The sequence below is a fragment of the Oryzias latipes genome, chromosome 7 (genome assembly GCF_002234675.1).
Source record: "Oryzias latipes chromosome 7, ASM223467v1".
Taxonomy (NCBI): domain Eukaryota; kingdom Metazoa; phylum Chordata; class Actinopteri; order Beloniformes; family Adrianichthyidae; genus Oryzias; species Oryzias latipes.
In genome coordinates, this window is record NC_019865.2 from 9,986,181 (window position 1) to 10,130,359 (window position 144,179).

The 144,179-nt window shown below is 39.2% G+C and overlaps 5 protein-coding genes across 9 annotated transcripts; 1 reads left to right on the forward strand and 4 right to left on the reverse strand.

Moving 5' to 3' along the window:
• Positions 1-358: 358 nt before the first annotated feature.
• ctnnbip1 (catenin beta interacting protein 1) lies at positions 359-19,399 on the reverse strand. 2 transcript variants are annotated; one of them, XM_004070387.4, is made up of 4 exons: positions 19,256-19,399; positions 12,077-12,191; positions 11,012-11,102; positions 359-2,896 (listed from the first exon to the last, which is right to left on the reverse strand). In XM_004070387.4, the coding sequence occupies exons 2-4, from the start codon at positions 12,170-12,172 to the stop codon at positions 2,838-2,840; spliced, it is 246 nt and encodes an 81-aa protein (XP_004070435.1). In that variant the 5' UTR covers positions 12,173-12,191; positions 19,256-19,399; the 3' UTR covers positions 359-2,837. The 2 variants fall into 2 exon arrangements, with proteins under 2 accessions (XP_004070435.1, XP_020560231.1); XM_020704572.2 differs by lacking the exon at positions 19,256-19,399 and adding an exon at positions 19,190-19,210.
• Positions 19,400-20,175: 776 nt separating this feature from the next.
• pik3cd (phosphatidylinositol-4,5-bisphosphate 3-kinase catalytic subunit delta) lies at positions 20,176-40,885 on the reverse strand. 2 transcript variants are annotated; one of them, XM_020704573.2, is made up of 23 exons: positions 40,644-40,885; positions 39,908-40,076; positions 39,284-39,512; positions 38,136-38,365; positions 37,655-37,831; positions 36,229-36,384; positions 35,708-35,797; positions 34,571-34,792; positions 29,520-29,616; positions 28,902-29,032; positions 28,766-28,816; positions 28,505-28,672; positions 26,862-26,983; positions 26,621-26,764; positions 26,443-26,542; positions 26,204-26,370; positions 25,620-25,729; positions 25,385-25,463; positions 25,150-25,317; positions 23,212-23,335; positions 22,824-22,969; positions 22,622-22,754; positions 20,176-22,542 (listed from the first exon to the last, which is right to left on the reverse strand). In XM_020704573.2, the coding sequence occupies exons 2-23, from the start codon at positions 40,043-40,045 to the stop codon at positions 22,405-22,407; spliced, it is 3,120 nt and encodes a 1,039-aa protein (XP_020560232.1). In that variant the 5' UTR covers positions 40,046-40,076; positions 40,644-40,885; the 3' UTR covers positions 20,176-22,404. The 2 variants fall into 2 exon arrangements, with proteins under 2 accessions (XP_020560232.1, XP_004070711.1); XM_004070663.4 differs by having other exon boundaries at positions 39,908-40,079; positions 40,644-40,884.
• A 5,899-nt stretch (positions 40,886-46,784) lies between these two features.
• tmem201 (transmembrane protein 201) lies at positions 46,785-61,580 on the reverse strand. Its single transcript, XM_023956533.1, has 11 exons — positions 61,363-61,580; positions 58,864-58,984; positions 58,578-58,772; positions 58,307-58,486; positions 57,460-57,821; positions 55,462-55,662; positions 51,436-51,656; positions 50,072-50,134; positions 49,697-49,981; positions 48,725-48,850; positions 46,785-48,023 (listed from the first exon to the last, which is right to left on the reverse strand). Exons 1-11 carry the CDS (start codon positions 61,485-61,487, stop codon positions 47,926-47,928), a joined length of 1,977 nt encoding a protein of 658 aa, XP_023812301.1. The 5' UTR covers positions 61,488-61,580; the 3' UTR covers positions 46,785-47,925.
• Positions 61,581-61,959: 379 nt separating this feature from the next.
• LOC101162366 (forkhead box protein L2-like) lies at positions 61,960-63,692 on the reverse strand. Its single transcript, XM_004070665.4, has one exon. The coding sequence runs from the start codon at positions 63,235-63,237 to the stop codon at positions 62,446-62,448; it is 792 nt and encodes a 263-aa protein (XP_004070713.1). The 5' UTR covers positions 63,238-63,692; the 3' UTR covers positions 61,960-62,445.
• Positions 63,693-107,042: 43,350 nt separating this feature from the next.
• Positions 107,043-108,758, forward strand: hes4 (hes family bHLH transcription factor 4). 3 transcript variants are annotated; one of them, XM_011476732.2, is made up of 4 exons: positions 107,043-107,367; positions 107,456-107,551; positions 107,643-107,730; positions 107,815-108,758. In XM_011476732.2, the coding sequence occupies exons 1-4, from the start codon at positions 107,260-107,262 to the stop codon at positions 108,396-108,398; spliced, it is 876 nt and encodes a 291-aa protein (XP_011475034.1). In that variant the 5' UTR covers positions 107,043-107,259; the 3' UTR covers positions 108,399-108,758.
• Positions 108,759-144,179: the final 35,421 nt, after the last annotated feature.

The window sequence follows — 144,179 nt, forward strand, 5'->3', positions numbered from 1 at the left end:
CACAATTTTACTAAAAGTAACACATAAAATGATGAGACGTGTGGCGAATGTGTGACAAATGACCAACGCAAGAATCACTTATGAATTATCAAAAGACTGAAATTTCATATGTGGAAAACACCCAAAATATAAAAAGTGGCTGTGAAGTGGCCTTAAGGCAGAAAAGAATGACTAAACTTCTAATGTTTTGATGCCTGGCCGGTGTATTGTTCAAAACACCTTTAAAATCGATATCAGGTTTTAGACGGATAGATAAAACATGTATCACTTCCTGATTTTACTATATATTTTTCTATTATGAAGATTCTAGCCAGACAATTAGGTATTTTTCTCCTCAAAAAAGTAAAAAAGAAGAAAGTTTGAGTTTTTCTAAGGTCTTTAATGGTTTAGTTGGTATAGGGTTTGGAAGCATTAAGTCAAAAAATGGCCAGCAGCCATATGAAACAAAACCCACCAGTACATTTAGGATGAAAGGAAAATAAAATAAAAAGCCATGAAAAAAAAAAAAAGTAAAATAAAAATCAATATAAAACACAATAAAAGAACATCAGGTCATCACAGTGAAAAGACAATCTTAGCCTCATTTTAACATCAGGATGAAAATCAACACTTTTTTTCTTTCAAAGATGATGACACAAACATTCATGTATAATTTAATCAAAGGCTGCAGAGCAACATCCATAGGCAAAAATGTACAATAAGACACCTTTAAGCAAAAACAAAAATGATGCATAGACAAAAAAATTTGTTTTAAAACAGTGTAAACATAAAACAGTGACAGATATGTTGGCTGTTTTACATTGTGATGATTGTTAGGAACATTCAAATAGATTTTATTGCCAACAAGATGCAATAAATAGCATTTTTTTCTTCTTCTACAGAAACATTTGATCATTAGGCGGGAGCATCAAACAAATCTCCTGATAAAACCTACAGTCAGTGTGGGGAGGGTTTCACTGACCCACACTTAAAAATGAAGATAAGAAACCACAAGGAAGACGCCATCGCACTTCTGTCACAACTTAAACAGAGTTAACATTAAGCATGTCTCTAAGACTAAATCAAAATGTCTTGTTTACAAATGCCCGTTGAAGATCCAGTTGTTTTTTTTTGTCACAGAATAATTTTGTAAACCCCTTGAGGAATAAAAACATTTTACAAAATAATTTTCCAACTTCTAACTAAAGACAGGATCTCTGTGATATCATTGAAAATGTCTCTTCTGAAAGTTTCCTGCTGATAATAGTGCAAGAGGTACAGTGTACAACGTTTGGTTTGATTTCTTTGATTAGTTCAGAAGGTCAAAACTTGTTTGCGCTTAGTAAAAAACAAAAAAACAAAAAAAACAAAGAGGGCATAAAATTGTAGTTATTTCACTTTTTGCTGTCTGAGGAACAGGAAGTCCGTTCAGTGAACAATAAATTACACCTACAGCTCATCTGAACCTTTTAAGTTTAAAAAAAAATAAAAATAAAATAAAAATAAAATCACAATATTTTTCAAATATTTGTACAGTTACCTCAACACACACGTGTTATGATATATGGTAGTGTCTCAAATATCTTGAGTATTCCCTCATATCAAAAGCAGTTTCCCGCTTACTAGCCTTCAAAATAAAAGCAGCAAAAGGAAGAGTGGGGCCTCACATATAAACACGCTGCACACACATTTTCAGGAAAAAGCCTTCAGGCAGCCCCTTATTTTTAGCCCCTTATTTTTAAGCCTCCCTGGATTGAACATCCAGGCAGACTTGTTCCCCTGTTACCTAAAAGGGAGGGATTGATATCAGGCCTGAATTATTACAGAGCACTAAAATGACCTAAACTTACTTCCTTTTTCTTTTTTAATGAAAGAGAAAAATAACACTGATTCCTGTAACCATGAAGCTGGGAACTGATGAGAAAGAGCAGCTTCCTTTGTGTCTGTGTGGATTTTATCACTTCAACTAATGCTGAACCACATGAACAGTCTACAGTCTAAAATGGAAGGAATTGAAACACAAGTATCTATTGATTGTTAATTGGCAACATATCAGCAGTTACTGCAGCCATGATTATTATCACTAAATGATAAGGTATTAATACTTTAAACATTGGCCTCCATTAAGAGTTGGACACAGAAAATACCTATATGGTAGAGTGGGAACAAAAAACTATATTTACACATTTTTTTTAAATAGGGAAACTTAACTTTTGTACATGGTCAGCATGCACTTTTAAATTAATCATGCAGGAGTGGGTCAATTCTATTTTGCAGAAGCTGATCTATGCATGTGTCATGCTGCTTATAGTGAGGCCCCTGCCGGATGAAACACAAGGTTTCCCCACTAAAATGAAAAATAAAAACAACACCCAGTTAGGGTCAAAGAGAAAACAATGATACAGACCTTCCGACACAATCGTCACACTCATTACCAGACTGGAACTAGAATTTGTTGCATCATCCAACTGCCTACTTGGTTCCTCCAGCAGCCAGGATAACATGCAGCACAGCTCAACTTTAGTCAAAAACAAAAAAACCAGCCCCTGCCCAAACAGAAAGAGATATTTAGGACTATCCACAAAACATCCAAGAGTTTTCCTGGACTGTTGGCGAGCTTTCAGCCCGCTGTGACCCACGTGGGTGCTCCTCAGGTGTGCTGACGCGTGCGAGGATGGGACGGGGTGGAGGAGAGCCAAGCAGCCACCTGGCTGTCCTCTCCTCCGGCCCTCTCCAATGCTGATCTGCTCCTGAGCTCCTCCATGACAGGTTATGTGGATAGGAGTGTGTTTACAGATTATGTGGAGGGTGGGGTGTGTGTGTGTGTGTGTGCGTGCGTGCGTGGTGGGGGGCCAGGGTCACTGTCTCCGATCTTCTGTCTCTGATCGTGAGAAAGCCATCACCACATCCTCGGCACCTGGAAACCAACCGAGAAGAAACAAAATGCAACCTTATTGCTTCAATATTTGAGAAAATGCTCTGGGTGGATTTTGAGTACAATTATATGAAAAACAGAGAAAAGGCCACAGAAATTCACCTGTAGAAGAGGTTATTTATGACAAGATGGATCCATTTCTGACCGTCAGCAAATAATTTTGATTTCTGCTGAGTTCAATTATTTACTAATTACTACTTACTTACAAAACTATAAAATACAGACAAAACAACCAATAATTCATATTGTACATATTTTTGGAATATTATATTTGAAGATCATTCCATACCTGATACCTTTTATTTTAACAGATTTCTCTTTAACTTTAGTTCTTAATTATGGATTCTAAAAAACTGCAGGTTGTCTTGTTCTTTTTATATTATTTTTACTGCAACCTTCATGGTCCTAAAACTCTAACAAAACAATGATAAGAAAGTAAATAAAGCTTAGTTTGAAATAAAATACATTTTCTATATCTTTAAAGTCTGTTAGACACTGGAGTCGTTTTGTAAAAAAAAGAAAAACAGAATTCCAGCGTATAAGAATGTTTTTGTGCAACCCCTATGAGCTTTTTGTGTACATGTCTTGTAAATCCAGTTAACAACAGCACCACAAAAAACAGCTGCACTGATTTCATTGTGATTTTTCTGTGCACACGTAAATACATTTGCTTCTTTATCTGCAGAAGAAAATCAAAGGCTGGAATCGTAGGATAAACACACCAAGTGGCCTGTCGTCATTTTCTGCTCCTCCCTGATAACAAGATCTGAGGCTTCTGTGCCATTCAGTCAGTCAGCTGACAGACGTCTACCTCAGAACGTAAAGCAGACACAGAAGAAGACGGAGTGAAAGCAGAATCCCATTTTCAAACCGGAGCACCAGTGAATTAATTCCAGCTCTGTTGATTACCGACTCCTGCACGACGCCAGCTGGGTCTTTGACTGTTCTGTTTGAAAGGAATCCTTCAAGAAGGATTTATGCCAGCAAAGCTACATCTTTAAACCTGTTCTGACAGCAAAAAGGGAACAAATCTTATGTTATATTCCAGTGCAAACAAAATGTCAATATCAATGCTGGTATGACTGATATTCTGATAGTCCCTTCAGTGCAGCTGTGTTATCTGGTACATCTTTCAGCATGACACCCTTGTGTTTCATCACTGATGCTCTTCACACCTCACTTATCCTCCTCTCTTCCAGCACTTTGGCTCATTATTTAACCGAGTCTCAGAACGGGGACTCATAATAAGGATGAAATCAGTCACAACTTGCTCTCAGGACTGCACTTATGCAAAATACTCTTTTGTTCATAACGCCTCCAGTCACTTCAGTGCCACCATGACTGTGTGGATATTAAAATCCTATGCAAAAAATGAAAAAAGAAATACCCCAAAAGTTATTTTGTCTGAAATTCATTTGATTTAAATCAAGTTAATCTTTCATTTTCCTGCAGTTGGTTGCTCTGGAACTGCTCACCTGAGAGCAGGACTTTCACTCTAACTATTTTTTTTGTCATTTCTGGCTCAGGGGGCCAATTTGTTACATTCAGTCTCTGGTAATTGTAGTCGCGGGTTTATTTTCACGCCCCCCCCCACACAAATCAGATACGGTTTGGGTTCTCACAACCTCAAAAATGAATCCATTCTTTCCAGAAAACAGGGTTTGGGTGCAGCAGTTTCTGTTTACATCAACCTTTGTTGATGCGTAAGAACAACCTCAGGTGTGATTAACGTGAGCTTTAGCACCTTTGTTCCCCCCTCCTGGTGTTGGACTTTCACCACTGCAACCTTAGAGGCGCTGGTGAGAAAGCAGGGCAGAAATATGCATTTGTACTCCTTTTAAATGAGAAAAAAAAAATGGAATATTTCCAAACATTACAGGACAACTGCCTTCTAAACTGGAGGTTTAGACTGGAGTTTATGCAGGAATTCATCAGTAATTTACATCTGACCTGCAGAGTAAGCCCTCCCATCATCCCTTCGTTTATATGCACCCCTGATAGCTTACAGCCCTTCAACACCTCCAACCTAACAAAAATGGTGAGTAATATCAAAAAAAGACATATTTGTCTGGAAGTGGATGCATTGGAATAGAGCAGATCAGGGAGCTTGTGGCCCGCCGACAATCTTTATCATCTGCTCCTGATTCCACATGATTTGAATGAAAACATACACACATATTTATCTTCATTTTTGTTTATATATGTCCTACATCGAGAGAAAAATGCTAGAAGAACACGTTAAAAACACAACTGTGAACAACATAAAAGACCACCCTCGCAGACAAAAGCTGCCAAAAATCAGGTCAAATAAAAAAACTAAGAGAAACTTTAAATCTTATATATTTTTAAAAAGGAAACGTATATCACAATGGACTCAAGACAACTCAAGAAAATAAAGTGAGAAGATGGGGAAATCGCCTTACACCTCACTGGAGAAGCAATCAACTTTGTTGATCACATTTGTAGTACCGTAACTTTTTTTAAGGAGTCTGTCCACCTTAAAGGATCAGATTAAAGGAGGAATGCACAGAAACTTGAGCCAAACACCCAGCAGGTTTTCCTCACAACACCGCCTCAGGCTTCGCTATATCTGACTGCTTGGCCTAACTACAACACTCGCAAACAACAGACACGCCAGAGCCGAAAACGCTGTTGCCTAGTGACGGGAGGAAAAAAAAACAAGAAAAAAATCAGTCTGCATCAGTGCTGCAACTGCATGTTAGCTGTTAGCAAGCATCTGTTTTGCAATGATCACTGGCTGTCTCATCTGCCTGATAGAGGAGAACACAATGTCTCAGAGAGGTGGAAAAAGGTGTCATTTCAACAAAATCTACATCAGTGCAAACCCTAATTCACTGATATTGTAGGAATTACACAACAGGTAATACTAAAATCAAAGAAGAAACACATAGTTTTGAAATAAACGTCAAACTTTAGGCTGCCAAACTAAGCCCCGTGTAGAAAGAAAGCCTTATTGCACTTGTAAGAGAATATAAATAAATAGACAATTTGCCAAAAATCAACAAAGGAAGACAAAAATCTCTGAGGAGAAAAGAACAAAGCTAAAAACAGTCTGGGAGAAAGAGACACCAGTGTTTCCAGCATTAATAAGCAAAGATGGATGTGTGGGATGAAAGCAGCACTTAAAGCATGCAGGGTCAAAATATGTGGCGGGTCAACTGAGGGATGAAGGATGCTGAGAACAGCAGGGGAGGGTCGAGGCCCAACACACAGCGGGGGGGTTGTGCAGAGCGAGGAACGTCAAGACAGATTCATATGACATCACAGCGTGCCAGCAACGTTATGGTCAAGTTTTTCTCTCAATGATTCAACTTGAATTTGTAAATGTAACGACCCGATCCATGCATCCAGTACATTTAGAATGTTTTAGTTCCTTATAGTTATCCTGGCCTCATTTCAAAGTGTTGTTTTGATGAAGTAAAACTACATACATGCATGTTATGTACCTCATTAAGATAAAAGCAACTTCTCAGTGACTAAATGTAACTATAGGTTCTTGCAAAAATGCAATATTTCCCTCATTTAGGCTAATTAAACATATGTTAGTTAAAATTTGAAGACAAAAAAAGTAATGATAAAAAGCCATTATTAGATTATTTTAAAGTAGGAAAAAAAGTAATCATGTAATTTTAAATTGATTGCTGAATTGTATTCTTCACCTTGGTGCAAAAGTCAACAGCAAATAAAACCCCTTTTAAAAAATATTATTTTATTATTCAGAGATGGAGTCTAAATTTTACATTTTGACAGGAAAAAATGTACATTTGTGCTTCTATGATCCTATTAACAGGAATGAAAACAGCCCCTGTAGTTTTATAACAACTGAAACCTGATTTAAGTTTGTTTGAGATTGAAAGAGAAGAAAAACAAAAACAGGTTTCTAATCTGGTAGAAATGGTTCAACTGATGCTTCTATTCTGACTGCAGAGATGAACAGCAAAACATGAGAAGCTAACAGTGATGATGATGCTTTCCCCTTGCTAAAAGAGGGTCACGGCTCTATTGTTAAACAAACAAAGAAACCACTGCTTGCTGCGGTCTTGTCTGTGTGGTAACAACTAAAACACCAGAGGCTAGAAGAAGCACAGACGTAATGAGACTCTGGAATATCACACCCTTGCATGTAATAAGAACGACCTCAATGGAAGCAGCTCTATTTTTTACCACAAGGACGTTCTGACCCTTTTTCTGGTCTTTGTTGAGAACTTCCAAAATCCTCAAACAGTGTTTTCAACAACTCTAATCTGTTTAACTGTTGGGTTAAATGATGAACGCTACACAGAGACATATATGAAATTTTGTTTTTTTTAAAAAGGTCCCAATGGAGATGAAGATCTACAAATGTGACCTCAATTAATGAAAGCTTTTTGGTGTTGTATCAACTTGGTTTAAACAGCGACTGTTCAACAAAAGGCACAGAATAAGACTTTTTCAATCATCTTTTGTCCATCAAAATTCAGCGACATTAAGGCTTTTACAGAAGAAAAAGAAGGATAACGGAAATCTAAGCCTCCGCTTTTCTGGTCATTAGTTCCGCACCAGTCCAATTAAAACAGCAAAACAAAATTCTATATTTGCATTTATGGTAATCAGCCAATTAGGAATATTTGAAATGCAAATGCAGTGACCCAAAGAATTATGATAAACATGATGAACCCTGTAGGATTATATAGATAAACAAGGAGGTTTTATTCTGATTACACTGCTGCTCTGAACTGAAACTGAAGTTATGCGTTTTCTATCTGGATCTGTTCTTACAGGTGAATTTCTGTGGTGAGGAACAGTTCAGTGTCACAGTCTGAAGAGAAACATCTGGGTTCTACAATGATTAGGGCATGAACTGTTCATCATTTTAATTCATGGCCCACTCTGAAGGAAATTGTATTTTTTGTGTTTTTAACATGTTCTTGTAACATTTTCTGACGATGGAGGACAAGAAAATGAAACTCAAAATTGCGTTTCTGAGGATTTTTTATTAAAATTGTGATGCAGCAGGAGCACACACAAAAAAGCCGTTTGAAAAAGATTGTATTTGAGACGGTGAAAGTACGCTGGGTGGGCCACAAGCTCCCTGCTCCGCTTTATTATGATGCATCCCTTGTAGACGACTAGATCCATGGACGCCTTCATTTTCCTCACCAGAGTCGGCCACTGGCTCAAACCTGCACGGCTGGACAGCTCCAGAACTCTTTGCCATTTTTGTTGCGCTGGTAATGTTAGGTTCGGGGTGTGAGGGGTTTTAATCTAGCGGGAGAGCTTGTTTAGCATCAGTGAGGGGAATAGGGGATGGGGTTGCTCCACACCAACAGTACCATCCACAACTCGAAGAAGGCAAATTTCTAATGTACTACTGCTGAAACTGTGTCGTACAAAATGACACAAGTTTTTTTTAATTTTGCCTAAAAATGGCAAAATCATATTTAAAAGACCACTTATAACACTTTTTGAACAGATTGAAAGAGGATCAGAGTGGGTCTTTAAAAATCAACAGAAATTCTTCACAAGAGTCTGAAACTTTAAAATAGTGAACAAATCAGTTTTACCTCTGATAAAAAGGTGTTTAAAGTTTTCACTGAAGTTATGTAACATTTTAAAATGAAGAAGCTTTTAAATTTAAACAGGAAAACCAGAAGAACTGCTGATGAAGAGGCTCAGGCTGGTGTGACATGCGAAGGAGGGCGTGGTTTGGGATCTGATGACAGGTGGAGGTGTTGCACATTGACACGCATTATGGGACAACCTGCTGGCTCATAAAGTGCTGCTCCATAACATGTCTGAACAACAATCATTTTTTATAAACAATATATCATAACACAAAAAATCTTTAAGGCAAAGATATTTAAAGCACTTAACCCTAAACTGTTCTTTTTGCTCCTGGAACCTTAATAGCAAACTTCTCTGCAAATGGCAATATTGTTACTTATCCTCAAGAGTCCCGCGTCTTTAGAGACATACAAAGAACTGCCCTTCATGCAACCTTGAATATTAAAACCAAAGGGTTAGCTCCCTGTCCTGAGATGCACACTGAACATTTTTGGGGCACCTTTTACCAGTTCTATTCTTCAATAATTGACCAGGTCTGTCCGTGCTGAAGGTGAAGACATTTAAAAAAACAACAGATACAATTTTAATTATTACTAATGTCCCATTGGATGCTTCAGTTTTATGTACAAGACGATAGGTCATAAAGGGAAAATCTCTGTTTTATGACAAATTGCAGATCTACACCGGCTTCCTTTCATGCTGAACAGTTTATAAATCCTCCTCCATCACACAGACAAGGATAAAAACAAAACCAGCTCCTGCTGATTGTTTCCTTGCAGAGGTGACGCATACAAGGACACCCAACCCTTCATTGTAGGAAAGGTGCCACTGGCATTCTTCCCTAAATTTAATCTCCCCTGAGGGGGGAATGTCATGCAGGCGGAGACACAGCAGGTGTGTCAAAGCAGGACTTCATAAACCCAACTGGTTTTTGGATTTGTGGTACAACTCTAGTTACCTGTAATTTACTGCAGTTATCTCAAGAAAGCTGCAGTGCTTTGACGCTGGAAGTATTGTCTTGAACGCAGCGCCATCTTGTGGTTTCAATAGAATTTAACAAGGCTGTAGATACGGCTCAACGGCGCCTTCTAGTGTTTGTGAATAGGAAGGTCATTTTAAATGAGTCTCAAAAAAATAAAAACAACTACAATATAGTTTGATATTTTTAGGCAGCACATTCAATGATTGACACTTGCATATTAATATATAACAATTATATGTTTCAAAGCGTATTTTTTTTCTATTTTAAAGACTATGGTCTGTAGATAATAGATATGCACCCTTCTCTGTGTAAAATCAAACAGCATGTTACACTATTAAACCGAATCATGGGGAAAGTGAATCGTTGCATCCCTACTGTAGACCATTATGACGGCATCAAAAACGTGTTGTGCTAAATTTAAGGTTTTATTATTTATAGTTTTATTTGTTTACACCAGGTTAGCTAGCATGAGACAACTGTAAGGGGTTTCTTCATTGTTACTTGCTTAAAATGGGCATTCATTTATAAAAAGGCTTTTTTCTTTTTCTTTAGTTTTTGTTTTGTGATACACAAATCATATACCACACCAAAACAAATCTGTGACTCAAAAATCGAGGTTTGAACAGAGTCATGGGAGCGTGAATCGTTTTACTTTCTATGCCTTAAATATGTGGTCTCTTTCCACAAACTACAGCATCAGTGGGTGGTGCCATGGAAGCCACCGGCCTGTAGAACAGCACAAGTGTCAGGGAAGCCCAGCTTGCTGTAATAGCTGTCTTCAGCTCATCTGTATAGTTGGGTCAGAGATCTCTCATCTTCCTCATAACTAGGTCCAGGTCAGGTACGTGTCCTGGCCAATCCATCACAGTAACAACACGGTCCTTAAATCAGGCTTTTGGTATCTTTGGTTGAACAGACTATGACATTTTAACAATATTCTTAATTGGGGGCTCTCATAATGTATGTATAATGCATGTCCTGATAATCAAAATGACTAAATATTTTGGGAAATGATTATCTACAAAAATATGAATTTCATTTTTTTCATCAACTGAACAAACTATTGACAATATTCTAGTGTAAATAGAATATTTACACTAAAGACCGAAGACACTGACATTATAACCTGTAAGCCATAATAATCAATATTAAAATACAAGTTTTACTTTTGGAATCGTCTGATTTTTTAAAACTTCTTTTTTAACAATATTCTAATTTTTGAGACGTATTTAAAGACAAAAATCATCAAAAATGTTGTACACAGACTAAGATCGAGAGGCAGTGGTGACTAAAATGCTGAGTCAGGTGCAGACAGGAACAAATTGGACCTGCTGAATGGAGGCTGAGGGTGTGATGCGTGTTCAGGGATCTTCCCGTGTTTTTGTAAGGACACAGTTTCACCTCTGTGGTATTTGGGGTGACAGATTGTGAGCTCATACTGTTAAAGTTGTGTATTGACTTACACTAATATCACACAGAAAATATTCATCTTTTTCCTGAGCAGATGATTAGAAATCTGTACAGTTGTGGGAGGGTTGCGTCACGCTTACCCTGATCAATGTTGTGCTGGGGTAGCTGGCTCATCTGACTGTGAACCACACCTGAATAACTCCGGAGGAAAGCCTCTTCACTTGGTGTAAGCTGCAAACAAAACAAGGAAACCAAGTACATTTAAAGCTTTCGAAACATAAACAAAGAACATGGACGCAAAGAACAAGCTAACTGAGTACCATGCGTTTACTCCTTAGTCACAATTACCCTTACGGGTGAATACAAGCCATCTGTGGGCGAAAAACGGGCTAGTCTTTCTGGGGCATGCAAGTTGTACACTGGTCTGTACGATTCATGATACTCTAACCACACGCATGACAATCATACGTTTAATTGTAATGACGTCCCTTGAAGTTTTGTACGAACCTCAAGGGAACTGAAAGACACACCTGCGTTCTCTTTAAGATGCGGCCTCTCCTGTCTATGACCCTCCACAGACCCGGATGACCCAAAAACATGCAGCATCCGAATGTGTCAACCCTTGTACTAAGGCCTTAGGTACACACGCCTTTGATCGGTTCCTTTTTGAAGGAGCGTGTCCCAACCCTTACAACTTCCAGTTAGGTTAGGTCTGCACAATAAATTGCAAATCTATAGACATCGGCTTGTGACACGTGTATCGCAATAGACAGGGTAAAATGCAATAAATGGTTACCCGATACGTTTACACACATGCTAAAAACAATCTCATGGCAGCTTGACTTATTTAGCAAATCAAATAGTCTTTTACACATTTGTCCAATCGGATTAACCCTTTCACACTGTTGACCAATCAATTGAAGTCTTTTTTGCTATATGTCTGCCTTCTATGTGGATGTGGGTCATTTGGAATTTAACTTAAGTTATGTTGACTTTTAATTAAACAAAACAGCTGCAATGAAATTAAAATGATGTATTAGTTGTTTTGCCATTTGTTTATATATCGCAAGCCATATCGTCATGGCAATACTGATCACTAATATCGTAAGTCACAGGTTTTCCTCATATGGTGTAGCCCTGGCCCTGATGATGAAGTTTCCTGCTGTAGACACCAGTAAAAGCGACATCAGAGCTCCTGAGCTTACATTTGATCCCATCTTTTTAAGCATGAGCAGGACCCGCACTTTCTGTTGGATGTACATGTCTTCAGGAGACTTCCCCGGCGCCTCCTCGCGGTTCATACCCCCTGCTCCTGTGGCTCTGAAAACAAACACATTTTAGCCACACATGCTAAAAACACACACAGCAAATTCAACCACAAATCTGAATTTGAGTCAATTACAAAACACACATTTATCTACAGAAACAATATTAGAGACTGAATTGCTTAAATGGTCCTGTAATGTGGTAAAGAAACACATATTTGAGCTCCGTGGAATAAACCCCGGCAGGAGACTTGGTTCTGTCACCAGTGGAGGTTTGCAGCATTATAAATATTGCACAGCAATATTTAACACAGATCTATCTCACCTCTAACAACTTTCATCTCAGATTCTCCGTCTAACTAATGACCTGCTTTTTTGCCGTCGGTCTGCAGAAGCAGGGAAGAGGCAAAGCGGGAGAGGAGAAATGCGGAGAAGAAAGCCATGGAAAGACCTGCCACAGCTAATGTGGGTGACAGAAAAGAAATACGTTTTGTTGTGAGAGCGCACACATCAACAACTCACTTGAGTCACGACTTTTGTCATATTAGATCGTTCTCGCAAAGCACCAGCAAGAAATGGCAATGAGCTAAACTGCAGATACACCTCAAATCTGCTACCTGAACATGCAAACAAAAAATTTAAACAATCATCTCCCCCAAATTTAAGATAAAGGTGAAATTAGTATGCACATCAGCTTTGTCCTCTGCTTACAATATTAGATTAGAGGCCTTTGTGGGGCTATGAAAGTTCTGCCAATTTATTTGGCCCTTTTATCCTTCCATAGGAGCTTTGATGCATGTTGGCAGACCGTTTGATGTGGGGTTATATTTAATTAGGGGGGTGACTTGATGTACCCTCTTTCCAGAACCCAGGGGGTGGGGTGGGGGTGGCAAAAATGAGGTCCTGCTGGCCGCGCGCAGGCGTTTGGTTGCCACAGTGACGTGGATTCAGGCAGATCACAGCAGCTCCAGGCCATAATTCTGATCATACTCTACAATTACAGCAACCTTCAGGGGCTTGTTTATTTCACACAACTCATTGCTAACTTTGTCATCTCTTATTCATCACAATGAGCGATGAAGAAACCAGTTTCTCCAGTTTGACCGGAACATCATGCGGGGTTTTAATTGCGGTTCTGCTGAAGACTCGGAGCCAGACAGACATGAAAAGAGTTCAGGCTCGCTGGTGTCAGCTCAGCTGCTCAGCAAACCTTCAGGGGATTGGTGGTGTGTGAATACATTTGGGTGGGGGTAGTGACATGAAGGACGCTAGAGGAGGGTGACGGGAGCGACTCATCCGATCCCGCTTCCAAACTCTGGGTTAAAAACAGACGTTTGAGAGCGGATCCAGGCAGCATGAAGGCTGAACCTGTGAGCATCCGTGCCTCTCCTCACAAGCACACTGGGATTTGTAAAGCCGCTGCACTAAAGCTGTTTCATATCATGTTTGATTGTTCAACCTTGAAAAACATCCATATTAAGCAGAATGTCAAGCTTCTGACCATTTTTAATTAAAACATTTTTATTTTATGGTATCAACTGTTAAAATAGTTGATATCATAAAATAGTGATATTCATAAATCCGTTTTTTGTCACAAATCCTACTTTATTGAGGAAACCTATTTATTTAAAGATGACTTATTTTTGCACCGGAGGAGTTTTAGATCAGGATTTTTTTTTTTACAATAAACTGACTAAAGAAATACCCAGAAATGCTGTTTTGAGCTCAATTTTCTTTATACATGTCCTCCATGATCAGAAAAATCAAAAACACAATTTTCATCTATGTGTGTCTTAGTTTTTAGAAACACCTGCTTGTTTCTTATGCTTTCCTAAAGGAGCAGTGATAGGATTTTATATAAATTGATTGGTGTTGCTCAAGTTTTTTCTTTTTCAAAGATCCGATACATGGCTGATGCAAGCATGAATTGAAAATGAAAAAGGGACATTTTATTGGCCTATTTTAACATTACTAAACAGTTTCATCAACTTAAACAGCCTCGGGTAATTCTTTGAAAAAAACAAAAATGAAAACCTCCAGATCGACGACGGCTGGCATCTTCTGATGTGTAGAAGAAACCGAGCTGAGGTAAGCTCCCTCCAGACTCCAAACTACAGCTCTCCTCTCTGTGATGTCCGAATTAAAATGTTGTTTCCGAGCCACATGTGGCGAACCGCAGGCAGAGGCGGTTATGATAACCCACGTGTGTGAAGTATACTTCACTGTGGCTGCAGACCAAGATCTAAAGATAGATGATCATTTAAAGGCAATAGCAAGCATGTATGGTCAGAGCAATCATTTATATCTCTTCATGCTTTCAATGTATTTGCAGAAAACACGTCTTTGTAGGTGAACATAGGCCTGGGCATCACTGCCTTCAAGCTCATGATTCAGTTTACACTTCCATTAAAATATATTTGTTTTTCAAGTTTCTGTTATAATTCCAGTTTTCTTTGGTTATAAAAATGATTTGTACATAAACATTATAAGAATATTTTTGCCTGGGAAAAAACCCAGTTTTCAGTTTTATACCCTAAATAAATAAAGCAGCTTTACAAATGATCTCGTACTAGTATACAACTAGACTGTATTAAAAGGTAAACAATGACCAAAGCAGTTTTGTCACAAATCTGGTTTTGAGCGTTCGCAGATGGTTTCTATTTTTCATTCACTTTCATTGAGTTTACATTTCCCTCCATAAGAATCTGTGTTTATGGATGTCAGACTGTGGGGACGTGTTCAGCATTGTGGTCTGTCATTTTCACAAGTCTAAAATAAAAATAAAAAAGCCTGATCCTGTCAGATTCTTTGAGATTGTAGCTCCCAGAGGTAGACCAACTCCCTCGAGGGATGCTTAAGCGGCCTCAGAAGCGTAGAGTTATAAATCCGGACCCAATCAAAAGGTTTACTTCAGTGATTAATCCCCAAACGTCCCCACACCCTTAACTCATTTTCTGGCTTTCCGTATCGGTAAAGTAAGCACCAACTATTTCAGGCGGCCCCTTAAAAAATAACTAAAATATTTTTTTTCCCCCTGAATAAAATTGACTTTAAAAACAGATTTGTGTAAAACTATACATCTAATGTCACTTTCTGCATCCCAGCAATAGAATTCATATTACCGGTCTAGTAAATCATCTTGTAAATAATCAATTAGATTGACCCACTTGGGGAAAAAAAAAACACCAAAAGATGCCAGATCAGGCTTGCAAGCTGGAAAATGCGCTAACTAAAGGTTAAACACTATGGAAAAAACAAAAACCTCCCTCACTTTAACAGGCATTATAGATATAGAACACATGTGTCAAACTCAAGGCCCGGGGGCCAAACGTGACCCGTCATGTCATTTTATGTGGCCCGCGAGAGCATAAAAGTTTTTAATTTCTTAAAATAAAACATAAAAGTTGTTGTGTATGTATTCATATCTAAGGGGAATCAGACTTGAAATATCAGATTGGGCAACTAAACATTATGACTTAAACACTGTCCATATAACCTAACCTGACAGAATCAAATGTAAAAGGATTCATGCTAGAGTAACAAGCAAACGTGTTTTCTATGAAACTGTAATTTTCACTTTAAAAAGTTATAATAAATACATAATGAGTTATTTAACATTAAGGAGTAGTTACATTTACTTTTCATTTAGTTACATGTATAAGTTATATCTGGCCTTTTGAGGACAGCCGCTATGCTGATGTGGCCCTCGGTGAAAATGAGTTTGACACCCTTGATATAGAAAAACCACCAAAGTCCCACTCCTATCATCTTTTGATCCAATGTAAAAGCATTCCCATTGGTCTTCTCGTTTTAATCATGCGTTGTTTTTTAAGCCAAAATCAAAAAAACTTTCATTTTCTATGACTGGTTTCTGCGGAGCTGCAGTAATTCATTAGAAATTCACCTGTAATTTGTGGACGGGACCACTGGTGCAGAGTGAGCCTGCCCTCATTTTCCATTATCCAACATAACATTAGCGGTGCAAAAGAAATTGCAAGTAATATTGGAGCTACACAGTTTGAGGATGAACTAATTAAAGTAGAAGATCTACTGCAAACAATACCCCAATTGATCCTTTCAGACTGTTTTTTTTTACATTGTAATTTACTATCAGGGGAGCTACAAGGGTTCATGGGGGTCCCAAGTAAATGTTCCCAGGAGGCCCCTATAATGAGTGTTGATCACCTTACAATGATCTGCTGTTTGCAGGACTGTCAGTTAAGGATTTCACATGTTATCATATATGTCAAGAGCCTGGCTATGCTCCAGAGTGCAAGAAAGATCTGCTGCCAGGCTTCTATTATGCAATCCCAGAGGCCCAGCCATGTTGAAAGGGTCAAGAAGGGCAAAGGATGTCAGACAGCACCGGGGAAGCAGCTCCTTCGCTCTGACTGGCTCTGCAGTTCACCAACTGCACGGTGTCTGATTTGCAAACAAATCCCTGCCCTCACCAAACCAAATCTGAACACGACTCTAGGAGGTTAACAGCTTCGGCAGAGGGGAACAAAAATAATCTGAATTCATTCACAGGGAGCCTCAACATCTCAAGCAAACGTGTGAGAAACATTAGCGGCTGCAAGCAGAGCAGCCAACGATGACCCAGTAGGGTTCTGTTCAGCAGCTGTGGCCCTGAACGTAACAGAGGTCCTCAAACTCACGTCATGATTAATAACTATAATCAAGAAATGTGGTTAAGACTTTACCAGCTACAGATAGCTTTTATAGTAAATTTTACTAACTAATTCTGACTTTTGGAAAACAACTTTGTTCAAAGACCCAATCCAATCATCTTTTGATCTATTTTAAAAGCGTCCCAGTGTTTTTTTTATATTATGGTTATGCAGTTTTTAGCCAAAATCAAAAAAGCTGTGTTGTTTTCTAGGACTTGTTTCTGCAGAGCGGCAGTAGCTCATTAGAAATTGACCTCTGAATTGTGGGCGGACCGTTGGTGCAGAGCAACCCACTCAGAGCAGGGATCTTGTGGCCTGCCCAGTGAACTTTTTACGTCACAAATAAGCTCTTTTTCAAACTGTATTTTTCATCCGTTACTGATTCTCAACAATTTAAATAAAGCAATACTCAGGAATGCCATTTTGAGCATAATTTTCTTTACTTGTCCTACATCATGAGCAAAAGGCCACATGAACATTTTCCTCTCAGTGGATCTTTAGCAGCAGTTCCTCAGAAAGAGACACAATCGCAATAAATCATCTCCATTCATTTTTGCTCATAAAGCCACTGGCCCTAAAATGGCGTGAGCACGCCAAACAGATATGAGGCGTGGGTTCAATACGCCGAGTGTCTGCACGTCACCATCTCTTCACATGTAGTGTTCACCACAATAGCTGCACTATTTAGGGACAATGGGGATGAAGTGGGTTGTGAAAACAAGGTTGATAAGTGGGTCATGTCTTGTTGTCACCTCGTGACGCATGAATTCAAACAGTTCTGCTGAACTATCACAGCTATAGATGAGCTCAATTATTTCTTCTGTTGTATAAGGATGGAGCAGGCCCTAACAGGACAAACCACATGAATCACACAAATTTACATGCAAGAACCCGAGGCAGCTGCTTTTTTAATTAGGTCTTACTTCTGCATAATGACAAATCCTAAATTTTTATTGGCGATCTGGACTACAATCACAGAGCATCTATGCTCGCTCCTTAAGGTTCTTCAAAGGAGCTGAAACAGAAGCTGGTGCCTTAAGCTGGTCCCTTGGGATGCGGCGGAGCGATTTTCAAGAGAGCTCGCACCAAAGTGTGGCATACATTTCTGATTAGTGGAGGGCTACATAAGATGTGCTGACACAATAGACGCAATGTGAGTCAATCTAGAAGCTGAGGAATGACAAGAACCGGACGCACATTTCAAAATGTTATTCATTCTAAACAGCCAAAGATTTAAAACTACTTGCTGCTTACACGGATTTAGACTACTTTAGTTTTAAAGTGACCGTGAGCTACAGCTGTATGGGTTAACGGCGGAAAGTTGGTGCCAAAAATCAATGTGAGAAGAACCAGCCTCCCTCCTGATGTATTCACACCAGCAGTCGACGACAACCGATCCCTGCTCAAACGCGCTTCAGCACCTGTCCTGCAGAGTGCAAGCAGCCAAGCGGTCTTAATCTCCCAAAAATCCATACAGCTTGGAGAATGTGCCAGCTAAGATGGGCTTCACTTTCTGTGGTACACGATCAAGTTTGACGGTTCCCAAGGGTATCTGGGGAGCCTGCCTGTGGCCAAGCCCTGACACCTGCTGGCTGCAGCACTCATCAGTGTCCTGCTGCCAATAGCACGTCAGCTTTGCCCCTTTAGGATCGTCAGCTGACATGTGGAAAGAGGAGATACTGCAAAAGGCAACATGGCACACATACAATTTATGGAAAATTATCTCTGTAAGGATGACAACAAAAACATGAAATCACAGATACTGCATACGCTAATTTTTGTAGGGTGGAGCATCTTCGCTTGAGCTTTTAAATTTTATATTATATATACACACTCACATCTCTACAATACTATGTTTAGTGCATGACCACGTTTGTTAGGGAAATCAATGAAAATCCAGTGATGCTAACAAGTAATTAACATACCTGGAGTAAACTTAAACTGTTCAAGACAACATATTTTATATATAAAAAGTTAATTTTTGAGCCTATATGTGTATAAAATTGTAAATAATGACGTTCTTCGACCTGGTGTTGGATAGTGCTTTTTTGTGGTCGTGTTCCGGGGCGCAGACTGTGTTCAGTTAGCAACCGAACCGACGAACCTTCACTCACAGACAGCGTCTCGGAACGGCTCCTCCGTGATAAAATGTACAGAAAAGGGAACATTTGCTTGACGAACCGGCTTTGTTTTAGCGCAGACATGCATTAAATTCAGCGTCTACCAAACCCGAGACGCTATAGGGAACACGAGCGATGCTAACAAGTCGAGCTAGCTTGCTAGCATGCCCCAGACAAAAGCCTGAATGAAGTTCCTATGGGTGCAAACACCATCCAGGTGCCGCTGCTGTGCCACAACTCTTAGCGTCACCATTCGGACACACCTCATATTTCTATAGACTCCTGACGACGTGCAACTCGTCAAGCGAACGTAACACATATTCGCTTACCCCTCCTGGTCCAGCTTTACTTTTCTTCTGTGCACTGTTTGAATGGGGTGTTGTTGTGAGGAGTCCTGTTCCGGGGTCACATCCCTCCAGTCAGCCAGCGGAGCTGTAGGCGGACTGCCTTAGCGCACTCCAATATTCAGTACCACTGCCAACCGCTGGGGGCGGTGCAGACCCCACTCAATCACGCCACACGTCTGCGCAGCTGCAGACTCTCAGCAGGAAAAGCAGACATGTTCCAAATGTGAAGTAAAAATAGTGACAGTTATAACGCTTGCAGTATTTTATCATCTTCTGTTTTTTATTATTTCTATTAAAACTTCTATATTCATTAGGTTTTACCACTGTCAAAATGTTCATAAATTTTTTAAACATAGTTCAAATTTGTTGAACATTATTTAGCCTAAATGATTGAAACTGTTACGTTTAAGTGTTTTTTTTGGTCACTAAAATGAATTTTTCTCAAAAGAAAATAAATTAATTAAAAGTGGAGAGCTTCTTACGGTAACTGAACACATTTAGTGTGTCAAAATATGCATAACCATCTCAGTTCAAACCGTTAGTGAGTTAGAGTTTTAATTATAAATGATATAGTGGTAAATGGCATATACTTGTATAGAGCTACTTATATAGTACACACCGGTTCCTAAAATGGCTTTTTTTTATTTATTCATACATTTTTGTGAATAGGCTGAAGCTCAATAATAAGGGAATTCAAACACTAACACCACAAAAATTCCCAAATCTTTACATAAACATACAAAATTAATTATAAAAAAAACAGAGGTGCATTATTTCAAGGTTTAGTTTGGGGTTAAACTGTTAATAAGTGATATAAGAAAATGTAATATTTTGGCTCTGTTTGTTACTGCGCATGCTTAATGGTTTCAATAAACCACCACAGAAGACAAACATCAAACCTCTCAGATCTTCAGCAGGCCTTCTGGTTGAAAACTTTTTATTTGGCACGTTTTGTCCCACTGACACAAGATGCGGATAAACAGGTTCACAGCTGACGACAGAATATTTGTTTTAGCTGCACATATTTAAAATCAAGCTCAAACCCTCACAAGTTTCTGCCATTTGAAAAACCACAGATTGCAATAAATTCAACATTATGTTTTCTGTCAAATGTAGCTTCATCTTTTTTACCCAAAGCAGCTAGAATAATTGGAGCAAGTATTAATGGATAAGTATTGTTTAACTTCAACAGTAAATACTTTAGGTTTTGAAACTTATGACTTGCATAATCTGCAGCTACACTTATTCTTCTGTAGGGAAACGTTGTTTTGCAATTTGTATAAGAGTAAAGCATCTTTACTGTTCCCCAAAATAAATCCATGAATTCGTTCAAGTCCTTCTCAGGTTAGAACAGATAACATAATTTACAGCATTTAAAGTCATAAAAAGCACTTTTAAAAGAAACGATACAGCATACGGGCTCATTTTCACTTTATAAATACATATCTGTGCTGCATGACGTTATGGTAGGAATGAAATCTCTTTCTTGGCACCTGGCACACATGGTCAAAACTGCAAAACCACACAAGCTCACTAATGCCCACTCACATACACAAAAAACTTCTTCTGATAAAAGTACATACATATTTATAATCCAGCAAACGCCAAAAAGGAAGTTAAAAAAAACAGAATTTTAAGTCTATGACAATTTTTTCAGTGCCTGGATTGCCTGTTTCTTTGATTTGTCATCACATAAAGCTCTGAGCTTGCTTGAGGCCATTTCTATTTCAAGTTGTTAACAACTGTTTTAAGATAAAGAAAATGTTTAGACATTTAAAAAAAAAAGTTAGAGAAGGAGAAAGAGCTGAGATAGCTTGCCCTTTAGTTCCCCTGCCTTTCAGAGGCTAATCTAAGTTTAGTTGCTATTTGACATGAGTTTTCAAAATCTATAACAGATAACCCCCCCTTTATTGCATGATAAAGGCCAGATGGGATTTCAGATTAATATTCAAACGTCTGTTTTGCCAAAAAAAACAAAAAACACCTAAAAAAACAACTAACAAATAGCGAGAAACTCATGTTAAAATGTTCATCTCTGTTAGGACATAGGCAACTGCGGTGGGACTCATCTCTAGCGGCAATGAAAGCAAATAGTGATGAGTAATCAGAGGGGAGGACCACGACCTGCTCTTCTTTATCTGTAACACCAAAGAGGTTCTTGTAGATTTCAGAAGGGGGAAAATCGGACCTGGAGCCCCTCTGCATCCAAGGGGAACGTGTAGAGAGGGGGCTCAGCTTCAAGGTATGAGGGCCTGCACATGGATGCAGACCTTCATTTGAGTATTAAGACTTCTTTCTGAGGATCCCCAGAAGGGCAAACATGACAAAGGAGCTGCTAACTGTTTTTCTATTGACAGTTCCTTGAAAGTGTTCTGTCGTACTTCATATATTCTCTTCTAGGGCAAAAGCCCTTCTTAGAAGGAATCCCATTAACAAGCTCAACGGACCATAAATGCTGTACAGTATTTGTATGAACAGATGGACATTTCGTTCTCCTTTACCACAAGTAACAACTTTTGAAACACAAAGATTTTTCAAAATGACCTTCATAAGTGCTTAAAATGAACATAATTAAATAAAATACCACAAAAAACTGTAAAAGGCGGTAGAAAATAAATGCAAGAGACATCAAGAGTTGTAAACCTTACAAATGTCCTGAGGTTACCCGGCCAGTTCATTTTCGTACTCTGTGACTCGGCGGGGTTGCAGGTAATGATGCTGGTTGTTTGCAGCCTTCTCCCTGCTGAGTAATGTCGTTTGCAAGATGAACTTTCTCCTTCGGTGACTTATGGCACTTTGAGCAGTTAGCTTACGAGAAGCAGTTTTAAAATAGATGCTTGAACTGGGTTATCTCGTTACCATGGCGAAGGCATTCCATTAGTAGTTTGGAGAAAGATGACAAATAAGACAGTAGCTTCTTGGAACGATCAACTATATAATCTCCTCGTGTTTTTCTGAAGCCTATACTTTGGGATTTACCATCAGCAGTTCAGACTCTTGTAAACATTTACTAAAGTCTCTCTTTAAATACCGTCTAAAATATAAAATATCTTTGAATGTTTTTTTTTCCCTTTTCAGGCCAATAAATAAAAGTCTGAAATTGTTGGCACATTACACTGATGCAGTAGTCTTTATGCTCTGTTATCTTTGGCTAAGGAGTGCATCATCCAGTTGACCTTCGTCTTCCAGCTCTCTCGCAAAGCTTCGTTAAACTTTACTTTGAAGTTCTTCAGTGCTTCATCCTCGGATTTGCCCAAAGCTAAGGAGTCCTTAGCAAAAAATCAAGAAACACTTGTGAGTAATCAGATCAAAATCAAACTCATCAGTAGCATTTACATTTATAGGTACCTTTAGATACTGAATGTCTTTGAAGCAGGTGAGCTCAGGCAGCCCTGCAGCCTTCATCATGGCGAAGAGGTTGACGAACAGCATCCCATTTCTGCACAAGATCTTGTAGGCCTGCTCACAGTACTCCCTAAATCTGACACAGAAGCACACCTTAACGATACACCACAACAAAAGAAAAAGCCATAAAATATCACTATCTTACCTCTCAAACTTCTCACTGTTGTTCGTCCTTCCTTGTTGGATCACATGCACAAAGTCATATGTCAGGATGAAAGGAACCCGCTCTCGGTTGATCCCAAGTTTACGCTTGAAGTTGCCCAGGAAATGGCCAAAGTCGATGTGAAACAGCTACACAGCGAAAGGTTCAAGTGATAGTTAGAAGTTTTCTGACTCACTAATCTCTGTCAGTCCTGACAAACTGATGAGTCACTGAACAGAGTGACTCAGCACAGCCACTCAGTTTTACAAAACCTTGATTTGGAATTCGGTAAAAATCAACATCAAACTCTAGGATTTTTAATTATCCTGGTGGTTATTTTGCAAACTGATTCTGCAAATAGGTGAACCGTGAGACATTTGGCAAAACTGACCTGTCCAGTTTCTCTGATCATGATGTTGTCATTGTGGCGATCTCCAATTCCCAACACATATGTAGCTACACAGTAGCCAGCACAGGACAATGTAAACTCCTCTATTGCTTGTTCAAGCTTGTCACTAATGATAAAAAACAAGAAAAATAAGTTAGAAATACAAGTAAACAAACTATATTGACATTATTTTTCATACATTTCACAACCCATTTAAAAAATCCTTGCAGCAGATGATCGTCGTCTAAGTATAGTTAGAAATATTCACAGAAGAGATTAGAGATTGACTGTTACATTCTTAGAAATGTACACACATCAAGTTAAGTTTTAACTAATTTTCTGTAATCCATTTTAGTCCCATTGAGAGTTAATATCCTGTTTGTTTTGTGGAGTCAACAGGCCAGAATGGCTACACCTAAGCTAAAAGCCTTACTCCAAATAGATTAAAAAACAAAGAAATTCATCAAAACCTTCACTCTACCTAAAGCAGACAATTCTATAATGCTGAACATCAGATATCATTTAAAAGGGATGTATCAACACATTTGGGGTTTGTTAAGTGGACATATTAAGCAAATCATTTTATCAAAGACTGCTGGTTGGGTGTTAAACAAAAAGACAATGTTAAAATGCCAAAAAAAAAAACCACAGAAAAACTGCCAAAAATATGGAATCCATTTCCTTTTACAACTTTAAAATTTGATTTAATCAAATATCAATTTATTTTTTACCATTCAAAACCAATTTTGTTTGGAAACAAACAGATTTTTCATATAATGAGTGCTATGAACTAAAGCTGTGAATTAATAAGTATTCAGTTATTACATCAAAAACAAACTTTGCCATCAAAAAATTTGAATAACCTTTTCTCTAAAGGACAACCAATTCATGGATTTGGTTAATTAAAACAGCATATTTTCAGTAAAACTCTATTAGAAATGGTTTTATTTTTAAATCCATATCTTATACAATATATATATAGAATATCAGCTCTCTCTTCATTGTTGTAGATTAAACTACAGAGTTTATTTGGGAGTTGAACCAACTGGAATCCCTCCATCATAAGCTGCACCCTGAAATTCAGCCCTGGGTGAATCCAGCACCCGAGGAAAATAAGTCAAAGTTGATGATACAAACAGAAACCAATCATAGTGGAACCGGTTATGTAGATATTTCAGGCAAAATGTGCATTTTGTGGTGCAAGTGCCAAATTTGGCTTGGATGTATGTTAGGATCCCCTCTGTCAAAAAAGCACTTAAGCCACGAGAAAAATCCAAAATAGTATCTGTCAAGATGGTAGCTATACACTCAATTTTTTACAAAAATATTCAAAATCTATTTATAGCAGTCTCAAAATAATGTGTTCTTCATGCACAAAGTGCAGTCTTTAAACTTGAGGGGGTGCCTTCAGAATATTATTATATGAATGCTATATATTTTATATATATTTTAAAATGTTGGAATTTTCTAATGGCAGACATGCTTTTCTGAAAGAGGGGGATCCTAAGTTACATCATGCCAAATTTGAAGCTTGTACTATAAAATGGATTATTATTTTTAAAACCGGCTCCACTTTAAGTCATTCTAGTAGTTTAGGTATCAGCTCACACCAAAGAACCCCATACTGCTTTTATGACAAAAACAACAAAAGGTCCAAACAACTGGTTCCTACAGAGAGAAAGCTTTAGATCATTAAAATACATTATTGCAAAGTATTTTTAAGAGTGCCAGGCATTATTCTTGCAAATTGAATCAATCGGTTTGCAGTAAAGAAACAGTTCTGTGCTGGTTACTTTCTTGTGCTATTTGTGCATACATTCTGTGAAAATAACAAACCCAGAAATTTGTCATAGGAGTTTAGGAGGACCATTACTTTCACCACAATATAGATAAAGGTTGACTTTTTAACAGTAGTAGACAAAACCAAGTCATCCGACTCACCCAGGATTCTTAGATTTAAGCCAATTGAGCAGGGCATCCTTGTTGAAGGCGGCTGTGGCTGCACTGTTACTGCTGTTGAGCTGAATGTTTGCAATGGTGTCAGAGTTTTTCACGACTTCAATGAGTCCCATTTTGTTCCCCGTGGACAAGCAGCCGTATGGGATCATCCTGTGGAGGCAGGGGGATTATTAACACTTTGTGCAGAAGAAAAGCGATATTATGAAGCTTTTCTCACCTGAGATCCAGGCCTTCTTTCTTCCACATATTCTCCATGAGCTGAATCATCTGCAAAGTCAACATGTCTTGCCGAAGATCTACAGGTGTCAAAAGTGACAGATTTAATTTTCTAGACTTCCACCCTCGTATTGTTTTTTTTTTAAGTTTGTGATTGTGTATGTATTTCTGGTCTACATCTATATGGCAATAAAGTAGGGGACATGTCTTGTCATACATTTTTTCTTCTTTCTTACCATCGCCGTTTTTGAAAATGATGCCCACCATGTCTCCTGGGGTTGAGGGGTTCTTGTACATCAGCCAGAGAGGTTTCATCTTTGAGTCCATAAATCTGCACTTGTCTGCACTACAACAGCAACAAAAAAACAAGTCATTTCAATTTTACAACAAGCACAGTGCTCCAAAACTCCAAATACAAGATGTTTCTGACTTTAATTGTGCGTGAAACAAGGAATAACAACAGAGAACAAAAACCAGTTTGATGTGGATGAAGATAATCAAGAGTAAGAGGAAGCAAAACAAAGTACCCCATCTGTTAAGGTCAAAGTTACTTTAATTTGATATGAATGAATCCTAGAGAAGAAACACAACAGTAGATGTTTTTTGTATTTTAAGTTTTTTTAATGAAAACAAATGTTCTAAGAAATGTGCAAACACACTTCTCTATTAGATAGTAATGCATTTTAACACAAACCTAAAGCCCTCACTGTTTTATTTTAGGATAAACTGTGTATAATAAAACACACAGAAATAATTTCATAGTGGGTCCTCAAAGTCAACACATAATCACAGCATGTTCGCATGTATTTGTGGCACTAACCAGATCTCTGTGAGGATGATGCTGGGGTTGAGCGGCGACAGCAAGTCTGACAGGGCCTCCATGTAGGTTTCCTGTCTGATGCACAGCTTCAAGTCCTCTACGGTCATTTTCTGGGAGCCTGACTTGACAAAGTCGCTCAGGGCCCTCATTTTGGCCAGAGCTTCATTCTGAAGCACAAAAGTCAAGATTTAAGATGACGACCATTGGCTTCTGGAGTTCACTCTAGTGAACAAAAATACCTGTTTGTTTAAAATCTTGATGTGGTGGATGTTTCCCCGGCAGTATGCTTCCAAAATAAGGCCAAAGCGCAAACTTACAGATGCCACGTGAATTTCTGACCTGCAGTGAAGGCAAAATCTTTAGTCAAATAGGTGCTGGCTTTTCTCATCTAAATGCATATGTGTGATTGCTTCTTGCCTAAGATGCCAGAAGAGAAAGTGTCCTATTCTCCTATTCGATAAGGCCCTCTCTAGCAGGAAGGTGGTGAGGTCACAGTCCAGGTAGGACTCATACTTCAGGACCTGGACCAGCTGGATGAGGTACTGCAGCAGCTCATCATCACTATGTGGGAGAGACAAATGTTGAGATGTTTTGAGCATGTTTTAACGTTTTGTTTTCCACACCACTAGAAGCTGAAGCTCTGGGAGTGCACGCTCACCTGAGCTTCCTCAGGCAGCGGACAGTGAAGGAGCGGACAGCTGGGTCGGGAAAACTGTAGTCCAAGAGTTCCAGGGCATGAATGGCAGGAAGGTCAGGCCATTTCTTCAGTAAACTCACCATCTTAGGACAATCAAAGAACCACCATCATTATAAGAAAAAACAAAACTATTTCAAAGCTTTATTTTTTTTTGATCACATTGACAACTAGATTAGTATAAACGTGTTTTAATAAAAAGCATTACAGCCAATCAAAAGATAAAAAATCTTTTGCCATGGTCATTTTTTTTAATGATTTCAGAATTAGAATGAAAAATAAACTTTAACCTAAAAATGTTTTTCTATGAATAAAAATGATGGGAAATTCTTGGCTTTAAAATATATTATACAAAGGAAAATGCATTTTAAAATGATTTATAATTTGTAAAGCAGAAGAATAACAGAAATATAAAAAAAATCTTACAAGCCCACTCCAATATAAATGTTGTTTTTAGTGTTTTTAACATGTTCTTGTGGAATTTTTTTTTCCACGATGGAGGACATTTAAGAAGAAACTTGAGTGAATCTGGAGCAGACGAAAAAATGTTGATGGAAAAGCTAGTAGCAGTGACGTAAGGACTACAATTGCAGGCCACAAGCTTCGTCCTCTGCTCCAATCTGATGCATTTTACTTGAAGACAACCAGATCCATGTTCGTCTTTGTTTGCCTCATCTGAGCTGCTGTCTGACTCAAAACTGTACGGCTGAAATTGCTCCTCATTTTCGTTGCACTGGTAATGTTAGGCTGGGGTTGTAAGGGACTGTAGACTAGCGGTAGAGCGTGCCAAGAGTTCTGGCCACAACTCAGAGGCAAATTTTTAAGGATTTCTTGTTGCTCTGAAGAAACTTTGTCAGGTTATTTTTATTTTGGCTAAAAACTACATACCGGTAATCAGAATGAAAAGACCACTGGGGACGCTTTTACAATAGATCAAAAGATGATCAGAGTGGCACTTAAAGACTTAATCATGAGCTCTTTCAGCAACATGCCTATGAATATAAATATGCCTCTTAGAAATAGAAATATAATGTCTTGAAATAGCGGTTTGTTTACATAGCGTTTCAACTAAAATATGATTAAAATCAACAGATAACTGGGGCTGAGGTGATGAGGGACCATGCGGAACATGGGCAGCAACCTTAAAAGGCACATAGTCGTGAGTGTGTTCCTCTTCAAAAAGTGCTCCGTTAGGTTCAGTGTACTTGGGGTCATTGTCTTTTCGTTTCTTTTTCGTTTTTAAGGAAATGCCTTGTTCTGCATTATAGCTTTGTTTGCTTTACTTTTTCTGCACCTTTTAGAGATTTACTTCCCGTTCTAGCATTTACAATTTGTGTCCCATGTGAATTCAGTTACGTTTTGCTTCCCGTTTTATAGTAAATGCTCCCACCTGCTTATTATTCACAGGAACCTCACCGTGCATTAACAGTTTTCTCTCTTTTCAAACTTTCTGTAATTTGTTACTCCTTTTCACTTTTTTCTATAAAATGTCCAACTCAAAAATCAAAACCAACAAAACCCACATAGTGCTTTTTCCTCATTTGCAAATCTGAAAAGTATCTTGGAGATAAGAGACATTAAGTTTAACCTAAATGTTAAATTCCCACCTGAACAACATCCTCCCTTTTGTTCCATTTAGTGACGAGGAGCAGCTTGGACAGATTTTCCGGATAGTGCTCGCGGATTTCTGTGCGGAGCTTCCACAGAAGATCTTTCTCATCCTCGAAAAACTCTGTGTAATGTTTGTTGTCCATGATTTCTTTAAGTTTCAGGTGCTGAAAAGTGATGTGACAGAAATAAATTAAAACGCATGTTTAGCGAGAATGCAAAAACAATGCCCCATGTAAATGCTCAGAATTTGGCTTTACCTCTTCCTTATGGGTACACGCCACGTCTCCATTCTTCTCAAAGTCAATTATCTGAAACCAGATGAGAATATTAGTGTTCCTTAAGCTTTAAAAGCAATTATTGTTTAGCAAAATGTTTTTTTTTGGTAGAAAGTACCTTTTCGAGTGATGGATAATAGAGAGGATGGGGACGAATGTTGGGGAACCGAATGAGAAGACCAGCAGCGCTGTCCACGTTGGGGTTCTTCTCCACTGTCCCCATCGGGTTCAACAGATCGCTTTTGTCATCTGGAACCAGTGTAGAGAGGAACTCATTAGAAAAGTAATCAATTACTTTCTGCTGTAATTTGCATTACTAATAAATTTGTAGAAATATTTTACCCATTATGTGGCCCATAACTAGACCACCCATAATGCAAATGATCAAAGCAGCAAAAACAACATTTTTTTTGGCTTTAAGCTTTTTTAAATCTGGTTAATTGAAATTAGTGAGCTGTATTTCCTAGAAGTAACTTGATCAAAACTGTCAGGGATTAACACATAAAACAGTTTGAGAGCAGAATGTGACACTGACTGTGTTTTTTTTGTCTTGATTAAAAAAGGTGTAATAAAGTTTTAAAAACAATAAAAGTTATTATTATTTTAGTAACTTTTACAAAGGTTTTTCTTTTGCTACACAATCCCTGAAAAAAATTCTAAGAATAACACATAAAAAACACCAACTATAGTGAGTTTAAATACGCATTTCTGGAAAGTAAGATGAAGCTAAACATACCAGGTACAGATGGCCACATAGATAGGAGAAATTCCCCTGTCTTTAACTGGTCCTTGTAGTCAAACACCATGGTATTAACCCACGCTATTGGACAGTCCTGATGAAAACAGGTGGGAAAACTCTGTTTTTTAGACACAGATATGACAGAGACAAAAGCCCTGCAGCCCTGCAGCATCATCACCAACATTTAGTTCTGTAACATTTATTTTGACAACAAAAAATACAAATTTAGTCCAAATGTTTACCAGTTTAGTATTTAAAGATTTTTTTAAGGTTTTATTCTCTGCTAATGTAAACATTTGTCAAATTAAATGACATTTTACAGATTTGTTTTTGAGAGTCACAACTTTACTTTGGAAGTTTAGCTGTAATTATAAAGGACACACACACACACACACACACACACACACATACATAGTGGGCCTTACTTAAGACATCACGGACAAGTTGTCAATAGCGTGGAAAAACATGCTATTGACATGGGCTACTTTTGTTGTGATGGGCTATATTTTATTATTGTCTTAATTTTAGGAGTAAAAAATATCCAACTAATACAAATTGACTTTCTTCTCATTCATTAGTAATCATATCAAAGGGAAATTTTAAGTATTTCGTTAAAATTCTGTGATCCAAGACATGAACAGATATTTCTTTACAGTTTTAGCTTTGGATTTCTAATTTCATTCAGCTTTGGTAGTTTGGTACCAGAATGTACAAAAACGTCATGAATTTAACTGGACACGACTCAGACTTACAACTCTGAACAAAGTCAGGCACTGTTCCAAACATTCATTCAAATGACACCCAAAGCAAAAGCAGGCAAGTTTTCTTATACGTTCTTACTGCAGAGGAGGACATTTTTTGTAGTCAGTCTAAAACTTGTTTTCAATACCGTAGAATTTAAAAAACAGAAATAACACGTTTAAATTAAGAACTAAGAAACAGGAGCTCATAAACCAGAGCAGCAAAAATAGCCGCACTTCCGTCTGTTGCTCCACAGAGTCTACCCGCTGCCGGACTTCTCCAAGCAGCAGAGGAGAGAAGTGGTTCCGAGAGCAGAAGTAACTGAAGCCCTACACGCATACCTGAGTGCCACGTTTGTATCCGGTCCACCCAGAAAGGGGGATTTGTTTTTGACCACTGTCTAGGTCATATGACCGCTATTGTGTTTGTTCTTTAAAGTAACACAATAGTGTAATAATAAGGAAATGCAAAATGACCTGCATGAATAATGTAAAAACATTACATTTTAAATGGGACTCAAACAGGAAATGTGACTTTGGAGTTTTTGTTTCTTTAATACCAACTGTTGAAAAGAAAGAGGACGAAGATAGAAACGCCCACTATGAGAGCAAGAATGTATGAATGTGAATGGTTCAGAATAAATAATGTCTTATACGGCCCCTCATACACACCTGCACTTTGAGACACTTCTGTTTTCTTTGAGGGGAATCTCATCAAAAGTTCTCATAAGAACATGCAAAGCACACTGGATTTGCATTCAACAGGACTTGGAGTTTTTTTTAATGATATTACCATTATGGCTGTTTTTCAGTCTCCTGAGAATACTATCAAATACTCTCATTGCAACTTGTTTTAAGGTTTATATAGCAGATTTGGTCCAAAATAGCAAATACATTTGTTTATAACAGCTATTGTTTTGATAGAAAGTCTTTTTTTTAAATCAGAATTTTGTGACTTAAAAACAAAAGCTTCACAATAAAAAGAAAATTTTGTCACTTATCATATAACCAGGAAACTATAACTTAATTAATAATAATAATAATAATAATTTAATCAAAATAAATAGATGACCCAAAGTGAAATCTCTTTTTCTATGTTTGTTCTGTTCACTTAATAAGAAACTGCAACCAATTGCAAAGCATCCAATGAAAATGGATTTTTCTTTAGTGCTTCAGATGCATTCATTTTAAGAGCCATTTCTGTCTCGTTTATACTGGAAAAACTAACAGGCGCAGTTGTGAATCAATAAATGAACCTGACCAAGCAAAGCAATCTGATGTTCAGCAGGTTCATCTCCTCCAGCACAGAAGAGAAAGTTACAAACCTCCAGAAAATTATCATTAAAAACATGCAAAACAAACGAAAAAGCAAACAAAAAATACACGGAAACAACACTCTCATAAGTCATTTGTACAGTGAGATTTATAGGACATAAATGGTCAATGCGTACAACTATGAAGGGCAAAAACTGTCTGTCCATTTATTCACTTTATTATTTCATTTTATTTTATGATAACGCCAATAAACAAATAGATAAATAAAACATGAACTTAAAGCAGGCCAGAAAATGTATAGATGTCTACATTAATGCATTCTTTTTGAAGCATAGAGATCTGTGTTTCATTTTTCCTCCAAACCACAAAATTCACCACAATAATATAATTCACCACATTTATGCAGGTGACACTCAGATATACATTTCACTTGACCAGCAGACTCACTCCTACAGCAGCCAACATAAATCTGAGTGGAACAGCTTTCTGCAGCTAAACATCTACAAAACTGAATGAATCTTCTTTAGATCAGAGAATCAAAGAAAAAATGGGTAACAATCACCTTCAAGCTCTAACTCTTGCTCACTAGACTCAGTAAAAGGGCTGCAAGGTTCATCCAGAACGCTGCTGCTCGGGTACTGACTAAACCCTGGAAGAACAACCATATCAGACCTATCCTCAGGTCTTCCTTACGCTCAGAGAGACCTTAAGGCAGCTCTGTGTTCGATCAAGTCTCCCCATGGTTTATCTCTGACATGTTTGACCCACATGAACCACTGTGGACTCTGAAAAGCTCAAAAGCTTTGCTGCTGTTAAGAGTCAAGACTAAACATAGTGAAGCAGGGTTTCACTTTCATTCAACCAAAATGTAGAATGGTTTTTCTGATGATGACTGATATGTTTCTACTCTGACAATGTTCAAATCTAAACTAAAAACAGTCTTTTTCGGTCTATAACAACTGAGTCTTTTATTTACATTCTTCTTTTTACTTTTAGTTTTTAATTATTTCTTAGTTTAAAATTAAAATGTATTGAAATTTGATTTATTTGTTTATTTTAAGCAATAAAAACAAAGAAAACAGACAATACAATTATACCTCAAATATTCCTAATTTGACTGGAAAAATGAATAAAATTAAAGTAAATGATCCTATCTTCTTGGCATTATAATTGCTTCTAATCACAAATAGACATATATTTGTACCTCTACATGACACATTGAGTATTATGGTAATCACATAAAGTGTTAAATTCTTATGTGGTTTGAAATTGTCTTCTTTTTTTCCTATAAAGCACTTTAAATATGAATTGCGCAATACAAATAAACCTGCTTAGCCGTGAAATTCCTCACAGGGTTCCAACAAGAAAGAGAAAAGTGCAACTGTTCTGTATGCAAATGAGAATTTTAAGCATAGAATCAGGTTCTTCATCAAATAAACCCGATACCTTTATTTACTTTGTCACCAACTCATTTCAACAGTAGAGTGTTCCACTGAACGTCATAACTGCAGCACTTTTGCGGGAAAAAGAAAACGTATTTAGCACATTCTCAGAAAACTGTCTGACACTTTAGACAAATAATAATAATTAAAAAACTTTAATTCAGCAGGAATGCACAAAATGTATGCATTTTTCTGTTCACCTGTCAAACTCTTGACTAATTGCCACCAAAATAAACTTACTTTGGTCATAAAATGTTGTTCTCACAAAATTATTGACCAAAAGAGAACAAAGGTGGGAATTTCATTAAGTAAATTATTTTTTAAATTAAAGTTTGAAAGAAAAGCAGTTTTTGCATTACAAAATTTACCAGTAATTAATTTTTAAAAGTTTTTTGTGGATTTAATGAATTGATGTTGTATTTTTTAAGAAAATAGGGCAATAATTGTCAACTAATCCATTTTTTTCAAAGCTGGTAAGGCAGATTCACTTTTAGTCACCTTTGACTAAAAGTGAAACAAAGGTGGACATTGCATTAACTAAATTATATTTGTTTAAATAAAAAGAGTCAGAAAAGCAGTTTTTGCCTTAGAAAATTAGCAAGAAATTGATTTTAAAAATTGTTTTGTAGATTTTATGAATTGATGTTTTAACTTGTAGAAGAATTTGGAATAGTTGTCAACTTATCAATTATTTTGGCTTACCAAAGGCAGAAAAAGGCATCTAAACATCAACATGAGAAGGATTACAAAAGCAGGGGCATGTATGTGGTTCCACCAAAATAAAAAAAATAAAAAAGGAATTGCTCACAAATTAGTCTTTAGAAAAATTTGGAAAACATATTTTATCAAATGTAGTGAAATGTCCTGTGATGTCTCTAAATCTGACCCTTGTTAGGAGTCAGAATTCTGAATAGATGAAAAATAAATAAAAAAAAGTTCCCCAAAAAATTCACATTTTATTTGTACTTTTCTATGCCTCTTCCATAGTTCTCTCTTGCAGAGAGAATGACAAAAATATATTTCTAAATAATTTCTGCTTTGTACATTTTATTCACTGTAGTTCAAACCAAGGCACTTGGCTATTCTGAGTGTTCCAAATTCCGGGGTCTAGAGTAAAATCTTTAATTAAAATGTTTTCGTTTTTTAAGCAAATCTGCAATATGTTTGTATTTTTTTCTTTAAAAGTCTAAAAGATTCAGATAGAAGCAGGCCTGTCATGCTTCAGGCCTGTCTTCAACCAGGAAGTATATCCACCAAAACAAAGTTGCATTCAAGGTGTGTGTGTAAAATACTAAGCAACTATGAATTTAGAATTCCTTGAAAATGCCATTCCCTTGGTCTGATGTGCAGATAAAAAGACCAAAGTGGAGGAAACTGTAACCACAACTTTGCCACTGAATACACTTGCACAACCAGACGCAACAGCCAAGCACACCCACACAGCACACATTGACTACGCACGCCACACTCTGCAGAGGAAACAGATCTGTTTGTGCCTGCTCGCACATTCACACCCATCCGCCCGCCTGCTCAGTCACAAATTCTACAGTTCAGCCCCCCTCCACCCTCCTAGAGCATCTTCCTCACTCACCGCTTTTTTATTCTTCTTTTTGGTGCTTTTGGGTTTCTTGGTTTTCTCAATGACAGCGTAGAGCGCGAAGCACAAGCGGCTCATGCGGGGCAGGTCGCACACATTTATGTCAAACTCCAGCCTTTGGTCCCACAGCGGCTCCGAGCACACCGTCACATCCAAGCTCGTCACCACCTTGCAGAGCAGCTCGCTGCCGTGGAACAGGCCGGCCTGCACCACAAGCTGGTGGGGGAAGCGCACACAGACACCGAGTGGTGATTAGATAAAGGCATGACGAGTGGTTTGTGAGCTGAGGAGTTTAGGGTTTGCGTGAGTGCGATTGTTTGTGGAGGACTCGATGCAAGACTCTGTTATAGATGATTCAAAACTTCCTGTGTCACTCAAGTTATGAGTCAGAGGGTCTAGACCATTATAACGTAAACAGGTCAAAATGACTTTCAGAGCCTTATAAAGTCCACAATATCTAACAAACAACTTCAAGAGTTCTTCTGTATCAAACAGCTAATCTAGATCATCTGATTCTACACCTACATTGCTTTTAAACCGCTGCCTGTCAGCTGCAGACAGAACTCTAATTTATGTGGAAGGACAAATTACCCATGAGTCATCCTGCTCTTAAGCAGCTGTCAGAATCTACTTTTACTTAATAATGCATCTAAACACCAACACGAGTGGGATAACAAAAGCAGGTGCGTTTGTGGTTCCACTTAGTTTTCATAAAATATAAGGCATTCTTATAGTCCTATAAAAATGATTACTAGGAAGAAGGAAGTGGAAACATTTTCATGTTCAAAGATAGATCAGGGTGCAATTGTAACATAATGCATGCAAGGGTTTGAAAACAGAACTGCATCTGAGAGCAAGAGAGGGGAAGAGAGCATGAAGTCTGTCTTTTTTCTTAGAATCTAGGTCTCAGAATGAGACGCAAAAAACCAGATAGGCCCTCCCCACTTCCTGTTTTGAAGTTTTAACCAACCGCCTTGATGAATTATGGGAAACGTGTGGTCTGCACCATGTGACCCCTGTCATTTACATGTCAACACTACTGTTCCCTACAACTGAAATTGAGAGACAGGTAAACAAGTGAACGCTGCACTTCATTGAAGCAGAAAAGAAGGGAAAAAACCCCACACCAACCTTCATGCCTTCGTCTGCATTGACGCGGCTGCCCTGCAGCAGCTGAATGTAGAAGGGCTCATTAATGGACCACAAAGAGGAGGTATTTTGCTGTGGAAAAGAGTTAAAGATTAAGTTTTTGTTTTCCTTATGTTGGATATACATGTACAGCTTTCAATAGTATCTAAGTCATAACACTAGTTGCTATAATTTCCTGTACAGCAACAAGTTTAAAGAAGAATGCCTCAATACTGTCAAAAAAAGGAGAACAAATTCTAAAAAACAAAAAATGTCTGTTAAATTAATCTCATCTTTGCTGCTTTTGGTTTTTTTTTCCTGCTAAAATCTGATTAAAGCTCAAATACATTAAGGAACGTCTGTTTTTTCCAATGAGTGCCAAAGCAACACACAGCTTATTCAAAGCCACAGTGAATGAAAGCACAGCTGCAGAGGGATGTAAAGTAACTTCATTGTGCTGAACAGCATTTTCCAAGTGCACTAAAATATAAAAGAGGACAGGAAGAATAGATCCTGAAGGTTACCCTCTTCAGGGGCAGAGGAGGAGGTCTGGACAGGGAGCGACTCTTAAACATCTGGTTGCACATTCTGCTCTGCTCCTCCTGGAACCTGCTGACGGTGGAGTGGTGCACCATGGTGAGCTGGGGGTTCTGACCATTTCTCAAGCACGAGAAGATGTACTGAGCAGAGCAGGAAAGAGACACAGGTGACATCAGAGGTTTTGTTAACTTTTACAACAGATATTTCCTGATGGGACAAATATAAACATTGAGATCACAACATTGTTAGTGTTTTAGCTTCTCTAAGAAAGGAGGCTTTGGTTGAGTCCAAATTCCTTCACTACCTACTATACAGTGCACTATGTGGAGCGTTCGCCATTTTGTAGAGCTGTCCGAATCTACAATTCCAAAATCCAGTGCTCTAGAAATTTCCCAGAAGTCTCTGCAACTTGATGCTCATCAGATTTGTCATGTGAAGAAAAGGTATTTTTATTTATCTTTTAAACAAGTTTTCATAATCAGAACTCAGGGGATTCAGTCTTTGTAAAATGTTCCTACTTATTAGGTTTTTATTTCAAGAAATCAGCAACGGTCAGGAGTTTTGAGACAGATGTGAGTCTGCCCGGTAAGTTTTAAGATCAGCAGTGAACTTCTGCCCTCCAACCCATCCGTTTTCTTAACCCGCTTTCTCCCTTTCAGATTTAAGATTATCGCGGGGTTGCCAGAGCCTAACCTGGCTACTGTTAGGCAAAGGCGGGTGCACCCTGAACAGGTCGCTAGCTCGTTGCAGGGCGACCCCTTCGGTAATCTGAAAATGTTATTTTGGTAAAATTCAGTCAACATGACAAACAGAAAAAGTAAAAATCCAGCTATATCTCTGGTGTTAAAACCTTTTGACATTTACAGAGGCCATCAAAGAGGATCAAACATCAAAATCAGGCTTCCTTTAAAATGCAAATGTTAAGTTTTGTTTTAACTGTAATACAGATATGAAGAGGAAGCCAATGAAGGAGGAAACTGTTTTCACCATAACAGCTCACAAATGTGCTTGTCTAAACACTCCTGCACTTCTGATTGGCTCTCTTAAAGCCCCCCCCCAAATAGGTACCGTAATCAGTCCAAGCTGATTGGCTGACTGTAAAGAAAAAAATTCAAAATGCAAATTACTGCTCAACACCTGTTCAGAGCTTGCAGAACCAGTCACATGACAGGAACTCTGCGAGCTTGTTCCACAATGTTGTTGATGAATAACAGAAGAAAAGCTTAGATGACAAATCAAGTCTTTCAGGAAGAAAAGGTGATCTACAGTGACAACACTGCATCTATGCTAAAGCTAAAATGTTCGTTGGAAATGATGACTTTAACCTAGATTATTTACCTAGAGTACGCTGCAGTGGCTTTCAGAGTACTTCAAATGTCAAACATGTTTTAATTTGTTTTCTCTGCTCACTTTAAACTGGCAGAGTGGGTGTTTCCCATAGATGAAGTCCCATCTCCCGTTGACCTGTAGGATATAGTCCTCAGGCTCCTGCCTCAGCGAGCGAAAGACGGTGGCCTTCTTCTTCAGAGCGCTCTTCATCAGCGCCACGGGAAGGTCATGACAGTCCTGCTGCAACATGAAGCTTTCCTGTAAAAGCCACCAAAAACTGAACTCAAACAGTGTCAGGTGAACATTATAAAAGGCAGAATGCAGGCTTTAGTTGTGACTGTATGTTAAGAACCTGATTGATGTTTGAAAGGTAATTCTCATACAGTAGGAGGGGGATTTCCAAAAGGTCTACATTGTTACATAAAACCACCTTGCACAGTTTGTCTCCACATGGTGGAACCGCAGTTTTTCCAACCAAGCTACCGTGTTGTTTGTGGACTCCACTACAGACACCACGTTAAACCATAACATGAACATGAGTCATCACAACTTCAACACTCACATCAGAAGCCTCAAACTTGACATTGATGAAAATCTTTGAGCTTTTCATCTTCACACTCCCAAACCCAGACGGCGTGCGGCATGGCTCCAGGTCACATGGGAAGCTGTACTCAAGCCATCGTTGCCATGGTAAATATTGCCTCTCCAGAGCTTTTTCTTCACAAAACGTCCTCATCTTTGTTCGAAACTCATTGACCTCGTGGTTCTTCTGGGTCTCAAACTCATGCAGACCTGAGAGGTCATAAAACATGATTTCAGTTTGATCAAAAGAGATTCTAGCAGGAAAATGTTAAGGAAATGTCACGGGAGCGTAGAGATGAATTTATTCACTTAAGCTATGTTTACACCGGGCTTGGAAACACACGTTCAAGCGACCACTTCCAATGAAAAGTCTAAGTTGTTCATGTTTCGGCACATCCCATCAGGGGTCGCCACAGCGAGTCAGCTTTCATTGGTTCACACAGGTGATTTCCAGTTTTTATGTCCGCTGTCATTCCTGACACAGCCCTGTATTTTATCCAGACTGGGGACCGGCACAGGGAGAATCACATTTGGACACCCCTTGTGACTACATAATAAAAAGTCTAGTAAATGCAGAAGAATTCACGTTTTGGTCTCCCCCATTCAAAACTCCTACGTTCACGCATCGCTAGTTCGTTTTCGAGCTCTGTGTACAAAAAGCAAGGCCATGAAACAGCCATGAAAATTTAAACCAGTTGAATTTTGAGCAATCAGGGACTTGGATTTGGTAGTGACGTAACGTTCTCTTCAAAACAAGGAAGTGCACAACCTTTGAAAATTGATCACGAAGGATAAATTAATAAGTGTGGTTTGTGCTGGATTGAATTTTATGACACCAAGTCAGACATATATCGGAATAGAGCCTGGAACAAAATTTGCGGCATTTGGACCACTTCAACTTTTCCAACTGTGAGTACATGCGCTAGGATTGGGTAACGGTCCAATGTGAACACCATATGCTAAAAGAGCGTTTAGGAACCCGCATACAGTGCATTCTTAAATGTGCATCACATGCCCGGTGTGTACGTAGCTTTAGAGTTCTGTTTTTGTGGGTTTCCCCTCTGACCGTGAATCAAATCTAAATGAAATCCTCCATGTAGAATATCAGGAAAGAGATGTGCTGCTAACCTTTGCCAATGAGCTGGGTGATCTGGGTGTTGGTGAGTTTTTCTTGTCTGTTACCCTCCCTTGCCACCAGCCTCAGAACACACATGAAAGGCTTCACATCCCTTATCCGCCGGAACTCCTCCTCTAGCTCCTCCCTCTCGGCCGTCTGGTTAATGCAGGTGAACACATACCCGTCCGGGTCACCCAGTCCACTGAACAGAGCCTCGCTTCTGGCATTTCGCCAAACCATCTGGAAACAAGAGGCGACACAAATACAAAGACTTCAGTTTAGGACGCCATTCATAATTACAGATTTAAATGAAACAAACATTGAATATTCTGTTCCTCTTTAAAGGTTCCCAGAAAAGCATTGCTATATAAAACAGTGTGAATGGCGGCGCTGCTGGCACACCCATCCTGCTCAGCAGAGCTGGAGTAAAGCCATAGATTTATCTTCCAGAAACTACCAAAAAAAAGTGTGGGAATGTTGTTGCTTTGAGGCAAACAGTCAAATCGTTTTCTTTTAAAGTGAATTGAGTAAGCATTGCTTGCAGCAGATGCGTCTTGTGAGCTGCATTGAGCAATCAGTGACGAAAAGCAGAGGCCACTTCTGAAAAATAGACAAATTTCAAAGATTTTTTTTACCTCTTTGATGTGTTTGATAGTGTCATTGCGAGACACAGGGAATTTGAGGAAGATCCCAGTTGGCAGCAGGAAGTCCATGTTGATCTCCTGGTCCCCATCCTCCCACTCCTCCAGCATCCCATATATCCCAGGGTGCATGGTGATGGCCACTCATTTACCGTCAGCTACCCTGCTGATGATAGACGAAGTTCAACCCTGGTTAATACATTTCTTATTACCATACACTTGTAATGCATTCAGCTGGATAGATCACTTTTGAGTACATGCAGAATCTGCTAAGTATATATGAAAAAGTTATTTAAAAAAATGTTATGTGTGCTGTTAGATAACAATTTGTGGTTTGTTTTTGGCTGAAGAATGATTAACCATTAAACCCTTATGTTCTGTCAGAAAAAGAAATGTTCAAGGGTCAAGTAAGGTTAGGACTCCACAAAGAAACGTCTGTGTGCTGAATTAGACACACTGCAGGAAGTACAGACCCTTTGGGCATTTGCCTTCTACTGAAGAAGCCGGCCGGCGCGTTCATGTTTGTGATCCTACAGCTACTTATTTCCTGCAGGGGAACCCTGGCTGCGCGTACATGACGCCAGATACAAGCTGCGGGGAATTGAACTGCCGCTTTTACCTGATGATGGCCTCTCCACATTTGTGTAAAATATGAATTTAAAACAAAAAACAAGAAAAAAAGCAGTTTGTTTTAAAATGACTGGAGGATAAGAACGGGGTATTTGCCAACCTGTTGGCGCACACTCCGCCTGTCAGCTCTGCTCTTCTTTTTTTTTTATCGCAGTGCAGATGGAGGCTGGAACATCACGGCCACGCGGCTCCCCGCTCCCCCGAAATTCCATCCACTAGTCTCGAGCAAGTGATCCGGAATCCACCTGCTCCCGCGTGCCCGCCCGCCTGCCCGCCCGGCCCGGCGCTGACTCTCTGGAGACCGCTCGCGCGTTGCTCTGCTGATGGCTGAGCGGCTCTGAGCGGCTGCGCGTGCGCGCTGCTGCCGCGGTGCTGTCAGAGCCAAGGGACCGTCTGCAAACAGAACAACCCTCTGTCTGTGCCCGGGACTCCCGCCCTCTGCTGTTCCATCACTGTCACTCGTCCACATCTAGATGCAAAAAGGAGGAACAACACTAGTTGTTCTTTAAGTTGCGTTAATGCAAAAATGGATTACATTTTTGAAATAATGTGAAGCTATGCTCAGCAGGCAGGGGGAAAATTAGAATACTCATATTAGAAGCTTGCAGTTCCAAAGTTCATGTTAAAACCCTTTTTAAAACTTTGTCTTTGATCATTTCCCCTGAAAACTCTCATGCTTATGAAGGGGATTCAACAGGGATGTAACCATTAATTGATGAACCGATCAATTGATTTATATTCCTACTATTCTACCAGATTGATCTGTCTGAGGCAAGTTGTTTTTTGAATCAAATTATAAAATCGTTAAAAAATCAATAACAATCGATATTGGAAAATACCATTTAGATTAAGGCATTATTTACCAATGTAAAAACGACCAAGTTCCATCGCAGCGCACAACACAAGTGATGGCAGCAAAAACACAGAATATTCCAAAGACATGTGACCATATAGTGTGGTTTAATGGTCTGATAATACTCATTTTTTCATACTTTGTATTATTTTTGTGTGGAAAAACAGTGAGTTGAACCATGTGAGTGAATTTACCCTTAATTCTTGTTTACTTGTTTGTTTGTTTGTTTGTTTGATTGAACACTTGATTATCTTGCAAGAAATACAACGAATCTGGAAAACTTCACCTGCACTGTTCCATACCCAGGGACAGTATTTATCTCTGAGTGGAGTTTTTGGCTAAAGATGTCCTGGATCGATTTTAGGTCAGTGAATTAGATCGTTCAAAATGAACCAATCTCAACTGAACCACAAATTATGTTTTAAATCAAATTGTTTTTTAAATAAATTGTTACCCTAGGATCAACACGTTTTTCTTGCCAGTGCCTCTTCTCCATAAATCTTTGGTATAAACTTGGGATAAACCATGTTTCCTGTTTAAAGACCCACTCAGATAAAAAATATGTTCTTTTGTATTTTTAACATGTTCTTGTGGCATTTTGCTCATAATGGAAGAAATATATCAAGAAAATTAAGCTTTAAAATTCATTTTTGAGTATTTCGTTATCCAAATTGTTGTGAATCAGGAGCAGACAAGAACATGCAGTTAGACAAAGCTATTAGATGTGACATAGAGGCTACAATCAGCAGGTTATGTGATTGCTGCTCCATTCTGATACATTCCTGTAGAGGACTAGATGTGCCAGTCAATTATAGGTTCAGGGTGTGAGGGACTGTTAGCTAATGTTGTAAACAGAGACCTCTCAGTAACGGGGAGGGGAAAAGGGGGTGAGGTTGCTGTGCACAATTGGTCCCGCCCACAAATCAGAAGGGAATTTCTATCTAGCTCCTCCCACTTTGCAGAAACAATGTCCCAGAAAATGACAGGTTTTTGATTTTGGCTAAAAACTACATAATCATAACTAAAAGACCACTGGAAGCACTTTTAAAATAGATCAAAAGATGATCACGGTGGGTCGGTGCACTTCTTAATCCTTCCCTGATTATTTCACTAAAAAAACATGGCATAAACAAACCAATTTAATTAACTTGTGTTGTACCCCAGGGCTTATGTTTAGGTCCCATACTTTTTAGAGCTTACATCCTGGTAGATTTATCACAAAATGTGGCATAACCCTTCACGGTTACGCAGATGATACTCAGCTTTATGTTTCCAGAAGTCTCCAATGCATCTTTAAATTATAGTTTGGATTTAAAAGGATGGGTGGTGGAGAACATTTGCAGTTCCACCAGGGAGAAAGAAAATGGGTTCAACCACACAACCAAACTTACAATCCAGTCAGCAACCCTGAGGTAAGATTTGATTCAGATCTCAACTTTTGACGCAGATGAACCCTTTCACAAAGAACTGCATTCTTCTCCTTAAGGTTTCCAGAGAGAAAGGATCTCTTTTTGATTATATCTGTTAATACATTCCTTCATCACTTGCAAAAAAAAAAAAAAAAAAAAAAACTACTGCAAAGCTTGTGTTTCTGATCTTTTGAAACACGGGTCACACAAGCAGCAGCTCATAATTCTGCTGCACCACCGTTGATTAACTCCAGACATATGCAGCTCATTACATCAATGTTGAGGTATTTGCACTGACTTCCATTAAATTGCTTAATTGATTTTAATTTTTAAAAAGGGGTTTTCAAAAAAAGGGTCTAACATCATTTAGCAAAGTGCCATGTTAGTATTCTTGGAAACAGCCTCTTTTGGAACTCAAAAATGAAAACATTAATTTTATCATAAACTTTTTGTTATTTTTTGTTTTCATTCATTAACCTAAATATTTGTAACACTTCATTTTTTTTACATTTAAATCAGTAATGCACTGTTAAGACAGGCAGAAGTGACACTTTGGTCAGAGTCTAGATGGAAGTCTTGGTATTTACGGAGTTGGGGCGGCCATGGTGCAGCAGTAGGACGATCAACGCCCGAGCAGATGATTGCAGGTTCAATTTCTGCTTTGCGTCTGGTGGAAGGTTGGTGCCAGTGTTCAGCAGCAGAGCTTTTAGATCTGTGGGTGAATGGGACAGTGACTGTAAAGCGCTTTGGGCCTCTGAGGAAGGTAGAAAAGCGCTTTACACATATATGCCATTTACCATTTGCAGTACACCTGTCACTGGTTCCCCTAGTCTCATTTTGACCCAAAGGTGAGAGACTGGTGACCTACGGAACCAAATTGTCATTCACTGGTCATCCTACACAGTGGCAGCTAGAATACGCACCTTCATTATACCAACCCAAATCTCATCTGAATTCAGATCCAGATCAAGCTTTGCCTGAACGTCATCTCAATTCATGTTGGATTACAAGAGGAGAAGTAAATGGGGCGTTTTTTTTATTGAGGCTGCATGGCAGTGCAGTGGTTATCCCCCTTGTCTCACAGTGAGAAGGCATTGGTTTAAATCCCTTTCTGCATGGAATTTGCATGTTCTGCCTGTGCATACATGGGTTTTCTCTGGGCACTTATTGGTTAATTGGTGCCTCTACATTTTCTCTAAGTGTGCATGTGGGTGTGTGGCCATGCAACAGTTCAGGGTGTACCCCGCCCTCCCCCAACAGTAGCTCGGTTAGCTCCAGCTTGACCCCAAAAGGGATTCAGCGGATTCAGAAGATGAATGGATGGATGGATGGATAGACAAAAAAATAAGATGAATGGATGGACTTCTTTATTCATTCTTGTGTGGAATAGCAACCTATGTAATAACTTTAAAGGTTTTTTGGAGGTGCAAACTAGTTTATTGGAGGTGAAAAAAAAGTTTCATTTTGCTCCAAATTCATGAAATCAACAGACAGGAAAACACGAGGGAAAATTCATTTGGGGAATTTTTAAGATTTCTTCAGAAATATTGTTTAAAAGTTTTTGCACACTGTCACAGCTCATCAACATTTATTTAGGTTTTACTTGCTAATGACAGGTTTTTACATAAGGATGCGGTTGACTGATCAGAGTGTCCCTCTTCTTCCCATCAGCTGACAGATTAGACAAGTGACAGTAAACTACCATGACTTTGATTAGGACTAATTAGGTAAAAAGTTGGAACAAAATTCAATATTTAAAAACTCATCATGCTGTACGTGACGGTAGAAAAAGAGAAAATATGAGGAGAAAAACCAGCACACCATGAGGAAATTAGAATGTGGGTAAACTGTGATGAAATTTAATCAAGCAATTTTATCACTCATGTGAATTTTCTTTTCTTTTGTTCCAATTGCAGCTCTGCAGAGATCCTAAGAGGCTGGCTCTGGGGATGTTTTTCTTTTTTAAAGTTGCTGTAGTTCAGCCCACATAAAAACACATCAGTTTTCTTTGCCAAATGCACCATTAAAACCTCACTGCATCATAAACTGTGGACTTGTTCCTGAGATCAGGGCTGATTGCTGGCTTTCATTTTTGGTGGAGCTCATGCGCCATCATTTTATATTCAGAGTCAGCAATAATTCTTCTTCTTTGGTTTCCCATCACACACAACTCTGATCACAGAAAGGTCAAAGTTGATTTTTGGACAAAGTTTACAAAAAGTTTGAATCAGGATTTTAGGTCCTGTTGATTCATACAACATTTGGAAACAGAAATTTTAACTAAAAAGGCTGCAAGTCTTTCAAAGAAGCATCAAGTAAATTACTCTCAGAAAGATTTATTAGTAATTTAACATGGAAAATATAAAAGAGATGAGAAGTTACTTGAATTGTGTTTTTTTACTATTGCAATCTGTTTGTTTTGCACTGTAACCCTGAATAGCAAGTGCATTTCTCAGTAAGTTCCGTTCCTGTAATTCTGGCAGAAGTTAAACTAAAATAACTCTAACCATGTTTGTAAGATGAAAAACAGGGCTATTACATTCAAGTGCATACTTGACTTTTAGTTAAATCAATAAACAAAAAAAAAAAATACATATATATTTTTTTAATCCCATTTGTATCTCAGCTTTGCAGAAACATCTGGAATTTAAAATTGCATAAAAAGATTTGCAACAATAAAAGCAGAAGCTCCGTGAGAATAAAAAATGTAAAAAGAGGTAGGGTAAGTACTCTGCTTTCTGTTTATGCAACATCAACAACCAAATCAGCAATTCATTTGACTGCAGTGTATGTTTGGATTGCAAGTGTGAAGTGTGCAGGCCTCGGGTGGTCTGCTGCCTCAAAAAAGCCCGTTTCCTGTCGAATGTGACCAAACGTACGATCAACAGCATCAAAGATCTGCCAGATTCTGATCAAGTGTAGGAAAATGCAGCTGGGGCTGAGATTTCACTTCAGAGAGACACGTGAAAACAGGAAGCCACTGTGCAGAAGAGAAACCTTTCAGCCAGTTACACTCTCTGAACGTGAACCCGCTTCCCACCAACGGCCCCCAAAGTGTTACAAACTATTTTCAGCTTGAAGATGTCAGAAAAAGTCAGTAAACAAGTTACAGAGTTGACATTTGAGCATTTCCCTCATTGGAAGTAAAATTCCAGCATCCAAAATATTTAGCAACCTTACATTTGATTCAAAATGGAAAAATATATGATGGTTTCTTGAAAGTTTCAATAAAACAAAACGTTCTTCTCTATCTGATCAGACCTATTAAACTGTGGTGGGCTTTAATCTTTGCTTTGTGAAAGTGTGTTGTCTCGCTCTGCAACCGAAGACGAGCAGTCATTCAAAAACTAAGAGCTTGTTGTTTCAGTTCTATATTTTGCAGGCATGTGGACACAATGAAAACATTCCCTAAAGACATCTAGTCTCCAGCAGGTCATAATCTATTTAGTTGCAGAGCTCTCAGTTAGGTGTAGGTCATGATTTTCACTAGGACTTTTTAAATATTTGCCGCTTTGTTTCAGTGTTTCCTGAACCTTTGAAGGAACTTTTGGGACAGATTATTTCACATCCAACTTTCATAGATCAGCAAATACAGTTGACTCCTCTCTTCCTAACTGCTGCCAAGTTGTTTAGATACAACTCTGTAAAGAGAAGACATGCATTACTCGGTTTTTAAAGGGAGATGGGTCTTGTGTTTGTTTTCTCTTAAACTGGTCATTTCTAAGCTTCCGTTTTAGTTAGATTAAATCTTAAACCAGCAGAGCTAAAGAGCAACAAAAAAAACATTTAAATTTATAAATCATTTGATACATATTTGGTAAATTAACATGTACTGAAAGGATCAGTGACACTAGATTAATTAGAGCAGATACATTTTACTTTGGAAAGCAAAAACTGTTCTACAAAAAACACAAAAGTCCCAATAAAGAGTTTTAATCATATCTGAGCAAAAAATCCCTTATATGAATCACAACGAAGGTTCTCTTTTTCAGAACATTTTATTGAGCCAAGAGAAAATTCACATTTGAGCAAATATGAGATTTTCCTGAGGAAGGAATAACATCAAACAGGCTACAACAAAATACAAAACATCCCGTGGGAGTTCTTTTTTCAAATATATGCACATTTTATACAAGTTCCACCTTATTATTTCCAACTCATTACAATAATAAATGTCAAAAAGTACAAAACTAGCACTGCAGAAAATTAAATTAAAACCCACACCCAGTAATTCCCCAAGGAAAAGCATAAATAAAAGAAAAACACGCGACCATTCGAAAGAATTTTCACTCAAAAATCTGACAAATAAAAATACCTAAAAACCAAAGACAGCAGATATTTTTGTATATTTTTTAGGTTCTGCAAACACAATCAAAGAAATCTTTGTGCTCCTAGGATTAAATATTGTCATTTCATACATTTAAAACCCAACATAACTTCAGAAACACTGTGCAAACATCATCACTCAGACTATGGCGATAAATGAAGTTTTGTAAACAACACAAGCCCACGAGCTTGAAAACTGTGGGTTCTTCCAATACTGCCGTAATACTTTGCATAATTACTTTTTTCAGCTGAGAACACAAAAACCAGTACATACTTATTAAGAAAGCAAACAGTCCTTTCAGTTTTTCAGTAGTGAAGGTTCAAAAATGACATACAACTGGGAATGCTAACCCAAAAAGAACCATGACTGTTTTCTTTTTTTTGGGGGCAAATGAATACGAACAAAGAAACATACTACTTCCATCAGATGTCTGAAGCAGCATCTTCTGAACGCCATAGGGTTATTGCACATTTCACATCATGGGTGTTTAAAACGCCATCATTCAGAGCAGCGAATGAGCTTTACAAATATGCTCGAACTGCATTCATGTGTCTGAAGGAACTAAAAGATAATAAAGATAAGAAACCACACACTTAAGACGGAAACTCACAATCTCAAACATATCTTAACCCCTTCGTCACTGAAAACCTATTAGACGACATTTCTATTTTTATTAAGCACCATTAACAGTGAGCTGGAGGAGGATGCTTTCTGACAGCTTAAGGGGTTGAGGGGAACATCCAACAGTCCAGAGGCTCGGCACCACCAGAGCAGCAGCCCCCCCCCTGATGCTTCACCTCCAGTTGTGATACATATAGAAACCAGCAAACAACAGGTTGGAGGACAAACTTGCAAACAAAACTCCAGGCCAGATGAATCGCTTCAGAAAACCTACAAAAAAAGAAAGATGTGAGAATTACATAAGAAATTACTGACGATTTGTATGTTTCATGATTTGGTGATGTTGAACATGTATTTGCTGTCTTTAGTTTAGCTCGAGCCAAGTTAACCCCAAATGCATTTACTGCTTAGTTTACAGCTAACTGGAACCAGTACTCTAACATGTCACTGATAGGTAATCGCAATTAATTCAAAATCAGATCAATAAATTCTTTTATAATGTACAGCATAGACTGTAATGTTTTTTTCCTTTGGTTCAACTTTATTAGGACCTACAGTAGTTCTTTGCTGTATTGGGCCCCATCTCTCAGTCTTTTTTTTTTACAGCACACTGTTCTGTATCCCGATTGGCTGTAAACTTCATTAATCAACCTCCTCCGTGCTGCGTCTCTTGTACAGAATCCGTTCACCCCCCCGAATCTATAAATCTTTGATCGCAATCAGATCATTGTACTACTAAGGTTTGAACGTTGACAGTTTAAACAAGAGAGAAGATTGAGAAAATGATCATGTCTGTCTGAGAAAAGCGTAGAAAGTCGGTACTGAAGGTTTGTCGATTTCACCTATCACTACTTATTTTTAGAACGATAAACTTGGGACCACTGTAACAGTAAAAAACATGTCCTCTTCGATAAAACTGAAACGGAGTTACACATGACAAAACATGTTGCAGGAGTCATGAGAGCAGATGCCTTTGGCTGGAGGGATGTCCTCAGGACTTAGTGTTGTGGTTCCAACTTGACATGCAGAGGATTCTGAGGAACAGCTTCTTTTCTCCTCTTCAATTACGCTGCCGTCTCTTATGAAGGAACTCAGATCTGAGACAAAAAACCCCAAACAAAACAGAAGCACTTCATCAGAATCCACAGACAAAACCAGCAGAACATTTACAGGTGTGTGTGTGTGTGGGGGGGGGGAGTAGGTTTGTCCTAAAAGCACCCCTGATCCAGGTAATAAGCAGCAGGTAGGGTTTCTAAAAACCAGCAGGATGTTGCCCCTGAAGACTTGGGAGTCTGACACTGACCTGATTTACATTGGTAAAGCGCCATCTAGTGGCTATAGTTACAAACTGTGCAGAGCATGAGGTTCTTATCAGGGTCAGTTTGTGGGAAGTCTGTGGGAGGCCTCCTTTCATAAGAAACTAGTAAAGACTAACCGCACTGGAACAGTAATATATTTCAGAGCTAAAGAAGAGCTTGGTTAGTCACTGAAAAAGTCTAATAAAGACCTTCCTCAAACATTCAAAGGTTTATTTTATACAGTTTAAATATAGTGAAAATCTATCAAAAATATGAATTGACAGCAAACTGTAACTATTATACATTACAAGCCTCTGAGAGGTTGTCCGGATGATCACATAATTGGTTCTGTTTAACACCATGTTGCTGTAATAGAAAATTAAATTGGGATAAAAGAGGCTTGAAAGAGCAAAAGTAATTGGATGATTCTGATCTTTTCCTTGTAGATTTTGAGAGGTCAATAATAAAAAAAACATTAAAATCTGCTAGAGCATTGATTGGAATTTAGGTGAATAAATCAAATGTTTGTGTCCAGTTTTGCTCAAAGTTCTTATAAATAGATGCATCTGTGTTTCCCAAAACAGATTCCAAATCAGCATGAAGTGAGTTTAGCTGTTAATAATAGCCCCCTCTCACTTTTCTTACCATTTTGACAGTGAAGAGGAAAAGCGTCGTGAGAAAAACAGCCGCTGTAGACTGAGGACGCTGGCTCCACGTGCAGAGGAAACGGAGACAGAGGAGGCGTTGGGAGCTGAGGCTCTGAGGAAAAAAGGCGAAGCCTCTGCCCGTTGATGTTGAGACGAGCTGGGCTGATGAGGGGCCGGCGCTGCTGCGCAGAGCCTGAGCTGGATGTAACTGACCCAGCGACGGAGGGAGTTGGAGATGGGCCGGGTGAAGACGGCCGGCTCCCAGATTTGAGTGAAAAATAATCTGAGAAGAAAAAGTCCAACATTTTTAATCATCCAGGTAAAACGGGTAAATATTTAAGACGGAGCATATTATGATGACCATTCTACATACCTGAAGACAATGAGTCTTTATGTAGTGAGGCTGGTCTGCTGCCGCTAAACAGGTATCCAGAATCTGAAAATGAGAGCGGTAAAACATGCAGACAAACAATAAACGTCATTTTTCAGAATTATAAATGGTTTCCAAACTTTTCTTGCTGTGAAGCAGTTATTTTACATCCGTCTTTGGGTCACGGAGCCAGAAAACACACTGCAAAGTAGAGCTGGGCTCTGCAATGAGCGTGAGGTATGAAATGTAAAGTCTAATAAGAGACATCTTTATAGGAACACAGGAAAAAAACAGAAGAGAAGATGAGGAGGAAATTTGGATGAGCAGCATAAAAGAGAAGGCACATCTCATTTTATAGAGTAAATGTGTCATAATGGCATATTTTAAAGCTCATCTGTCAAACTCAATGCCCCCAGGCCAAATGTGGCCCACCATGTCATTTTATGTGGCCCGCAAGAGCATAAAAGGTTTTAATTTCTTAGAATAAAAATAAAAATTGGTGTGTATTCATATCTAAGGGGAATCAGACTTGAAATATGGGATTGGGCAACTATACGTTATGACTTAAATACTGTCAATATAAACTAACCTGTCAGAATCAAATGTAAAAGGATTTATGCTAGAGTAACAAGCAAACATGTTTTCCATGCAACAGTAATTGTCACTTTAAAAAGTTATAGTAACTAAATAATGAGTTATTTAACATTAAGGAGTAGTTACATTTATTTTTCATTACATTTAGTTACATGTATAGGTGATATCTGTCCCTTCAAGGACAGCCACTATGCTGATGTGGCCCTCGGTGAAAATGAGTTTGACACCCCTGGTTTAGAGGATGGATCAAATGTCTAAAAGTGGGGGAGAAAAAGGGTTCAGTTTAAAAAAAAAAAAAAGAGCCCAAATATCATAACATAACTACCGAAAGTTAATCCTAAATTCCAAATATTCACTTTTTTTATAGTAAAGACTAATCATGATTGGTAAAGAAAAAATAAATAAAACAATAAATAACTACCGTAATCACATGTTTAGATATTTTGATAAACGTATAGAGCCGTTTTAAAACAAAATTGTTAACTTTTGAATTTACAAAAGTGATTAAATTGATAAATATTCCACCTTTGCTCAGTTTAAATGACTTGTAAGTAATCATAGTTTTTCATAACCAAAAATGTTTTTTTTTAAATATAAACTTGCCAAAATGATTTTTAATCTTTGACTGAGTGGAATCAAAGTGACAACTTGTGGATTTAAATCAGATCACTCCTGTAGTTTGGTGTCGATACCCAGCTCTAAAGTGCTTTGATGAAATAGGTGCAGCCCCTGTGAAAAGCACATTTTTTAAAACTCACAAACGTCAGGGTTACCTGTCCTGCTGAGGGACGGGATAGTTCCCAGACAAAGGGCTCTGTTGAGGCGCCCAGGCAGAGAGGACGGCGAGGCTTTGCGGCCATGAGAGCCCTGATGGTGGCTGGTGAGCTTGAAGAGGTTAGGAGGGGGGGTTGGGATGAAGGAGTCTGTCGGGTCAGGAGTGTAAAAAACGGGCTGGCTGCAAAACGGCTGAGCTGCAGCGCGGCCTGCAAGGAATCTGCAACACAAGAGCAACGTAATGGTCCACTACCCCAAAGCAAAGTTTCAAAAGAAGCCTTTAGAGGGTCTGACGACAGCAGACTTCATGGTCATTTACCCTTATAGCATAAAAAAGGAACACAAATAATAATGATGTGAGGACTTTATACGTGCAAACAAAGATTCTTTGATTTCTCTTCACAGTTGAGATAAAACAAAGATAAGAAAAAATCTTAATAATGAAATGCAGAAAAACTGTCCAAAAAGTGTCTGAATACATAACATGCAAACCAGAAAAAGATGAACACATGCGTTCTAAAAACAAGCAGACACCATACTTCTTTCACCAACTCTTTATTCAGTTTCCTTTACAGCAAAGTATTTCTACAAAACTCTTTCCACCAAACAACATGAGTAAATCAGCACGTCAAACACAAAGCATGTTGGGTAAAATGATGAGAAATCCCTCTGTAAAGATGAAGCTTTGAAGTTGCAGAAGCATCCAGAAGCAAAAGTATGAGACAAAGCTCGGGCCCACTGGTCTACGCCGATTTAAAAGAACCAATTCAGCTAAACTGAGCAATGCTTTGGGTCTTCCAGTCCATATAAAACAGCACTCATAGGCTTCATATTTGAAAACAAAGCAATGAAACCATCAGCTTTAAATAAACTCCAATATCTAATTCATGATTTGATTTCCTTTGAAATTCATTTTATAGATTTTTCAGCAGAAAACCTTTTTTTGTTTTTAACTTCAGAATTTATCAAGTTAAACTTTTGTTCAGTTTTAATCCTTGCTTATGTAAAATTGTTTTTATATAGAAAGCTGACATCCAAGTCCATAGTTATTCAATTTGTATTAAATCAAAACATGAAATTTTGAATCCAATCAATTCAATGGTTCTCTGAGAGCCATCACTAACCCCCCCCCCCCCCCCCCCCCCCCCCCACCCCCAAACATTATAGAAAAGCTGTTTTTGACCCAACTACGTCTAATAATCACACAGCTTACATCAATACAGAGATTCTTCAGGTCAAACGACAGATAACATGACAAAAAATGAAATATTATCAAGATAATAATATCTATACTGGTGGTTTAAAGCAAGCAAACATGTTTGAATAGCTTGTAAAACACTGGAAACAGGACATTTCAATGCACTAGCAAAGAGTAAAAAAAACAAGTCTCAAGTACTAGAAAAAAAGCTGCATCTTTATCAATCACTTGCAGCTGATTTACACTAGACTATGTGTACATCTTTCTCACACAAAAAAATAGAGTGCAGTGTGTGACACTATTCTTGTGGGGGCAAGAAAAGTCAAATTAAAGCATTAAACTTAGAGAAGATTATTGTTAAAAAAATATATATATTTTGCAAAATTTTTGAAAAACTGACTAATTGTCAGTGTGTCAAGTTTTAGGATTACTACACAGCAATGGTTTAAAGACTGAAATTTATCTACAAGACAGAACGAAACATCACAATCTTTGAACACCAGATTTTAGTCACTTTGACAAAAAGACAAGCTAGGCATTTTGTCCTACTTAGTAATACTGATTTTTTTTTCACATTAACTAACAAATACAAAAAATGTTAATTTCAAAATACTGAAAGCATGCAATGATCATTAGTACATGTAACACAAAAAAACTAAGTTATTAGGAACTGCTGGGACAATTATTGTGTTAGAACTAAAGTGTTCTTTTAGAAACACACAGTAAAGGAGCATCTCCAGGATAAACAGAGGTTGGCCAAATGAGCACCTTATAATGTTAATATTCATTTCAAGCACTGATACCGAAAGGCCACAACAAACCACAATAACTACCCAAAGATTAATGAAGGTTAACGGCAACAGCGGCATTGTACCTTTCATCCAACAGATACATATCAGAAGGATTAGCTTTGAAATACGGTAGTTTTTACCAAAAGGACATATAAACAAACACACTTCAAAAGCTTATGTGTCACATGAGCACTTTTTTAAATGACATAATCAGTAAAAAGCTCAAATATACAACAAACTACAGCTACTTCTGTACTACAGGAACCTCTATCCGACTCTTACAAATTCTAAAGCTAGTCCCCCCTCTTACGAAAGTCTACTCAGAAGTGCTAAAGTTAGCTATGTTTTTACATTTCCTAAATATGAACCTCAAGTGCATCAGCCCACCATGAGTGCACCATAAAAACTGTGTGGAAAGGACAAATATGAACCGTTTCAATTAGTTCCACAACTAACTAATTAGTCTTTTCCTTGTTTCTGTGATCTGTCGGGAACAACTCAACAGAAAATTCATCAAAAAAGATGCAGAGATTTCAGTATTTAATCCAAACAACCAAAAATTGGCAATACTTGCAAAAAGTAATCGTCACATAGTAAATATCACTTATTTTCCAGCTTTTGAAGTAGTAAAAAAAAATAAAGAACAAAGATTGAGCCCACATATAAGGCATCAGATGCTGTCTGAACAGAGATCATGAGTGCAGACCTATATTAACATTAGTTCATTCAGGGACAAATATCCTGCTACCGTGGGCTTGACCACAACAGTGACAGGATCTCCACATACATGGATTGTGTGTTAACGGTCACAGTAGTTGTGACTGAAATCACAACAATCACAATATTTCATTTTACAGCAGTAAAAAGAAATATTCATAATCGTAACAAACGATTCACATAGCTTCATGTCCCTTTTTAATTTTTGCCATGCATATTCAATACATTCATCAAGACAACTCGTCATCTTCCTCCTCTTAAGCTGCACAAATAATCCATCGGTCAGTTATCCCTGCTGTATTTTAGTTAGGATCTCGGGACTTGCTGAGACTCTGGACGGGTTAGGTCATCCTCGGGGTCACAAAAACTATAGACACTTCTACAGCTACTCACGAGGGACAATTTAGAATCCCCAAAGACCCAGTCAAACAAGTTTTCATGCAGTAGAAGACAGCAGAGGTACATGTCCTAGCAGACGTACATTCATTAACAGTTACTGTCACAAACAAATGCATAAAGCAGCTCTCTTCTAGTTCTCAGTGAAAATCTATAGTTAAACAGTGAAGACCCGCATAAGAAGGTATCTAAGGTCTTCTTTGTTACTTAAAATGGAAAGACAACACAAACTAACACATTTTGATTATGGTCTGTTGTGTTTTCACAGGTTAGTGTTTCAAGCAGGTTCAGTAAACATATAACACATAAATGCAACACGTATTAAATAGGTACTACGTAAAAAAGTTATTGAAACAACACAGTGTGATGAAGGTACATGAAGCCAGAATCCTACTAAACTGGCTGATTTTTAACTGTAAAATTGTGTACGCTTGGATTAGTTTGTTACTGAATTAGTTACACATCAACTTAACACAAACTTTGACCCAAAAAATGTATGCTGTTTGATGGAAGTATTGGATAATATGCCTGAATTTCAACCTCTGACTATTATTAACGGTTTGGCATATACTCTTGCCGATTTCATGATGAAAATGGTCTTTGGTCTGTCTTGACCAATAAGTCACCCCCATAAATAAAAAGAGACATGAAAACAAACCAACAAAAACAAATCACTGGATGATTTTTGCAAAGTTAAATTACTTTCATAGGTAGTGTCTTGAAAACAGTTTACTACTCACGTCTTTATCTCACAGTTCTTTCTAACAGTAGTATGACAGCCATCAACGTAAAAAAAAAATTAGAAATATAGTATTTCTCATGATTTATTCATTGGTGATAAACAGAAAGTATCCCAAAGATTTGGGGTAAAATCCTTGTTTTGAAACTCAATGTCAAAATGAAACTACTGCTCAGATTCTGACCTTCGATATCTGCCTCGTCGTGGACCCAGCGGTCTGCGAGTCGCAGCGGCGGCAGCAAAGCTGATAAGGCAGCAGAGTGACGTGGTGACGAGCTTTGCTTTGTCCATCCAGCTCAGGGCATTTGAAAAGTAGCGCTCCAGCAGGTACAGGCACAGGACAGCAAACCACATGACAGAGGCCAGGGCATCAATTCTCCTTAGCCTAAAAATCAAGCAAAATGAATTTAACCCTCTACTGCAGGGGTCGGGAACCTATGGCTCGCGAGCCATATATGGCTCTTTTGATGGTCACATGTGGCTCGCAGACAAATCTTTAATTCAAATTTTTTTTCTTCATTAGACCAGTCCTTCTCGTGCGCGATGCGATGGCAGAGGCGCGCAGTAGTAGCGGTGCTTAGAGAGACAAATCTGCGCCAGCACTAGTATAAGTTTAAAATTGTCTATTAATTCACAGAGTTTGTACCACCCGGAAACCTGTGAATTGCCGTGCCTAAAACTGCGCGCTCCCGTCTCTGAGAAAGAGCGCGCAGTTGCGGGGACGGGATGTGTGAGGGAGAAAGCAGAGGGTGGGGCTGAGGTGTTGTGGGGACCGGCAGCAGGTGAATCGCGCAGGGATTGTAAATAGGTAAAACCCACTGCCTGTCACTCACTGCAGCGTGTGAATGTGTGTTTGGCTCCAGGTCCGCATGTGAGCAGTCTGTCTCACATCTACAAAACATTCATACCAACCTAAGATCACGTTTAAAGTCTCAACGCCTGCATGAAGCAGAAACTCACCACGTAAACCAGACTAGACCATCAGCAAAACTACCACGAGAAATACTCATCATTTATTAGAAACAGCATAACAATGTTATTAAAAAGAATCCACAGACTTATTGTACTTTAAAAATGTTGAAATTACATCAAATGCACACATTCACTTGTATTTTAGTTTTAAACATATTGTCGCGGACTGAGTTGGGTGGCTGTTGGGCCGCTTTAAAAGTTCTGGAGTACATGGAACGCATCGATCATGCAGAGATCTGATTGGCCCTCAGTTCTGTCGCTCAGCCTGTTGTTAGGTAGTTTGGACCAATGGGTTTCAGCTATGGGCCGAATAAGGGAAAGGGGAGGGCTGCAGCGGGAGCAGGGGAATATAAAGTTGGGAGACGCGCTCTCGTCTCGTCTCGGCGGGAGAGATTCAGGAGCTGCTGAATTAATTGTTCGGCGTTTGTTGTGGTCTGCAGTAACCAGAATTAAGAACCTTAAAAGAGGTTAAGTCTCCGTGCCTCAGTGTGGGAAAGGGACACTACATTATTGTATGGCTCTTTCGAAATTACATTTCAAAATATGTGGCGTTTATGGCTCTCTTGGCCAAAAAGGTTCCCGACCCCTGCTCTACTGCATAGCATTGCTGTAAGGCAGGGGGTGTCCACAACTTTTTGGCATGTGAGATACTTTTGAGACGACAATGTCTTAAAGATCTACCTATAAATAAATATGTTTAACATGTTGAGACGATTGTTTATATACTGATAATTCAAAAACTACACAGTAAAAGTACACAAATCTTTGTGAGGAAATCCTTTTATATTAGCAGATGAGGCGTTTTACTACAAAAACAGAAAGCAGCGACTATCGTACTTCATGCTCTGCTGTAAACCATGCAATGGGGAGAGCATGGCATTTCTAAAGCGCTGCTAAGAAATGTATAAATACAAGCATTTGGATACATTTTATAGTTTTGATGTTTATTAGCTGTTTGTTTGTTACTTTATGTTTATTGTATTGTAAAATTTGAATACAATACAATTGATGATCTGATGTTTTTACTATCCTCGTTGCACAGTGTTGCCTAGAAGCAACAAACCAATATTTGGTTTGGGGGGTGATGGATGATCAATTTTACATTTGATATTATATGAGGGACCCCAAATCTACCCAAAAAGTCATGCAACATTATCTTTTTAAATGGATATAAACCTGAAACAACACATTGGAAAAACTGGTGGCTCACCTAGTAGGTCCAGCAAGGAAGACGGCTGTGAGACACGTCAGTAGGCCGACAGAGACTATTGCCAGTTGGTTTTCCGCTCCATATTGACACGCTAGTTTGGCATTTTCAATAGCCTCGCGTGGCAGCAGCTCTAGAACGCTTTGCCACATGGGCATCTCTCCATTGGCACTGCCGTTGGTCGTAGATTCGTTGTGAGGTTTGGGTTTTGGGGGTACAACGCCGCCGCTTAAGGTTGGGGTCTCACTGGACGAGACAGGGTCTGGCAAGTCCCAGAATGTTGTAGCGAGCAGGACTGCACAAATCAGGAAGGCAAAGACCCGTAAGAGTATGACTCCGGTGAACGACGAGAGAAAAGGCGAGTTCTGTGGAAGACATGACATGCTTGTGTTGTAAACACGAATATTCGTAAACAGCCAAACAAGTAACAGCACAAACTTTGAGACAACAAAGAGAACAGAACACACACTGCACCATCAAGTTTAAACCAGATTATCAATGTCAATTCTAAACGATACATTTGTCCATTACTGAAAAACGGACATGAAAGAAGTCTTAACAGTTCCTACAACATACATTTAGATCAATCAGTTATGATCTTTATTATAAAGTCCCACTCCGATCATCTTTTGATCTAATCCAAAAGCGTCCTCAGTGGTCTTTTTATTATGATTTTGCCATTTTCAGCAAAAATCTATAAACCTGAATCGTTTTCTAGTACAGTTTATGCAGAGCCGCAGTAGTTCATTAGAAATTCGCCTTTGAGTTGTAGGCCGAACTGTTGGTGAGTACTTTAACTGGGTGCCGTTTTTTGGGACTTTACTCGTCTTTTTGATCGAGTCACACTAACCTTAATAAAGCCTCCCTCCGATTCACGTGTGCGTCGAAGCTGGTGGTTTAGGAGAGCTGTCCGAAGCTGACGGTTTTGATATTTAATGTAGTACTCCACAGCTGTCTTACATGGCCTGCATAATTTATACGTCTGCTCAAGGTGGTGCTTGAAGACCTCAATTTCCTCATCGTAGTATTTCTAAAACAGAGAGAAAGGCAATCTAATTAAGTATTAAAACAGTATTAGAAAATATTCCGTTTTAATTTCATGAATTGATAAAAATACATACATCATCCCTTGGTGTATATGAGGCCAACTGCTTTATCTTTGCAGACTGGTTATTATTACACTTCCTGCATAGCAGCATCTGACAATTGACCCAATGCAGACTTCTGGGTGTCTCAGATAAAGGTTGAGTTCCAGACACACCATGATTCAGATGTTCCGTGTACTGAGCCGGAATAGGCTTGTTGTAGTCCCCATTCTGACAGAGGAAAAAGAAAAAACATGTCCAAAAAAAAATTCCATGTGGTTCATAACATGCCAAGAAAAGCAAAAACATCATTGAAACTCACCTCCTGAAATCCATTATACTGGTCACAATTGGGACAATCCCAGCAGTTCCTGTTTCCATAAGGCACCACTGTGTTTTGGTTGCAGAACCAGCAGTTTACATTTGCATAGGTGGGCTTCTTCCTGGAGGTAAGATCAAATATGTTTTTTAGGCCAGTTTCAAACAAACTTATGAACAAATGTTTTCCCTCTGTGGCATGATAAGAGAAAGTAAAGTCAAATCTTCAAGTTTCACCAATAGATGAAAAAATTCTTCAATGCTTTTCAACAAACAGTGAAGAATTCTACAAATCACATATACAAGAATTAAGGCTCAATATTTGACTTTGAATTAAAGTTCAAGACAAGCATTGGGACTGTCCCCAAAAGATCACGGCAAAAACTCAACAAGTACAGCAGATGACCCTTTCCTTTGGCTTTTCTACATGAGATCTATTTGGTGCACTGTTTAGGCCAGGGGTCGGGAACCTATGGCTCGCGAGCCATATATGGCTCTTTTGATGGTCACATGTGGCTCGCAGACAAATCTTAAATTATACTTTTTTTTTTATCATTAGTCCAGTCCTTCTCGGGCGCGATGCGATGTCAGAGGCGCGCAGTAGTAGCAGTGCTTAGAGAGAGAAATCTGCGCCAGCGCTATAAGTTTACTATTATCTATTATTTCACAGAGTTTGTGCCAGCTGGAAACCTGTGAATTGCCGTGCCTAAAACTGCGCGCTCCCGTCTCTGAGAAAGAGCGCGCAGATGCGGGGACGGGATGTGTGAGGGAGAAAGCAGAGGGTGGGGGTGGGGTGTTCTGGGGACAGGCAGCAGGTGAATCGCGCAGGGATTGTAAAAACGTAAAACCCGCTTCCCGTCACTCACTGCAGCGTGTGAGTGTGTGTTTGGCTCCCCGTCTGCATGTGAGCAGTCTTTGTCACATCTACAGAACATTCAGACCTAAGATCACGTTTAAAGTCTCAACGCCTGAACGAAGCAGAAACTCACCACGTATCAACCAGACTAAACCATCAGCAAAACTACCACGAGAAATACTCATCATTTATTAGCAACAGAATAACAATGTTATTAAAAAGAATCCACAGACTTATTGTACTTTAAAAATGTTGAAATTAAATCAAATGCACACATTCATTTGTATATTTAGTTTTAAACAAATTGTCGCGGACTGAGTTTAACTTGGCTGTTGGGCCGCGTTAAAAGTTCTGGAGTTCAATGAACGCGTCAAGCAGAGATCTGATTGGCCCTCAGTTCTGTCGCTCAGCCTGTTGTTAGGTAGTTTGGACCAATGGGGTTCAGCTATGGGCCGAATAAGGGAAATGGGAGGGCTGGGGCGGGAGCAGGGGAATATAAAGTTGGGAGAAGCGCTCTCGTGTCGGCGGGAGAGATTCAGGAGTTGCTGAATTAATTGAAGGGCGTTTGTTGCGGTCTGCAGTAATCGGAATAAAGAACTTTAAAAGAGGTTAAGTCTCCGTGCCTCAGTGTGGGGAAGGGACACTACATTATTGTATGGCTCTTTCGAAATTACATTTCAAAATATGTGGCATTTATGGCTCTCTTGGCCAAAAAGGTTCCCGACCCCTGGTTTAGGCCATCGATTGAAAGCCTCTCAACTGAGGGTCCTGTCTGACATTATGCTTAATTTCTGGTTAACACTATGTTTGGGAAGAATATGCGAATGTAAGCCATGAAAAGGATATCCCTCACTAGATCTCCTGAGAAAAAGTTAGCTACCACCAGAAAAACAAAACAAGTCAATTTGTTTAATAATTAAACTGCAAAAATACTAATTTGTTACAAATCTTGATACAGCAGTTCAACCTTCTCCTTCTTGTGGTCATTTTTTACACTGTTTATAATGTATTGGTTTTTTTTAATTATTAAATAATTACTAGATGTTTTTAAGTTTTTTTTTTTAATATTAGATAAATCTGCAATACCATTTTCCTTTAATGCACCATTCCCTTCTTCATCATTTGATTTCATGTAATTTCTGTGCTATTCTTATATGTGGTTGAATGAATGTCTAAAGCCATAAGTTACATCAATCAATTGCTCTTTGGGAATTATAACAAGTCAAGTTTGTATCTTTTAAGCCAACCATAATGAATCCAGTTTACAGAAAAGTGATTTCACCATTATTCAAATATTCAATGGATGCACAACATAAAAATTTGAATATATTAGTTCCCTGGCTGCAGTTGTTAAAAAACTACAAATACACAATGATTTATGACATTGTTGTGCATTTTATGTTTACAAATAAGCTAAACCAATAATTTCACATGGAAAACTGTTAGCAATGGAGCTAGCAAAGTTAGCAATAGGGCTAGCGTTGTTCAACGTACAACTATTGCAAAAAATAAAATAAAACAGTAAATTAAAGATTTTTCTGACGTCGACAAATGAAAGTCAAGCATTCCTAAATTAGGAAAATGAACTTTATTGCAGACCCAAGTGCTAAGAATGCTAGCAAACCCGTCAACGTGACTACAATTTACCTTGTGGCAATTTTGTATATCAAAGCACCTCCTACGATAAATGCCGTAGCTCCAACTCCGCCATACATTAATTCCGGATGTTCTGACAAAAACTTATTAAACGTCTCCATGTTTGCCATAACCATTTGAGGGGATTAAACTGTTGGTTAAAGCACGACTAGAGCGCGCGCACGCTGGGAAAAGAAATGCCTCTTTTTTTGTTCACGCCCTGTAACGGAAGCGGATGTTACGTCACATTTGGATTAGTTTCAGAATACATTTTTTGTTTTGTAAGTGACTTGCAGTTACCTTATCAGGCCATTTAATCGTATATGAATATTGAATTCTAATAGTTTTTGAAAAAATATTAGTAAAATTCGATAATACTCGGTGAAAGTAAAGCAACGCCGAAGTAAGTAGAAGTAAGGCTGCACTTCTGACATCGTTTTCTTTTAATTTGGTGGGTATTTTGTTTGACTTCCGTTCAACCAATAATAAAAATAATAATGATGATAATAATAATAATGTATTAGTGAATGTGCGCAAAAGGTTTTTTCAACCTGGTGCAAGCTAATAAACCATAACCACATGTCTAGACGACTGTGAAAAAAAGCCGCATTCAATAGAGTTCATAAGGAAAGTCTCACAGTGTGTTTAAACTTAGTCTTGATCCTCCTTATAATTATAAAAATAAAACAGGCAAATCAATAGCAAAACAACAATTTATTTGAACAACCACGATCAAAATCAAACTAGAAACATCTAGACATCTAAACATCTAGAAAACATTCCAACGTTGTAACTGGTCAGTGCTTCAGTTGTCAGAATTTAATGAAAAAAGCCAGGAAGAAAAATAAATTAATAAATAAAGTAAACATCGGTAAAAACAAAGGAGAAATGGAGTAACAAAAACACTGTCTTTTGACTGTCAACTCATACAGTTGTATTACGATAAAACAAGAAGAAGCGGTTTTATCGATGACAGTACTTGCAGATCCTTATCCGAACAGAACCTTAACTTTTGTGAAACCTGAAACAGTAACCTTGACATAGCCACATCCGAACTGAAATGGTGAAAAGGGCGGATTAAGATGTTCAGGTCAGTCACGGGTCTGACTGGAAGCCCAGCGCCGGGGACTCTGTCTGCCTCCCGTAGGGCGCGAGCTGCTGGTAGCCGCACGCCACGGCCGCGCTGCCTCCATCCGGGCACATGGGCTGGGTGACTCCGCCGTAAGGCCATCCGTTGTGTGGAACCAGCACAGAGGGATGGCGGTGGTGGCCTCCGTACACGGCGTGCTGGAAGAAATGAGGAGGGTAGAAGGGGCCGCTGGGGGACAGACTGCGGGGTTGAGGAGAGACCACCTGCGGCGCCGGGTAGGCCGTCTGCGGGGACGAACCGGGCGCGCAAAGGCTCCAGGAGTTAGTCATATAAGCCGGCTGCAGGTAATGGTATAGAGGCTCCGGATACTCCACCGGATTCCCTGTCGTGCAGGGGGCACTGGGGGGTCTGTAGGTTCTCCTCACCCTCCTCCGCCGCCGATAGTTTCCCTTCTCAAACATGTCCTCACAAGCGGGGTCCAGCATCCAGAAGTTGCCCTTCTTGTCCCCTCCGTTCTCCCGGGGGACTTTGACGAAGCATTCGTTCAGAGATAAGTTGTGCCTTATGCTGTTCTGCCATCCTTTCTTGTTCTTCTCATAATAAGGAAACTTGGAGATGATGTACTGATAGATTCCGCCCAGGGTTTTTCTCTGGTCCCGACTGTCCTTGATTGCCATGGCAATCAGAGCCACGTACGAATAGGGCGGCTTCTCCAGCGGAGGAGCCTCCTCAGGCGTGGAGCTGATGTCCAGGAGCTGCACTCCCCGCTCACCGATGGGCTTCTCCTCAGCATCCATGACTCAGGTGGGCTTTGCCGGTGCGTCCTGATGGTGCAAAAGCGATGTCTGGAGTGGAGGAAACGCAACGATTGCGCACACAGGTGCAGACTCTCCACCCATAGGCTGTGACAAAAAAAGAAGGAAAAAAAAAACAAAAAAAACTGGCGCACACCTTCTTTCATCTGAGCCAGTTTCTCACGCTGTTTGAGCGGCAGTTTGTGCGAGTTCAGACGCGGGTCACAGGAGTCTGTTTGACCAGTGGTCTTCATATTTTTCCTTTGAAAAGACTCCATCAAACGATTAGTTTTAGGATCAGTGTTTGTGCAGGTGCGCATCCAAGTCCCGATAGTAGCAGTTTTTTCCAGAACAGTCCCTGCTCCTCCAGTACATTTACAGTTACAAGTTTAAAAAATACAAACATTCTACCGAATGATCTACCAAAAGCACATATATTTTTCACTTTTAAGCTGAAAATCATTTAAAAAAAATTATCAATTTAATTATAAAACATTTAAAAATATGTTATCATAGAACTTTTCTTCATTTTTGTTTCTTTGATAGCACTTAGGTGTTTTTTTTAAATCTCTCCTTTTTGCCCATGGCAAGTGTAAAAAACCTGTATGAATTACAGGATCAGTGCTTGGCCTTTCACACGCAGACCATATTTCACAGCTTCCTTCATTGTTTCATAGCTGAGATGCATGCAGGGTTTTTCCAGCCCGTACTGAGCCATAAGTGATCTGCAGAGACCAGAACACCACCCACACTCAGTTCGGCATGAGCAGCAGGACCAGTAGATACAGATCAGCTGCTCTCTCCAGACCTATATGGAAGCGATTCTGTAGCATAATTAAAAATAAAAGTGCTTATTCTGTCACTTAATTAGAATAATATTGAAAATGGTATTTTACATTTTATTTTCAAAAAGTTCTCTGGTAAATGTGTAGCAAAATTCATTTAGAAATGTCTAATTTGACAGTTAAAATGGATTAACAGAAATGCTTTTTCGTTTTCAAAATGTAACTGCATCAAATGACTCAAAATTAAAATGAAAAATCAATACTTCAAAATGCTTTTTCATTTTCTACTTAAAAAACGCTTATTCTGTCATAATTAAAAGGAAAATGCAAAGCGGGGATTGCATTTTTATTTTCACATCCATCCTGCGAATGGTATCGCATAATTCAATTCGACTTAGCATTTCTAAGCATTTCACAGAGCCATTTGGATCAGTTTCCCACAGAAATGAAAGCACTGGGAGCCGCAACACCATGAGTGTTAGAAAAAAATCGTTTAGCTGAAATATCGCTATAGTTCATTTGGCAATACTTGTATTGATTCAAAATGCTGTCGGGACATTTATTTATTTATTTTAATTATTGATGAACGTTATGTTTGCTTTGATCTTTTGTCCATTTTACACAACCTTGAATAGACTTTTCCGTCTATTAAACACCCAGAGTTAAGATAAGTGAGATAATGGAAAGAAATTCACTTTGATGGAGACTCGTTTATATTTTTTCCCTTTAAACCCAATTCCCAATTAAACCCAATAAAGTATATTAACTTTATGGATGAGAACTATTTTTATGTTAGGAAGCAGCTTTTAGTTTGTCTGGAATCATAAGCGGTGAGTCTTAGCCCCGCCTCTCTACCTGTTCACATCCTCTGCAGCTCCAGCTTGCAACCCCCCCCCCCTCCCCCCTCCAGCCGCTCCAGCCAGACAGACAGTATGTCTGCAGGAGGGGAAACTTGAAAAGCAAGTGTTTCTCTAGAAAAAGACCTGGAAAAGCTTCTCCTAATGCAACAATAACAGTTAAGCTGATTCACAGTTTTAGTGTAAACATGTTTGAGGATGCTGTTTTCTGTGAAGTCCCTCTTGGAACAAATAACCTTAAATACATCCTGCTATGCAAACTTCTAACGGAACAAGATTATTTTTCACCCTTATTTTCATATGATAATAAATACATTTTTAGAATATCCTCTCATTTCTCATCGGTCAAAATATGTTTGTCCAGTTTCTAAAGTGAGATGTTGGCTAAACTACTTATTTGACTTTAAATAAAATGGAATTAATTCCTTATCATGCAGATTTATGGCTAACCAATGTTTTAACATGAAATATTTCCAAACTTTACTGTATGTTTTCCTTTGATGACAAGAATACATTTTTAATTTTTAAGTGAGTTTACAGGTATCACAAATATTTGCATTATTGTTATTCCCTCACATTTGAAACACAGAGGATATAGGTTCATTTTCAGGTAAACACCCAGAATGACAACTATTTACCAAATGAGAAACATCTTTGAGCTTCGATGTTAACTATAACTTCAGAAAAATCTCCAAAGAACCATTTAAATGCAAATAGTTCAACTGTACACATTTCGGCGCCTTTCAGCGAAAATTTGACCCCCGTCGCATACTTGAAAAATCACCAAAATGTGCACACGCCTAGGACGAATTGAAAATGTATTTTCGACAAAGTGAACGTCACCCCCGAAGATGATGACATCACAACGAAGGATCCCATAAAAAAAAAAGGAATCAACCGAAAATCGCTTATGGGGACGAAATTTTTTTATTTCAAAATAGTTACGAAACCAAAACACACGTGGTGGGGATAGTCCAAGAAAGTTTTGAAATCATTATGGGACGGCAACACGACCTACAGCTTGGCAGCAATTTTTTGTCAAACTCTGAGAATTGCCGAATTTTGTGTTGTTCCAAAATATGAGAAAACAACACTTTTATTTGAGTGATTTTCACAAAACTGCACACACTTGCTGCCAGCTCCAGTCTACAAACACCACAGAAGTGTTGTTGACCTTTGACCTTGGGAAAAGGCCGCCATCTTGCATTTTTAAGAATAAGCACCTTTACTTCCAGATGCAAACGAAAACTCATCCTAGGAATTTTAAGTGATCGTCTTGTAAATACTCAGACATCCATAGCAAGGTGCTGGACAAAGTTTTGGAATTAGAAGCTGTAGATTTTGAACGGCGTGTCCCTGGCAAATTCGCAACCGTTGCGATCTTAGCTAGCTTGCACATTTTTTATCGGAATGTTGTAAAAATGAAATATGTGATTTCCTGGCCCACGCTGAACATAACGATGTAACATACAAGAAGACTGATAAAGGAATGCAGGCTTGGAAAGCAAAAAACCGTAGCAAAAGCACGTGCTGGCTTGGCAAAAAGGAAAAAATTCTGATATTTTTTTTTGAGAATTAACTGAGGAGACCAATATATTCCAGTCGGCGATATCCAAAGTTTTGGCGGTGGTGGGGAGGGGAGGGTTGCGCCTGCGGGCCATCCAACGCCGCTTGAGGCTTTAATTTTATTTTTATTCCAGAAATTCTGTTTTTCTTTTTTTTTTATTCTTCTGCACACTTGTTGTTCTTGGCTCCTTAATGGTGACATAAAGGTTCCTTTATCCTCACCCATCTCTAGGGTGTTTTAACAGCTTAAACCAAAAAAGGAGATTAAGCAAACAAAGCAACCGTTACATTAAACAGAAATATAGTTTTGTGCAAAATCTAAATATATATCAGCTAAATAAAATGAGAAGTTTTGTAAAAGGGAAGGTTTAAAATTTAACATTAGTAATGATCCAACAAAGGGGTTTTGTTACCACTCAGTGCGAATATGTGTAATAAATACAGTTTTTAAACAATTAATGAGTTTAAAAGAAGGAATTCTTAAACTTAGGCAGGAAGAATGAGTTTTGGGACATTTCTGCATCTGATATTCTTTCCTGTTCCTAAACAATGATAGGAAACTGCAAAAACTCATTTTCACTGTGGTCATTTTAGTCAATTGAATTGATTTATTTACATTGTGCTGTCCACATCAGACAACTTTTCTTTAAATTAAATCCATTCCGTTACCATACCTCAGTTGGACTTGAAGAGCCCAAAGCTTGAAAGTATTTATAGGCATGACAGATTTCTTTTTCCTGGTACTAAATCTGAGCTTTATGTTGTGTGCTGGGGTGACCACAAACCAAAGACGTCCATTAAAAAAACCAAAACCAAGACCTATCAATGGCAGCTTGTAAAGCTGAGGAATTGTCACATCCATATAAAAACTTCAAAACCTTCAAGACATAATCTTCAAACAGGAAATCTAGTGGGCAGAATAAAACAACTTTAGGTTTGATGCAACATTAGGAATATGTCAATTTGCACATATCTTGATAATGTTTTGTCAGAAACAGCCTCTGTCCTATACTGTCTTACATCTGCACTGTAATACATTTGTGAATTAGGTGTAGATTGTAGGAGTAACACTAAAGGTTACTTTAGAATTACTTTCTTTGTAACCACAAACTTTCTACATTCAGTATGGATTTTGATAAAGGATGCAAAAAAAGAAAAGCAAAAGAAAGATTTGACTTGCTATCCGTGACTTCCCCTCAGGCATTCCACAAATAACTTTGACACAACTTGTCTAAACTACAAAACCTTCTTAAAAGATCAAGTGACCCAACATCTTTGTTGCTCTCCTTCTTTAGTTAGTTTCATTGAGATAATCACGCATTTTCAGTTTTTTTTTTACTGTTGTTGCACAGACTAGTCTCCTCTTGTGGAATCTTTCTCCATCACACTGATCTTCATGAATAAATCACTCATATGGAGTAATGAATGACATCAGGAAAAGAGTCTCCACTTTATATCCAGATAAATGAGCTGAAAATTAGCATCAGTTGTTGAAATATAAAATAAAAGAATAAAAATCAAATTAAATAAACACTAAACAACAATAATGGATGAACTCTACACAAAGCTAAAACATTTCACTTGATGTTATGAATGTTCCAATATTTTCCATTAAATTACTGTACATGAAAAATGATCAGCAAATTGTTATCCTTTTTCAGCATCTGAATGTCACATGATTAGAGAATAAAACCATCCGGATTTTGAAAACTATGCAAAACAATAAAATGAACTAACTCAGTAGGGGTGGGATTATATAAACTTGCTTCTTCCCACTCCTTTTTGAGCAATAAAACAAGCTTTACTTGACTTTAGTCAATGACCAATATATTTCATTAAGGAAACGTGACTTGAGTTTGTCTTTGTTTTTGTTTGTATTGCATTTCATCATTTCTGTAATGAGTTTGTTAAATCTGTGGGTTTTATCTTTATGTACTGACTACAGTAAATGCTTGAAATAAAAATAAATCAAATCAAATCTAAACTTAAGGAAAACCCACAGTTTGTCTGATGGTAGCTAAACATTTAAGTATGAAATGTGGAGTGTTCTCTATCTGCTGCATTAGTGCATCAGTTTTGTAGCGTGTGCCTGGGTCCTGTTTGGAAGGAAACACATGCTTTAGAGCCCTGCTGCATCACCTGCTCACATGTCAACTCCTAGAAATATTTGATCAATGCATAAACAGTCGACATCAACATTATCAGTCTGACACTTTCTGTCAGATCAAACAGCTTCAACAAGTGAAACTCAGATGCCAGGTCTCATGTAATTACAACCTGAACATGGTGGAGCTGTGAGCTGCAGTGACAGGTCAGAGATGCTGCTGCTCTGAAATTCCTCTGCGCAGATAGTTGGCTAAGCTCCCACGTAAGGTGCGGCTGTCTTTCATAACATGAATTATTCAAGTTCCTTGTTCAGGTCAACCCGCTGCTGACCTATTCATCACCCTCCCATCCCATCATGCATCTCTCTGGAAGGTTCCACATGACCGACTCTCAACTTGTCCTGTGCCAGTCTGATCCTGTCGGCCACTTCTCAGTTAAACTGTTTCCTGCTCTCAAATCTCTTCAACAACATTTTTAAACTACTTGAATATATTTACTTTTATTGTTGAAGACAAACATGTCATCTTTTTATTCTAAATATTGTTTCTAGACAAACTAAATGAAGTGAGAGGTGGTAAATAAGTTGTTCACACAAATAGAAAAGTATGACAAGATAAAGTCAAGAACCAGTTCCTGAGACACTTTGCTTAGAGGATTCTTCACTTCTTTCTTGGAGTTACAACAACTATTTCTGCCTTCAGAAACCACCCCTGTGTGTTTTTCCATTTGTGCTGAAGTGGCAACACGGTCTCATAAAAATATTTTGCGCGTTGTTCTTCACATGTGCCAACTGGAATCAAACTTGTGGTCCTGCTAAACTTGTTTTCTCACTTCAGTCGTTCTACATTCGTGCCACCTCCTCTGGAAACTGTTGCACAAGCATTCAAAACGATGCGCAGAGCTTTTGCGTCTTTACGCAGAACTGATAGGAGAATTTTACGTGAATACGTAATGCTTGTGACAGCTCGCTGACAAATGATTTCTGTCCAAGTCACAGTTTCCCCAAGTTGGCAAAATGAATAAAAGACCAGATAAGATTTAATGAAGACATTGCAAGCACCACTCCTATAGATTAATGTCAACGCTTCTTGCTACTTGTAAGCATTTTTATGCATCCCAGTTGACAGTATCATGGATTTTCTTATTTGCCTTTATTTATTTCAGCAAAAATTATAGTTTTGTAAAGAAATGGTAGATTCATAATAAAAACATTTAAGTTTTCTAATATTTCAATAAGAAATGTCTCCCTTTTCTATGAGGAAAAAACTAAATGTTCGGAAGATGACGTGAGAACTGAAATGATGATATTAAACATGAAAAAGACATCTGTGGCTCAGCCATAGACAGTCAAAGTGATGTAGTGTTTATTCAAAGTATGTTCTTTTTTTATTCATTTCTCTGGTGCCATCTTGTGGAGGTGAAAACTTTTACAAGTTACACAATTTCTATTGTAAAAGTGCATCATTGCCAGAAATCTCCCAGAAAATAAGCAAAAAATAATTATATTTTTAAGGTTTAAAAAGGTCACTTTTTATGATGGTGGAATGTAGATTACATTGCAATAATAACCAGACTCTTCGTAGCCATGTCATTTTGTTTTACTAATTAATGCAATTTCAAATTTCAGCACTAACATGAAGAATCCAAATAAATAAAAAATGTTTGTTCTTCTGCATTCGTCCAGCAGGTGGCAGCAGGTTGCAACACACGAAGACTGGAAAATGTCATCAATTTGACACATCTAGAGAAAGCTGGGAATGTTTGGTGTGAGTTGTTTTCATTTTCACTACTTCACAGTTAATTTAGGGTAAATTTAATACTTTAAAGTATACAGTTAAAGATAATGGTCATATCCGTGACCAAACAAACCACACAAATAAATTAAAGTTCTGCAAATGGCAGCTCTTGAGAAAAGATGAAATCAGTCACTAAAGATACCGAAGCATCAGAAAGCAAATTGGAAATTTAATAAGTAAAAATGTTTGCTAAAATCTTTAAGCTACTTTTTCGTTGTTGCAAGATATCTTAATAACTTCAACAGAGGATAAAAGGAGCCTCAAGAACCCAATATCTAGTTAAAGAAATCCCCAAACTGTTGGTTGAACATGAGTAATAGAGAACAATGCTGAAAACACTCCAATAACTGGATAAATGCATGCTGTAGTAGTTTAAAATATGTAAAATATTCCTTTATTAAAAAAAAGCTAAATGAGGAAAAATAAAGGTTAAAACGTTTAAAATGCACCAATTAAAAAAAGGCTGTAAATGATAACGGTTGCCAAGAAAAATACTATAAAATATAGTCCATTTTTCAAAAAATCTATCTGTTAAAGGACAAGTGAATATTATTTCAGGAATTAAATTCCTTAAAAACACTGTAAATGTATCGCTGGTATACTGACTACTTGCGTGTGTGTCTGCAGGAAATTAAGATTTTAAAATAGCTATTAAAGACATGACATCTTTGCAGTAAGACATATAAATTAATATGTTAACTCTGTATGTCAACAAAGTAGCAAACACATCTTTTTCATTGTTCTGGTGATCTGTTGTTTTTCACATTAGTGAATAAATACTGTCAACTCCAATTATCGAAAATGTCCACAATAGATTTCTGTTGTAATTTTTGAAATAAACCAATAAAGCAAATCAAATAAATCAAACATAAAACTTTCAAGCTTTGCTGAATGTCATTAAGTCAAGAGCGTGGTGGAAAATATCTTCTTAGGATCTGTTTTTTGATGAATTCTATCAATACAAATGATCGTACCTCTAATTCATGCCAGTCAAAGAGTTTAATACTGTGCCAGACCCAAACAGATCACCTCAATTTGAAAGAAAACGTGAGAAAACAAATGTCAAACCAAGCGAAGTGGCAACTTCAGAGTAGTTTCCTTTTGTGGTTTGATGTTTTGATTACTGTAGTAACGGTATTCATAACCTGAAGCAGATGTAAAACAATGTTAGCCTCATAACATTAGCCCAGAGACAACCAAAGCTAAAAATGCAATCTTAATAATCCTCTGAGTGATGATGCACTGTGGGGAGCGACTCATTATAAAGATGATCAAAACAAAGGCGCCTTTTGGCCCTGAAAACTCCTGTGTCTGAAGAATGTTTTGTGTTCAGCTCTGTGGGGACTACATAGTTTAAATGTTCCTTAACTTGGTGACAACTTTGCTCAACAACATCCAGTGACGGGCCTGGTAACACCTTCATTCCACACTGTCTCTTTACAGATATCTTTGAAGTCAAAGACAAAAAAGGGGAAAAATGCATCCCTGGGGTCCGTGGAATGTGTGTAATGAATCACAACAACAACACTTCATTAGAAACACCATTCAGACTTCAGACTGGCTATATATTAACACATTCAAGTCAGAAGCATCCCAGGGCCCGTACGTCTTTATCCCAACTTCTCCAGAAAGTGTTTGATGGAGAAAAGATGAAACTAAAACAAAGCAGTGCAGCTGAATTCCAACAGAAACTAGGTTACAGTGTGTGGGATGGGAGATCAAGGGTTACAATGAAAATCACATTTCAGTCAGTGTATTAATCTGTCAAAGACCAGAGGGAACTGTAAAGCACAGAAGAATGGCGAGAAGGAGCTAGAGCACGGCAGAGCGACTTGGGTGTGAGAAAATTTCATCTCTTTTCATAAAAGCCCCCGCCGCTCCCCTGCTGAGTCCAGCCCCGCCCTCGTCCCCCTACAATGCTGATGGAGCAGCTTCCCCCGAAAAGACCCCTGAAAAACCTCCAGCTGTCCTCCATGTGCTGCAGCTATGAGGCCAGCCTGGACCCCAGACCACAACATATGGGGGCCAGGTCAAGTGACCGGCTCTTCCATGTGCTACACAGCTGGCGATCAGCTGGAGTGAGCGGCAGAGTCCAGCTGAGCAGCACCTCTCTCTAGAGGGTGTAAACAAGGTGATCAGTGACAAACCTGTACAGTCAGTTGATTTAAACTGTAATAAAACATTTGTGCTTGACATTTAAGATGATTTAGAGGAGAGACAGTGAATATTGTGGTAAGAGGATGCTCAGGGTAGAATTGTCAGGATGGTTGCAGTGGGCATGTAAGTAGCAAGGCGAGCAAGGAGAATTCTATGTAGATCGTAACTAAAAAGGATTGAAAATTTTTGCTCCATATTTCTCACAAGCATCCAAAAACCTCATGGATTTGTGTAGGTACACTCAATGAAAAAAATTGTGCTCCGCCTATTGTCCATTGAAGAGTTAGATGAAAATTGTGGTTTTAAATTGTTCTTGTGGCATTTTTCTAATGGTGGAGGATGCATATATAAAAAATTAAACTAAAATTGTGTTTCCGAGTATTTCTTTTTTCAAATCTTTGTTTATCAGGAGCAGAAGAAAAAATGCAGTTGGAAAAAGAGCTTGTTTGTGACATAGGAAAAACTCTGGGCAGGCAACAAGCTCCCTGTTCTACTCCATTCTGAACGCCTTTGTTTTACTTGTCTGAGCTGGCATCTGGCACAAAACTGAACGCCTGGATAGATACCATATTTCTGTTGCACCTGTACCCTAATGTTAGTTTGGGGGTGTAGAGGGCTGTAAGCCAGCGGGAGAGCGTGTAAACAGAGAGCTCTCAGCAACAAAGACGGGAAGAGGGTTACTCCACACTAACGGTCCCTCCCACAACCGTTTTTCTAACGAACTCCAGCCGAAGAAACCATGTAATAGAAAGGCACATTCTTTAAAATTTTGGCTGAAAACGGCGTGCATTGGTAGACATCAGTCGTGTCCGACTGTATATATAGGTTAGTATGTGGACACCTACTAGTAGTAGTAGAAGTAGTAGGTGGACGATTAGGGAGATGGGGGGGGGGGGGGGGGGGGATCAGTTTGCGATGCACCTTGGGGGGAGGAGCTACTTGGCACCTTAAGGCCCGTACACACCGGGACGAATTTCGCGCGCGATTTTCGCCGACGTTTAATGCCTGGTGACTAAACAAAGGGCACCAATGAGAGTGTGCACACCGACGCGAAAAAACGCCACGCGTCAAAGCATCAAAAAAAAAAAACGCCTCGAGTTCGTTTTTTAAATCTATTCGACCAATGAGAATGGCGCTTTTGCACACGTGTCTGGAGCTTCTGGAGTCACAGTAAAACACAACTTGGGGGCGCTCAAACACAAAACTGCCTTGCTGAGCACACATACCAGCGAAGAAGATAGACGCCAAGTAGCGTCTACACTGCCTCGAAGAAATAATGATGGACATTCTAAAATATCCCTGAACCAAGCACCAGTTGGAGCTACTGGTGCTTGAAATATTCATGTTTTCTTTGTATTATTCTGACAAGCGCGTAAATACTTGTTCTCTTCTTCTGAGTGAAAAGCGACTTTAAGAAGCGTAAAGTTGCGCAGCGCCACCTTGTGTACAGGAGTATTTCTGTTTACATTAAGCGCCATCTAATGTCAGGGAATGAAATTGCATGTTCGCTCGGCTCATCGTCAGCGAAAATTGCCTGGGTGTGAACACAAAAAACGTGGCGAAAAACGTGGCGAAAAACGGTGGCGAATATTCGTCCCGGTCTGTACGGGCCTTTAGACTTGTAGGCCTCTGGTAGGGGGGGGTTCTTGGACATCACTGCCAGCAAGCAGCAGATGTCCTTCCGGCGGTGGGGTCCCGCGTTGGGCCCTCCCGGCGTGGTGGGGGGGCTGCTCTCCTGGTTGGGCCGGAGCTGCACTCTCTGTCCCCCCATACTTTCCTGCTCTCTGGCTTTGGGGGCCCCCATGGCGGTCCTGATGGCCCTGGCCTGGGTGGCGGATGTGATCACCCGGGGGGCGGTTGTTCTCTATCTGCTGCCGTGTGGCGTTGGGGGTTCTGGTTGCCGCTGTTGCTGCGGCGGGGGTCTTGGTGTGGGGATGGTTGGGCACTCTCCCTCCTTCTTTTTACATTCCATTACCCAATTGAGAAGAACATAAACACTCACTTGAGCACAGGTGTTAGCTCACCTTTGCACTAATATTTTGCGTGATTGAATGAAATATTTCACACTAGTTGGTTTGAAGGCATAAGTATGCGTTTGTGAACAGTATTTGTGTTGTGTACATGTTGACATGTGGACATTTTTGGAGCCAACGGGTATGTTTATTACATTTGAGTGTGTGTGTGGACAGACCCCGCCCTTATAGACCTGTCTGAACCTCATCGTAATGAGTATAACCATCCAGAATCTTTTTGCTTTATGCTGCTTCATGGTTTTACCCCCCCCCCCCCTTCTATAATCACCCTTCTATCCCCCGCTCACTAACATCCCTCTCTCTTTTTCCCTCCTTTCCTTTTCCGTCCGGTCTAACACCAAAGATTTTCAAATACGATAAAAATGAATAAAGTTTGGCCTCGATTACATGATGGGTTTATTCAGACATACCTCTGATTTGTCAGACGATTTAAAACCCCTATTGTTAAAATAAAACATGTCCAATACAAGAGGCCCTCAGCTCTCATCTGTTTGCCCAGCTGTTGCTATCGTTACTAATCATAATTTAAAGAACACTGGGAACGCTTTTACAGTACATCAAAAGTTGGTTGGAGTGGGTCCTTAAAAACAATTATTTGGAGCATGTGGAGAGAACACGTTGAAGGCCAGACCCGGGTCTTGCTGTGCTAACTGGCACACCACTGTGTTTGATTCAGTTCATTTGATTAAATTCAAGCTGGTTAAGATCAGTAGCACGTGCCAAACACGTTCCGTCTCACTGGGTTGTTGCATGATCACATTTTCTCCTGAGGTAGAATTGCAGCCATTTTCAAATTAATCTTCAATCTAATCAAAGACAGAGTTTGAAACAAACTTCTACAATTATCCAAAAATAAAAGAAATTCTTAGCAAAGATACTTCCCACTCTTATTTTAAACTAAAGGAATTTTCGAGTTTAACACAAAATCTCAGAGACACACGTTTACACATTCAGAAACCACCACAGGGGTGTGAATTTAAACTATGACCCAAGAACACTTGTGGTTTGCATTGAGAGCTAGTTTTTTGCCCCATCTTCAACCCCTCTTTTCTGATATGCGCTAATGTTGACTCATTGTCCAATCTGTGGCCATTTTAATGCTAATGGAAGCTTAGCCTCCTACTTAACCGCCTAGCCCTCATTTTCTTTACAGCACCACTCCTTCTGGTCCTGGTGTCTGTGTGTGGGAGAAATAATAAAGGAGAAAAGTGACAAATTCAGTGGGAGGAAGCTCTTGTTAATGAGGGTGAGAGTTGTGAGATAATGAGTGGTTTAATACAGTAGCTACAGGATTTTCTTGGTCACACTAAGGTCTATGAATACGTTTGACAGGCTTCCTGAGTTTGGCTGGCCAGCCTCGGTGGTCGGGTTTGTTATAGTTGAAGTAAGGGTCACCCGTTAGAGCTGTGACCCTTTAAGACCTGAGAGGATGCTTGATGGTTGGCTTGCCACAATACAACCCTGAAGCAGAACCAGTTGGCCATCAAGCCTGTAATCCTCTCTGGGAATATTCCACAGACAGACTAAGCAACATAAAGAAAATCAGGGAAACGACAAAGATATAGACGAGGTAACCCAAGGTGGAGGGTGAGGATCGTTTGATGCTTGAACCGTGTGCGCCTTAGCACAGACTGCAGGCGGTGCTTTAGGGCGGATGTGTTAACAGTTTCAGGCTCAATGGAGGGAGAAATCCCCACAAAGGGAGGTGTACAAATATTGTGGGAAATCCGTCCGCTCTTTAATATTTCATGAAGGCTCACAATCTATTCATGGGACTTCATTCCTTTGGAGGGGCCCGCATTCAGGCTCACTCTGTAGGCTCAATGGCCAGCTCTTAATTGAGTGCCCGCTCATTCTTCGTCTCCCTGGCAGATTGTTCACCATGAAAACCCCTGGCTCTTCATCCTCCTCTTCTTCTCCTGAGAGTGGCCAAAGAAAAGGGGCATGCCTTGCTGGTGGTGCATGTGGGAGAGAAGACTAAGTGACGGGGGGTAGGTGTGGATCAAGTATGATAAAAGGGTAAAAGGGAATGGTGGTGTGCATGGAGGCAAGGGCTGGGGGCTAATCCTCGGGGTGAGCACCAAGAAGGGGGTGGGTCACATTCTCTCAGAGGGCAGTCGTGTTGTGTCATATCTGTCTGAGGGAAACGGGATGTATTTTATCGTATGTGGAAATAATACAGGTCAAGAGAACATATGGTATAAGGGAATCTAACTTTATAAAGTTAAATATAAACACTTTAAAAGCCAAACTATTTAACATTAACATTATGATTATTACAAATCCTTAATGTATGCAAGTTGTATGTTGATTAAGTTTGAAAATTACGGTACATGAATCTCTCATTGCTGGGTGTGAAATGGACTCTCAAAGTTTAAAAAACAAAACAAAGGTTAATCTTTGTTTTTGTTCCTTTCAGTTCTTAATTTTACCCTCTTCTTAAAATATAGACGACGTGAGTTTTCACGTGTACAACTAGTGAAGTTGCTGCACACTGTAAAATCACCATGTTGCTGCTCCATCAATCTTTATGTCATGGGGTATAATTCCCTCCCTACTCCCTAACTACTAAAAAATATAGTGCAAGACCATCTAGTACCCTAACCCTGATATTAAAAGCAATTCGGACATCATTCCCTCTTTTTTTTTTTTTTAATGGCAAAATCTAATAAACACAACCTTTTTACGAAGTCTGTTTTTGAATCCACTATGTGCTGATGATGAAAACTCCTTCAAATTGTTCAAATACCATGCATTGTGGTTTATATTCGCCAATCTAGTGAGCTTCAGTGAACACTAGCTTTCCAGGGACGTCTGGAAAATTTCTAGGACATTCGGCTTTGGAACTATAGATTTGGACAGCACAACAAAATGGCGAACGCACTAAATATTGCACTATGTAGTGAGTAGTGAAGGAATTCAGACATAGCCACAAACAACAAAACATCTTCTTCTATGAATTACATCAGCATGAAACAATTTATCTGCGCTCTCTAGTGTTCACAGGATGCAACTGTTCAAACATTCATTATGTTTCTGAATATACAATTCTGCTAGAGGTTACCAGAATAGAAATCAGTTAATAAAAGTTAACAAGTTCCATCCGGTCCAACACAAAAAGTCTTCAAAAACGATTTAAATGAATAAAGTTTGGCCTCAATTACAACAGGGGTTTATTCAGACATACCTCTGGTTTGTCAAAAAATTCAGAACCCCTGTTGTTAAAGTAAAATATGTCCAACATAAGAGGCCTTCAGCTCTCATCTGTTTGCCCAGCTGTTGGACAGGACAAGTTAGGAAGAAAAAAAAAGTTAACAAAAAAAAAACACTTCTTATATAAGTTCAAAATTAATAAAAAGCCTCTTACATGTGGGATAAATAAACCTTTAACACAGGGAAAATACATAGAACGATTCTCCAAAACAAATCAACAGAATGGCTTTTTAATTATTGTGTTTATTTTTCATTTTGTTTGTCTTCTATAATAATGCTCTTTTAGTGTGCAACATTTTCCGAAGTCCGAAATATTCCTTTTTTGTAACAGTTTGTGCTGAAATGTGTTTTTTGTTAATTGCAGTTTAGTTTTCCATTTAGGTTTTTTTTTTATTAGGGACGACTGATTATTATCTGATTGATAAAATTACTTCTATTAATACATATGTATATTTGGAGCACTTTATATTAGACACCCCTGTGCGTTCAAGAACAAAATTTAAGTGGAACAAAATCAAGTCATGTTGAAAAATACCATCCATCCGTTTTCTGAACCCGCTGATTCCTTGTTGGGGTCACAGGGTTGACGCCGACTCAACTACTGTTGGCCGAAGGCGTGGCACACCCTGAACAGATCGCTAATCCTTTGCGGGGCACATTGAAAAACAAAACTGGAATATTGATATTTTAAGTCCAAATAATATTAGAGATTGAGATCAACGAGCACTCTGATTATAACTTTCCACCTTACGTCTTTTAGGGAGAGCTCCATCTGCCTTCAGACTGCCTGAGTGTTCATGCTATAGATGATGACCAGCTGTGATTATGACCTGAGGGCTCGGCCGTGGTCCATACTCCTGCAGATCTTTTGCTGCAGTTTGCTCTTCCGATCCCAGATTAAAGGTCATCCTGTTCCTTCTAAGAGCCTGTAAGACCCTGGGAGCCCGGCTCACTCCCAGTGTCTCCCCTTCACCTCTCCGATGTGTGTCCAACAGGCTTATAGTGGCTCCTGATGGGTGGAGAAAACCTGCAGGGAAGACACTTGGAGAGGGAAAAATCCTCCACACTATCACGGCATGGCCTCACACACACACAAAAACACAAGGAAGAATTTACAAACACAAACACCAGATGCATAATTTATTCTTGTGGTATCATGCTTGGTATCCAGCACATGCAGCCCCCTGGTGGAGTGTGGCAAAGCCATGGTAAACGGATTCTGCAGAGGAAGAGATTTAAAGCTTTCACAGTGCTCAGTGGGTTCCAGGTGGCTGCATCTTGATGCTTTGATGGATTTTTCTCACTCCTGGATTTCCAGAAGCACTCAGTTGTGTTGAGCAGGGCTGTTTAAGTGTATTGTCAATTTTGGGAACACTCTTTTACATCACTTATATTACATTAGGTGAGTGCTGCCACACCTTTGTGGCTCCCACTGTTACAAAAGCTGTAGTATGAATTACTCAAGTTCTCTTGAAACACATCATCGATGCAAATGTTTTCCAAACTTATGAAAATGTTCATTGGTTTAAGAGCAAGAGCATTTGTTTTGATGAAAACCAAAAAATATATATTTACTGTAACATTTATTAAATTTAAAATACCCGAGTTTTGAAATTCTGTAAAAAAAAAAAGACATCAAGGCAAAAGTAGCCCTGAAGAATTTATTTCAGCTAAATAACCTGCAGAATTTTTCAAGTGGGAATGTGAGGATAGAGAATAAATGCATTCTAATTAAATTTGGACAAGAAACCATTGATTTGAAGGCTCACTCTAATGAAAGTTCTGTTTTTGGTGTTTTGGTGGAAGACTTAGAGAAAATTAAGTTCAAAATTTCATCCATGCTAAAAAATGCAAAAACACACATAAGATTGAGTACATATTGCATTTAAACAACTCAAGGAAATATAAAGTGATTAATAGGGAAGGAAGTCTGTTATCCAAAATCAAGTTATAAGCACTGATCTGTGGCAGTTGTTTATTTTATTTTAAATTTGTGACTTCATAGGCATTTCACTGATTTGCCTTTTATGAAGAATTTATGGTCTTTGTTTTTTATGATCAGATTTACTTAAAAAATAACAGTTTTTGTCTTCTTTTGCCAGAAGTGTTCTGCAGGCAGCCCTGAATAAACGAGGTCAAACAACTCAATCGAAGGACAAACGACTGATATTCTGTTGATGTTTCAAAACTTTGCTAGAAGTCTCAGATCAACCAAGGAAGAATCTTGTAATGTGTTTTTTCCGCGCTTGTTAACCCAACAGGTCTAAATGATGAAAACTTAATCCTTGGCAGCCCATGGTTTCACTCCAACACTCTAATCCCGTCCTCTCCGGATATGGGACTCTCCCCATTCTGCTGCATGGGCCCTTTGTATCCATAGGTATTAAAACCACAGTTACCAACGGAAACGGAGATGGGCACACTGTGAACTGGCTTGACCAAGTGCTCTGGGAACAAGGGGCATGTTTTTTTCTTATTTACCAGCATGAGATGCACGTTTTAATTTACCTGAATCCTCCAAAATTATAGGTTACACAGTTTGATGTTTTAATATTTTAAAAATATTATTTTGTTTTTGTTTTCACAGATAAAATAAATGTCTACTCAGCATTTCTAGTGTTGGGAGACGGTTAAAGAGTTGAAAAACTTCTCTTAACCAGCACTGGTCTATAAATTAATAGCGCTAAGTGGCAGCTCCTGTGACCCTGAATTATTTATACTTTTACTATTGGTCAGGGTGTCACTTAGATAAACACGGTGGAGGTTCATCTCATCTGGTCCACAAAACACCAGAGTGTGCCTATACCAATGGTTCAGCTGAACTCTGACCCTGCTGTGTCACAGAGAGCATTTGTCCCTTGGTAATTGGACAGAAGGGTGCTTTGGCTCTTCATTTAACCTTTGGGATCCAAATCTTTTTTTCCCCCAACTACCATAAAGTCCCTGGTCCAGACCCTGTGTTTTTAGGCCTATCTTCCTACCCCCATCACTGGGCCTTTGAAAGCCAGAGAAAAGCTGGAGTGTGCTTGCCCTGTCAGAGACAATGGTGGAGTAAGTGACCCCTGACCTCTCAGGCTGAGGCCTTTCTTTCTGGATCAGGCACTACCTTTTGCTACGGTGGGTTACTGCTCCACAGCTTTGCAACAGAAGGAGGGTAAACACTTGTTAAGATTCCTCTCCTACAGACTAAACCTCCAGCTTCTTTGCTCGCTCTGCTTCTATTATTTTTTAGAATTTCTTTTCTTCTTTTTAATAAATTCAACACAGAACAGCAGTGAAAATAAACTTCCCAGAACTTCAGGCAACAACTTCATAACCTTATATTTGTGACAGATGCAAAAAGGTCACAGAAGTAACAGTTGCTCTGTTCATAAAAATAAATGAGGAAAACTATTGTATGGTCAGGGGCAGACTTACCCTTAAGCATGTGGGTGAATTTCTGAGCCCCTGAACACTTTAAGGCCCCCAAGCTGAACACTTAATATTTTCCACACCCATTATTATTGGAAAATCCCACTCCGATCATTTTTTAATCTATTGTAAAAGTGTTCCCAGTGGTTTTAGGATTATGATTATGCTATCATCCTTTTGCTTACACTTTCTCCTGCTATCTTATAGCCCCGCACACCTACAACCTAACATTGGCGATGAAACAAAAATGGAGAGCACTATTGGAGTTACCGAGATGTACAGTTTTGAGCCAGATACCAGCTCAGACGAGGAAAACAAAGACGTACATGGACCTATCCATCTACAAGTGGAGACAGCAGAATGGACCAGAGCAGGAAGCTTTAGGGCCTGCTGACTGTAGCTTCTACTTCACATCTATGGTCTTTTTCCAAATGCTTTTTTTCGTCTGCTCCTGATTCTCAACTATTTTTATTGACATATAGTGATTTAATGAAAGCTCTTTATATATACCCTCTGTCATGAGAAAAATTGCACAAGAATATATAAAAAACAAAACAAAAAAAACCCACATATTTTATTGGAGTGGGTCTTTAAGTATTTTTGTTTCTTTGTCGTTTTTAGTAAGACCTGAACATTTTAAGGAAAGACAGGTGATCCACATCCAATCACTTTCTAGTAGGATTAAATGACAAACTGCAAATTTAAAAATATCTACATTTTTTTCAATGTAAAAATAATGTAGATTAAATACATTTCTTAAACAATAAAAATGCATTTCCCTTTTTAGATGCTTTTCAAAACATTTTAATTCTTGACATTGAAGCTGTCTAAAAGTGGATTAGAAATTAATTTACGGATGTTCTATTCTGGATAAGGATTTTTTTTTAAATTAATACAACTGCTACAGTGGGCCCCATGTTACTACCCCTGAGGCCTCAACCAGCTAAGTCTGCCATAGTCTATGGTACACCATACATGAACCGTAATTTTTGGACTATTAGCTCTGGAGTACAAGTCACACATTGGTAAAAAATTATTTAACAACGTACGGGAACAAGAACAGGCATTTCAACTTGAACTGTAAATCAGAATAAAGGAATAGATAACAAAAATAAACAGAATATATATTTACACATCACTACCGTAACAAGCTGATGCTTATTTAACTTCATGAAACATTGGCGGAATCTAGTTAGTTATGAAAACTTATGAATAATTATTCAGATAACCATAGTATAATTAACATGCTAACAAGTCAACCTAACTATTTATATCACTTCAAATCACTAAATCTGTTGATTTCTTCATTGTCTGTGTCACTTTGGAACAATTCTGCCAAGCCCGGCGTAAGACTGAGCGGCACTTCTTTTGCGCTGCTGTCAGTGGAAAATACTGATGCTCACACCTACAGTGCCCTCTACTGGTTGTTGCTATTTTTTTTTAAATAACACATAAGTCACACCTTTTAATCCTTGTGCTATCTTAGATGACGCTTACATTGATGTGTTATTCCTACCAGGAAAAAGGTGGATAAAAGTGGAAAGATTTCATGTAATCCATGGACACCAGTGAAGATCACAAATCATTGAAGAAAAAAGTTTCAGAGCACTGTCTAGTGGGTCTAGATGACCCAACTCCCAACGTTAAAATGCCTAAAATAGCACGAGGGTTAAAAAAGCAACTGCGCTAACTTCTGTCCTTTCATGAGGTAGTGCATAAAATGTTTTAGCGCAAAAAAGATTTGGGAAAATTTGCGTAATTTTTGTTTAAAAGAAGTGAGCTTCTCCTTTTGAGTCTGGCACTTTAAGTTTTCAGGTCTTGATGGGGCAACGCAGCACATTTTTCTAAACTCCAGATCCACTAAAATCCACCTTGAAGTACTTCCTTTCCTTAATCTCTTGATTGCTTTTGTGAGTCCTGCTGTATTGCATAGGCGTCACCATGGAGACCCATACCCTGCCCCGTGCTACCCTGGTCACTAAGGAGCGACCTTGCATGTCCAGATGCTGAGCATGCGGTAGTGACAAGCAGAGCATCCTGTGAGGCAGCCACAACCATATGTGCTTTAAAGGAGGACTCCTCTGGAGCTGCTGGCCTTCTCTTCACAGACAGAAGCCTATTGTTGCCGCCCTGCCCTCCACGCCACTTAATGGTGCAGAACAGCATTGTACAGTATTGTAAACTACTTTCTGCTCCTTTCTGGCCTGTCAGCTCCTCAATAGCAGGAGCCTTTCCTGCTTTCCCTCTCAATCCCTCACTCACAGCGGGTGTTTTAGTGCCCTCTGCTTTTATCCCTTTCTTTTATCGCCTCCTGTCTTTTCTACTTTTGCTGGCTTGCTCAGTGTTCTGTTGAGTGATGGTGTAATTGTCATGGAACAATTAAGCCATCTGATTTTGCTCTCCTTCTCTGGCCATGTCTGTTTTGTTTTAGTGTGGAGTGGAATGAGTACAGGGAAGAACTGAGGTCACGTCAACATCTGTCTGACCCTTAACACGATGCTCTTATGTGTAGGAGCCAAAACACTAGAGTCATTTTGCTGCAAACAATCCTCTTGTCAATAACCCAACAGCTGACATGTATTTATGCTGTGACTGTAAGGATAGTGACGGGCTGGCAGCCTCAAGACTGGCAGGAAAGTGATTTATTGGTTCTTGTCTAATGATCAAACTACTTCCCCCATGTTGCTGCAATAAATCTGCCTCCTCTTCTGTATCCACAATGAAATGTGCTCCCTTTTAATAGACAGGTGGACTAAACAGCTGGGAGACAGCTTTGCTTCAGATGTGGCTTCACCCCCCTCCACCTTGAGCCACTGCTATTGTTAAAGCAGTGTCACATCTGTGACCCTGTCTGCTCCCTTCTCCTGCTCTTCCTTTCATCCCCTTCTCTTCTCATACTTTCCGCTCAATTTCATACTGTTTAGGTTTCGCCTTACACATGCAGGCGAGGCTGTGCGCCGCAGAACCGAGACCAGGTCCTCCTGCCTAATCCTCTTAATTTGGCCCTCCCCCTTTTGAGGCACACAACACCCCAACAATTTGTCATTTCAAGCAAGTGCTTTCATTTTTTTTAAACTTTTTATCATCAAACTTTTGCAGCAGTAAACTACATTCATCCTATTAGTTTATTAGTGATTGACAGCACATCACTATAGAATCTGTAGTTTTATTCAAGTCTTAAGGCCCGTTCACACCGGGACGAATTTCGCCGGCGATTTTCGCCGACGTTTAACGCCTCGTGACTAAACAAAGGGCACCAATGAGAGTGTGCACACCGACGCGAAAAAACGCCACGCGTCAAAAAAAACAAAACGCCTCGGGTTCGTTTTTTTTTTTCGACGCGTCGCGTCGAAATCTATTCGACCAATGAGAATGGCGCTATTGCACACGTGTCTGGAGCTTCTGAATTTACAGTAAAACACAACTTGGGGGCGCTCAAACACAAAACTGCCTTGCTGAGCACACATACCAGCGAAGAAGATAGACGCCAAGTAGCGTCTACACTGCCGCAAAGAAATAATGACGGACATTCTAAAATATCCCCGAACCAAGCACCAGTAGCTCCAACTGGTAATATTCATGTTTTCTTTGTATGATTCTGACAAGCGTGTAAATACTTGCTCTCTTCTTCTGAGTGAATAGCGACTTTAAGAAGCGTAAAGTTGCGCAGCGCCACCTTGTGTACAGGAGTATTTCTGTTTACATTAAGCGCCATCTAATGTCAGGGAATGAAATTGCATGTTCGCTCGGCTCATCGTCAGTGAAAATCGCCTGGGTGAGAACACAAAAAACGTGGCGAAAAACGCTGGCGAATAACGCCTGGCGAATATTCGTTCTGGTGTGTACGGGCCTTTACACGTATAATGGAAGAAATAGATATACCAAGAAAAAAAAATGTCAAAGTTTTTTCTGTCATTAAATTAAACCTAAACAACCACTATTATGAGATTATATACAAACATGATAGATCTTTACATACAGTTGTAGGACCTGGAAAGACAAAACAATTGCACGAGAATGTTCATCAACTTTTGGTCAAATTCAATGATCTCTCAAACAAAAGAAAAAAGCTGAAAAGAAACTTCAAGTTCTAGACATGTGTGGCTCAAATGTGTAACAAATGCACAAGTATTACACTATATTCAAAATGTCAAGTCTTTTCTGAGCTGGACTTTTGTGTTATTATACCAGAAAAAAGCATGAAGAGACTATAAAGCTGTATTCTGAGTAAAATAGAGCAGAGTAAAAGCTGGAGCTATCCAGAGATAGAAGCAAAGGTAAACATGCTTACTTGATGGGATGCTGCGAAAAGATAGATTTTTTTAAAGGTTCATTAAGAATTAGTACATTTGCTTCATAAAAAGCAATGTTTTATCTAGATCCAAAGCATTATTATTCTCTGTGAAAGCTGCAGCTTTCACACAACATAACTTGCAGTGAGTAGTCCAACCATACGTAATTACATGGCAAAGTTCTCATGCATAACACGCATACTTTAATGGAACAGAGTTTTTGCCAGACACATTTTTACTCTAAAAAATTAGAGTTAAGCTGGAATGCAAAGAAATAATAAATTATTTTCATAAATCTGTCACACAGAGCTTCTATGGATTTTAAACATCACTTTGTACAAGTTATGTGAATTATTTAAATGACAAATTTACAGAAAGTATATTAGTGTTGCAAAGAAGACTGTTTTTTTAATTATTCATAAATTGCAGCTTGGATTACTTTTTTGTCAAGCACATTTTGAAAACTCCTTGAAAGATAATTTACTTAGAAATCACAAACTAAACCTCTTTTTTATTTTTTACTTTTAGAAATGCTAGATTTAAAGGCCTTAATTTTGGTAAATTAAATTAAACCTTAATCAAAAACTATTTCTACTTTTGATCTGTCCACATCTCAGTTAATGATCAGCCTGTGAGGGCCCACCTTATTTGTGGAGCACACACCCACTAATGAGAGGAGAGGACGCCATGGCATCCCCTCCCAAACACACCACCCTTTTGTTTCCCATTCTGCCCCCCCCTCATTAGCTTAATGTGGTCTTCTCCCTCATCCAAAAAGACCAGGGGTTTCACAGATGCAAATCCCTGCCCCGTGCTAATGGAGGTAAATGAAAATTAATTGATTCTCATTCAAAGGCCTTTTCAGTTGTCTGTTCTCCCTCTGTGTTTTATTAATATGTAGAAGCCGCCTCTTTAACAATGCAGACTTGCCCCTCCACCTCGACAGTTCAAACATATTGCATTGTACTTGCCTTTGCTATGCAGAGTGGACACAACAAAAGGGAGCAAGGGAGCACATCATGCCGACACACGGTTATGTATGAGGCAGGAATCTGCCCTCTGAGTCAGACCACTCACTATGCCCGAGGTGGGATGAATTTCAACGTTTCAGTTACAAAAGTGTTTTTCACTTGTCTTCCTCTGAATTTGGTTGACCCTCAAGGTACATTGTGTCAGAGGTGTTCAAGTAGTTAATAGAAAGCTCTACATATTATTTAGAAAACAAAAACAGTGATTCACACTAATATTAGTTACAACTGAAATGTAACCAAGGTAAAAACATGAGTGGAAAATTAAATGTCAGTAAATAATTCATCACAAGGACTTTTCCTGAAGTGCAGATGCCTTCGTCACATGCAACCGCCTGGGGTGGGGTGTTGTGGGGGAATGGGATGGGGGATCGACCTCAACAGGTGCTGCAGGTTTTTGGGTTGGAGGGTCGCAGACGGGTGTGGTCACATCTTAACGGGAGCACAGACGTTTCTTGTAGATCCCCAGTGGTTAATGTGGCCACCTTAAGGGACGTCATGAAAATGGAGCATACCATTGCCATGAATGAGATAGGCCTAATGTATTGTGACATGTTCGTAAGAATATCGTGATCTATATCTAGGTCTTGTTATTATGCTGGTTTTAATCTCTGTTTTCAATTGATTTTTTATATATTTTATTTTTCTATGTTTATATGACTACATCATGTTCGGTTTGTTTTTTCCCTGTGTATAGCACTTTGGGTTCCATTGGCTGGTGGTGGAAGGTGCTTTGCAAATAAATAAATAAATAATTGAAATGAAATGTACTTAATATGTGATTGATATGATATGCGAGTAATGCTGTCATACAGTGCCCTAATGGCACATTCTAGTCCTTAGTAAGGTGCGTGCACTGACTTCTTACTGACCACGCACAAATGCTGAACGCACTTAAGTGTCCGTAAGATACCCACACAAATTATGCAGAAAGAACTCTGCTAATTTTTCAGATGAACTAATGGAAGAAGTGGGGGTAGGTAAACCTGGCACTTCTTTAAAAAAGGATAAAATAAAGCTTCAAGTTCTTACGCCAGAAATTCAGAGAGCAGTGGGTTACCTGATGTATTCATTCTTTCAATCATGTCGAAAGTGGATATCAGGCAGGTGATCGGCACCATCAACCCTCAAAACAGCAGAGATAATGAGGTTTGATGGATGGAGATGTCACTCATGAAAGCTAAGCAGACTGGGCTCCTGCGGTCTCCTCCGCTCCGTCTGACCTGCCTGTTTGCTGATCAATTGATCGACCTCTGTTTTCCTTTTGTGATTAACCAGGCTTGCTTTGCGACTCCCCTCCTCCCCCTCCTCTGCAAGCTGAGAAGGAGAGAATATGGGTGCAGTGAAACATTAACCAGACAGAGGAGAAGTGACAGTGATGAAATGAGCCTGGAGGGATGCTGCCGTTGTTACTGAGCAAAGGGCCAATTGTTCCCGAGTCTGTAGACTGCCGCCCAGGGTCAGATGGAGGGGTCACACATTCAGCCAGGTTTTCATCTTTTTAGGAAAAGAGTCATCGTATACCAAACAGTTATGGACAGCGAATCGTATAAAGGTATTTTAAAATGCAGCTGATGTCATGCCTTCTCTAAACCAGTTTTTGCATCACTTCTTGATGTGGATCTAACGTGACCAGCACGGTGGTGATGCTTTTATAACTGTGTGAAAATTGTGCTGCTGGGTTTCTGGAAAGCCATGAAAATTATATACAAGGTCTTTAACTCATCGAGTGAAAGAGCAAAAAAACCTCCCGACCTCCCAGAAAGCACTATTCATATAAAACTGAATCACATTCACTGGCTGTGACCAGTGACAGATAGCTTTGCATCGTTCCACCGACCGTACCGTGAGACCACAGTGCCCATCAATTAAACAAGGGAAATCGGACCGAAAAGGAGCCCCCACCTTCCCAAGCAGGACCAAAACAGGGACAGACACATATCCACTTCTAGATGTTCCAAAGTTCACTCATACAAATTCAGACAAAAAGCAACATGTTTCAGAATCCCAAACCAATCAAACCCAATAAAACCAACAAAGCTGGGCAAGGTTTTTGAGTGGGGTATGAATGAAAAAGAAAGATGGCCCTACAATGACAGCCAGTGAAAGGAGGGCCATTTGCTAAGCTATCATTCATGAGGTATGGGTCCCATGCCTGTACAAGCTTGCTCCCAGCTCTACACACTTGTTGCCATTGTGACGTGCTGGCAGAGAGAAGCCTCTGTAGTCCTGCGGATCAATTCAAACCCTGACAACACCACACTAAACCAGGGTGCCATTTGTTCAGAGGAACCCCCTGAAACTCCTCTCCCCATCTGTCAGGGGGCCTCAGAGGTACTTTGTGTCAATGTGTGTGTGTGAATGTGAGTGGGTGGGAAAAGAGGAGTGAGAGTGGAGGTTAATCAAGATTTGGATGTAGATGGGTGTGGGAGAAGGGCCCGGGAATGTGTGGTAGGGAAGCATGGTCATTATGCTGATTTTCTTTTTTTCTTTCAAGACATTAGAAGAATACTTTCTTTTACGTTCCTTGTCCCTGCAGCCAGGCCGTCTTTTGCCACCTATGCTGCCCATTTTTATGCTACAGCAAGGGTGGTCAAAGGAACAGAAATCTGGGAATCAGGTCAATTATGGACGGTGGCATGCTGATAAGAGAGAAAGAAAGCATGCAAGAGAAAGGAGTACCAGGAGAAGGGAGCAGGATTCAGTTTTTTTTTTATTATAAATCATTTGGAGGAACACTGCTGGACCCGTGCAGCAACTCTGACCCAACCAGGATGCCTGTTTTGTCAGGTCTGTTGTGATGCCCTTAACTAGATCTGTTCTCACACAGACCTCCCCCTTGAGTGCCACATAAACTTTTCTTTTTAATGGCAGGACTCCTTCCAGCAACTCCACACGCATCCATGCACACCTGCAAATTCTTCAAGCGCAACTTTATTTTGTGTTTGTGTCCGTGCCATTAACGACTCAGAAAGGAAGCAACAAAGCAGGACAACTGTTTGTTCTTTAGTGAATTGAGAAACCCAAAGGGTGCTTTTCAACTGCTTCTGTGCAGTAAGCTGCCTCAAAGCACAACTCCTGTTCAGTTCACACATCCATGGCCCTAAAAACTAACCAACCTCTGTTTTCCCCTAACCGGAGTATTTGTATGGGGTTCATGTTGGTTCTAGCTCACAATGGGACAAGTGGTGACCTCTGGCCTTGGCACTGACCCGTTCTCTTGCAGGGTTTAGGTGCTGGGACAGATGTGGGTAAACTTCCTCGAGTGAAAGGGGCCCACTCGTTAAAAGACCCTGTTTTCTTCCTTATCTTAATGAAAGTAAGCTTCAAAGTGGAAGTTGGGTTTAATTGGGAAAGGTCTGGATGTTGGTCTTAAATAGAGACACACCAACATCCAGAGTAAAGATATGGGAGATGTGTAGGGTCATGTTTTACAATCTACCAAAATTAACATGTTTAAATGCTAAATCATTTATTAATGACAGAAAAGGTTCAAAATATACTTTCTTGGAAGAAATTTTGTGAGCAAAAAAGACCAGACATCATTTATAACATCTTTGTTACAGAGTTATTAATTTTACAACATTAACCAGAAGCGAATGTATTAAAACTGTGCTCGAAAAAGTCATTTAAGGTTATAACAAACTGAGTACATTTAAAATGTAGTGATAGATCGTTTAGTCATTTAACCTGTAGGTGGCAGTAGAGGTCAAACCTTTGTCTATATATGTTCCTGAAAATTTTAAGAAAGCCATGTTGTTTGTATGCTGCTTTAAAAAAAATTGGTATTCATTCTTTCGGTTATAAATTCAAACTACAAAGTGCTTTTAGTGTTTTTTTATTATTGTATGTGAAAAGGAAAAAGGCTTTTCCTACTAAGTTTTTTTGTTTGCTTTTTTTCAATGCAATACAAATTATTTAAACAAAACAATTTTTAGTTAAAAATTAACATACATTCCTCAAATTGCAATAGTCTTTATTAGATCAGTTTCTAAACCTCTGAAAAAAAATAGTGCCCAGTGACGGTAATGCAGATATGATAGATACATTTCTAATTAATTTTTGTGTCCTTTTTCAAAAATTCTATGTAAATTTTATCTATCTTTACAATTAGATATATTATTTCCAGTTAAAATGAGCAAAGCTATAAAGTTTTGATGGTCTGTCAAAATTCCATGTGATGAAATCCCAATGTGACGAAGTTTTTATAAACATATTTAATTTAGTTTTGAAGTTATAATTGATTAAATTTAACAGTTAAAGCAGTTTGTCTTAACACAAGAAAACGTTTTATATTATGACAAACATTGTGGGTTTTGGTTTATGTGCACATCAGCCCAGCGCGTGAGTGTTGGAGGTCTAGAAAGAAGAGTTTCTTCTTTAAATCTGTTTCCAAAGGTTTAAATAGGAAAACTGAACAGTTGAGCATCAAAGATATACAAATGGAAATTCTTGAAACTGAGCTTGTTTGTGGTCATATCATGGAGAAAGCCAAGTATTTGTGACCTTTCATTCTTTTTGCGACGTTTCCTGAAGATTGTTTACATTGAAATAAAACCTATTCAAATAAAATTATGGAGGAAGTGAAAAATCTGTATTTGACTTTGCCTTTAACCTGAAATAATAGGAAGCAAATGTAAATCTGTGAAGACAAAGTTTTGTTACGTTATTTCTGGTTAACGGCAGTTAAATACAGATTTTTCACTGCCTCGGTTTTACAGAATATAATGTTTTGTTTTTAAACTGTTGTCATTTTCACTGGCTACACTTTACATCTAATTGATTGGATTTCTTTTAATGGTACTTTATGGGGAATTTGTACGTTTTGAGTTGGAAAAAAATCAAATAGGTATAATGGAAGTGATTTTTCTAAACCAAAGTGTGCCTTGTGATTGAACTTTTTATTATGGTAGCCTAGCTTTTTACTGCTCATTTTTACATGCTAGTGAAACACCAAGCCTGACTGAAGCTGGCTCCAGTCTGATGGATGCTGGTGAAGCAAATAATTAAAAGCATCATCCGACTTTGATACGGGAGAGACGCAGTGGCTGAGAAATTTAATAAGAGGTCCTTTAAATCACCCCAAATGGGACAGCCTGGCTGGATTTTGAGGAGGCCTTTTCTTCATCGGTCCAGACGCAGCCCAAAAATGTGAGGCATCTCAGCTGAGAGCAGCATCTCTCACAGTGTGTCAGTGGGAGTACAAGAACCCCGAGTGTCCCAAGTGTGAACTTCTCATTTTTACTCTGCCCAAGGAGTCATAAATGTCTTGTTCCTATTGTGTGAGAAGTCATCCAGGACATTGTCTCCTCGACTTTGCCCAGTAATAGCCAATAAGTTGAACATGGTCTCCTATCGAGCAACAGTCTAGCATTCCTAACATTTTCAGTCGGCTGTCTGGTAAGAGGTCAGAAGCGACACCTTCAAGCTGAGAAACCTTGTTTTTGTCAATTTTCATGGTGCAAAAGGTTTGGTTGTCTCCTCTCAGGAATGCTTTTGTTTTCGGCCTGTTACTGAGCAAACATCCTTAACGTACAGGTTTCCATCTACAACACAAACCAAAGTTAAAATCCACATCTGTTTAGAGTAAAATGTGAGATTATTTAACAGGAGCATGGTTCATTCTGTTGAGTATGCTTACGTGCATTAACAATATGTGTAAAATCATCAATACCCATTTAAATTTTTAAAAAACTGTGCCGGAACCAGTTTTTCTATCGAAGAAGAGGAAAATGTTGTGATTTTGCAGCAACTCTGCTTCCTATGAAACATTTCAAACAAAAAATCTGCAGCATTTTGACATTTCGTTTGGAGACTATTTACACACCTCAGGACATATTATGAGTAATCAGTATAACTTTCCAAATGTGACCATTTTAGAATAATTTCAAGTTAGATAAGCAAAGGTAAAAGATGATTTTGGAATTCAGAAAACGTCACTGAGCATAGTATCATGTAATGATGCTATGGAGGCAGCATTGTAAGGACGTGATCATAAAAAATTTGATCATTTTACAGTGTTGATATGCTTCAATTTCTGTATTTCTTTTTCAGTCATGAGCTTGTATTTTCATGCCACATGGGTGAACATGTGTTTTCCTCTGACTGTTTAATGATTCTTCATCACGTTCTGTGTCAGTTCATTTTTCCTCTCTTGTTTTCACTTATTTTCTCAGTTTTAACGTTTCCTTCGTGGGCTTTGTATTATTTAGTTCCATTAGATATTTTTATGCTAAAACCTGGTTTTATCTGCAGTGATTACATTTGATTGGCATTTTGTCATCCCTCCATGTTCTAATGTTGGACATGTTGGACATGCATTGCACAAAATGTATTGAATGAGTAAAAAAATTGGAATTATGCACACACAAATCCGGTGAGTCTATTTTCTCTCCATGTGCTTTGTTTCAGATTAAATATAATCTTCACAAATGCTATAGGTTTCTAATCTGATTACTTATTTTTTACTAAAACCTGAACAACCTGTTCCTATTGGGTTTTGTTTTTGTCTAAAACCGAAATAAAAAAATTAACTTTCCAACAAATGTGTAGATTAAGCATTTATTATTTAAAAGGAACATGCAAACATTGATTAATGTTTTTTTATTGGAAATTGGAACGGGGCTGCGGGGTGTGGGATGTGGTGCGGGGTGGGATGGGCAGCTTTAGCTGTAACCATGCCAAATATGAGTTGCTGCATGAATGCAGTGAGTGTCTGCAGTCCTGAAATTGGCCTGATGCTGTCTCGTTTCCCACAGACAGCATTCTTCAGGTGTCTGATGGACAGACAGGACGTTCCTTATTATTGAATTGACAAGGAAGGGAGACAATAAATTGGTTTTTCAGGATCAGTGTCACTGGGAAGTTACAGTTTTCATGCTGTTTTGCGATTAGAGGACTTTTTCTTTAGCTTTTTCTTTCATCTTCTTGTTCTTTTTTTGTCAAGATCTTATCAAATGTCTTTGAATCCTCTTCATGTCATGTATCGGTATGTATTGACATATATTTTTTACTAATGTGCAATCTATTTACAGTATGCAGAACATTGATCACATGAATAAGAGACATCCAAGCTGTTACCAGGCCCAATTCAAAAACAGCCATCTTTCTTTACAAAAAAAATTTAATGCCCATCCTACAAAAGAGAATTTATTGCTGATGTGCAACACGTATCCTGGCAACACAAAAGAATTAAAACTTCCAGTATGACATGGATCTAAACACAACCTCTATCAATGAAACTGTTTCATCCTCCTTAGGGGAGGAATCTGTCAGTACCTTGGGAAATGTCGTGGACCAGGTTGTAGCCACGCATAGACAACATCACCTACACTTCAGACTTCTCTAGAGAATATTTAGACTGATGGAGCAAGTCACGGTCCTTGCATGAGACCAGAAGACGTTATCCCAGATGAGAAGATTAAAAAAAAAGGTGCACAGCAATATGTCGTTATTAAGTTCAACTGTTGTGAAGGTTTTAAGACCAAAGCATTAGGAGCTACTTGTGTCTTTTTATCAATGCAGCGGCCTTTTGACCGTCAAACATTAGTATGTAAAGTTCAGGTCACCACATTTGCCATCTTCATCCACAAACGCCTATCTGTGCTTGGAGTTGAGGGAAAGTTGATGGAGTGTGACTCTTACTTGCAGTCATAAAAATAAAAGGTAAAAAGGCAAAGCAGCTTGCTTGGAGGGACAGTGAACCCTGAGGCTCAGTGTTTAACCGCTCTAAATTTAAGGTCTTGTTACTGGCAGATTATTAGGCTTAATCTAGTAAAGAGGAGCATGAAGTTCCGATCACCCTGAAGGCTCATGGGGTCTCTTTGAAACAGTAGGGGGATTCTTTCGAGTTGGCCATATGCTGCCTTCTCCATGCTGCTTTTTCTGAGGGGGATGGGATGCTTGGGGCTAACTCTAAATATAAAGCCTATTCAGACAAATTCTGAAGGACTTGGGTTGCAGGTAACAGTCAGAGCAGTTCTTCATGTTGAGAATGGGCTGGGATGATGTTGGTGGGATGCTGTGTCACCCACGGTGTTGTGTAGGGAGGCTTTAGCCTCTGGGCAGGTGGACGGCTGGATAGCAGAAGAGCAGTGACGTCCACAGGGCGATCATTGTGGGGGCCCTTTGAACTGCAGGCTGCAGGTGGAATGTGCTTAGTCAGCAGGTAATTTTCTTCATCCTGCTTACTTAAGGGAAGAGGACATGGAAGCTTTGCTAACTGTGCTTGTTGTGAAGGTCTATGACTGAGGACTGAGATTTACCAGTATTCTTGAACGGTTAATGAGCACAGCTCTGCGTATTTGACTGAGAAACAACAAACTCACATTACCCCAAAATCACAACGTTTCTGCTGATTATTCATCTATTCATTTATTTGATTGAATCTGTCATAAAGAACGATTCCAATATTCTCAGGAAATCTGTATTTGGGCACATTAAAAAATCTTGTCAGTGAAGTCCTCAAAGTTGCCAAAAACTGTAAACAAAGGGCTCATTCATCTTCTTCCGTTTATTCCCTTTGGGGGTCACGGAGTGGCCGGAGCCTATCCCGGCCACTTGTGGGTGAAGGCAGGGGGCACCCTGGACAGGTCGCCAGTCTGTCGCAGGGTAGAGTGTCCACAATCACACACCCACCCACGCGCTCACTCTCACATTCACACCTAGGGACAATTTAGATTAACCAATTAACCCATGAAGCATGTTTTTGGACGGTGGGAGGAAGCCGGAGTCCCTGGAGAAAAACCCACGCGTGCACGGGGAGAACATGCAAACTCCACAAAGAAAGGTCCCCCATTGATGTTCGGGGGCCTTTTGCTGTTAGGCAAGAGCACCAACCACTGCGCCACCGTGCAGCCCTAATCAAAGGTCTATTTCTCAAAATGTTCCCACCATTATTATAATATTTATTTATATAATATTTTTTCCCCTTTTTTTTTTTTTTAAATGGTATACAGTATATCTAATTTCAAACGTTTAGGCAGAAACTCAGATGTTTAGGTCACCAAAACTTTTTAACTTTTATTTTAATGAGGATAAATCATTTTTATTTTGAAATATTGACACTCTGTTTTGAATTGCTGCTCCAGCCATTTCTCCCTTCTGTCAAGTATTTCCTAGTCAAACTGCGTCCCGACTCCTTCAGTCCCCCCTCCAGGATTCGAGCCATCTGACCAAAGGCATCTGCCGTTACTCAGTGGAATCTTTTTGTTTCTTTCTAAAAAGGGGGACGAGTGACCACAGGGGTCTAGACCCCCAGGCAAACAACATAAAACTAAAACAACATAAAAATCCACAAATAATGGATGAAACGTTCGCATACAAAAACTCGCACAACTGTAACACAGACACAATTTGTTTGTAGAAATGAGTAAAGCTTGAGTAGAGCTTCTGCTGATGAGATTTGGAATTTGCATAGGGACTTCAAAGGACACAAACGTTCTTATTTCCATAATTGTTTTACACACCGTTTGCACGATGGTGATACCATCAAGGCAAACAATTACAGACTGACTGTCCTTTGAGAGAGGGGCTCGTTGAAAGGGTGCTGGACAGACAGAGGTGTGTCTTTACAAATGGAAGGAAAACACAGAATTAGCAGGAGCGTGGGAGCATTGCATGTTTGAATGCGCCCTGTGCCATTGTCCCGTGCAGCATCACACCCCAGCTGCGTGTCCCAGAGCTGCTCACAGCACGAAGATCAAGGCCTTGGTCTCTTTGGTTTCCTGTTAGCTCACATCTAGCCTCCAGGTGGGCTCTGCTAATGAGTCTCAGTTTTGGTTCTGCTGTGGGCCTCTTCTTCCCAGAACTGGGGGGGTTACAAAGGGGGCAGAGGGGGTCTGCTGGCTGGGTCAGTACCAAGCAGGGGGCATGGGATGAGACAAGGACGAGGTGCACAAGAGTGAGCTAAAAATCACACTTTTCAGAGCCTTTTAATGTGAGCTTGTGTGGTAATGTGGGAAGATCAAGTGTGAGAGTCATACAAGGAAAAGTCTCGAGGCACATGAAGGTCCACTTGCTCTTTGATGTGTGTTTATTATAACTGACCACACAGTGCTCCACTTGTTTGTGTATTTGCTGAATGGCCCAAGCGGTGGCTTCTCTTTGAGCACGGGAGTTATTCCAGAGTAAACACGTCCGCCTTCATCAGCGACGTTACAGAAGAGAGGGCAGTGACTAATGGGAGGGTTGGTCTGGTGCTGCCAGCCCCCACTTTTGTTCAGTGGGTGTTTGATGTGATTGATACACATGTTTTCAAAAGACATAAATTGTCTCCTCTGCCATGTTTGGCCCAAAATAAAAGGTAAAGGGAGAGGCTGCTGACTGTGAAGTGTGTGAATCTCCACATCACAACAAAAAGGAAGGGCGGTGATGTTTGCAGATTAGAAGAGACTTTGATCATGGGATGATGTTTGAGGTGGCCAAAAATGTTGAAGCGCAGTGGCTATTATTTCAGCTGTTCTAAATGCAGATCAGCACTGCATTGGGATGAATTTAGTAACAAACAAGTCTCTGTTTTTGTCATGATGCAAAAAAAAAATATATATATATATATATATATATATATATATATATATATATATATATATCCCATAAACCCATGTTTCTTTGAGCAGGAATGTGCTGAACTCAGTTTGATTGACAAACTGAGACTTGAAACATCAAGTCAAAGAATGGCATTCTACCAGCATGTTTGCATGTTTTGCAAGCCCAGCATCTTCTAGAGGAGTTTCAAAAATATTAGAAGCACCGAAGGTGAAGGAATCATCAAGTCTGTGGTTAAAATGACAAAAACTCGGATAAACACACACACCTGCACACACACACACACACACACACACAATCCTACTTTAACCCAGAAAAGTCCAATACATTAAATAATTGACAGAAAAAACAAAATTTTTGGAATTGAGATATTTTAAAAACCCCTTTGAAATCCTCAAAAAAGTGTTTGCTGGTTGATTTTTTTATGATGTTCAGATAATTTAAATTATCATTCACTTGGGTGATTTTGTTAGTTTTTGCTCACAATTGTTAGTCTAAGATGCAAAAATACAGACATGAATGCTCAAACACCTTTTATCCGCTGTCTTAAATTTGATGCACACAATTTTAATAAGGCTTAACTGTAATATGAAGCATTAAGTATCAACAAAGTTGGCATTTTTTTCAATTTAGAAAAATGAACAACAATAGAGGAGTTATTCTCACCACAAAGTTTTGAAAATTAGCAATTTTCTTCCAGCAAAAAATGTTTTTTGATTTAATTGAAGCAGCCATTTTGAAATGAGCAAGAAAAGCCCCTCTACTGCTACTGGTGGAATGATAACGCATCACAGGGCAAAAACATGGATCGATGTATTTATAATGAATTGTTAAACAATATACACATCCATTTTTGCAAAAGTTTGGATGTCTTTTGTTTTCTTGGGTGAGATGCAGACAAACTGCCTAGGTTGGATCTCAGTTGACGTCATGAAATGGGCGGCACCCACAAGGAGCGAAAGCTGGTGCCCCAGAGATAGAGTTGTTTTACTTCTGGGTTGGGAAAGAACTCAGGATAAAAGCTAATATTTAATTTTAAAAAACATTTATTTTGTGTGCCAGTGGTAATATGTTAACCCTTAAGGAAGGGTTTGATCAGGACAATGACAGAGGGGTTTCAAAATTGCATGATATGAATAGTAATAAAGGGGTTAAAATGTTTTTTTAAAATAGAAATTACGGTAAACCTATTTCAGTATTAATAAAGTTAACCAAACATGAGAACCCAGACACTCATGAAATGATTTGTTTGTTTGTTTGATCTCAAAGCAGAGAGTTGAAAGCATTTGACATATTCGTTTTTTCTCTCAATTAACAGCTTTTGATGAATTTACAAGTGTCACAATCAGCCTGCCATGCAGCTGCTGGCCATCCTGTCCTGCTTGTGGGCAAAGTTAAGAAAAGGCAAAGATTATGGCTTTTCTATAGTTCTTCAACCTTCTTTATGTCGGCAAAAGAGTTGGTTTTACTACCATCTTGGATCTCCCGTGGTGCTGGTCAGTGAGAGTGGAATACCCCGTTTCATGGCTTTACACCCGTGCCATAAAAGAGTCTTTGTCACCCGAGAGTGGGGTCATCTCGCTTTTCCACCGGCCAATAAACGTTCAGATTCTCCACCTTTCTTATGATTTTGTTTAGCTCAGGGCGTGCAGACAAAAGTGCAAAGACTCGAATTATTCACAGGGAAACGAATAAAGGATTCATTTGCATTGATTTTACTCTGACATAAAGGGAGTCATTTTTTTGTGAAGAAGAACGTGAGAGCAGATCATTTCTTTAAGGATAAACCCCAAACAAAACGATCAATAGTATCTTTAATATAGTATGTAATCAGGAAGAGGGATGCCCAAGCAGATGCTTTGTGCATTAGCCTGGAGGATTTTCCACTTCGTCTGTAGACATAGATAGACTTTGACTTTTGTGGGCTACTGACATTTTTAGGCACAAATTGAAAAGACATCAGTTTAAATTTAAATAATTTGGCCTGTGAAAGTTTGGAAGGGTCCCTTTTAAATCTAAACTGACTCAGGAATCAGTGTGTTAATTTAACAACAAACGCTCCTTTTTTCTATATTGTGTTTTGCCTGTTTGACCTAATCACCACGGCCGGTGAAAAAGCCTGTTCTCCTTTTAGGAGGGTTTGGTTTTGGATGGAATGGATTAGGCACAAAGCTCTGTTTATGCATGAGAAGTTAATTTTCAGTAATTTAACAGTAATTTTCTGCCTCGTTTTCCCCCTGCATGTATATGTTGTTTGCTAGCACGCTTACAATTGATTTAACAAAACTTTATTGTAGAAGTTTATGACAGTCCATTGTTCTGAAGCTGGTTGTTGGATAATTGTTCCAGTTGAGTACAATATAAAACAAATACACAAAATTCTGTCTGCCATTTTTGTAATGATATGACCTGGACACATCACAACATGGATGCTCTTTTGATGAAAGAAATTGATGTAAATTGAGCACAACATACGATTTTTTTTCTTTTTTTTTTCTTTTCTTTTAAAGTAAATTATATGTTGATTATTTCTATGATGTATTGTGATTTTAATGCATTTTTCTGTTTTGTGAAGCACCTTGAATTTCTTTGTGTACGAATTGTGCTATACAAATATACTTGCCTTGCCTTGCCTATTTTATACTTTTACAGGAAAGTCATAAGTATTGATTTCCTCCTCCATGATCAATTTTTCAAACGGTTGGCACTTTCATTAATTAAAAAGGGACACCACACATACGTCACTACCAAATCCAAGTCCCTGACTGGTCAAAGTTCAACCTGGTTTAACTTGCAGCACGCGCTCATTGGCAATGCATTTTGCACGTTGAGCCTAAAAAAGGTCATGGAAACTTGCAAGTGAACGTAAGAGTCTTGAATGCCGAAGCCCCGAAACGCACGTTTATGCGTATTTACATAAACCTTTTCGTGAAAGTGGCCACTTGAACATGCTTTATTGAGGGCAGTGTGAACGTAGCTTCAGGCCATAGCATAATGCTAACATTACATTGCGACAATTTTTGTTTTTACTTTTTTAATCATTTTAGATTTTTTTTATTCACTTAAAATAGTTTGAACTCAATAAACTAAGAACATCTTATTTTCCTCCCTTTATACGGAACCTAAAATAAGCTGACAGTGGAGCAAACAGAAAAAGGTTTCAGGAAAAAACGATGCTGGTTGTTGTGGACCACATGTTACATTTTTAATCGTTGCACCTCAGTCTAAGACATGTGACGCTGGAGTAACCTGAACACTGCAGGTACTGTTAACTATATACTATTGTCACATAATTTAAGAGGCATCCCTTCCCTGCTACACCAAGACCACCAGTTCTTTAATCTTTAGCCATCACATTTGATCCTTTGTCTTGAGTCCCCTCCCTCTGTTTTAAATGTGAGAGCTTGTCCACGAGGCTGTAGGGGATGCCTGTCCCATGGAGTGTAACCCTGTGCCCAGAAGGGCCATATCTGTCATAGTACATTCCAGTGTGCAGCTAAGAATGAAGTGCTGTGGTGCGCCTGAGCAGCAAGTGTGGAGCTCAAAGGCCGACTCAAACGCTGTAATGTAATTATGTGGACAGTCCCTCAGATCCATTAGCTTGAAATTGTCCTATTCAGTCAGTGGGTTACCATGTCTTTCCGAAATGGGAGGTGGGGGCGGGTGGAGGGCTCTGAAGTCAGCTGAAAAGACCTCCTCTGTACTTCTTGTGCTCATTGTCTTTGTAAGCCGGCTATTGGGGGGGGGGGGGGGGGGGGGGGGATCAAGTTTCAGCACTCTGTTGATGACAGTAGAAAAAAATGAAACTCCCTTTACTGTGGGATCATAAACTTTTAAACTTCTTTAATGACACCTCCAACCATCAAATAACCCTGTTTGTTCTCAGAAGTACAACATTTGTGATATGAGCGCTTCATTAGTGTGGGCGCACTGATGAGTTTTTTTTTATTTCTGGGATAAATAAAGAGAATTATCTCAAATCCACTATAGTGATGTTGGGTTTTCTTCAAGAGAAACCATGACACTTGATATCTTGGACTAACAACACTGACCAAAAAAAGATAAAATCTTGCTTATTTCACTTAAAAACAACTTAACAAGTGGCACAAGAAAGCTCTATTCTCATCTGGGTATTGAGATGAAAGTGAAGATTGCATTAGTCTTGTAGTTTACAAAACACGTCTTAAACATTTATTTAGAAATCACATTAAAGGTTCCAGTCATTTCCAAAATTCAATTTGGTGCTTTGTGTTTACCTAATCTCTGGCATTCGCACAGACACCAGTGCAAATGTCCAAATGCGTCACTGCACAACTTTAAAGGCCTTTCCCATGTATTGCAGTCTAGTGACCCATTCTAAATAACCTATATCATTGAGGGAATTGCTGTTTATAAAGGAGTCCATTGGGACGTCTGGTGAAAGGGTTTTTTGGGTGGAAGCCTGGATGAAAAGTGTAAAGAGGAGGATAAAAGAAAGCATAGGAGATGTCAGGACGCCTTTGGTTGGAAAACAAACTGCAGAGACCAATGTGAGTTGACTTAATCTGATTAGACTAACCTCATCAACAGCCCACTTAAAAGGGAGAAGAAAGCCTTGCAGTGGGGCGAGAAGGAAGAGAAAGGAGCCCCTCTCTGTAGAGAAAGCCATTGCGGCTGTGTGAATAAACCACATTGTACTGGACATGCTGGTCTGCAGATGGCAAAATGACAACAAGCTGCTTGAAAAGTGAGGCAAACATAATTGATCAGAGGGCCTTTTTCCAATGCAGGTATGAAAACAGCTGAGGGAGTAATGAGATTAAAGAAGAATGAAATGAAAGTTCATTATGGAAGTAATGCCGCCCCTCACATTTGTGGTGCAAACATGCAGCTTTGAAGTCTTTCACTGGATGCACCCACCCCACTAAGGCCATGAGAATTTTCTCAAAATTCATAATCATTTATTCATATGCTAACTTCTTATGAAGCACCCTGCTGGCCGGGTAATACATCAAACATAGAACGGCTAAAGGGGAAAATAGCTGATGTGGGTGAAAACTTAATACATCTGCCCACTCCCTAATGTGTAAAATCTTTTTCGACAGAGCTCATAAAATCTCTCACTTTGAGGATAAAATTCCTTTATAGTGTACGCCACTAAACAACATGCAAACATTTTTACACAAAAAGTTGTTTTGACGAAGCCTCCAAATCCCTGCAGCCAGAGTACGAGCTGGAAGCAGTACCTGCATGAGTCCTTTAACTCTGATTAGATCTGCTGGTGTCAGGGATCTGACTTCACACGTTTTAAAGACTTCACAGTACTAACTGGCATTAAAAGGACCTTTGAAATCCTGCTGTCATCCCCAATTTGGAAACACAACATCACATGTCTGAACTATGACTGCCAGTGCCACCTCTTCCAAAAGAAGCATTCAGAACCTTGATATAAGTCATATTTCTCATGGCACATTTAAAATTACTTTTGTGGAAAAATTGGTAATCCTTCATTCTTTCATGTCAAAAAAATTAATTATTGTAAATTTAAGGTCACTTAATTATTGTAAAATTTTAAACTTTTCAACAATTTATGATGCTGTATTTAAAAATAATAACGTTTAAATTTTTGTGCAAGGTCTCCTATGAGAACATGGACTGTTTCATGAGTCAAGTTTTATTTTTAATATATGTCATAAGATAAATACATTTATATACAGGTATATATTCATTGGTGAAAAACAGTTGTTTTTTTTAAAGGTTTTTTTGGCCAACATATCTTTTTATACATTGGCCAAATATATCTACTGTCTCATATTAGGAAATTAAAGACGTAAGTGGATTTATTAGTCTGCAAGTGGATGCATCGGAACGGAGAAGAGCATGGAGTTGGTGGCCTGCTTATTGTGACTGCATGTCAGAACTACAAGGTTTTATAAACTGCATCTTTTCGTCTGCTCCTGATACAACATGATTTGAATAAAGAAACACTCAAAAATGTAAATTTTCTTTATATATGTTCTTCATCATGAGAAAAACGCTACAAGAACATGTTAAAAAAAAACAAAAATATTGGAGCGAGTCTATAAAATTGCAGACCCTCAAGCTAGAACAGGTATTGTTGACACCTTGACTTTTTTAGAATATTGTTAACGCTCAATCTTTTCCATTTATTTCTCCTTTTTGCTTAATTTCCGCTCTGGAATATCTTAAGTGTCTAAAATAAAGCAAAAACCACCCAAACAGGCATTGTAACTCCTCCATATTTGGGATTCATTGTGGTAAATGCGTCTGCAATAAGCGCTTGATTTGGGAATGTGTACAAAGGGATTGTCCAGCCAACACCAGCTAATACAGATATAATTGACTCTGTCTGCATTCTGCACATGGGTTTGGAGAAGTGCACCGACTCATTGTACAACAACAAATTAAGCTGGCAGCAGTCAAAAGGAGCACTGAGCAAACCTGAACAACAGGCTACCGAGCTTTGCTAAATCTGCAAACACAGCTTCTCCCTCCTTTTCGCTACTTTCATCTCTCCCAACAACAGACTTCTGCCTCATAAAGCCAAGACGAAAGCAGGTACTTCTGGTGTCTGTTGTTCATCAACACTCACTGTTCTCTACATTTCTGAGGCCACTGACGTCAGCGTCATCTTTAATGCTCCTCTAATTACAAAGTCACTCAAGAAGTTTCTTGAAGTTAAATTTCTTTCTTTACTGTCTTTTATCAAGTCTGCCTCTTTGAAATGCAGGAATGTAGAAGAGGAATTACTGACTGGTGAGTTTTTGAGAAGATGCTGGACTTCCTCTGACTTTAGATTGCGTTTAACAGGTGCTCTACTACTTTCAAATAATTATCAAATTAAATTCCTTTTTTTTTTTTGCTCCACTAAAGTTGTGGAATCTTTGTGTGTCCTCTGTAGAATTAACACAGCCTTATTTGTGCCAATCCGAAAGCAAATAAAGGAGACATGAACCCAGGCACACACAGCTGGCCCCTAAGACCCAGGAGGGTCTGCGTAAACAAGTGTCCATCATGCCCCAGCACAGATCCCTGAGGTGGGATATGAGCCACCGAACAATGACTTGTGCTGCCACAGCGACGGGGCGGATGCTGGACTTAAAGTTTTATTACATTTGGCTTACTTTAATACTCGTCAAGAGGGGATCACAGACTTTGTCATCAGTTTGAACACTACAATGACATCTTTGCCTCCTTGGAATTTCTAATGCCACTATTGTTGCATGAGGCCCACTGACTTGACATGGAAATGTGTCACTGTTTTACTCCAAATTATAATTATATATAGAAACGAGTGTGACCAGCAGCTGTTGTGTTTTTGTTTTCCTTTTATATCTCATTAAAACACATAAAAAAATAACTTTTATGAGCCCTTTTTGGGCAAAAAGGCAACCACTCAGAAAAAGCATTCACACAAACAGAATAAAGACAATATAAAATACACAAGTAAAGAACCAAATCAACATAAATTTAAGTCAGCAAAGCATTTGTAAAGCAACGTTTTACTTCCAAGAACATCACCCATATACACAATTGTGTATATTTTTATGAGTAAACCATAATTGTCTGAAGCTTTCTGATTATAAGTTTCCAAAAAATACTGATGGAAACTGTTGTACTGTAAATAAAAAGCTTTTGTCTTTCTTGGCATAAAGTTAAATTCTTGTTATTTGTCCAGCTTTATAATTTAACAAATGGATAGAGCTAGTAGGACTTTATCTGTTTGATTTCCATAGATTTTGAGAAATAATGAGGTTTTTCTCTGTTCTTCTTGTAAAATCCTTGTAATTGTGCTGTTTAAAAATTGGTCAAATATAAATAGCTTCTATTTCAGTAAATTCTCCTTCATAATGAGCAGCAAAACTTTTGAGAAATGTTTCTTTTTAATTTTTTGATGTGTCACTGTTACAATTAAGCCTAAAAAACAATGATTATAGGTTTTACGAGGCAATGCAGAGATTTTTTTTATATAACAATGAGACCTTAATGCCTTTGTCACAGGTTTTACTTTATTATTTGCATAACTGTTTTTATTCAATAAATCATCTTGTCTCTTTTGTTTACAGATGCACTTTTCTTTGAGTTGAAGAAATGTATAATTTTTTGATTTACTTTTTAGTTTGTGTCAGAATAAGTGATGAGATATGCTTTTCAAAATGAAGTTACAGGCATCTCGTTCTGCTTCATCTTCGTTTGAGGGACAACGAAGGCGCCACCTTGTGGTCATTTATCAAAAAAGTGAGAAAAGAAAACCTTCACTGCTTGTTCATCTTTTTTTTTAGTTATTAGTTTAACCCTTGAGCTATCTTAGATGACCCCATCCTTACATTGACGTGTTCTCCCTACCATGACAAAGGTGGATAAAGGTGGAAAGATTTCATGTAATCCATGGACACCAGTGAGGTTCACAAATCATTGAAGAAAAAAGGTTCAGAGCACTGTCTAGTGGGTCTAGATGACCCAACTCCCAATGTTAAAGTGCCTAGGATAACACACGGGTTAAAATAGCAAACTGTAACTTTGTTACATTTGAAAGTGTAATGTAGAACTTACAGAACGGTTGCGTATGACAAAAAACAAATTAAAATGCTAAACATCTTTAAAAAAAAGGGTAGCTAAAGGCATCAACACACTTAGATAGAAACATAGCCTAATCTTGGTTAATTACAAAGATTGGGTTAAAATGATGACTAGAAATTATTGGCTGTTTAGATTTCCTGTATCTTTTTTGGTTCCTAATTTTATTTTGTAATTTTGGTCATCAAGAAATGTGTATTATGCTCTTTGTACCGCCATATGATGTAATGTTATGCCATTATCCTCTGCGACAGATTGTATGTTAGTGTTGTGATATGTTCAATAAAAAACACAACAAATTGACACACTTTGGGGAGGCGGACTTTTACACTAGGTGGCGCCGTTTCCCCCCTTTTCACTATTGTTTACACAAGTTCAGTTTAATGGTTTCTATTTTTTTTAATGTTTCTTTATTTCGTTAAGGCAGCTTTTTGGTCTTTCCCCCTCACTACATAAACAATAATGGATTCATCCAGGGTGCGTTACTTCTAACTTTGAATTATTCTGATATTTCATCAAAATTATCTGTTTTTTCTGTGTAAAATAGCCAAAAGAAAAACTTTATATTAAATTTAAAAAGTTAAAAAGTGTAAATCGGCTGCAGAGATCCATACCTACTAGAAAATGTGTTCATTTCATGGTTTAAAGATTTTTCCTTCTTGCGATCATTCTAGTGCGCAAATTGTAATCTGCAAGTTTTGGCACGTGCTCGCTGCAGACTGGAGGACACTGGACGCGAATGGCACGCGGACAGATGTGCACCCCCCTCATCCCTTCTTGTTTGAGCAGCTCCCGCTTTCGGATGATTGACAGCGGGTTGGCGGCGCAGCCAATCCCAGCGCGCGGTGGAGCATTTGCATAAAGTGGCTGCATGCCATTGGCTTGGTGCGTGCCGTTGCGCGCCGCCTCGCGTGCCGTGACAGCTGTCTCCTCCTCTGAGGACCAAGACAAGACGAGTCTTAAAATAGATCAAAACGTGGGTTTGCGCTAGTCTAAGGATTCTGTGAATTTCTATATCTGATTCTTTGCAGAACATGTCACACAAGAGGTGAAATGATTAAACATTTCAGAGAGATAAAGTCATTTACGCGCAGATTTCATCGTTTTATTGAAAGAAGAATCTAGCTGCATGGTTCTCGTGCACGAACACACACATATTACAGGGTTTTCGTGGAAAAATGTAAAAAATTAGGAAGCACGGGTCTTGGAATTCCCAGTTTTATCACTTAACAGCCCGACGTGGCCGGGCTCGGTCGCCGCGCGCTCAGCTTTGTTGTTTGTCCCTGCAGGGCTGATTGAGCAGCGCGTGACTGACGGCCCGCGAGGGTGTTGTCCAATCAGCTGCCTGCCCCGCGCCCAAAGGGTGAGGCCTGCCTGCCATTGGCTGAAGCGAGTGTGGGAAAGAATGCAGAGAGGGTTTCACACGAACTGGGAGCACGCGAGGCGTCTATAAGAACCGCAGCGGCGTGTGTCGGCGGCAGATGTGGAGAGCTGCTGTGCGCGGTGAGGTGCGCGCTCCCGTCCTCACATGACAGCACAGTGATAGCCAGACGGAGGAAGACGACTCTCCTTGCTCTGCAGTGATTTGCTTTGCCCCGCGCTTCCGCAGAGGATTTAATTCTTTACGTCTTTTAATTTTTCTACCTGCGTGGATCAATAATGCCGGCTGACTCCATGGAAAAGCAGACGGCATCTCCGATTGCTGGAGCGCCCGCGAACGGATCACACACACCGGACAAACCCAAGAATGCCAGCGAGCATCGAAAAGTAAGGACTTACAAGTTTTTTCTGATGATTTCTATTTATTTCCAAGGTATCCACCATATATTTATGTTTTCTTTTTTCCCCCTCCCAGTCTTCCAAACCCATCATGGAAAAACGCCGGAGAGCGAGAATCAACGAAAGTTTGGGACAGCTGAAGACTCTTATCTTAGACGCACTTAAGAAAGATGTACGTTAAAAAGCAAACAACTCCAATCTGATCTTTCTTTGAGAGCAGTTCCAAAGTTCCTGGATTTAACTGATGCTATCATCTCCCGCAGAGCTCCAGACACTCCAAGCTGGAAAAAGCAGACATCCTGGAGATGACTGTGAAGCACCTGAGGAACCTGCAGCGCGTGCAGATGAGCGGTAAGTTCTGCTCGGAATCGAATGATCTTCAGAAGCGACAGAAACGTCACTAAACGTCTCCTCTTTCGCCGTGTTTCCCGCCAGCAGCGCTCTCAGCTGACGCCTCGGTCCTGAGCAAATACAGAGCCGGATTCAACGAGTGCATGAACGAGGTCACCCGCTTCCTGTCCACCTCTGAGGGGGTGAACACGGAAGTCAGGTCGAGGCTCCTCAGCCACCTGTCCAGCTGCATGAGTCAGATGATGTCCATGAACTACCCCCAGCAGACTCCGTCCCAGCCGGCGCACCTGGCTCAGCCGCTCCACGTGCAGCTCCCGTCCTCTCTGCCCATCGGCGGCGCGGCCATGGCCTCCAAGCTCAGCCCCGCCGAAGCCGTGTCCCCCAAAGTCTTCGGCGGCTTCCAGCTCGTCCCTGCTCCCGATGGACAGTTCGCCTTTTTGATCCCTAACCCCGCCTTCGGCTCCGCCACGGCCCCGGTCATTCCCCTTTACACAAACGCGGGGGTGCCTGTCGCTGTCAACGCAAGCCCGGTGCACGGCAGCTCAGCGCCCACCGCCACGTCCCCGGTCCACGGCATGACCTCCTTCTCCGGGGGGTCACAGGCGGTCAGCCCGGTGGGGGTGAGCACCGGCTCAGAGAGCAGCGAGCCGGTGTGGCGGCCCTGGTAGCAGAAAGAGACTCAGAGGAATCTGTGCGTAAGGTGTCCACGTTTGGGACCGATGCGTTCAGCCGTTGCGGGGGGGAAGAACCCGCAACTTCTCCAGCAGCAGTTGTCCATGTTTCGTTGTATGGAACAGACTTTCGCCTTTATCTCCAACATTTGGGGGTCGGTGGTAAAGATGTAGATTAAAGATCAGCAGGAAACTTTTCTTATGAAGTACTTTTATGAAAAGGTTTAGTTTTGTACAGAGGTGGTATTGACTGTTAAACCAAAGCTGTGTTTTATATTCTGTATTGTTTTGCGTTGAAAAGAAAGTTTGGGGAAAAGCCCGTTCTTTGAATAAAACATACATTTTTTTAAATCCTTACTGCCTTGTTATGATTTTTAATGACTTTCTCAGCAACGCTAGAAAATAAACCCCAAGGTCCTTCTTTATCTACAGTTTGGCGGGAATTCCTCACATCTGCCTGCTCATTTGCTCCAAAAGGGGATGTGTTTTTATGATTGAAGTAAAGGTAATTAAAAGTTTGAAAGGGGTCTCATCCTGTATGCAGCGGGAGCTTTAAGAAGTCTTAAATCCTATTCATGAGCCTGGGAATTACGCGCAGGGGTTAATGTCACTAACAGATTTCCTCAGTGAAAGGAGAATATGGAAGGATCCTCGCTTTCCTTTGTGCATCAATTGTTCAGTTTCACTCCCAGCGGGCCTACAGCCCTATAAAAGGAGGGGACCTGCTCTTAAGCGCAACAGTCAGGGGGAAATATTGCAGGTCAGGGAAGATTCGGAACTTCATTAGGACTTTAAAAAGCCAAAGGGCCAATTTGTGCTGATAGGTATATTGATTTATGTGCAGATCTGTGTTAAAAAAGAGAAACCCTTCTGTTTGTTTTTTTAAATCCCTAAAGGTGTAAGCCCATCGGAACTGAGGGCAGGGTTCCTGCGTGCAGTCAGGCGGCTTTGCTCTGCCGTGTGTCAGAAGCTTCTGGCGCGCTTGGGGTCCCTGCGCTCCAGATTAGATTACAGGCTGGTGACCAGCGGTCAAAACGTCCTCCTTATATTTAATACTCCGCCAGCGCGTCCTCGGTGCGTAAATCGCTAATACAGCCGCAGATGAACAAACAAAAGACTTATTTCTTCGTGTATGGATATTATTTTATCATCCAACAGGGTTTTGAAAATAAATCACAAACAGTTTGGAAGTTTTTGTTATTCTTGAGAAGCGCTTGTGAGGGTTTTTAACCCTCGGGTTTATTCTACGGTTGGAACCGTTTCGTTAATTGAGGTATTTACCCTCTCACTTTCATCCAGCAGAGTGAGTGCCCTGCAGATGACACCGCCAGTAAATGACACACCGAAACCCCGCTGCCAGCGACGCTTCAACAGCTTCCTTTCTGCGAGTAGGCATTGTGAAACGCCAGTTGGCAGCATCTGAGGCTTTTGCGGTGGTTCTTCTCTGCTTTCGCGTCTGACTTAAAAGTTGAGAGATGCCTTTAAGGAGCCGAGGTCGTGAGAACCAAGCGAACTAGTCCGCCTGCACCCGGGCGCAGCGCCAGTCAGTAAATCCCCACTGGCAGCCCGGGTCGTGCAGCCGCTCTGCAGAGGTGAGGAGGTGGACATGCACACACGTGGACGACAGGGAGGGCGCCTGGTTTGTGTAAACAGGAAGGATCCAGGGGGGTTGGATCATACTAAAAGAATATTTTCTTGCGAGATGATTAAAGGTCATGTTTGCGTTATGGCGTAAACGAAGAACCCAACAGAAACTGTGCGGCTGAGCGCACTGACGCACTTCTCGCAGAGCTAAATTAGAAGCGCCTGTAAGAACAGGAACAGTATCCTCATGATAATTGTGCGCATCTTCAAACCTGAACTGATCAGTTTGCAGCACACGGGTCACAAAACTTTAAATGAAAACGAAACCGGCGGGAATTCCTCTCCAGTGATGAAAAGGATTCCTGCAGAGGGCTGGATGTCCCTCAGGGATCCGCGCAATCACGTCCCTTGGGAGAGCTCACCATAAAGGGAGGGTCGGGGTCATCAGAGGAGCCACAAATGATCATTCTCATTAGCGACTGAATGGTGAAACGCGCGCAATGCACTGCCGCCAAACCTCTCCCCTACTTCTCCTTCCAGTTCGGGCAACGTATATTACTTTTATGCTCTTGGTTTAAAAGAAAATGTATTAATTCCTAGCTCTTCATGTGACTTTACTGTCATTTTTGTGCCTAAATATTTATCTTTCTAAAAGTCTTTGAGAATTTCAGCAGTTCTGCCTAGGCTTGCAAAACACCCTTTATCATCAAGGAGCAATTTTTTTTTTCTGAATGCACCTAAAAACCTCAAGATGTCTGAAAGCATCAACATGTATTCACTGAACAGAAACAAAGCAGGTGATTGGTTAGTTCCACCTCAGTGGGTACAGATTGATCATAGTCCATGCTTGTTGACAGTGTGGATGGAGAGCTGGTCTGACTTTAACCTGGTAGTTTCTCCACACAGAGGGAAATTTCCTGCATGTTTTGGCACAGGTTCTGGTGAGGAAAAGGCGTGGCTGCAGCATGCCTGCAGGAAAGCGGTGTACATGTGTGTCAGCCTGTGTCTGGACACTCCTCTCTGCACCTGTTTTCTTAGGAACCAGAGAGGGGGATATGGAGAAGCCAATAAGGGCATGAAGACAGATGAACAGATTTAGAAGGTCAGGGACTCCAAAAAATGACATTTATATAAATTAATTTAAAATTTCTTGTTTTTTTCAAGGGTCAAGATAAAGTCTTTGGCTCTAATGGAGGTTAGGTCGACAAATTGGACATTTTTTTTTGTATGACACCACATTTGACTCGTGCCACCTTAATAACAGGTGTTTCTTCCCCCTGCTTTCCCCGTACTTGTCTTCCTCTTCTGCTTGCTTGCTCTTTTTCAGCTCCCTTCTGGCCTTCCTTCCGCCTTGTATTTATAGCAAAGGCAGCATGGATATACCACTTATCCGTGGAGCTGGGTGTGAGGTGTTGTGTGAGTGCACACAGAGGAGCCGAAACAGGCACACGCACGCAGTCATGTCAAGCCTCATCAAATATCAGAGGGTCCGGGTGCCGCGTGCGCCCTGTTGATCCTTGCCGCTTGTCTGCAGAGCATATGTCTGAGGCCAGGTTTGGCTTTTCAGCAGCTTCTTTAGTTTCATGGCATCAGGCTTGAGGCTCACAGTCTTTGCCACTGGTGCAGATTCCACTGCAGAAAGCTAAGGGTCTTCTTGACAGGGCTAAAGGTCATGCGCAAACTCCAGCTGCATCTGAGAGGAGCCTTTGCTGTCTTCAAATCTGGACTCACTTTATTTATGATTTTGAACCAGGACATCCCTGTTTTTTTTCTGTAGCTATGCCAGTGACTGCTGCTTGAATCTGAGTAGAAAGAGGAGATACAGCAAAACATCCTCTCAACGTAAAGGATGCAACACAATCTGTCAAAACTGACAATACTGCACTTGTATCATCTGTTTAATAAGCAAGTCAAGTAATGCTTGTAAAAATTTTTACTTGTTTGACAGCAAGTAGATCACACACATGATGATGAATGAATAAAAAAAATATAGTCCTATTTATGTCACTTTTTATCCCAAGTTATTTTGAAAGCATCACATTACAAAAGTTGCAAATTGATTGATCATTTTGTAATTTTTCCTTCCTTTTTGTGTAATTTTGTTTTTTTTAAACAATAAAAAGAAGCACAGAGGGAGATGACTCAATGTCACCACCTAGTGTAGCTCCTATAACTGCAGGTTGTGTGTAGTGTGTGCGTATTACAAGTGTGATTGACTCATCTGGTCTTGTGTCTCACAACAAGCCCCGACTTGTCCCCAATTTGACACTTCAGAAGATCAGTGTGTGACTCATGTGTCTGTCCAAGCTGTTTGTCTGTTGTTTATATATGAATGCTTTTTGTCGTCTTCCTTTCCTGTTGTGTGGTTTTGTGTGTTTCTCAATGTTGTGAGCTGCAGTGTGTTTCTCGATGACTGTGAGAAACAGCTTTTGCCCTACTTATGTGGATCTTGTGAGATTATTACGTCATATACTGCATTAAAAAAAACCAACAACAACAAAAAATTTATTGTTCTGTGTTTTATTGGCTGACCCCACTGATTGCTGAGAAGCTTGGTAAGATGAATATTATTCTAAGTTTAAAACACTAGTTTTGCAAAATTGGATACATTTCCCTGATATAGATCTGTGAATATTACTATGCCAAATCTCCATTGTAAAGTTTTGTTTTTGTCTGTTTCTAAAAATGGACTTTTTGTTAACAGTGTTTAGCTCTTTATTTTTAACATTTTTGTACACATCTGAATTTGCTCATCTCATATCATAGCCTATAAGTGAAACCTTTGCATTGCCGAGACATTCTTTCCTTACATTTACTAAAATGCTAAGTTAGCGTTCTTTGTTTTCCGTCAGCATGTTGCAGGAAGATCAAGGAAAGTCTCAGTCCCAGGTCTGTGAAAAGCAAACATGTCTGACAGTAGGATATTCTACTCTGGGAAGTGTTGAAAAGCATCCCTTCCTGAGCAGCTTCCCTGCTGTGCAGACCTGTGGTCCCCTTTGGACTTTGGTTAATCTAAGTGGTGACAGCCGCACTGTTGCAAGGGCATTATCACTTTAGAGCTGGGGGCTGGGGGGGAAAGGGAGGGGGTGTTCCTTGAACAGGCAAACAGGATGTCCTGGTGTCTGGTCCCATCTAATATGGACTGTCCTTTGTTAGTGTCTCTAAGGATATTTGAGCAAATCCTTCTTGCAGATGCAGCCAGCTCTCCATGACGCCCTTTCTTCTCTGGCTCTGTGACTGGAGTATTTTCCTTCTAATTTGTAGAAAGTTTCCCAACATATTGATTTAGGTTGAATACAAAGAGTTATATTTTATCCCTTGTGCTATCTTAGATGACCCCATCCTTACATTGACGTGTTCTCCCTACCATGACAAAGGTGGAAAAAGGTGGAAAGATTTCATGTAATCCATGGACACCAGTGAAGATCACAAATCATTGAAGAAAAAAGGTTCAGCGCACTGTCTAGTGGGTCTAGATGACCCAACTCCCAATGTTAAAGTGCCTAGGATAGCACAAGGGTTACAATGACAAAACAAAAAAACTAAATTATTTTTTATATCAGTTTGGGCTCATTGGTTGGATTTATTCCACATGAGCTTTTGTAATACATCAATCTTGATTTTATTAAGTTTATTTTTTGAAGAGAGACAAAAGCAGCAAACAAATAAAACTGCTACAAAGTGAAATCATGTTCAGAAAGTGGGCTGGACAGCTTTACCGGTATACTTGTGTTCAAGTAACAGATTGGAAGTCCTGATTTGTAACGCAGATGTCCCCTTTTTGGATGGATTTGGATCGTTTCATACAGCAGTTTCCTCTTGGTGCTCCATTTCCTTCCAGGCTGAAGACATAGTGATTGGTTAACCTAATTTAAAGTCCCATTCTGATCATTTTTTGATCTATTGTAAAAATCTTTTAACTACAATTATGCTATTTTTAGCTAAAATAATAAAAAAAACACTAATTTTCTAGGACATAGTTTCTGCAGAGCAGCAGGAGTTCATCAGAAATTTGCCTTTGAGTTGTGAGCGGAACTGTTGGCGTGTAGCAACCCATTCCTCAGCTCCCATCATCCATCTGTTTACACTCTCCCGCTAGCTTAGAGCCCCTCACAACCCCAATTTAACATTAGCGGTGCAAAGAAATGGCAAGCAACACTGGAGCTTTCCGGCCACACAGTTTTGAGCCAGATGCCACAAAATCATGTTAAAAACACAGAAACGTTTTCATCAGAGTGGGTCTTTAAATCTAACCATCAAAGCATCTGAAACATTTTTGGTCCAAATTGATATAATTTGACACATAAAACACATCTTTAATGATGAAAATCACAATTTAAATTCATTTTAATCTGGTTTATTGGTTTGTTTTAAGTTGAACTAACACAATCAACACATTTTCACACATTTCTTCCCCACCGTGTCTATTAAAGAGTGTAATGACCCCCTAGCCCTCCTTATTTTCTTCCTTCTCCATGTCTTTTCATGCCATGGGAAGGTAAACACTCATCCTCTTTGCCCTCTTGTTTTTTTTATGGAAACTGTTGAACTGTGTGTACAGCACTTGTGATTTTATTGTCCAGATTGTCATGCAAGGGGGCAGAGGAGACAAGTGTCAATAAGTGGATGGGCTCTCTGCAAACAAATGTGCACAAAGACTGGGAAGGAGAGCAGAAAATGCAGCTGGGTACACACATACAAACTCACACATGTGCTCGCACACACACATATACACACAGAGCAACACAGGCAGGCTTATTCCTGCAAGTTTCTGTTACCTCAGAGAACTTTGCATCAGTGTCCCCTAATTTGTACAGACCTTGCAAAATATACAGTTGCCTGAATCCCTTGCTTCAGTCTTAAAGTTTTCTTGATACATTGTTGATTTTAAAAATTTCTATTCCTTTACACTTAAACAGGATAAATTATAAGTACTTAAGCCATTTATTCAAATGAACACAATTTAAAGACTAATAACTTTAATAATTAATAATAACATTTAATCTAATAATAATTTCTGGTGTTTTTAACATGATCTTGTTACGTTTTTCTGATGAAGAATATATATAAAGAAAAGTAAGCTTAAAATACCATGTCTGAGTTTTTCTTTATTCGAATCAAATCAGAAACAAAGTGATGAAAAATTGTTTAAAAAAAAGAAAAAAGAGCTTATTTGTGACATAGAAAATATGCTGATCCATAAGCCCTCTGATCGGCTCTGGAAGGGGGGGCGGGGTTGCCCCGTGGCAACGGTCTCACCCAAGACTCAAAAGATTTCTAATGAATTTCTCCAGCCCTGCAGAAACTATGTCCTAGAAAACAACAGTTGTGGGGTTTTTTTGTGGCTAAAAATTGCATAATCATAATGAAAAGACCACTGGGAACACTTTTAAAAACACAGATCAAAAGATGATTGAAGTGGAACTATAAAAAATGTCTAATTAGGAAGATAAGGTATGATAGACACATACAGACAATTCTCGGTTGTCCAAAAAACAAACAAACACACGCATCTATCCTTTAGGTCTGGCAAAGAAGAGATAGCTTGTTAAAATAATTGGCATTGCTTTCAAAATTGAACTAGTCCACAAGATAAAACCATAATAAAGATATTAAATACGACAATATTATTTATTACACTCAAAAAACGTTCACTTTGAATGAACATAAAAAAATTATGGAAAGGATTTCCACATGATTAGATTGCGTTACTTGAACAAAAATGAATCATGTTGGTCCTACTTAATGTATTTAGGTTGGCTCAACTTAATATATTTAGGTTCAAACTAATAAATTTAAGTTGATTTAATTTAAATAGAGCAGTTGCACCCAACTTTAAATTGATATTGTTGCTCACTCTAAAAAGAAAAAAGTTGAACCAATTTAATTGAATCACTTCAATTGGTCACACCTAAGTAAATTAAGTTTATTTAACTTGAATTTCTATTTATTTCTATAATTTTATTTATTCATCTGTAATTGATATGTTGTTCCAAAGTTACAACCGATGGGTCTTTTAATTTTCACATCAAAGACATGAATTACCCAGCAAAGTCCCACATCACAAGACAGGAGCTCGATAACCGCGAACTCTGTGTTAAGTATTGGAACATTAACAGTTTGCCACACAAGGGGGTTGGTCTTCATCCTCTACCAAACTTTAACTCATGGTGCAAAAAAAAAATAAACATAACAGTTTAAATCACTAGTTAAAACAGAGTAAAACAGCTAGACAATAAAACCCGTGGACAAAAACTCACACTTAGACCCCAATCTGCCCAGATAGACAAAGAAAATGGTATCCCACAATTCCTTGCGATTACTAATGCATCCAATTTAATGGTATCATGTTGGATCAACATGATTGAAATTAGTAACTTTTAAATGGATTATTTTTATGTACAATCGACATGATTCATTCACGTAAGATTTACAAACATAAAATTTTCTGGTTGAAATGACAAGTTACTTTTTCGTTAACTTAATTGGCTGGTAATTTCCTTTTTTTGAGTGTATGTTAATACTAACAAATAAAAACGAATGTGTTTTTTTTAATATCCTTTCGACATGTACATCCTCCCACAGAGTCATCAGTTATAGCACTGTCGGCGTCCTATCTCTGCGGATATTAGCAACAGTTTTTATAGTGGCACTTAACAAATGACTGACAGACGGCAAACACTTCCTCTGCAGCCTCCTTGTGTCTCTGTCTGCTGGTGCTGATCTTTACAATGGATCCAGCATAAGCACTCATTTCCAGCTCTCCAAAGCTGAAGAGACTGGGCCTCATGACGAATGTACTTTCAATGAGATTAGCTCAGGGCAAACACAGATGTCTCTTGCATGTTTTTATGAGCAGCGAATTCACAAACGAAGCTTTGAGTTTGACCAAGCATGCGTTTGTCACTGTGCGTGCGTCTGATTCTTTCTGCAAGGGCATCTCAAACATGGACATAAAAAAATGTATAAAGGAACAGGTCTAAATAAAAAGCTGTAAACGCTTAATTTTTTTCTTAAGCTACATTCACACCAGGCATGTGTTGTGCATTTAAGAACCCGCCATATTGTGGTTTCATGAAACTGATTCAACCCCTGGTGTTCACACCAGAACAGCACCAAACACATAGGAAGCATCTTCTTCTTTTCCTTTTTTACTGTTTTCTAGTGCTTGTCCGACACCTACAATTGGAGTACGCTTGATGTGAACTGCGAAGCAGTACAAATCTTGCTCCAGACTTTTTCTTTCATAGTTCTATTCCGATATGTGAAAGACTTAGTTTTATATAATTATGACCGGGCACAAACAGCAATAATTAATTTCTCCCTTGTGATCATGTTTTAACGGTTAGCACTTCCGTGTTTTGAAAAGGACGCTACCACACATCACTACTAAATCCAAGTCCTTAATTGGTTAAAGTTGAGAATTTTTTTGATTTAACAGTCAAAAGTTTAACTGGTTGAAATTCCAGCGTGCGATCATTAAAAGCCCCATTTGTACGTAGAGCCCGCGACCAGACTTAAAAACCTGTGTAGCGGCCCAAAACGGGATGCCGGTGTGAATGTAGCTTTATTTTTTCTTCTTGCCAAATCTGTGTTGCTTATTTGGGGTTTCTTGGGTTGTAATTGTGGACTCTGGACTTAAATTAAGAAAAACGTTCACATATTTGCATTTATCGGCTTCCTGAATGACACCACATGACATTCTTTAATTCTTCTCTGGATCGCTGGTCTAGTTGGGCTTCATTTGCAAAAGTCAGAGTTTTTACAGGTTTAGGAAAAAAAGCTTTGCAGCCACGTTGCATAATATTCCACTGCCTTGTCCTCAAATTGATGCACCGTACATTATATTTACTGTCATGATTTTAACAGCTTCTTTAATTTGGGACGAGTTCTGCTGACCTTTAGGCCAAACAATTTTCAGACAAACTTTTTCTCAATGGTTGTTTTACACGAGAGTTCAGATCAGCTTTTGCAATCTCACAAAGTATCAAAAACCCAATCTAATCCTAGAAGGTTATGACAGGTGGGGACAGAAGAGTCTTGGTAGGCTAGTGGTCTGAGAGACATTTCAAAATAAACGCTCCACTAACCTCAAAAACTGACCACATGGAAGTTTCTGTCGTTCATGCTTTGTATTTCATTATTTGCGTGGATCTCATACCCTCCCAAAACAAAGATGCATTTGTAGGAGATACAGTCATTGGACAAAAATCTAATGTCAAGCTCAGTAACAATCTTCTACATGTTGGTATAAATAAATACAATTTGAGGATGTCCATGAGGGTGTAACATGTCAGAAATAAAAAAATACTATTTTAGTTAAAAAAAAACTTTTTTTTCCTTTTTCTTTACAGATTTTAACTTGCAGCTTTAACAAGGATTTGGAGGATCAGACTGCAAGAGACAAACACAAGTGGAAAGAAATTTTAGCTCATAAATCAGAACCCACAGCCAGAAAAAAGAGAACACACTGAAAACCAAAGTCTTAAATACACTGAGGTTAATTACCAAACATGACACAGCTGAGCTGACTGAAAACTGAAACATGGTGGGAACATGAATCAGAGAGCTGCAGAAACTAAGCCACACAAGCAAATACAGCACCAAACAAAATATTTAATAATTGATTTGTTGGTTTATTTAAAGCAATAAAAAAGACAAAAATATATACAAAATATATCACACCTAAGTAAAATATTTAGTCATAAGTTAAATGGAAAATGAAGAAATTAAAGGGAGCAAAAGAAATACAATAAAGGAAAAATGTGTTTCAATTCAAGGAGTTAGGATTTGAAACAACCTCAAACAATCAATTAAATAATAAACTAAATAAATACATCACAAATCACCTTCAAAGAACTTAGAAAAATGAAATTAATATACTTGCTGCTTAATTCCAGGTACCCAAATTTAGAAATGAGATACAAATTTGCAACTGTTGGTTCTATTCTTTACTGAATGCTTTGATGTAAACCAAATGCATACTTTTATGTTTTATGCCATATAATAGATATGTACATATAAGTTTAGATTATATGCAATACCATTATTTTATATGTTTCAATGTTTTTTTTAATTTTAATTATAAAAAAGGTTTTGTTCTATGGGGTTGCTTTTATCAGCATTTTTATCAGCGGGAATCAGCGTCTCAATTTTAATGCAGCTGGAACAGTTTCCCTGAGGTTGTGATATATATATATATATATATATATATATATATATATATATATATATATATATATATATATATATATATATATTGACCAATAGATAGATAGATAGATAGATAGATAGATAGATAGATAGATAGATAGATAGATAGATAGATAGATAGATAGATAGATAGATAGATCATCAGGTACTGGGGATCCAGAGCACCCTGATGGAAAGTGGGTAACTGGAACAAGATGGAAATGGACTAGATGTGAGAACAAGTTCTGTTGGAATGCAATTTCTGAAATAGTTATACTTAGAGAGTAAATGGTAAATGGCGTATACTTGTTTAGCGCTTTTCTACCTTCTTCGAAGGCCCAAACAGCTTTACAGTCACTCCTATTCACCCATTCACACACTGATGGCGGCTCAGTTGCCAAACACTGGCGCCAACCTTCCACCAGAGGCAAGGTGGGGTTCAGTGTCTTGCCCAAGGACACATCGACACATGGGCAGGCAAGGTGGGAATCAAACCCGCAATCTTCCAATCAGAAGTCGACTGCCCTTACCACTGCACCAGGGCCGCTAGATGCAAGGCTAACTGCCAAGCAACAAGAAGCTCAATGTTCCAAGTTCCACAAATGCCAAATCCAATCACAACTTGAGATTGAAGTGGTACAACACAAATGCAACACGACGGGAGTGCCAGAACACCAGGCTATACCATACTCCCAACCAGAACTTGAGAACACATCCCCAATACCTACTATTACGCTGAGCGAGGCAGCAACTAGGAAAGCATACATGGAGCGCCACAGTCATGTGGCTGGAATAATATACAGAAGCATATGTACAGAATATGAACTGGAAACCCCAAAGTCAAAATGGGAAACACCTCCGAAGGTGGTAAAAAATGACAGAGCAAAGATCCTGTGGGACTTCCAGATACAAACTGACAGGATGGTAATGGCAAACTAACCAGACATTGTGGTGGTGGATAAAAAACAGAGGAAAGCCGTTGTGGTGGATGAGGCAATTCCAAGCAATGGGAACATCAAGCTGGAGGAGTGGCTACAACAGATACCTAGAAAGACCTCAGACCTCTCAGTCCAGAAAAACGCAGTGCTAGGAACAGCTAAGATACTGCGCAGGATATTCTCGTGGTCAACGTGGTTTTCTGGAAGAGGGGATCCTTCAGGACATCCATGACAAATTGGGTTCTTGTACCTCAAAATGCAGGATTATCTTGATAAACGGCTTCACTATTGTAAGCACTGAGAAATGAAATTGTAAACCTTTAAAAATAATTCATTTGATCACTACACGATAACCTTGAATGCAGGGGGTGTAGCTCAATATTTTGAGAATCTGTCTACCTCTTGGTTGGTTGGTGGTTCCTTTAATATTACACATATTCCAACGTAGCCCTTACTGATGGAAACCCTTCAGGACGTTTTGGAAGAAGAATGTGTATTCTGTGAAAACAGTTGTAAATTGTTCTATTTTGGATGGTTAAAAAAAAAAAAAAAACAGCTTCAGAGTCTGATGTAAACGGCTGAGTTGCCTTTGTGTGACTCTGAGCACATCTGATAAAGATGCTGGCTGACCCCTGCAGTGACAGTCTGCATTGAGTGACAGCTTCAGTCTGGCTCCACAATAGCTGAACTTTGCTCTGTATCTGACTGTATAAACACAGAGTGGGACAGTTCCTTCATGCAGAACTCCAGTATTGATCACTTTGGAAGGAGATCTCAAAGCAGCAGTCATTGTCCCCCGTCTCTTTTTCTGCTGCCAATCAATAGCTCTTTGTGCTGATTTTTACCCATTGACAAATCACTCTGTCCTGTTGCTTTAGTTGAACTGTCAATCAAGTGAAAGGCTCACTCAGCATTGAGAGGAACACACAACAAACAACATTTTTTTGATAGATTTCACGTATTTTTAAGGGTTTTTAAAAATCCTCGATTAATGCATCTGTCCATAAAACACCAGCTTGCATCTTCATCTCACCCTTGTTGTGATATGACCATCAGCACCCATGACGCTGTCAGGAAACAAAGGTTTGCGCGTCATTGAACCCCCTTTGTCTAAACGTGGGATCTCTTTTCTTTAGAATGCGGGCTGCAGTTCCCACACACGATGAGAGTGATGTGCGAACCAGACAGCGAGAAAGGCCTATCATCTAATGATCTCCTCCACTCACTTCAGAAGGCTGCTTCTCACACAGTCACATTACAGAAATGAGTCAGACCCTTCTAAGAAACTTTACACATGATTGATGTATTTATCAGTCACATGGGTGATCATTTGGCTGTCTGTGACATTTACATATGCAAATGTATTGAAAATCTTTCAAACTGATGAGTCAACCAGCCACTGAGGCAGATAATTAGTTAGATGTGTTTATTTTAGTTTGGGGGATGTTACAGAACAAATAACTTGCAAAAACTAGACTCAGTGATGCGGTTTGGTAGTATTGCCTATTTTGCCATTTAGAATAATGTTCTATGTTTGTGCAATTTGCCGTTATGAATGCCAGTGGGTTTCCTCACATGGGTTTTTATCTCATGCTGCATCCTATTCTTTCACATATTGTCAGATGCCATGAGTCAGCAGCAGCGGTCAGAGGTTTCCACTCCTAGACACAACAGTCCGTCCGGGAAAAACAACTCTCTGATTCTTCGGTCTTCCTATATTGTCTGGGATGATTCCGAGTTAGGAGAGGTTTATTGTTTGGATGTCTTTGTAGTGCAGGTCCTCTCCTGTGGAATGTGGGGATTTCCTCCCTCCTTAGTATTTTTAGATCTCTGTGTGAATTCAAAGGAACTCTGCAGAAGCTGTGCAGCCCGGGGTCTAAAGGTGGGGTCTGAACATTCATGCTAAAGTGTGGGAATCAGCTCCTGAGGTTGGCCTCTAGGGAATCAGCCTCTAGGGAATCATGTGTCCATGTTTGATGCTGCATTCTCACCGGGCATGTGATGTGTGTTTAAAAGTGTGCTTTTAGTAGCACGTTCTTGAACACACATTTAGATGTTCACATTGGACTATCGCGACCCAGCCTGAGCGCATAACTGCCACCTACAGTGAAAGAGGCTTAGTGTGAAATGTTGAAGCGGTACAAATCTTGCAAATCCTGCTCCAGACATTTTTTTCAGAGCTCTTTTTCGATGTACAAAAAGATTTGGTGTCATATCATTCCGGTCGGGCACAAACTTCAATTATTAATTTCTCCTCTATGATCAATGGTCAAACAGTTGGCACTTCCAGATCCAAGTCCCTGATTGGTCAAAGTTCAACCTGGTTTAACTCTCAACGCACGTTCAATGGCTGTGTGTTTTGGACGCAGAGCCCAAGAATGATCTTAAAAATGTGCGTTGCGACACTTGAACATGAGAGTTATGAACATAGAAGTCCAAAACAGGCATATATATTAGAGTTTACATAGACTTTTCATTAAAAGTGGTGGCTTGAACACCTATTGTTAAGGGCAGTGTGAATATAGATTTAGAGAATCATGTACATTCTGCTTATATTATACATTGGGCTTTATCAACTAGGCTTTAAGTTATCAATTTATTTAAGCGGGATGTGCTTAACCTCTTTTTTCATCCTGACAGCTCAAGATTTGACTGCTAAATGTCAGATCAAATCTGAGCCACTGTCAGCACAACTGAAGGCTTTCCACGAGGCTTCACGGGGTCACCTGAGCCCTTCTGACCTTGCAGGGTAATGTTCTCCTTCAGGTCCCTCTCTTTGACAGCAGTCAATGGGGGCGTCCATGCAGGGGATGACCGGGCAGAAAGCTGGGGTGAAGACAGGGAGTAGACGGGTCATAACCTGAAGGACCTGTCACCTCAAAATCAAACAAAGTGAGATCTTCTTCCGGGTTTCCCTCTCAGCCTGTCAGCTCAGCTGACATCCTGACTTGACCTGTCCTCGGCAGAATGGACATTTAGTTGTAGGGTCTATGAGTGAATGGATGAGTGCGTGGTCACGTGTGTGACTACAGCTTGAATACAGCTTTATCATTTCAAAATATTCCGTAATCTGAACTCTGTGCAGTCAGCGGCATGATGTGGCAAGACAAAAAATACCAGATTTTTGGGGGGTTGGTAGAATGAAGATTAAAAAAAAGAAGTAATTTAATTATAAACTGATTTAGGCTGATTCAGTTTTTCACTCTTAAAATCAAAATAACATTTTCTTGAAAAAAGCGACAGAACAAAGCCTTCCACCTCTTTTATCATGAGGTGTTCAGTCAAGCATTATCCAACAAAGTCATGCTGATCGGGCGGTAAATGGTGAAATATTCCAAACTTTTTGTGGTTTCACACATCACCTTTGAGAGCAGATGAGATCTGCCATACATAGCCATGCATTAATGAGGATACTCGGTTTATCTGCTGCTTTTGATACAGTAGACCCTATGATTTTATGGTCCAATTGTGATACTGCTATTTACTGGTTCAGGTCATATCTGGCAGATAGAACTATGATTGTGAGGGTCTCTTGATTACATCAGCCACAGCTTCTCGGTCTGTGGGATTCACCGGAGCTCAATTTTAGGACCTCTTCTTTGTCATTATATCTCCTTCCACTGAAATTCCTGATGAGAAAACATGGAGTTTCATTTCATTGTAATGCTGATGATAGTCAGTTATGTGTTCCCATTAACAAGAACTGTTCCTCTATTAAACCACTCCTATCTTGTCTACATGACATCAAAAATCCGATGGCCCTTAGCTTTTTGAGTTTTAATGACCAAATAACGGAAAGGATGGTGTTTGGTCCAAGCGACTCCTGTGACCCGTCTAAAGTAAATTTGGGGCTCTTGGCTCTACATGTTAAATAGTGTGTTTTAAACCTGGGTTTTAAAATGGATAGTGATTTTAGGCTTGACTCTCATATCAACTCAGTGGTATAGAGCAGCTTCTTCCTGCTGAGGCGGTTAACAAAGATTAGGGCATTTCTATCCCAACGGCACTTTGAGAAAATGGTCCATGCCTTCATCACATCCCGGCTGGATTACTCTAATTTGCTTTATTTTGGGGTCAACCAGTAATCCCTCTCACTTCTGCATCTTATTTAGTACATTTGTTTTTAACAGTTTTATTATGTTTAGCTTTTAATGTGCAACAATTTGTTTAATTTTTACTTGTGAGAGCTTTATAAAAAGAGGATGATGATGAAGGAACTCTTTACTGATTTAAATTTTCAATTTGTTAGCTGCTGCCTGTGAGTCAGTCAGCTTCTCTTTAAGTCCATATAGTTTAAAAATGCTTGCTTGGGGCTTGTTCTCATGTTAATTAAGCATATGTTTTTTCCTTATTTTAGACTTCAGTTTCAGTTTTTTGTTCAACAAAATAATTGAAATTATCGATCAACTGGCTGCATTTACTGTGCTTCTTTGTTTGAATTGTTTGATTTCAAGTTATCTTTTCAGTTCATGTTCAGTTTTCAGGTTTTGTTTCAAAGTTTCACTTGGTTCCATTTGCTAATCACCCACAGCTGGCTTCAGTTAAGTCAATCATCTTCCGTGTATTTAAGTTTCTGATTTTCAGTGATCACTTGTAATGTCTTATGCAGTTGTTGCTCTGTTTGTTGTGTTGTTTGTTGATTGATCGCCTTTTTTTTGGGGGTGGTATTATTATTATTATTATTATTATTATTATTATTATTATTTTTATTTATTTATTTATTTATTTATTTATTTATTTTTAAATAAGGTTACTGACAACTTTACTTTTTATTCCTACTTTAATTTTTGTCTTAAAAAGTTTTGGTCCAGAGCTTCCACTGGCACTGCACCAAGCTGACCTGGGGTCTGCCATTACCAGTATGGCTGCAACTTTTGACAAAATCAAATAGGTTTTGTCTTGAGCAAACTGCCAATACAACAGTGTAGGATGCTAATGTTTAGTACAAAAAGATTATATGGATGAAGCAAAATAAAAATAATTTGACATTTTTAACTTAACCATATTAAATATTGAAAACATATTTTGAGGTTTAAAAATCTTAACGATTACAAGCAAAGTTAGTTTTCTTAAAAAAACAAACGTGTCAGTTGATATATTTCTTTGTTGAAGCAACTTTGAAATGGTATTCAATGTTAATCTTTTATTAAGACAGATTGCCTCCATCTATATGTATCAAAAAAATAAAATACATTGAACAATTGTACACCAAATGCAGTTACTATGTGAATTCCAATCGAAAATGCATTATCATTAAAGTTTAAGCATAAAAGTGACAGCATCAGTGCAACAACAGTTTGGGTCAGTGAAGGCTGAAACCATTCAGTAGCACACATAAGTTCATGTTTTTTGCCTCCGTCTCCTCTCTTTCACCTTAGACAAAAAGAGGGGCCTTTAATGTCCATATTAATGTAGAAGCAGGTGGTAAAGAAGTCTTTGTTAATCACTTAATGATGTATACCCCCCTCTTAACATGGTGGCTTTTTCATCACCCGTATTCCTTGTGCATGGGCTGTGGAAACTTTATAAAAAGTTTATCTTACCATGAAATGAGTAAGCACGAATAAATGGCTAACGTGGGGTTTTGTCAGTCAAAGCAGTGGACCTATTGGGGGTCCACCGACTGGGCAGGTTTTGGACCATATGTCATCATTCCAAGCCTTTGTGTGGGCGTGTCTCTGTGGCAACAGCATCAGCTGCGGCCTTTGTGCTTGCCGATTCAATGGCCCATATATTCATTGCAGGGCCGGCGTGGGCCCCGCAACAGAAACAAATTGATACATACAAGTCCCAGCCCCGTTTGGCTTGCATGACACTTTTCAAATGGACAAAAAAAGGCATTTTACTCTGTAGAAAATCTTGAGAAAAGCTTGGTATCTATGGTGATGGTGCAGTTAAAGCAGCCATGGGCCATTAAACTCCAATCAGATGTAAATTTGGGCTGCTCCCAACCCCACCGAGAGAAAGCCGTCTTCACACAGCAGACACAAATTAAACAGTTTGTTTGCCAATTCACATGTCATCTTAATGAGTTTTTACTCGTTTCCTCTTTGTTTAAATGAAGAGAATTACAAACCATCATTGATTTATAATATGAGCCACTCCACTTTTCTACACATTCTTTTCTCACAAGTCAGGTGATAAAACACATGAAGAGTAGGAAAAAAATAAACAGGAACCAGGGGTAAAACATTAATTTTAGATTGTTAAAACAAACCTTTTCTTAAAAATTACTCATCATTGGAGGTCATGTTTTTTTGGGCCTATTTCATTGAAGGCATAGATTATCCCAGTCTAATCCTGGACAGTAATATTTTTATCCAGGTTAAAAAATCTGTCTCCTGCTCTGATTAAAAGCTTTATCTGAGTAAATTGTTTATTTTACTCCCACTAAAATGGCTCTGAAACAGAGGAAACCAGTTTTAGCAAAAACAAGAGGGTTACAGTGTCTCCAGCTCAGGAAATAATGTGCCCCATGATTGGACAGAGAAAATATTTTTGCTTTGCCCAGTGCTGGCACGTTTACTTTAGGTTGTCATGCAATGCTGTTCAGTTCTGGGGCTAATGTTATTGTAATAAGTATGGTTATTATGTTAGACACCGCCTGGCTTCTGTAAAAGTACAGAACAAAGAGGGGAAAATGAGCGGCACATTTATTTTACAGAATATGTTCATTTAGTAGTGGAAATGGAAAACTCTTCAATCCTGTAAGTGATATGAAACACATAAGGTTGTATAAGTAATTCAAAATCAAAAAATGATATCAATTTGTCTGAGTCCGAAAAGAAATATAAAAAAAAGAATCTGATAACCAAAAAAAAATCCTAATTTTTAAAGATTTTTTAATTGAATTTATGTATTTCAATTATTACTTTTGGTCGGTTCATTTTTCCAAGCAAAAGTTCACAAAAGTCCACACTGGAGACCCTCAGTGGTTAAGGCTTAAACACTAATTATTGTTTTTACTTCCAGCGTGAACCCTTTTAGAAGCAGTGAAAGGGAAGAAAACCATGGCTGCTGCTGATAAAATAGGTGTGTGGTCTTGTTGTTCTGCCTTTTTTCATTAGTCTGCACTCTGGAGCCTGTTTTTCCTCCTCTTTCACCCCTCATACAGTAAAAGTGCACTGTTATGACAACGCCAGGCAGACCGAGCACAGTACGAGCTTCCACTGGCACTGGACCAAGCTGACCTGGGGTCTGACATTACCAGTATGGCTGCAGCTTCCCCGGGGATAGATCATTGTTGCTCAGTGCTGCTAAAGATGCCCAGTTTCTCTTGCCATGTCATCCATGATGGGGAGGGGGAATACTAACCTGACAAAAGAATGATTAACTACATCACTAACAATAACAGATTGCCTCATCATCATGTGGAACTGTCTCCAGTGTCTGAACTTCCAAAGAAGTTTCATTGCTTTTTTTTAGCAGCCCAGCTGGTGACCAAACTCGAGCAAAACCACAGGCAACTTGAAGCTTTTTAATAATATTTCTGAAATCTCATGTCACATTTACCTTGGTATAATGCTAAATTTTACTATTAAATACCATCATTCTGTGCAGCTGCCTTCAGCTTCAACGTATGGGCAAAGATTCACATATAGAGGCTCATATTCATGTAGATAAGGTCATGTCCATTTTAAATGTACTAGACATGATTTACTTCCTGGATTGACCCATGTAGACATTTAGCAAAAATCATCTATTTAAGTGTACTTAGGCAAAATATTTTAAGTTTTCTTTTTATTATTATCTATTTATATATTAAACGTAAAATGTTCCATTTTAGTCTTAAGTATTCAATTAGTACGCTTCATACACTACAAGTACATGGTCTGAAGTTTACTTGCTACAACTATGTTCAAGTATTTCAATTTTGGTATCATTGAAAAGCCTCAAATGCCCTGTGTAAATGCCAAAAATAGTTAATTCTGATCAGGAGGCTAGTAATATGTTTCTGATCTATAACCAGATGCTGCTACAACCCTATGTAAAGCATTAAAAATAGGTATATGACGATTCATTTTAACAACAATTTGATTCATATCATTGTTTGTGGTTGACAATACAATTCATAGTTGACATTGGTTCATTTTGATCAAGCTGATTTGGTCTGATCCAAATATTCAACCAGTGTGACTCAGAGATAAATACCTGGGGACTGAACAGTTCAGGTGTTTTCCAGAATTCACGTATTTCTTGCATGATAATCAAGTGTAAATGAAAAATGTGTACAAACAAACAAGTAAACAAGAATAAATGGCAAATCCATTTACATTTTAGCCCACATTTTTCAGTATTAATAAAATTTTATTTGATATTGGAAGATTTGTTTCATTTTGATTGGTACTGGTTTATTCGACAAGCAACTTGCCTCAGATTGATCTGGTTGTATCATAGGAATGAAAATCAATTTTAAGTATTTCACTCCTGATGAAAATATTTGAAATAAAACTTCGGTTGGAGAATATTTAAAAAGCATTTTTAAACAGTTGTCAATTGCTCTGTACTGCAAACCTTTAGGCATTGAGTGACTTTTGTTATCGCTTTAATGGTTCAGGCTCTAAAGGCGATTTCATCTGAAATATTTCTGGGAACAATGGAACATCTACATTTATGCAACATTGTTCGATGGATCTCTTAAGTTTTAACTTCATCTGAAATAAAATGCTTTCACAGACAACCGTGCTCTTTTACCCAGTTTGGTAAAACTATGCTTCTGTGTCTCTGCCTGTATTTTTTGTCATTGTCGGTTTGATCTGTGTATTCATCTAATTTCTGCTTGTTTTCCCAAGCATGTTGGGCTGATGCAAATGGTGTGTTTGAGCAAAAACAATCATTAGCTCATGATCAAAGTATGAGAACCAAAAGGTCACCACATCAGAGCTGCTGGAAAGTGCTTCAAAGAGCAGAATAAAAGAAGCCGTGAGGCCATATGAAAAGCAAAGGGAGTGAATAGGAGGCAGGATGGCGTACTGTCTGGCTGTCTGGTGTCCTCACAGAGCTCCAACTTGTCCACTGGTGGCTGTGGAGGATTCATTAAAGTTTACAATCCCTCCCCCTGCACGTGAGTGATAGGTCCTTCCAGCATCACAATTTCTTCTAAATGACCACGGATCATCCCACTCCTCTTTAGCCCATCTGCCTTCATGAAACCAACAAGGGATGTGTTGTTATATAAGGGCAAAGAAAAAAAAGAGGTAGAAAAGTTGGGCTCTGGAATATCCCTTCAAATTCTTCGTGGTCCATGAGCTCTAATTATTCAGAGCTTATCTTTTCAGCTTGGCTGATCCCCAAATGAAGTGCGGGCCGTATTACTGCTGGCCGGGTGCACCTCTAAAGAGGGTGAAGAAGGATCAGGGATGTGGGTTATGGTGTCAATCTGGCTCTGACCCCAAGGGTTGTGGAGGTGACGTTATGCAGTCAGAACCCCCTGGCATCTCCTTGTAGCACGTCTGTTTAGAGCCTATCTCCATAAGAGTGAAAGGCCAATCGCATTAGAAGAGGTTTCTTTCCATCTTAAAGCAAAAAGAAGGTGAAAGACATTTCCAACCACAATGTTAGTGACTCTTGACTTTAGAATGAGCCCCAAGATGGTGGGTGGAAATGGTGGAAAAGGTGGAAGTCAGAGGGTTAAGCTGGCAGACCAGGGCTGTGGGTGGTGTCAGAGATGCATCAGATGCTGCTGGAACACCCTCACAGGTATAGAAAAAAATGCATAAATTATTAATTATGATAGTTTAAAATAAGCAGTTTTCCATTTTTGCACTGATTTGGAAGGTGGTCCTAAAGTGCAAATCACATCAACCAATCATCCAATGTAAAACCATTTTAAAGATCACAATGCCAATTAAAAGAACAAAACACACAAGATAAACATTACATTTTAGAAATTAAAAAACCATAACAAAATAAAAAAAATAGAAAAAATAAATAAACAAAAATTAAACTCTTCAGAAACGTAGAGTTTCTGGCAGTCATTATTAACTGTTAAACAAAATAAGAAACTGGAAAAGGTAGGTAGACATTGCTGATTGGGTAATGATGTTTGAGTATTTTTAAAATACGTCTTCAATGTGCACATACTAATAAAAGTTTGATTAGTACGAAGCAGATCCAGTATCATGCTAAAAAACTGAAATGATGGAGAAATATCATGATCCAATCAGCGATGTCCCATTGTACCAACCATTTCCAGTTTTATTTTACTTTTTTTTCCCACTTCATTTTGATTTCAAGAATTACTTTTGTTTTTCAAATTTTTTTATTTTCGTTTCATTTTTTGATGTACCACATATGTGTGTGTGTGTGTTTGTGTGATGATGGAATTCATTCAGTTACCAAATACAGTGTAACAAGCAGCTTGGCCATAGTGCCTAAAAGTCAACACAATCTAAGAGGGGCTTTCAGAGTGTGTTGCCAGGATTTGTTTTGCCCCACCTCTGTTCTGAGTGAGGTTCAAACCTCTGCACTTGGCACTGAGCCGGGGCTTGATGGGAGACTGGTGCCCCTCTGTTCTGCGGTGGCCCATCCAGTCCACAAGAATCTCGGACTTTTAGATCTCTCGACAAATGCCTCTGATCCCTCTCTTTTCTTCTGGCTTCATGGAAATGGCAGGGGAATTCTCATGCCACCGCACAATACCTAAACAAGCGGGTATGTCTAATTCAATTAAGTCTGCAATGCTGTGCCAAGTGGGTCTTGGTCCTGTTTGACAAGGATAATGAGCAGACGAGGTGGAAGAGGAGGAGGAGGAGGGGTGACTGTTGGGTTGCACTGGGCTGAAGATGGAGTCCTGGGCTCATTCAGGCCTTCATACTGAATTCTTTTTATACTCTACCCTGTACTTTAACATTTCCAGATGACCTGACTCATTTGGTGTTGAATGGAATATGTTGCATTCCATCACTGCAGCTCAAACCATCCTGACAGAGACTGAGACTTTAAAGAAGTGTGTCATTTTACTATCCATGTCATTTTACTATCCACAGTCCAAAGACGAAACATTTTTAAAATGTGTGTTCTCTCATGTGGGTTGGTTACTTGGAACGTTTTTCAGAGTCTGGGTTTGTCATTGCTGAAAAAAACTGTAGAAATATAATGCTCAAATTAACTTCTTGTTTCACTTCTGGTGTCATAGTCAAAGTTTTGCAAACCCCTGACCAAAGTCTTCAAGTGCTGATGATTATAAAGCAGCTGATGTAACTTATGGAAACCAGGTGGCCAATCAAGAGAATCAAGAATGAACTCTTTTAAATCACGTCAGAGATGTGAGTTGTTTGCACCAAACAAGCACATAAAAGTGAGGTAAGAGGTAGAAACTCTACTGACTCGCACTTTAAAAATCAACACTGAATAGAGCTGCTTGAATTAAATTATCTGGATTAACAGCAACTCCTTTTTAGGAGTCTCTACTAGACAGCTGAATTCAATTCATTGAGTGTTAAATTGAGACTGTTGGTGCCACAACACCAACACTGAAACTCTGAAGTTGCTGTGTAATCTCTGGAAAATTAGGAACAAGATGAAGGCATGGCTGTAACCAATACATTTTTTGATTAAGGGAACTTTATAAAATTTGACAAACTTTTAAGATTTTACTTTTGGTTTTTAAATGTTTGAATGGTCTGGCACCTCTGTATCCCTCTGAGCTGTTACATATGTATCGTCCACGTTGAGTAGATCTGAAGAACAAATGCTTTTAATGGTTGCCAGGACTGGGCTTGTGGCTCGGGGAGACAGAGCCTTTTCAGTTGCAGCTCCTAAACTCTGGAATGCTCTCCCCTTCTCTGTGAGGTCTGCCAGAACCGTCAGTGATTTTAAGTCACTTTTAAAAACTCATCTTTTTAGTCAGACTTTTAACTCCAGTGAGCGGATTTAGTGGGTCAGCTTGTTAATTTTTTGTAATTTTATTCTTTTGTTGTTTTATTGCTTTTATTGTATCATATTGTCTCTGATTTTATGTTAAGCACTTTGGTTGCTTCTGCTTAATTAAGTGCTATACAAATAATAAATTGATTGATTGATTATTAGTATTTAGCAAAACTGAAACAAAATTTTTGCAGCATGACTTTAAAAAAACATCTAAATCCATCAATTTTTTCTACCTCTTATCCAGATTTGGGATTGTATTGGCAGCAGTCTCAGTAAAGAAACCCATCCCTTCCCCTTCCAGCTTTTCGAGAGGACACAAAGTTGTTCTCAGATCAACTGGGAGACCTCGCTTCAGGATGTCCTCAGTGTGCTGCAGCGTCTTCTTGTTGGACTCCCTCCTAACACCTCAATAAGGAGGTGACTTTCTTGACAGATGTCCAAACCACCTCAATTGGGTCTTCTCAATATTGAAGACTTATGGCTCCATTCTGAGTTCCCTCCAAATTGCTGAGCTTCTCGCTCTATTTGAGATACCCCGGCCACCCAGCAAAGGAATCTCATTGCTGCTGAATGTATTCTTGCTGTTGACTGTTCTTTTGGTTCTTACAATAATATCATGGGTGACATCAGCCCATTACAGTACTAATTCAAATTCTGAAGTCTTGCAGATACCCCACAGATTTGTCGATCAGTCTCACACTCTTTCAATCTTTGCCTTACTTGTGAAAACCCAGAAAAAATGGCAAATGGCGTATACTTGTATTGCGATTTTCCACCTTCCTCGAAGGCCTGAAGCGCTTTACGGTCACAGTCCCATTCACCCGCGTACACACACACTGACGGCCGCTCCGCAGCCGAACATTGGCACCAACCTTGCACCAGAGGCAAGGTAGGGTTCAGTCTTTTGCCCAAGGACACTATGACACACGGGCAGACAAGGGAATCGAACCAACAATCTTCCGCTCAGAGATCAACCGCCTTACCGCTGCACAATGGCCGCCCACCCATCCAGAAACTTAATCTCTTCCCACTTAGAGAAGAAACTCGTTTCTTAACCACTTTTCCCAGTTGATAATCATCCCAGTTGCTTTCCAATCAGCTGCAAACCACAAACTTCAGATGAAAGTCATATGTGGAGAAATGCACATGGTGTACTTACTCCTCAAATTACAGAGATGAAATTCTAAGGCTGCTCAAGCAAAACTTTTTTGTCATCTGACTAAACCAAAAAAGTTAACCCTTTAACACTGGAGATATCACCTCTGAAACTTAAATGACACATGCTTTTTGACATAATTCTTTGACCATTCGAGCAATCAACTTGAATTAGCTCAATCTGACGAGTCTTAAATTAAAAATCAAAAGTACAAAATATCCATTCTCCAATGGACCCTAAAAATATATACTATGTCTATATCTATAGATATATAGATATAGATTTACGTTGACTGTGTAAAATATTAAAGAGATCCGGTGGGTAGTGAAAAAATATTAAGTTAAAGCTCTGGTGTAAAAGGGTTTATGGATAGACAGAGTCCAACTCTCACCAGAGGTGACTGACTTACTGCTGAATGTGCAATTTTTTGCTGATCCAGAGCTACTGCTCCCACATGAGGTTGCAGAGAGGAATCGTAGAAGATAGTCCTACAGCTTTGAGAAACTCACTACCTCATCCACTCCCAATGAACAAAACCTTCAAAATTCTATCCAGTCAATATTTTGGGGAAATCAGTGAGGAAACAGATTCAAGATCTAAAGTTTATTTGGCAGGTTAAAAAAATAAAAATAAATGCCTGTTTAGAGGTGATATAGTTTGTTTTAATGTGTTTTGGTCTATCAGCAGTAAAAGGTTTTTTTAAAATAGAAAACTTTGACACTGCTACCATGATCTCCGCCTCCATTTCTCAAATGTCAGAGCAGAAAGTTGCTAAATAGCATGGCAGTCATGGTTGACAAGATGTCAGACGTTGCTTAAGAAAACCAGCTTTTCTCCATTTTTGACACTTTAGGCTTTAGCTGGGAACCATCTCAGACCTGAGTGCCTTTTATTTTGGCTAAAGCCTTTTAAGGACTCCTGCTGTTTTTCTTAGACCCTTGTCCCCATCCACCACAAAAAAGCGCTCAAACATTTGACTTTCTCACAGAAACAGCTTGCTAAATGGTATTTCTGTAATGGACTCCTGCTAGGGTTCATATGCGTTGTATAGCCACATTGCACAAAGTTGAGTCAACACGATTACCATGAGAATGCACCCAAAGAAAGCCCCAAAAAGGGTTTTTTTGAATAAAAATCTAAAACTATAGAATTCTTTGTTTTCCCATGGTAGAAAAGATGAAAATCAAAGACATCGATGGTCATTTTTTTCAATTGCCAAAGTGCTGCCGATTGAATGTCTTATTTACATCCCAAAGAAAAGAGCCACATTTCCAAAAGGATGGGAAAGCAGGGGCCTCTATTATGGCGGTGCTGGTCAGAGAGGCCGTGGCTGCTGCGGCAGCCTCCCTGCTGGGGAGCGGTTAACAAGGCCTCAGCTGAATTAAAGAATGGCAACGAGTTTTTAATTGGTGACACATTATATTTATCAAGCTGACAGCGGAGTGACTGCGCTGTAACCTTTCTTGTTTTGTCCTTGTGCTCGAATTACTTCCCCCAAGGTGCCCCTGTATGATACCCCCCGTCTGCCGGGGTCCCTCACGTGTGAAGATGGAATAAAAACGTAATAATTGAGCATCAAGTTGAATGATAACACTGAATTATTCATAAGAGAGCCTTAAAGTGCAAGATAAATCCACCCCCTCTTCTTCATTCTTTCTTCGTAAAGCTCTTCTTAGTCCCTGCATCCAATTACTCCACTTTAAGGCTTAGCATAAAGGCAAATCCTTCTCCAATCCATTTTGTACATTGAGGTTCTGCTTCAAGACTGAAAAACGTATTAGGAAGTGTTTAATATTTGTGTTTGCTCATAGATCCATGGCATGTACAATGGTCTGTCCATGGAACGTCTCGTGATTTTCCACAGAATCCTGAAAGGGCTGTTGTTGTGAGACCATGTGGTCAAATATTTTTGAATTGCAGTGAAATTAAAAAATTTAACTTCTTTAGTGTTCTTGAATATAGCTTGGATATAAAAAATGTAGCATGGGGGGAAAAAAAAAGTTGTTTTTTTCCCTTTCAAAAATAACATTTTAGAAGTTTTTGAGGGGGACAAAATGTAAAATGCAACTAAACCAATAATTAAATAAGTTTAACCTATTAACTGTTTTAAGTGAATTGTAAATTAGTTTTTGTAAAAACGTTCTCAGAATCAGCAAGATACACAAAAAGCTCTAAACAACACTAAAGGGTTTCGGGTTAAGAATGCAACCAATTGAACTACTTTGCACACAAAAGCTAATATCCAGAAACTTAACACTCGTGCAGTTTAATTTTAAACACTGCTTGTTTTTAAGCAACAGCAGGTTCACAAAAGTTCTAGAGGAAATCTTTTGTTGTCTTTGGGGCGTTCCTACACCCAAAGAGGGGGCGCACACTCAAGATCCACGCCATGCTCTTCAAACTGAGGGTGAGAGGGGAGCGAGGCTGAAGGAGGCCTAATGAAATATTTAAGATTTAGGCTAAAAAGAAACTTTGAAAAAGTCTGGAACAAAGGGGGTCGGCCGTGGGCCCCTATTGTCCCGAGACCTGGCGGAAACAGGGGCCACTATGCTACAGATGTGAGGAGAGCCCATATTGAGCAGGGATGTGTTAGCTCTGCTCACAGCTGTGTCGCTGCACTCCCACCCCAGCCACCAGCCCCCTGCCTTTGTGAGCCTTTGTGAGGTGCATAGAGTGGCGATTTTACACCGAGCTGATTGCACAGCAACGGCTTTGTGTCTCCCCAAAGGAGGCTCGGCCCATTCCTGACCATCAGTACTCATTCCCTCGGCATCATGGGATCACACATTCATTCTAGTCCCATCAGCCCACACAACCTCATCGCTTTTATTATCTGAGGATGACACGGTGATGAATCCCCCTTCTGTTGGCCGATGTAAACTATGGCAGTTAGTTCGAGGAGGGAGGGGGTCTCGTCCTGCCTCTTCGTCCAGGTCCTGCCTATTTAGCACTTAACTGCATCTGATTTATGTCTGTTTTACTTTCTAATTTATTTCTCTTTATGTCCTTTTGTAGTCACAGTGAGATGCTTATATTTTTTCTCGTTTTGTTTTTTGAAGGAAAAGTCACATGGCCTTGAAAGAACTAGGAGAGGAAATCAAGGTTTTTATTAGAATCAAATTCAAGCAAAAATAATTATTGTTGTCATGTTAAAAGTAGTCAGGCTTTGGTCATTTGGTCCCATATTTAAGCAGCGAGTAAAAACATCAAAATAATTTGATGGCCTTTCTTCTTTAAAAAAAAAAAAACTTTTACATTGACTTTCATTTTTTAAGACCTTATCTTAAATAACGAAGATTGTTTTATAACTAAAACTATAGAGATACTATAAAAATTACAGGGGTAAAATAGAATCTTATAGTTGACATGAAATTACTATGAATTTTCGAGAAACAAAACCAGTGATAATTGTGAACAAATCACATTAAAGCTTTAACACGGAGCCTTTATCTATATGTAAGAGCATCTTTACTATGAATGCTTTGTGTAAATGTTGTTCCTGAAATGGGCCAGACAAATGCTGCCACTTGTTGCACTGACAGTGCTCTGATGGACTGCCTTGCAAAGTGACAGCTGGGGTAGCAAATAAACCCCTCCTGTGACCCTGAACAGAATGAGGGAAGACACTGAAGATGTAGAGATTGGATCAGTTAAAGAGGCTGTCATTTCCTCATGAACATACTATATTTTCTCATAAGACATTGTTTTATTGATATTTGAATGACACAATCTCTGTCTTCTTTCTTTCAGTCTCTTAGTTATATTTTTCATCTTAGTATTCTGTCATTTTTTTTGGCAATTGTTTGGATTCAGTCCTTGGACACGTGACGTGTTTGTCTAGTTTATTAATAATTCACTTTATTTCAGACTCAGATGCGGTACATAAAAGAAGACAGAAACATACAAAATAAAAAATAAAATAAACAAATAAATAAATAATAAATATTAAATGGACTAGGTCTGTTTTCTAACAGCCATCATTTATTCCCTTCATTTGCATCACCAACACGTAAAAGGGACACTACAAGTTATATTGCTAAGTAAAGATATGTTAATATTAACCCAAAAACATTTAGTTTTTGAGATGGTATTGAGAAAGATAATCTTTTTTGTCTCAATCAATGATATTAGATCCAAGACATTGTGTGATTTTGAAATGATTGCTTCTTGCTTTTTAAGTTAAGCTCAGCCAACCATCAGTCCTTACAAAGAGCCTGTGTGCAATAACAGTCAGGCATAAAAGTATTTAGTCAGCCACCAATTGTGCAAGTTTGCCCACCTAAAAAGACGAGAGAGGCCTTTTGTTTTTATCATAGGTGTTCCTCAACTATGAGAGACAAAATGAGGAAAAAATGATCCAGAAAACCACATTGTCAGATTTTTAAAGATTTTATTTACAAATAATGGTGGAAAATATGTATTTGCTCACCTACCATCAAGCAAGATTTCTGGCTCTCACAGACCTGAAACCTCCTCTGCCCTACCTTCGTTGCCTTTATTAAGGTCACCTGTTTGAACTTGTTATCTATACAAAAGACACCTGTCCACAACCTCAAACTCCACAATGGCCAAGACCAAAGAGCTGTCTAAGGACACCAGTAACAAAATTGTTGACCTGCACATGGCTGGGAAGACTGAATCTGCAATAGGTAAGATGCTCAATGTGAAGAAATCGACGGTGGGAGCAATTGTTAGGAAATGGAAGACATACAAGACCACTGATAATCTCCCTCCATCTGGGGCTCCCCGCAAGACCTCATGGGGTCCAAATGATCACAACAACTGTGAGCAAAAATCCCAGAATCACACGGAGGGACCTAGTGAATGACCTGCAGAGAGCTGGGGCCAAAGTAACAAAGGCTACCATCAGTAACACACTATGCTGCCAGGGACTCAAATCCTGCAGTGCCAGACGTGTCCCCCCTGCTAAAGCCAATACATGTGCAGGCCAGACTAAAGTTTGCTAGAGAGCATTTGGATGATGCAGAAGAGGATGGGGAGAATGTCCTCCAGAAGAGGACATTCTCCCCATCCTTCAAACTAAAATATTTCTTTTTGCTTTATCAAGATGCCAGTTTCCTCGTTTTCTTGTCATAATTTTGATATACATAAACATATTTTTTTAAACACTTAGCCTTTATAAATGTCTTAATATTATGTTCATCTTATTTTATTTTATTTCTTATTAGTATAAAGTATTTTGTTTCCTATACAGATTACAAAAACGTATAAAAAAAAAAAACAACTGAAGAAAAAAGTTTGTTCACGATCTTATTGTTTAATGGTCATTTTGACACTTAAGGGCATTTTACACAGAATGTTCCTTCTTTTCATTTGGATGATTGATTTAATTATGCTGCAGTTAAAGCAAATGTCCTTCACCAAAGGTAGAAAATGTAAACCATCATGTTTCTCTCTATATTTTCTGTTTATTTCTGCTTTATTGAACTGCACTAAATCAAAACCATGTTCCTTCTGATAGAGCTGAACCGGGTTTGATGATTCAAATGAAAGGAATAATATATAAAAACAGAGTGATGCAGGGCTAACTAACCTGTTGGACTCCTTTTCATGCAAGTAAGGAGTTGCTAACTACACCTTCCTCTCAGTTTATCTCTCAGTTCTTCACAAAGACCTGTCACATTTAATGGCCTGCTGGATGAGTGGGCTTCTGTAACCCTCTCCTGAAAACCCCCCACAAAGAAAGGCTCACGGTCAGCTAATGAAGCCTAATATTCTTTAAATGGGGTCTAAACAATTAGGAAAGTGTTTCCCATGGTTCTCCCTCCAGCGGTCCGCGGCCGTCGGTGCAGCGGCTCTTCTGTTTGATGAACTCTGAATGTCTCCCATTGATGGGGGGTCAGAGCTTAGAGACTGTGCCGCAAAGGGACAACACTGAAAAGAGGGTCCCACACCGTGGCCTCAGCATGGCTCAGGCACACAAATAACCACTAACAGCCCCTCCACTTATCTGTCCGTGGGTTGCATTCATCAGCACTGAACAAGTCACTGAGTACAGAATTTTGTGAGATTCAGAGCATTTAGTCTTTCCCCTCACCACGAAATATTGTCTGATTAAAAACTCCACTCTTTAATTCAAAGATGTCAGGTTGCTTGTTCGCTTGTGTTTAAATGCGAATGCTCTTTTGGTGCCAACCTCTGGTCTGGCATGAGCAGGCTGTGGAAATGCATTATGTGTGAGCGGGGTTGATTGGGGTATTAGCACTGAGTGCGTCAAACTGCGACACAAATAACCATTCAGATAAGTTGTATCTGAAATACTTTATAATATATCATCCTTTGCAATAACAGATGCTGCTCACATGCAACCTGCAGAATCAGGAAAGTGATCTGGCTTGCATGCAACCACACTCTTGTCTGTTTTTTTCCGTTTTCATACATCTGCAAAGATGTGTGAAAATACAAAGAAATTTGATATTCATGCTCATTGTGGCACAACTAATTGTTCTGGTTCTATACTATAAGATAGCTAAACTACAACTGTAGCTGACCATACAGAGGCAATTACAGAGGTCTTTGGGGTTAAGGAGAGAGCAAGGGCTTTGTTTGCCCCCATCTCATGAGTGAATGGACATGTATAGGAGGATGAAGGAGAAGACGCCAATTAAAGGATGGAGGATTTAATTTTCCTTCTTTTTTTTGTCATGTGCTGTAATTAGACTCAGGTTCCAAATAACTTCTCCAAGTACTATGTATGTTTCCTCATTTGCCACCTCTTTAAGAGCAAAACATTTTTCACTCCCCGACGGTCAATTCTAAGTGACTTGACAGACTGGGGGAAAAAAAGCTCCAATGCACACATCTTTTGGGGCTTCTAACACACTTTGCAGTTTATACACACAGATATAAGTGGAGTCCCTAAATTCTTCCGCCCAAAACAGTTCAAACACTGACTGACATGCTTTAAACAGAGGTAATGCATGGGCTTGGTGTATATATATTCCTGTGAGCCTCTCCATAGAGTGCACTCTTAAACAGACGTCCTGAGAGATGACATAAAAGCACTTCAGAGCTTCTGTCAGCTTTGATGCTGAAAGCAGGAAATGAGTCACATCCAGTGGTTTCAAGTGTGCAACTTCATTCATGACCACATCCAGTAAATCAAATGTTCCAGAAACACGTGAGCAAACAAGGAAGTTCCCATTTGGTTAGTTTTGCTCTAAATCTTTGTGTACAGTCCTTAGCTCAATGATTTAGTGGCTGTTTCTCCAAACTGCAGTCCAGTAACCAATGATGCTCCTTCGGTTTTCCTAGCTATGAAGTCCCAGCTGTTTCAAATGATGAGATAAATCTGCCTCAACTATGACACACAAATGAGGAACTATTGCCCTGCATATCTAAACAACAAATCAGACCGTGACCCCATAAACTCCCCACCCTGTGGCACACACTCCCTGCTTCCTGACTCTGGGAAATCAAGAGTCCAGCAGCTGTTGTCCGAGTAGGTGGTGCAGGGAGGGGCAACCAAGGGGCATGGGAAGGATTTGAGTGTGCCATGTTAATAACTCACAAGTGGCCTGCACCAGTGGTCCTTCTGTTATTACTGTGCCACCACACTTCTGGCATCTGACCCAAAGATGCATTCCTGGTGTAATGGGCAGCAGCTGGGCCCAGGCGTTCCTCGAGGACTGCAAGCAAAAAGCAGACCAGGGCACTGTTGGCAAACTCCCACCCTTCTCACCCCTCTGGGATTCTAAGATTCTTCCTCCCCGCTCATTAGCCCCGCCAGGAATTTTCTGGAGTGTTTTTATGGAGGAGGACTTCACAAAAAATATTATTTGGAGTAATCAAGCTCACCTGGGTAACTGGTGACACATTCTTTCAAATCCTATTTTATTTAGAGCATATTTTGTCTGTAGTTATTCAAGTTATGAATTGGCCTCTCAGGCATCTCGGTAAAAGTATGTGGTCTTGCATCAAAAACATTGGAAATGTTTGCCAGATTCTCCCGAGCCTGCTTTCAGCAGGTGTGGACTGGTGAGAGTGGTTGCCACGTGAACACTGCTTTAGACCAATCGCTGCTTACTGAAGTCATCTGGCTCCAACATGGCAGCACCCGTGTCACAAAAAAGGGCAACTGAATTTACTCCATTTTGTTTGAGCTGGAAGTAAGTCATTTGGTATGGGTGAAGTAAAAGTCCCTCGGTCCAGTTCTCATATAAAGTCAATGATTCAGAGTGGAGGGTTAACTGATGAGTGGCGTTTAGAGTGATGTAACTGGCCAGCATGCCCTTAAAAACAGACTCCATGCACTGGGAAGACAAAACTCAGTTCGTTGCAGTTTGCGCAGTGACAGACAGGCTTCTTCTCCTTCTCCTTCTGCAGAAGTCTGACAAAACTTTTCGTTTCCTGTGTGGTTCATCTCTTTAAGAGATAGGCATAACCCTGACACACACCACAGAATTACAGCTCAACTGATCTCTTGTCTGCCATGTTTTCATGTGACGGTAATTATAATCTGAATCAATCACTAAATGAGATGTTCACAGAGCTGGAGATGAAGTAACCACAAACACACTCATGTTTTCAGTCCCAGTTGTAGTCTAAACTTTGTACTGAAATCATAAAAGACAGATGTGTTCAAAATGTTAACATGAGCCGAGAATAAAAAAAAAATCAGCTCAACCAACTGTATCAACAGAAATTCATTATATATGAAAATAAAATTGTACACCTCCTACTAAGCTCAAAAACAATGAAGGCTTGTGCCAGTCCTGAACGCCTCCTCTTCAGAGGAAGAAAGTCCTTTGCAGCCTCATTTATTTGCTGGAGTGTATTTGTTCAAAAGTACCTTCTTTCAGTGCAGCGCATGCACATGAGCAGAGGGGGCTGACATACAGACCTCTGTCTTGGCTGACAACCAGTGGTCAGAGCGGCGTTGGCAGCAGGATCGTGAGAAACAGGGGGGCGACACCCAAATGTCATCACAGCTGCAAAACTGCTGAGCATAAAATACAAATTACAGAAATATGCACCCTGAGGCCTCCCAAAAATGAAAACAGAGGCACATTTGAGTGGCTTTAGTCCATCTGAGCAGAGGAGTTGATGCTTTCCTTGTATGCTGACGGAGTCTTTGCTGATTCACAGCAGACTTACGGCTTGACTTCTGCCAAGTTTCTGTTTATCAGGGCTGTCTCATAAAGTACAAGTATGTGACGTTTAAACTGAGCAAGACCTTGGGGGAGTAAGACATAATAATTATAGACAGAAAATCATTTAAGCTTGAAATTATATTATTTCCTCAACTTTTTTTCCTCTTTTGTTATAACAAATTAGAATCACATTTGGTAGAACATAATACTGAGATTCGCAGTTAAGGTCTTCTGAACAAATTTTAGGTCCATGCAAAAAATCCAGGAAGTGCTTCATTACTAAAACTTGATTTTTACAGTAAATTATATAAATAATTTAAATACAGAAAAAATAAATGTGTTAATGACAGGAATTTAAGTATATCTGTGTTGCAATTAAAACAGTCTGTCTACAAGTGGATTCATTAGAATGGAGCAGAGCAGAGAACTTGTGTCCTGCTGATTTTAGATTTTGTGTATCCACTCCAAGCTTTTTCAAATAGCAATTTCTTTTTGCTCCTGTGTCACAACGATTTGAATAAAGAAATACTCAAACTCAACTTTAATCTTAAATTTCTTTATATACACTGACCAAAAATATAAACGCAACACTTTTGTTATTGCTCCCATTTCAGAGTGGCCTTTTCTTGTGGCCAGTCTAAGGCACACCTGTGCAATAATCATGCTGTCTAATCAGCATCTTGATATGGCACACCTGTGAGGTAGGATGGATTGTCTTGGCAAAGGAGAAGTGCTCACTATCACAGATTTAGACAGATTTGTGAACAATATTTCAGAGGACTGGTTATTTTGTGTATGTGGAAAATGTTTCACATCTTTGAGTTCATACCACAAAAAATGGGAGCAATAACAAAAGTGTTGCGTTTATAATTTTGGTGAGTGTTTATCTGCTCCATCATGAGAAAATGCCACAAGAGCATGTTAAAAACACCAAAAAAACAATTTTCATTGGAGTGGGTCTTTAATGAATAAATTGTACTTGTTTTCATATGCTAGAGTACTTCTTTTGTAGAGCGTTCAGAGCTCATCTAGTTGCATCAAAAGGTTAGTTATAGGTTATTCATATCATGAAACTGATGAGACACATGTGTGTGTATTTATCCATAAACAGGTCTCTGGGCATATTTGTGTATGTTGGTGTACAATAGTAACACAGTACAGGTTGGTGTTTGTTTGTGTTTGAGAAAGAAGCTGGGAAAGTTTGAGACACAGTAGCCGAGTGGGTGGTGGTAGATTTGTGGTTTGGTTGAGTCGGGGGTGTTACACTCGTGTGAGCTTAAGGAGGTAGATGAAGCAAAGGGCTGAACAGAAAGGGAGTGAGAGCTTGTGCTTGTGCCTTTCAAGGTGTGTTATTTGTTCAAGGCTGTCCAAACATTTACAGAGCGCTGGCAGTCCTGGAATGCAGAGGCAGGGCCCAGACCGAAAGCAGCAGCCGTGGGAAACTGCTGCTCTCCTCAACCTCTGCAGGCTTGTTCCCCCTCAGGCAGAGTGTCAACACAGACAGTGCCAAAGATGTGTGGGCCTGATAGTGACATGACTTGTCAGCAGCAGCAGACACACACACACACACACACACACACACACACCACACACGTGCAGTGCAAGCAGGCGCACAGCCCGGCTCACTGCCTCGCTTGCAGACTGACACACATTAACTAACCGAGGTGAGGTAGAAGCTGCCCACACACACACAAATATAAGTCTCTTGCTGCTGTGAAAGACACACAAAGAGCTCTGTGTTCTGCTCAATCTGTAGATTCAATAAGACACATTTTTAGCCAAACTGCCCTTGATCTTGTATTTTGTTTTGCAAGTCCACTAATGTAGCAGAAATGTCATTATGAATCTATTTTACTACATTGTTTTTTTAATATAAGGGAATTGGGCAAATTACATTTCCATTACTTTAGAGTATTAGTAGCTT

Bases quoted from the DNA above. Each gene is read 5' to 3' on its own strand.
- tmem201 (XM_023956533.1), bottom strand. From the start codon at position 61,487: ATGGTTATGGCAAACATGGAGACGTTTAATAAGTTTTTGTCAGAACAT. The intron at 58,985-61,362 runs GTAAATTGTAGT...TCTTACCTCCAG, and splicing joins ATATACAAAATTGCCACAAG to GAAGAAGCCCACCTATGCAA. The intron at 51,657-55,461 runs GTCAGAATCTGA...CTTGTGTTGCAG, and splicing joins CGACGAGGCAGATATCGAAG to ATTCCTTGCAGGCCGCGCTG.
- hes4 (XM_011476732.2), top strand. From the start codon at position 107,260: ATGCCGGCTGACTCCATGGAAAAGCAGACGGCATCTCCGATTGCTGGA. The intron at 107,368-107,455 runs GTAAGGACTTAC...TCCCCCTCCCAG, and splicing joins ATGCCAGCGAGCATCGAAAA to TCTTCCAAACCCATCATGGA. The intron at 107,731-107,814 runs GTAAGTTCTGCT...GTTTCCCGCCAG, and splicing joins GCAGCGCGTGCAGATGAGCG to CAGCGCTCTCAGCTGACGCC.
- pik3cd (XM_020704573.2), bottom strand. From the start codon at position 40,045: ATGCACCCTGGGATATATGGGATGCTGGAGGAGTGGGAGGATGGGGAC. The intron at 34,793-35,707 runs GTTGGTGTGGGG...TTCCCCCACCAG, and splicing joins ATGCAGACGAAGGCATGAAG to CTTGTGGTGCAGGCCGGCCT. The intron at 26,371-26,442 runs GTATTTTTGTTC...TTTGTGCTTCAG, and splicing joins TCAAGATTTTAAACAAACAG to AATGAAGCTCTGGCCAAAAT.
- LOC101162366 (XM_004070665.4), bottom strand. From the start codon at position 63,237: ATGGATGCTGAGGAGAAGCCCATCGGTGAGCGGGGAGTGCAGCTCCTG.
- ctnnbip1 (XM_020704572.2), bottom strand. The intron at 11,103-12,076 runs GTAAGCTCAGGA...TTTTGTTTGCAG, and splicing joins TTAAAAAGATGGGATCAAAT to CTTACACCAAGTGAAGAGGC. The intron at 2,897-11,011 runs GTAAGCGTGACG...GTTGGTTTCCAG, and splicing joins CCAGCACAACATTGATCAGG to GTGCCGAGGATGTGGTGATG.